A 144,179-nucleotide genomic window follows, 5' to 3' on the forward strand; every position below is an offset into this window, starting at 1 on the left:
CGCAGCAATAAGCCACTTTTTTACCGCAACAATAAGCATTTATTCTACTAGTGAATACTCATTAAAACCGAGTTGACTAACATCAATCTACCCTGATAGGATAGATGTCGACTACACCAACTTCTAATTCATGTAGTCATCTTCTCAACTAGAATCATGCAATCACTAATAGAAATCCTTTTAAAACAAATTGGAATCCCCCGGTATTTAAATGGTAGTTTACCAATCTTAAAACCTAAGGCATTGATGATACTAAGTACCTGATCATCTAACATTCCTGAGGTATACACTTCTGACTTGTTCTCATTCACCTCAAGCCTAGAAGCCTCAAAAAAGTGCTTGAACCCTTGGAGCATTGAATACACAGAAACAAAATCACCCTTACTACATAGTATAACATCCTCAGCAAAGCACAAGTGATTGAGTTTAACACCACAACATCGAGGATGAAACTTAAACTGAGTCTTCTCACCAACCACTTTCAAAGTTCTGCTCAAATACTCCATACAGATTACAAAAAGCAGAGGGGACAGTGGATCCCCCTGCCCTAGTCATCTTTTTCCATCAAAAAAAACTACAACACTTCTCATTTATCAATAAGGTAATCTAGGAGAGCAAACACACTCCATTATCAATTTTAGAAATCTATCAGGAAAGTTCAAACATCTAAGCATATCTTTAAGAAAACCCCAATAAATAGAATCATATGCTTTTTTCATATCCATTTTAATGATACACCTAGGACTAGCATTCTTCTTGCCATATTGTCTAACCAAATCCTGACAGATCATGATATTGTGGCCAATAAATCTGCCTTGAGTAAATGCACATTGGTTTTCAGATATGATATGAGGCAGAATAACTCTCAATCTCATGCGCATCACCTTGGTTATGCATTTATAAATACATTGCAGCATGCTATTGGATGAAACTCACAGACATTACTAGGACATCTAATTTTAGAAATTAGAGTAATCATAGTAGTATTAATCTCGTTAAGCAGTTTACCTGAGTTGAAGAAGTCCATAACAACATTGATGATATCAGTTCCAACAATAGACCATGCATCCTTGAAGAAAAAAAGTATCAAATCCATCAGGTATAGGTGATTTATCCCCAGATATGGAGAATAATGCCCTCTGAATCTCCTCCCTAGGTACAGGAAGTAGCAAGACATCCTGTTGTGCAGAGCTCAAAACAGGAGTAGTAGCTATGATTTCAGGACAGACTGGCCTTCTACTTTCTCTTTCAGACCCCATCAGGCTTTTATAATATTCAATAAAAGCATAGTCTACCTCTTCACCCTCTTTCCACAAACCACTCATAATATGAATACCATGTACTGTATTCTGACATCTTCTTTGTTTTATGGCCTTATGTAACACAATAGTGTTTTCATCACCATCACGACTCCAGCTCATCTTAACTTTCTGTTGCAAAAAGGATGTATAGAGACCATGAACTCTTTTGTATTCATTTGCAGCATTCAACTCATTTGCATCAGATCCATCAATTTGCATCTGAGCTTGGCAACTTAGAAGATGAGAATATGCTATAGCATCAGCAGCATGCAACTCTTGAAACCCCTCTCTATTCAAATTTTTCATAACAGCCTTCAACCTCTTTCATTTTTGCACCACCTTAAACATCAAGGATCCCTTAAACATCCCAACATTCTTGCACTTTCTTATGGAAGTCAGGAGCACTACTTAGCATTTTGTAGTACCTAAAAGGAGCATTAGCCCTTCTGTTATCAGGAAAAAATTTAACCACCATGGGAGAATGATCAAAAATACCCTCTGGGAGAAACCATGCCTCAGAATTAGGATAGTTTTCACCCCAAGCTTCATTACATAACACTCTATCAAGCTTGCAAAAAATACGACCATCTTCATACTGTTTATTATTCCATGTGAAAAAACCTCCAGTAGACCTCAAGTCCTCCAGTCCACATCCAATCAAACAACTTCTAAAAGATCTCATCTCACTTTCTCTAACCAGAAGACCAATTCTTTCATCCCTATTTAATACGCAATTAATATCACCCATCATAATCCATGGACAAGTGATGTTAGAAGAAATATCTCTCATATCCTTCGATAACCTTTCCCTCAAACTAGTTTGAGTTATGAGCATAGATAAAGGTACACCAAAACACATTCTTCCCACTTGAATCCTTAACAAAACAATGGATCAGCTGATCTGTAATGAATCTTATATCTACCTGAAACATCAGAGCATTCCAAGCCAACAAAATCCTTCCACCTGTATGGTATGAAGAGTTAGAGCAGAAACACCAAATTAGAAAATAAATTCTGGTATACTTGACCAAGTTTATTCACCTTCACTTTAGTCTCTATGAGACTAAGTATGCCAAGGGCTCTACTACTAAGCAACTTCTTCACATCTAATTGCTTACTAATACTAGAAATCCCTCCCACATTCCAACAACATATACTATCCATGCTCCCCTGGAGAGTCCCCTCTCCTTCCATTGCCATCATCTCCACTATCACACCTTATTTCACCAATCAAGATTTCATCATTGTTTAAGGTTTCAAGAGCTTCAAAAGCATTGCTCACTGTAGTAACCTGGCCATATACTGCTTGCCTTCTACTAGTTTTTTTTAACTTGGCTAAATTCTGGTTGACCATTTGTCACACTCTCGCCCTTCTTTTGATCATTCTGCACCTGTGGTAGTCTTACCTTAGTTGCATTTATAATCTTGGGAATCTGTTGTGCTACTGGTCTCCAGACTTTGTGCTGCTACCCCTTGTTCCTACATTCCTCCATTCAGTGTCCCATCTTCTTGCAAACTGAACAACACTACGGTTTCCATTCATAGTGCAGATTACACACAGTTTCAATACCTTTGTCATTGATCAAAACAAGCTGATCAGGAAATTCTTGATTCACTTTAACCTCCACTAACATCCCTGCATATTGAAGTTTCTCACGCTTAGCAGTTGCTTGATCAACTTTCAAGAATTTACCCACAGGTTCCACCAATTTCATAATTTCATCAAACACCTTTCCCCCAATACTTAAAATCAATCTCCAGTTGAATCTAAGTTGGAAGAGACACAAAATCCTCCTTATGAACATCCATATCCACATCCCATGCCTTCACAATCAGAGGTTTCTATCAAAGAAAATTAAATTCCCAAACAAAACTTAATCTATCATGTCCCTTGCTCTGAATCTAACTATGAATACTCCTTTTTTAAGCATCACAACCTTATCCATACCATTATTTTTCCAAATCCTTCTAATAAACCCATCAATAACATATCTTGGTGGATTAGCACCAACAACATAACATATTACAGATGAACTCCAATAATCAATTTCAGGTTGGATGTCCTCCATATCAGTTTTACCAAATTCCGATCACAATTTCCTATAGTATGACTTAATTCAGAATAAGCAGATACATAACTTACCTCAGCTTCTGAAAATTGTAGAATAGGTACATGATCAATTACACGAACACTTCGATCCGAAAGCTAACCCCGTTCATGTTGTTGAGATCCATTTCCAGAGTTATGCATTGCTGCTGATAACCATTTTGAGAATAGTCGATGTGTCTGCTGAGACCTCTGAATACCCCTGACATCATCTTCCTCCGATTGCATAACACGTTCTATCTCCATTGTTGAGATTCCTAAATCTCATCCATTGATCGCATTTTCTTAGCATTTGCATCTGAGCTAGAACCCTTAGCTTTTCCCGTCACTTTCTGACCCTTCGAATTTCTTGCCATGGCAACGATGACTTCACATCGAGAGAATTTCTAGAGAGAGAAAGATTCCATGAATGTTATGTTAACACTTTGCTATCCATAAAAAAAATCTTTTCCTTAAAATCAGATTTTTACTTAAATAAAACAATTTCCTAGAATATAGGCATAAATCACTCAAGCGACAAATATTAACCGGTGTACTGCTTCATCCTATGTCTAGTTCCTTCTAATAGTTAGTTCCTTAAACTTAATATGACAGTGCCAGTTCGTATGTTCCTTACAAAGTTCCTTACCATTTTTGCTCGTTCCTTAACATTGGAACTAGAAACATAAAGCCTCACTTTGGTCTTCTTTCTCCAATGCTTCTCCAGTACAAAATATTTGAGCATCTTCATTTAGTCTTCAAAATCCAACTTGATTTCTTCTTTGACATAGTATTATCTTTTCTCCTTTCTTTGATACCTTGTAAAATCCATTCACTTAACAACTCAATACTTAGTTTATATCTTTGTTCCTTTGTCATCATCAAAACTAGGGTTCAACACAAAACTAAAACGAAAAATGAAGTATTATTATTTGAATGACATTTAAATCACGAATATTGCATAAATAAAGGTAATAGAATAATATGAAAGAAAACTAATCACTTTCATTAGCCAAGTAATGCAATAAACTATGTTTGTAGGTGGTATAACACCTCTCTCGTTCATGTTGATTTCTTCAAATGGAATTCGACATAAAAAATGAGTTGGTGAGGCTTGCAATGAAGAAAGTGTAGTGTTATATATTATAGATCAATATAAGTTCTAGAATCCTTTATTGTAGAAAAAACATACTCCGACATATACCAATTGTCCGAATTCAAATCTTCATCCATTGCACCATCCTTGCAAACTTTGTAGAATTTAATATGACTTGAACAGAACATTGTTAATACCATACATTCGTGATCAAAAAAAATTAATGTTCCACTTTAGTTTGCCAAATTTTTAAAATTTCTAGGTGAAGATGGTGGGTCAAATGATTCATATTCATGCTCCATTTGAAATAAATTTAAGGTGGCTCGATGTATGGGAAGGTGTTTAGGGTTTATAAATTTTAATTTTGTAGTGTAATGCAAATATATTTAGGGTATTTATAGTGCAAGCTTTAATTCAGTTTTACTCCAATAAACTAATTGAAAATTTTGATTTTCCATAATAAAGATTGATTGAATCAATCCCTAAAATCACGTGTCAAGTAGGATTAAATTGATTTAAATTGTCAAAGTTGAGTGTCAAATGGCGAAAGCAATTTTATAGCTGACACATAGGATAAAATTATCAAGCTTTATTATTATATATAGAAATAGATGTTGCAACTATAAATGGAGTAAGTTGTATATATAAAAACTATTCCAGATATGTTATTAGTAAGTTTTTTTTACCATAAGATTCTAAATTCAAAAGACAAAAGAAAACCTAGAATAAAATATTAAAAATACATAGGCAATATTTAACAAAAGAGATTTCATTTAATGGTAAAGGTAATTTATTTATGAAACTTGTTTGAATACCCAGAGAACACATATGCATGCAATAATTAACAAAAGGGGTTCTATTTAAGGGCAAATTAAAGGTAATTTATTTATGAAACTTAAATATATAAGTATATAACTACATAATAGCACGTCATTACAACTTCATATCACATACAGTAATTACTAAACAAGGAACACGTCAACGTGCAACCATGTTAGTTGTTAGACTTGTTACACAGCTTATATTACAACACCCAAATCAAATTTAAATTAAAGTTCTATATTGTTACATAGAATAGATAGAAAATCTCTGAAAGTGCAACCATGAAAGTCAATTATAAGTGTGTTTAGGTGATGATCATATGCAATAAGTTATGATCATCAAACAGATTTAACTGGGATGTGGATAACTTCGTGTTCGGTTTGGGTAATTTTAGGCACAGTAATATAGAGGGTGCCATTCCTAAACACAGCTGTTATATCTTCCGTACAACACTTAAAAGCAGGAAGTTGAACCCTACAGTCATAGGGTTCAAAAATCTCACATCGTCCAATACATTTACTCTTATCAGCATTTCCATTGATGAAAAGCATATCATCTATAACTTTCACTTCAATCATTTCAGCTCCAATCCCTGGCATATCTACCAATATATTGATCTCCTTATCGTCCTCGCTCGTATTCCATGGAGTGCGCACTATAAACAACCAAATTGCAATTATTCATATACAATATGATCTCTTTGTTTGAAGTTTACTCATCACATCACTTGAAATAAATAAAAAAAGTTTACTTATCACATTATTTTCCTACCCCTTGGATTAAGAATCTATACTAATATATTAAAAGGCGTTCCTGAACAAGGAACGGTGCCATTTAATTCTGCGACTTCAAGAATATATAATAAAGTCTTAACCACTCAACCAACTAATATTTTGTGTTATCATCTTCAAGTATAATATTAATAAGTGAACATTTTCCTTTCCCGGGACATAGTCCGGGCGTAATAACTAGTTATTCATCCTGTAATTTGTATGATGACACATAAATAATTATTTTGAAACCCTGACGATCTTTAAAGAATGGAGGGAGTATGCTCTAGGTTTTTTTTACTCTTCCTATTTGTTTATTTACATTTGTCAATGCATGGTTTATATCATTATTCTTAATGTATTTAGTGAGACGAACCAAACAAGACTCATATGATTATATATATTTTTTCTTATATATTGAAAAGAATTTAAAAGAAAGATTCTCTAAATGTTTGAAAAATGTCTTCCAAATTACACAATAAAAAAACACAAAAGGAATATATATATATATATATATATATATATATATATATATATATATATATATATATATATATATATATATATATATAATCCCTTTTGTTTTCATTGAGAAGCAGAACTCCACTTTTTTATCTATCCAAATCTCTAAATATCTATGTTCATGATTATGAAATCATAATATTAAATATATATGGCGACATGTCAAACTTTGTAGCGCCCCCATGCAGAATCTTCTTTTATGTACTGGTTTTGAAGGTCACGTAATGCAAGGAATTAACTCTTATATTTTGTTTTTATAAGAAAAATGATATATGTAGCCCTTAGGTTATGTATAAGGTGCTTAAAATGGAAATAAAATATTAGATCAAGCATTTATTATCCCATTCGAGGTGAAAATGTGTCTTGAATTTTTAAACTGTTTTCATTTAAAGAAATGTATTTAATGCTTATATGTAGTCTTTAGGGCTACATATAACATTACTCTTTTTATAATATACTAGTAATTTACATATGTATGACAGGTTCGGCACAAGCTATTTAAGTAACTTTTAGTATCTTGATTAGATCAAAACACTAATTAAGAAAAATAATACTATTTGACAAGATAGTGGTGTAAGTAGTTTTTAGTATTACAAGTAGTGTTTTAGTAGTGTTTATGAAAAACTACAATTTGTATATTTTGGGGTAGCTTAGTGGTGCATAAATAATATATTAGAGTTTTATTTGAGTTTTTAATTAATTATTTATAAACAGCTACTTTGATGGCTTCTTTTACCGAACATCAATATCTTATACCGCTATTTGGACAACTAACAGCTACGCATCAACTACTAACAACTATCAACACAGCTAACAACTACTTTAACAAGCTAAAAGCTACTACTGTTGTTGAACATGCCCCTATAGTCACTCTAATTATTATCGTGCATATTATAGCTGACAACTTTTTCAAACATTTCAATATAGTATACATGAATATGATCAATAATTTCAAAGCGAGGGAACTCCATATTCATGGGGATACCTAATAGAAGTAATTTGTATTGAATTGAAGCTAGTTATTTCATTTCAAGAATACTCTTTTTTATCAAAACCGATTTTATTTTAGGTATATAGAAGTATATAAGAACAAAACTTATAGAGAAATCTTCCATCACTATGCAAGATAGAAAAGCAGTTAAAGAAGCTAATTAAATGTAGAATTTACCATAAGGAGAGGTGATTAGGACGGCAGCTTTGTTGTGGAAATGTTCACCTTGCTGTTGAGCTCTCAACACCAAATTGACAAACCTTGAAGAAGGTAAAATCGCTGATGATGCTGCATGGAACAACGTTATTGAGTGAGTCCAGCCCATGTTTCAATGGTTTGAAGGAGCAGACCCTACTAGTTGAAGCATAGCATCTTATAAGTGCCTTACTTTCCATCGAATTATAAAATTAACTAGACCTTATTGTAAACGTTTTGTATTGCGATGTTTGTTAACTCATTCTTTGGGATTAAGCTTATTTATACTCGTAGAAAAGGTGCTGCACACTATATTCCTGTCTTAATGTACTTGTTTTTGTCTCTGTAGTTCTTTATGTTAGGAGAAGCCTCTTTCATATATAGAAATATATTAATGTTCTTTAGTCGATAATCAAAGCAAAGTAACTGCGCTTCTACTAGTAAAAAGATAACATTACAAAGTGACGTAGCATGTACTTGCATATGGATGATGCATGGATCTACGTCACCCTTATGGATAGGGGTAAAACTTATTCACTCTGTAGATAATAAAACCAAAATCCAATCCAAACCAATCCAATCCAAAATCGAAGCAGAAATTTGTTTCGATTTTTTTGGATTGATACTTTTGTATAATTTTGTTTTTGGGGTTTAATTAGATTGGGAGATTTGGATCCGAAAAAAAAAAAGAACAAAATTGGGAATTTATATGAGTACGTGCTTAGGCTGGGCCAATCTTCAAAATAGACATTGAAATATATATATTTAAAAAAGATTTATGTATTTTTCATTTACTAATTAGTAATGTGTAAACCCAAATATGGGCCCAAATGCTTTATAAACATAGGCAAGCAACAAACCCAATTAGTCAGGCTCAAAAAGTTGGTTTATTTGTTTGGATCCAAACTAGAATTTAAAATATCAGTTTGGTTTAATTTGGAGAGAGTCCTAAATTAGTTTGGATTTGGTATGAAAACAATAACCCTTTTTTTTTTGCTTTGCGGCTTAATTCAACCGAAAACCAAACTTTCCCCCCTTCATATAGAAAGCAATTGCGTCTCTATTTTTGAAATTTAGACCAAGTTTTTAAGTCCAATCCAATTTTAATGATAGAATAACTCATTTTTTTGCACCCCCATTCTTAAAAGATTCGAGTCTTATATTACTAAAAGACAGGAGTCCAAAAAAAATGCTAGGATATTGCGCAAATTTACTTTGTTAACTACACAATTAGAACCTAAGTTTTCTGGAAAAAAAAAAGCCAACGACGACCTCACCTTTTTTCTTGTCACCAATAAGGACCTAAGGTTAGGAATCCGACCACTTAACCCAAGTTTAATTAACTCACCAGAGCTTATATAAGACATTCAATACAAACATAGGTCCTTTATATTTGGCAAAAAATAATTTAACAAAGTGCTAGTTTTGGGTGAATCTAGTCCACACTAATATTATTGTGGACTAAAACCACTCATATGACATAGTGATTCTTTTTTTTCATATAGGAACTTTTTAAAATCTTAAGTTACACTAATCTATTATTATCTACACATTGACAATTTTTTTATATATAGTTACCCCTTCTTACATTAGTTTTTATCATAATGAAATTTCAATTTATAACATATTAACATTTTTTCCGCTGCTAGTCTTTTAACAAGGCGCTGATTGATCTACGTTTGCCAGGCCAGGAGTTGCAGTTGCCGCTCTTTCTCTTGCCGCTGCTCTCGTCTCCGGTCTTGGCTCTTTCTGGCACTTTTGGGGCTGGGCCATTTTCTAAGAGAAAAAAAGCATTCGCATAGCTAACAAAAGACCAAAAGATTATTGTATCTAGACACTGCGGCACTTAAAAGGGGTTGACGACTTTGTGGCTCTCATTCAGCTAGGGCTGTCTTTGGTCAATTTGGATCAGACCTTGATGTTGTGACTCAAGCATTACTCAGTAGAGGTGCAAGGCTTACATGAGTATCGAAAGTCGAAACAACCACTAAGGCTAGGCAACTACTAATCCTTCTTCTCTTCCTTGTTCTCGTCTTTCTTCTAAAAAAGTCTTTTTTTTCTGACTTGTTCCAAGTCAATTAATTGGCATTACCTTACTAGACTGACTACCGGAGATATTCGTGTTACTTCGTCTGCACTGATTTGTACTCAAATTATACCAAGTACTCAGTAAATGACACAATAACACTTTTTTCATAAATTACATGTAATAGCATTAGGTCCACTATCCACACTAATTTAGTGTGCACGAGTTCTATATAATTTTTTACTTTAACCAAAATGCTTTTATTAATTGCAGCAAAAAATGATGTTTTTTCTCCTACAAAAAATAGTCGTTGGAGTATGTATTTTAAACAGTAAAAAGCTTCAATCTTCTTCTCCAATTGTTATGAGCATCTTCCACAACTCAAACCTTTTTCTATAAAAAGCAAAAAAAGTCCAATATCAGAAAAGATGAACATATCATTATGTCAATAAACGACGCATAGTGAAAAGGGTTTCAAGAACAACTAAAAATCCATCTGCTAGAAGCTAGGTTCAGTACATGCCCCAATTACGAGCAAATCAATGGTTGTTATTTGTGGGAGTAGGTGGATGATGAGCATCATATGGAGCTCAAATATAAAATGGTGAGCATGATTGAAGGAATCAGCGTTAAAAACGTATGAAATGGTAGCATGATAAGGAGTCGGTAAATCGCTTTCATTTAATATCTCAAACATATACACTCTGTTTTAAGAATTTAAAACCCTAACCTAATCAGCGTTTTTCACACAATTCATCTGTTTTCTTATTAAATTTGGAGTCTTTTTGGATGAATCTACCAAACCCAGAAAAAGGCGGGAAGTGGGGAAGTTTGTTTAGGAGTTTCACATCCCCCACAAAAAATTAACCTTAGTCTTTTTCAGTCCGTTTTTGGTAAAACATGCCATACACAAACAAACCATGCGACCACGACATCACCATCCTCCTTCCTCCTTTCTTACTCCTCCCCTCCATACATCCTGCTCATCTCCACTCTCTCTCTCACACACTTTCTCTCTCCTCCTCGAGAAAAAAATGGAGGTTGACAAGTTACCTCGAATGCAGCGCCATTTTCCTTCTCGGAGCTCCGGCAATACAACCGAGTGACAAAGCTCGTTCAAGAATCAACTCATTTGTTTGATCCGGTAGTGGTGGCGCAAGTTTCTAGGATAGATCTCCTTAGATCAAAGTCGTGCATTGAGACGATCATTAGCCCCGACGACAACGTCGCTGGAGATTCGTCCTTGTTTATCGACGGTAAGGGTAAAATTCTAGAGGAAATGAAAGCAGAGAGAAAATAGGGAAAAAATGGGGGAAATAAGAGGAGAGAAAATGAGGCAAAAAAATGGAGAAAATGAGAGGAGGGAGAAGATGGGGAAAATGAGGGAGAGAAAGGAAGAACTCTGTCATTTTCTCTCTCATTGTGTGGTTTTTCGTTTTTGTGTAAAAGTAACTCCTTATAATCACAAAAAGTAACCCCTTATAATCACAAAAAGTAACCCTAATTTCAGTAAAAGTAATTCATTAACATTATAAAAGTAATCATTGGTTTCAATAAAAGTAACCCCTTAGCATTCGAAATAGTAATTCTTAATTTCACTAAAAGTAACCCCTTAACATTAGAAAAGTAATCTCTAATTTCAGTAAAAGTAACCCCTTAACATTCGAAAAAGTAACCCCTAGTTTCATAAAACCTTAGCATTAGAAAAAAAAACCTAAATTCTACAAAAGTAACCGCTGTTATCAAAAGTAACCCCTCTAAAAACGATTCAATGTTTCCTTAGGGTCATGTCTTTAAATAATAGCGACCAAAACAATGACTATTGATTCATAGGAGGCAAGACATTGTACACAACACAATGGCTCTTGCATCTCAAAATGAATGAAATACCTGGACCATAGTGGCTCACCATGGGATAATAAATCGATAAGGTACGAGGGATGATATTATTGTATTTCTTGGAATGATTTATTCGGAGAGAACAATTAAGACAAACGATCAATAAACCCTCTAATGGGTTTTAAAATATATACCGCAAGTTCATGGTGTCTGTTTAGCGGTAACTGACAAATACGGGTCGCTCCACAGGGAGAAAAGTTCTATAGATTTATGCTCAATTATTTAACTACTTCAAGAGATGAATTTGATTGAATAATGAACAATGAAACTAGAATAATCTTGAACTAACACAAAAAGATGGAAGTTTATCAAATAATTAAAAATCTAGGGCAATCAATCGGTCCACCATGCTTATACCAATTTAATCACTACAATATAGTTCAACAATACTTAGATCGAGGTTCGAATGATTAGTGTATTTCGTTAATAATCCTACGGTAGGGCATTAACAACTCTTAGATCAACATATTCAGTACGGTCGCTCAACATAATCAGACCTACCTATTGTATGAAGCCTCTAATGAATATGATTTCGATTCTAACTCCTATTAGCTAAACATAACTCATGACATTGCGCAATTACAAGAATTAAACAAGCATAACAAATCAATATCATTTACTCTAATTCAATCCAAATATCGAAGAACTTTAAACCACAATTAAACAGATATAAACATGGCTTCCCTCGCTCTCTAAGCCCTAGAAAAAGATTACTCACTCATGATAATGATAAACATAAATGCACAATAAACATAATGCAAGTACAAGAATTCATCAAATTAAACAAAGTAAAGCAGAATACCGAATGATTGAAGAATAATGAAAAACGAAATAAACGATCTTTATAATTGTAAAGGGCAAGAGTTAATACAAAGCTGGAGAGAAAAAGACTAAGTGTTTAAACCTAAAAACGCATAATATAAGATGATTAATCGAAAATACTAAAAACCTATTAATAGTTTTTACAAAACTGGCTTAAAAAAGCGAAAAATATTCGTCCTGAAAAACTGTCCGATCGACTAGACCAAACGGTCCGGTCGGGCGACGGTAATTCAAAATCTATGACAAAGGGAAAATTTCGCCCGATCATGCACGTAAGCATTTTTAGCCCCTTTCTCGCGGGGTATGGTGCCTGCTGACTTTCGTGGCTCGCCCGTCCGGGTCAAACCGCCTGGTTAACCGGGCGAGAGTAATTTCTCGTTCTTTTCCTTCCAATATTGTTCGAATCACTTGTGCAATTTCTCAGATCTTCTCTAGGCCTTATGTGACCATCAGACTTCTGTTCCGCAACTTAAATAAAGGCACTAAATGCCTAATCTACACCAGAACATCTAACACAGGGAAACAACTCCAAACATATCAAATCACACAGTAAGCAAGCTCAAAAGAGCTCAAATCGACTATCAAAACCAAGGGAATTGGAGTAAATAATCTATATATAATAGACACATCAAAATCTCTCAAGCTAACCTTTGCTTGTCCTTAAGCAAAACCATGATATGAACATGAATATGATTGCTTCACCCCTTTATATATGCAAAAAGAGATTAAAAAAAAACTTTTATAAAGCTCAAAAATCATTCAACCAGGCAAAATTCAAGTTCAACTGTTCAGATCACTCTACCCACCAATCGCCCAAGCAAGTAATCAAATGTAGCTGCCTTATATGACATGCAAATCTCGAAAAGGTACTCACAGGGGTGTCACTCCTCTCAAAAATTTTGTGGTAGGTAATAAATGTGCCCGAACATTCACCAACCCGACCATAGTAACCCTTCCCACTCTCACTCTCATGTGTTTAGAAAGGTAATATGCCATTCATCCGAATCATGTCGACTCAAGTAGCGAACGTACTCATTAACTTTGGCAATTTGAACTCATATCAATTCAACAAACAAAGAACACATGCTCAAGAGGTTTTATTTAGGTTTTAATGGGGCTTGGGTTAAGTTAGGGAAAATAATCAAGACCAAGTGAGGTCCAAAACAACTCCCAAGATGTTAACACACATCCAAAATATCATCCCACTCTCGAAGATCACCAAACACACAACAAACTGTTATTTTCACCTCATTTTCTAATGATGTATATTTTTTCTTTTTTTTTAGAAAAATGTAAAAGAAAGGATAAGGAACAAATGCACTTTCATAACTTTTCACACTTTTATGTTTTCCTTTCATCTGACAATTACAATTTTTTTTTCTTCAAACCTCTAAACTTGCAATTAATATATTTCAAACGAACCACCTACATCAACTTATCATCATAGCACCATCCTAAGATAATGGTCCCCCAAGCTAGGCTTGGGATAATAATCAAACATAGGGCTCAAGGCTTGTAATGCGGTTTAGTAACCAGAAAAGTCATTAAGCTATGTGGGGCTAGAATGGAAAAAGAATCATGAAAATAAAATTCAAGGCTTAAGAAACATTTCAATTCAAAGGAACGCCTCTATCACTGAATATGAAAAATGATGCCAAAGATCAACAAGTACCTTGCCAAAGTCAAGATCGAAACACTAGATAGGAACTAACACACAAGAATAGACTGGATATAGAAATAAATTCACGGACAAGAATGAATTCTGACAGTCTAATCAGTTCAAGCATGCAGTCAAAATAAGCGCATTATCGTCAAAACTCACTGAAGGTCAAGGCAGTTAAAGATCACATTCTAGCATCACAATCTCAAGTGCCCAGCTATCCAGATAAAATACCCTAATTATACTTTCAAAGACCATTATGAGGCACAGAGAAGCAATCAATCTAATCCAGTCAAATCGTATTTTTGGTATTTTTCAGCAATATTTGATTTATTTATTTATTTAGGAAAGCAATGAAGCTAAACTGCGAAAAGCAAAGAAACTAAACTAATTACAGTAATGGCCAGTTTGGTAGTTGGTCATAAATGGTGATAATAAGAATGAATTTGGGTATAAATTTGTGAAAAATATCATTGTCCATTCCCATGGTAATGCTAATTTATCCTAAAGTGTCCACTTTTCTTCTTGAATTTACATTCTCATCCAATACCACCTTGTAGATGGTACTGAGTGGTAATGGAAATTGCTTCCCCTTGGAGACAAAAACACAAGTTTAAGAGTGAGATTGCTTACCCATGGAAGAAAAATGCCTCCCCATGGAGATCCTAAGGGTGCTTCCCTAATAAAATTACACTAAAAATCCATTCTCATTACCGCAATTTATTAACGACTACCAAACGGACTATAAAAAGCAGTAAAAAGAAGGGATGTACTTACAGAATTCCTCCCCTAAGCTGAACTCAACAATGGCCTCAATGCAGCAAGAGGGAAAGATAGGACTCACTCGTCATCATCAGACATATCAGTACTAAAATTCCCACCAGTAGTACCTGTATCACCAAAAGCAGCATGGCCAGAAGTACCATCTCCAAAATGGTTAGTGGGGTCAGGTACCTGTGGTGTGTACCATGAAGGATGGGTGGCATCATGGGCAATAAGCCCCTGGTGAAAGTAGTCATGTTAGATAGGGTATAGGGTATGACACATGAAGGACTCCACAATGGTTAATCGTGTGTCTAAGGAAGTTAGGTGAGTCTGGATGGTAGCCTGACCAAGCTCAAGGCAACCCATTTGTGAGGTAAAGGACTGTTGTCCCTGCTCAATACGGGTAATGGCTGCCATCATAGGATCTATAGGTGTGGAGGAAGAGGCTCCCCTAACCAACTGCCTGTGGTAGGTCCACGGATGTCGTCGAGCAATCGGCTCTTGACCAAGCATATGAAGGAGGTACGATCGCACGACAGGTTCGAGGCGGGTTTAAGCACGGTCAGGAAGGAGGATAGACTCTTTATTAACAATAAACCACCTAACTTTGTTGGTAGACTGGGCGGTTATCCATTTAGCATTGGTCATATAATTAATACCAATCTCAGCGGGACTAGTTATGGCATTGCTAATGTTAGGAGTGTAACCAAAATGAGCAGCAATAGCGGTAATGAGGCCACCTAAAAATAATAGGTTTTCCTCTAACACTACCATCATTAAACGAGGCAGACAAACTAGCGGCAGTCCATTTTAGTTGGGACACAAACAAGTAGGGAAGGCATAAAGAGTAGTCAAACTCGAGAAACAGATAATTACCCATTAGAAAAATCTCCTGTTTTTGACAGGGTGGGGCTCAGCATGCCCAAAAAGTGTAAATCCCAAAACTCGCTGCAAGTAGCAAATACTGGGAAAATGTATATAGTCTGCAGACATATGTTGGGTGTTAACTTCCTCCTCTCCGGTGAATGTTATCCACAAGGTATTACTGCGAATATGGGGAGGGGGATGATGGTCATCACTAATAGGGAGACCAAAAATAACAGCTATTGGCCTAAAGTGAGTTCTTGATCCTCATTCATAAGGCGAAAATGAAGAACTTGATTTTTCTTCCCTACTTCTAGTGAACTGAAAAATTCAAGTATAAGATGCCTATATGTCCAGAAAAACATGCTAAACATTGTTCTCAATCCCAATTTCTCAAACAAAGTCTTAGTGTCACCAAATACACCCAAAGCATGCATATCCTATATAAACAAAACGAGTTGGGATTATATTCCGAATTTTCAATTTTCGAAATTTTTGTTTTTGCTCAAAAGATTTAAAAATTACCTCTAGGTAAGTTGAATCCGATGAAATTTGGTTGCTTAATTCCCTTCTCGTGATTTGCCTCCTCTTGTTTGGCCTTGACATGGTGAAATTTTTTTGTGAGAGAGAGTGAATGAAGTGGGATGCAGAAAAGACGGAGAATATATGAATTTGGTGTGAGAAAGATGAAGAAAAGTGAGGGGGATGAAGAAAATTTGAAGAAGAAGATGGGATTTGTGAGTGAAGAAAGGTAGGAAAAGGATTAGGTATGGAGCTATTGAGGAGAGAGAGAGAGAGAAAGAGAGAGAGGAGGGGTTAGAGAGGATGAAGAATTGAAAAGAAAAAGTGAAGAGAAGAATGAAAGGGGTTGGCCGAAATACACTGATGTGGGTATTCGCCCGGTCGGGCTGGCCCGCCTGATTGACCGAGTGGAAATATTTTCCTTGTTTTTTCTCAGTGCAGGCAACACCTTGTGCGTCGAGTCCATCCACCTGGTCGGGGGATTCAACATCTGCATTACATCAATATTTTCGCCTGGTTGACCGAGCTTCAAAAGTCTCAAATTTACTTGTGCTTTCGGTCGGGCGGCCTGGCCTGGTTGACCGGGTGAAAATCACTTTGTATTTTTTTGAATATTTTCGTTCCTTTATGAAATCGACTGGGCGCCCGGTTGCGACAACCCACTCGGTTGACCGGGCGGTTGTGTTTTACGCTATTTTTTTGTCAAATTTTCCCCATGTTGTGATATTGACCCCCTGCACACACTAAACTCGTCCAAATATCAGTACACTCTCTCTTGCATCTCTAAAAAAAAGAAAGGTAATCTAAACTAGCAAAGAAGAAAAGAAAAGACGGGTTGCCTCCCGCAAAGCGCTGATTTAGATAGGTTCCACATGATCGTAGTTTAGATAGGTCCCGCACGGCCGTAGTACCTTAGATTTCAAAGTGGGGGAGTATCGAAGTAGATAACCTCCACTTGGCCTATGAAAGCGCCCTCATGGTACAGTTTCGGATGCTGACCATTCACTTTAAACTTCGTCCCCGCTGCATTAGCCACTTCAATGGCTCCATGTCATGTGTAATACCCCGAATTTTCAAATATTATTTTATTATTTATTAAGGTTTAATATTATTTTCACTTGAAATTATTTTATGATAATGCGTTTTCATTTAATAACTATGTTTATTAAAATAATGATTTCATTTAGTTTTGTTTTATTTAATAAGTTTCAATTAAAGCATTTTATTATTTCTAATTTATCAAACTCCTTAAATTGGTTTATGGATACCTTTGTCCATGTTGTCCATCCACATTAGTAATTCAAGCCCAAATATTAGTCCAAGTCCATGTGTATTTTTGCCAAAAAGAAAAAGGAAAATAAAAAAAGAAAAAAAAAAGAAAAGAAAGAAGGTGAACGTGCATCTTCTTCCCTCCTTTCTTCTTCCCTCGTCTGATTCAACAGCTCAAAAGGAGCAAATTTTGTCAACATTCAACCCTTGTCAGTAGGAAAATTAATTCAGTCCAAATATCAGATTTTAGGCCACATTTTCAAAGGCCATAACTCTCTCTCTCTCTTCACTTCCTCCATTAATGGAGAATTGACCAAGCCTCTCAAACCAGAAAATTTTGTCTATAAATAACAACCCAAACCCATTCAATTGCTCAAGCAAACAACTTCAAAGGTTTGCTTCAACTCAATTCCTTTCTCTTAATTTCTGAATTTTGTTATTTTGCAAATTTAAAATAAAAACTCAAACCACCATTAACACCACCTTCAACCCAACCTCCTCTGCTTCTTTTCGCCTGACCGCACCGCCGGTAAACCACCACACCAACTGCACGACCACCTTTGAACCACCACAGCAAATCCATCTGAACCACCGAGCGACTTCACCTTCACCCCTGCTGTCGCCCAGCCCCCTTCCCTTCGCAGCCTTCTGCTGCGTCCCCTGCAGCCTGCGCGAACCACCACCGCCACTCTCAACAGCCACTCTCCTTTCGCGGCGCCCGAGCCTCGCCGGTGAACCGAAAACCGCCAAAACACCAGCGCCACCTTTCTCCCTCATCATCTCCCCTGCTTTCGGCCTCCTCTGTCGTCCTCCCTTTCCTTCGTTCTTCTCTGTCTTGTTTCTCAGTTTGAGAAACTAATTTTTCCCTTTTTAAAACTCCTCTTCCTTTTCCTTTTCCTTTTGTTTAATTAGTTTATTTGTTTACTTTTATTTTAAAACTAAAACCCCTAATTTACTAAACTAGCTACATTAATTAAGTTAGTGTATTGTTAATCTTTTATAAACTTGATAATATTTTCTAATTTTTCTAAAATAAAATAAGATGTATAATAAAGTTAATTTTATATATTTAAATTAATTGTTTAAGTAATTTTTGTGAGTACTTAAAACGATTTCTAAAATAATTCGAAAACCGTAAACTTTGATTTATAAACTCTCTTAAACCAATTATGAATTTCCTTTAAGTTATTGGAATTATTAAATCGTTATTTTATATACGTATATAAATAGGGCTTATTTAGGAACTAACTTAGATCTCGTTAATATTTATTGTAGACTCCGATTTCGTAAACGAGGATTATCAAGAGCGCTAACCTATTCGTGAACTTAACTTTTGGGCACGCGTCACGATGTAATCTCCGATGTCCATCTAAACATAGATCCCGCTAGTGTAAAATGAATTGGTTACGTGATTATTATGTGCTTATAAAGGTTATAAGTATGGACTATAATTACGAGTTATCGATTTAATGTGGATTATGATTACGAATAACAAATGGACGACGACTCTAGATTTTGATTATGATTTATGAATAATGACGATGGACGGAGTACGATATGACAACGACGTTATTATAACCGGTTAATGTTATGATTATTACAATTATTATGATTATTATTATATGATTATTATTATTAATATGATTGTTATTATTATTACTTTACTCATGATCATTATTATCGTTATTAATATTGAGCTTCTATGAAAGTTGAATTGATAAGAAATTGTGATAACGAAATGATTATGAATCTGAAACGATAAATGAACTCAAGTGATTGTTAATATGAAATGAATTACTAAAATTTCTATGAATGAACTGAGATTATGATGGATTGAATATGTTCACACTGGTTTGAACAAGATGACTTAATTGAATAAGATGACGTAAAATGACGTAAATGTATATGTGAATTATGTGATGACGTGAATTAAAAGATGTTAATCACGTAAAGTGAAATATCGGAGGGAAATGATGAACAGGTTGCCCTGTATGAGTGGTTCAGCGGCCCCTACAGGTTCTCTGGTTACTATGCTGATTATTCTAATAATGTCTTCCTTCTATCTTGTTGTGATTCAAGTAGAAGGGGTGTGCACACTAGGGACTCTGTTATGGCCATTATGATTTTTCGTAGGTGGTTACAGAATTACTTAGTTTATCTGATTTTTGGGAGCTTGTCTCTCTTGTCTCTTTTCAATGTATTTGTGCAGGTGGGTGATTGATCGGGGGAACAAAAGGGATATCATTTAGAGTTGTCATCCACTTAGCATTTGATTAACTTCCGCTGGAACTCTGAAACATTTAGTTAATTAGTATTGTTTAATGAACAATTTACTTAGTAGTTTTATTAATGAATTTGAGTTGGTGTGTTGTAACTTAGCCTTGCATTTATTTCCAAGGAGATAATTGCGGCGGTAACACCACCCTGTCGGATCGAACCCTCGTGGATCCGTTTTCCCCCGAAAACCCGAGTTTTATCGAAATGGAAAAGGGTTCGGGTCGGCGGAGGTGTTACACCATGTGCCTTCACATCAGTGACAACAAAAGGTCCATACCATTTTAACTTAAGCTTTCCAGGAAAAAGCCTTAGTCTAGAATTGTATAGTTTAACTTTGTCACCAACATGAAACTCACGCTTCACAATCATCTTATCATGAAATCTCGTTGTCTGCTCCTTGTAAAGCTTGTGGTTCTCATATGCTTCAAGTTGAAGGTAATCTAACTCATTCAACTGAAGAAGTCTTGCTTCACCTGCAGCCTCTAAATCTAGGTTAATCTCTTTAACTGCCCAAGCTGAGGGATACTTCATTTCAACTGGTAAATGACAAGCTTTGCCATAAACCAATCGATATTGGGTGGTTCCTAGAGGTGTCTTAAAAGCAGTTCGCGAAGCCCACAAAGTATCATCCAACTTTTGGGACCAATCATTCCTTGGCCTGTTGACTACCTTCTCTAAGATGTGCTTCATCAGATGATTGGAGACTTCAACTTGGCCACTAGTTTGAGGATAATAAGCCAAACCAACCTTATGAGTGATTCCATATTTCTTCAGTAGAACTTTGAAGGTTCTTTGATGAAAATGAGACGCCCCCCATCGCTGACAAGACTCTCGGGACTCCAAATCGAGGAAAAATAATCTTCTTGAAGAGCTTCATGATTACCTTAGAATCATTAGTAGGTGAAGTCACAGCTTCAACCCACTTAGTCACATAATCCACAACTACCAATATATACATATTTCCACAAGAAGAAGGGAAGTGCCCCATGAAATCAATGCCCCACACATCAAAGGGCTCGATCTCCAAAATTCCCATTTGTGGCATCTCCCATCTCTTTGAAATATCTCCCGTTCGTTGACACTCATTGCAGAAAAGACAAAAAGCACAGGCATTTTTTAAAATAGTAGGCCAATAAGAACCACTCTGGAGAACTCTATAAGCTATGGCTTGTGAGCCAAGATACCTACTACAAGGCATACTATGACAATGATATAGAATCCTAACTATCTCCCAATCAACAACACATCTTTTGAACAAGCCATTTGAGCACTTCTTATATAGGAGTGGGTCTTCCCAATAGTAATGTTTGGCATCATGATAAAACTTCTTGCGCTGTTGATAAGTCAAATCAGGAGGATGAGAACCACCAACACGATAGTTAGCAAAATCAACATACCATGGGAATTGAGTAGACACAACAAAAAGATGATCATCCGAAAAAAGAAATCTACGGGACCATCAGCACTAGACTCAAATTTCCATCTAGAAAGATGATCTGCAACTACATTCTCAACATTCTTCTTGTCGCAGATCTCCAAATCAAACTCTTGTAATAAGAGTATCCATCGTATAAGTCGTGGCTTGGCTTCCTTCTTAGCCAATAGATATTTCAGTGCAGCATGGTCGATGTGGACAAATCTTTCGAACCTATGAGTAGGTACGAAACTTGTCAAGAGCATAAACAATGGCCAATAACTCTTTCTATGTAGTAGCATAGTTGACCTAGGCTTCATCTAATGTCTTGTTGGCATAGTAGATAGCATGGAGGACCTTATCATTCCTTTGACGAGAACACCAACTGCATAATGACTAGCATCACACATGATCTAGAAAGGAAGAATCCAATCTGGAGGTTGTATGATAGAGGCAGTGATCAATGCTTCCTTAATCCTGTCGAAAGACTCCACACAAGCATCAGTAAAATCAAAAGTGGCATCCTTGAGCAACAATTGAGTAAGGGATTTCGCAATTTTTGAAAAGTCTTTTATAAATATACGATAGAAACCCGCATGACCTAGAAAACTCCTCACACCCTTGACATTCACAAGAGGAGGAAGTTTCTCAATCACCTCAATTTTTGCTCTATCCACCTAGATGCCACGTTCAGATATAAGGTGTGCAAGTACCACTCTATCATTCACCATGAAGTGACAATTTTCCCAATTAAGAATCAAATTAACCTCATAGCAGCTTTTCAGAATTTCAAAGAGATTATGCAAGCACACATCAAAGTTAGAACCATAAACACTAAAATCATCAATAAATACCTCTATGATATTCTCGATGAAATAAAAAAAAAATGGCCATCATACATCTCTGAAATGTAGCAGGGGTATTGCACAAACTAAATGGCATTCTACGATATGCAAAAGTGCCGTAGAGGCAAGTGAACGTCGTCTTCTCTTGATTTGCTGGATGAATGAGAATCTGAAAGAAACCTGAATATCCTTCCAAATAACAGAAAAAACTATGTTTTGCTAATTTTTCTAACATCTGATCAATAAAAGGGAGGGAAAAGTGATCTTTCAAAGTGGTTGTGTTTAATCTGCAATAGGCAATACACATTCGCCAACCCGTAATAGTACGAGTAGGAATTAGTTCATCCCTATCATTCTTAACAATAGTAGTCCCCCCTTTTTTAGGAACAACTTGAACTAGGCTCACCCACTCAGAATCTGAGATGGGGTAGATGATTCCTGCGTCAAGTAGTTTCATAATTTCCTTCTTCACGACCTCTTGCATATTAGGATTCAAAAGTCTTTGGGGTTATATATAAAGGTGGTGATTTTCTTCCAAGTTTATTCTATGCATGCAAAAATCAGGACTAATACCCTTTAATACTATACCCAATAGCCTTTTTGTGCATGCGAACCACTGTAAGAAGTTGTGAAAGTTAGCTATCTACGAGTTTAGTACTGACAATAACAAGGCATTCCTCATTATCATCAAGAAATGCATATTCGAGGTGAGAAGGTAGAGGTTTAAGTTCCAACTTCCTTACCTGTGGTGCAGAAGTAAAGCAAATAGTCTCCATTACCTTACAGCCTGGTACCTTATCACTGTCAAGGTCATCATTCAGATCAAAAGTTGGCTCCAGTAGATCATCTGACAAAAATTGTTGAAAACTAACTCCAGAAATCTCATCGAGTACATCAATCCTGCAACATGTGTGCTCGAGCATAAGAGACTTAATAGCATTGGTTAGCTTAAAAGTAACAGTATCATCACTTAAAGTCAGAGAGACAAATTTTACATCAATAACAACACCTGCAATACATAGGAAAAGTTTACCCAAAATAATGATAATTTGACTATCTTCTTCCATATCATGTACTACAAAATCCAAAGAAATGTAGAATTTTCCAACTTTGACAGGTACACCCTCTAGAATATCCAAAGGATATTTCACAGAACGATTTGTCATCTGCAAAGTAATCTGTGTGCACTTTAAAACACCCAAGTTCAGTTTATTACAGATAGATAATGGCATAACAGATATGGTAGGACCTAAATCACATAAAGCCTTATCTATATAAACAAAGCACCCACATGACAAGGGATGAAAAAACTACCAGGATCTTTTAGTTTTGGTGAAATTTTTTTTGCAGAATAACACTGCACTCTTCAATTAGAGCAACCTATATCTATGCCACCAAAATCTTTCTTTTTAATAATCATATATATCAAAACCTTGTCATACACAGGTACTTGAGAAATGAAATCACTGAAAGGAATTGTTACCTCAAGATTTTTTATCATAGACATGAAATTACCAAGTTGTTGATCGACCTATTATTTTTGCATCCTATGGGGGAAAGGTAATGGTGGAGTAGCATAATCAGTAACCTTCTCCTTGTGCTTCTCCACATCATCTACGTTCTCGTGCTCAATTTTAGTTTTTGAGCTATCCCACCTTCATTTTCATCCACTATATCATTCTAAACTGGAGGTGGTGCATCGTCAGTAGGTATAGGTGGGGCATCATACTATGTACATCTTCGAAGAGTGACAACATTAGGAGTTTCTTTGGGAATTGGTTGCTCAAGCAGATGACCTAGTTGCCTCTGTGCATTATTTCCGGTCACAGGAGCAAGTTGAGTCTCCAAGTGTTTGGCAGTGTTCTTCAACTCCTTGATGCTCTCTTCATGACTCTTTTGCATAGAAACCATCATCTTCATCAGATCAGACATGGTAGGCTCTTGAAAGTTGGCATTCTGGGAAGCTTGCTGTTGATTGCCTTGGTATGAAGGTCTATTGAAATCAGGTGGGGGGTTCTGAGGAGCCCCTTGGTAATATTGTTGTCTACCAGTATGTTGTGGTGGGTTTTGATGAGGTGGTTGGTAGGATGTTTGTGGCATAGGTTGACGATTCTGAACATTATTGTTTTTGTAGGAAAGATTAGAATGATCTCTCCAACCTGGGTTGTATGTGTTAGAGTATAGGTTGTGTGGAGGTCTCTGCTGAAAAGCATTTGCATGCTCCATCTGATTTGGGTCAAGTTGATTATAGGAACAATCATGACCAACGTGGCCTTGAATACCACACACCTCACAGTAAGAAGAGGTAATATGAGTCATGGAAGACATCGCATTAATACTCACTACTACAAAAAAGGCCTAAGAAACCGGTTGAAAATGGCCTAGGAAACCGGACTATAACACATCTCCATCTCACAGGTATCCTAGGTTAAGAGACCGGTTATAATGCCTGGTTTCTTGAATTTGTTTATTTAGGAGACCAGTTGACAGGTAAAACCAGTCTCTTAGATAAGTGTATATATAATATGTAAAGAGGTTAGGAGACCATTTAACATTAAAAACCAGTCTCCTTACCTTATCCTTTGAAACCATTTATTGACCACAACTGGTTTCTTAGGTTTATTATACATTTTTTTTTAAAGTAAAATGTTACAATATACATACATTATCCTGTATTTGCGGTTCCTTGTATATACATTTTTTTTTAATAAAACAATTTATTTTTTTAATTTTTTTTGACAAGTTTGTATAACAATTTATAAATAGCCACAATGATATTATTAAACATAAATTCTTGCTTGCTTTATTCATCATATCAAAAAAATATTTGCTACATTTAATTTATATACAAAACCAATTTCATTTAAAGCATCAATTACTTCTAATAATATCTTAAAATAAAGTTTCTATAATCTAATACTAGCTACTAAAACTAAAATTCTAAAATAATCAAATAATATGTACAATTCAAACTTGACCGTCGTCTTCAATCTCCATCGTCTTGTGTTTGATTGTTTAACTAATTCACCCACATATCTCTTAGCTCTAAGAAATTTGCGTCGCGTGCTTAGGTGATGCGATCCACATCACTTAGCATGTGTTGTTACTATTGCACGTTGGTATTCGCATCGAACATTGTTGTTGTGCGACGCAGATAGTTATGTGCGTCAGACATTGAAGCTCCTCCAACTGCAATGCCTTCATGAAAAATTTGTGAGACAAGCTGAGAAGCTCGAGAATTAGGAGAGATCATGCATCAACTGCAATCCAAGCTCATCAGATGTAAATGTAAAACAATCATTTCTCTTGAGATGGGCGGTGTAACAATCTGGCGCCTGTAAACCAAGATAAGTTAGAATAACAAAGGTAGAAAAAAGTAGGTTATTTAAAACCTACAATGTTTCCAAATTGTCAACGTAGACTCCATGCCCTATCACTGAAGAACAAAAAATAGACAACGATCAAGATACTATCAACCCAAAAATCTGTCTACTACATCAAGAAAGGAGAAACTAAGAACACTAGCAAAATCACAAGCTCGTCTTAGTAAGAAACTAGCATCCAAAGGAAACGATGTCTTTAATCGTATCAGGCACTCTCGCCTGTGGGGTAGAGCACTAGTAGAATAATTCCTATTTGCTACTGTTTTACCCATACGCAGTAGCAATATATCACGTAAATAAAAAATTAAAAATATTAAATAAAGAAATTGCTGCGGTTTTTACCAAAAACCGCAGCAATATAATATCATCAGGAAAAAATTGAAAAAAAGTTGACCTTTTGACCAAAACTATTGCTGCGGTTTTCTTCAAAAATCGCAGCAATATATTAAAATATTATTAAAAAAATAATATTTTAATATATTGCTGCGGTTGTAATAAAAACTGCAGCAATATCTTAAAAAATATATATATATATAACGCAAGCCATCAGTTAGGGTTTGTTTGGTTTTCTCACATTATCTCACATTCACACGCCGTTTCTCATTCCTCTCTCCTCTCACCCTCATTCCTCTCTCCTCTCGCCTTCACCTGCAGCCCTCTCTCCTCTCACCTTCTTCCCTCTCCCCTCTCACCTTCTTCCCTCTCTCCTCTCACCATCATCCCTTTCACAATCACCCTAGCTCATTCCACCGATCTGTTTTGCATTTTTGTTCGTCGTTCGTTCGCCCATCAGTTTGGCTTTCGTCTCGAGTTTGGCCTATGTTGTTCGCCCATCAGTTTGGCTTTCGTCTCGAGTTCGGCCTATGTTGTTCACCCCACCGTTTTCGTACTTGGCATATCTCGAGTTCGTTCGCCCCCACATTGTTCGCCGCTCTCTTGCAATTTTTTTCGTCATTCGTTCAAGCCCATCAGTTAGGCTTTCGTCTCGAGTTCGTTCGCCCCACGTTGTTCTCCCTACATTGTTCGCCGTTCTCATCTTCGTCCGTCTCCACCACCGTCGAAGATCTTCGTCTCCACCACCGTCGTTCTCATCTTCGTCTCGACCACCGTCGTTCTCGTCTTCGTCTCCCACAACCGTCGAAGATCTTCATCTCCACCACCGGCGTTTGCCGTCTCCGCCAACGTTGTCCGCGCCAACGTCGCCTCCACCAACGTTCTGCACCAACAACTTCACACAGTTGTCTTCACCAACGTTCAGATCATTTTATTTTCCTTTAATTTTTAATTTTCTTTATTAATTCTATGTACTTCTGTATTTCTATTTTTTTTCATTTTCGTTTTTTTTAATTTTTTTGCTTATTAGCTCTGTTTTCAGTTTTCTATATATTTTTGTAATTAAGGTTTATAAAATATTATTTTTATTGAATATATGGTGGTTTGATTTGGTTATTTTTGTATTATTATTGTACTACAAGGATGAGATCGAGAATGATAGTGGATGGGTTAGTTGTCTGTTTTATTCTTTCAAATTAAATTGTAAAATGCAAAAAAAAAAAAAAAAAAAAAATATTTGTTTACCTATACCAGGACCTATTGCTGTAGTTTTGGGTCAAAATCGCAGCAATACTCTCTGTTAAATATATAATACATTAAAATATTGCTGCGGTTTGGCCTAAAAACCGCAGCAATATTGTTAGATATTGCCGCGGTTCAAAACCGCAGCAATATAATTAATACCTATTGCTGCCCCCTTAATTGTTGCGCGCCCAAAATCGCAGCAATAGGACACTTTTTAACTGCAGCAAATAGCATTTATTCTACTAGTGGAGGTTGTTAAAAGGCCACGACCTTACCCACACAACTAGAAAGGTTCGGATTAAGCCTTACCCCAACAGTAATAAAGAGGTTGTTCTGTTAGAAACTTAGAACCTTGTTCAAGAAGAGAAACTAATCACCATATATCAGATAACAATAAAAAGTTTACTAAGAATTATATTCAAGCTACTAAATCTCACAGTTGAGGAAAAAAGGAACTAAATATCCCTAGACACTTATAAATTTATCATTTTTACTAGTTCAAAAGTTAACTCCAACTATGTCATGCATATCAGACGCACATGTAGAACTGTTAGCCAAGAAAGGAATAGAAAACAGTAACTTGATTGGGGCATTTTAAGCAAATGATCAGGAGTGATCGACTTAACTGCAACAGATGATGTTCTTTATTCCTTTTCTCGGCTAACACTTCTACATGTGTAAAGTTCAAACCAGAAACAACCTAAAGATACATTAGTTTGGAGATGGGAACCCTAACCCTAACCCTAAACCCAACAAAGAATCTCAAAGAAATAAAACGAAGACAGAAGATGGGATTCTTCGTACTCATAGGAGGAGTATTAGACTGTGATGATTTAAGTGAATCCATATTCATGCTCAACTGGACTACTTGTGAAGACAATAGGGCATATGCATCAACATCTAACTTTTTCTTTGTAATAGTCCTGGAAGAACTATGCTCATTTGTTGCTAAGTTGGCCATAAAACTATACCCTTCATCTACCTCCTTATCTAGGAAAAAAACCCTGCAGATGAATCAATTGTACTCTTGATACGGGTTTGTAGACCATTGTAGAATGCTTAGGTCATGAACCACTTGTCAAGACTGCTGTGGTGTGGGCATTCTCTCTGCAGGTCCTTAAACCTATCCCATGTTTCTTTCGGTGTTTCATCGGGTTCTTGTTGAAAGGTAGCAAGTTTATGCCTTAATTCTGCAGTCTTGGTAGGAGGATAATACTCTTTCAGGAATGCTTCAGAAATAGCAGTCCATTCAGTTGCTGTAAAATCATTCAACCATTTTTTAGCTTTGTCTTTCAAAGAAAACTCAAATACCATGACCTTCAAGTGATCAGGAGTGACCTGTTGATGTTCAACGGTACGAAAAAGTTGTTGGAACCGTTGTAAATGATTCGCAGGGTCCTTAGATGGATACCCGCCAAACTGGTTCCGTTGGATTATATTAATAAGGGCAGGTTTGATTTCAATGGTGGCTGTATATATGTCAGGCATAGTAGGGCCTGTAGATTCATTGTCATGGAAAGGTACCCCATAATACTTTAATGACTTAGGAGGCATGATCGATTCGGATGGTTCCTTCGTGGATTTTCCCTGATTAGAAGACTGTTTCTTCTTCTTTTGTTGCTTCTTGATTTGCCAAAGGCTGTTCTCAAGATCTGGATCAGCTGGAACTGGAGTACATGTTCTTTTAGACCTGGGCATAAAAAGAAAAATGTGTAGTGAAATTGCCTCAATTGGAACTTGAAGTTCCAATGAGACTGTAGAAATAGTTCAACTAATCAATCAAAAAGCTATAGAAACTAGCCGTCTCCCCGGCAAAGGTGCCAAAAACTTGATGGGTTTTAAAATATATATCGTAAGTGATCGGTGTGAAAATTGGCAAATACGGGTCAATCCAAAGGGAGAGGAGCTCTATAGATTTATGCTCAATTATTTAACTACTTCAAGAGAGGAATTTGATTGAATAATTAACAACTAAACTAGAATAATCTTGAACACAAAAAAAATAGAAGTTTATCATATAATTAAAAACCTAGGGCAATCAATCGGTCCACTATGCTTATACCAATTTAATCACTGCAATATAGTTCAACAATACTTGGATTGAGATTCTAATAATTAGAGTATTTTGTTCGTTAATCCTACGGTCGGGCATTAACAACTCTTGGATCAACATATGCCAGTACGGTCGCTCAACATAATCAGACCTACATATTGTAACAAGCCTCTAATGAATATGACCTTTTGAATCTAACTCCTATTACTAAACATAACTCATGATATTGCGCAATTAGATGAATTAAACAAGCATAATAAATTAATAGGAATTACTATAATTCAATCCAAATATCGAAGAACTTTAAACCAGAATCAAATAGGTATAACATGACTTCCCTTTCTAAGCCTTATAAAAAGACTACTCACTCATGATAATAATAAACCCAATAAACATAATGCAAGTAGAAGAATTCTCAAATTAAATAAAGTAAAGAGGAATACCGAATGATTGAAGAACAATATCACTAGAGGAAAAAAACAGAAGGGCTGCGCAAGAAGGGTTGCGCTTCTGATAAAAGCGCAGCCCTATTTATGAAGGGCTGCGCTTTTATGGAAAAGCGCAGCCCTACAAAGGTGAAGGGCTGCGCCTTTTTAAAAAGCGCAGCCCTTCAAATGGAAGGGTTGCGCTTTTTAAAAAAGCGCAGCCCTTCCTAAGTTGAAGGGCTGCGCCTTTTTAAAAAGCGCAGCCCTTCACCTTAGGAAGGGCTGCGCTTTATAAAAAGCGCAGCCCTTCCTTAGGTAGGGCTGCGCTTTTTTCAAACTCGCGCAGCCCTACTAGCTGCCCTATTTTTTTCGATACTTCCAAAGCATGCGCGCCTATTCTCTTTCATTCCCACTTTCCCTCTTTCACTTCTTACCCCAAGTTGTGCGAAAATAGCGAGCACCACCACCACCACATACTTTCCCTCTTTCTCTTTGAGTGTTGCACCACCACCACACCACCACTACTTTGCCGTAATTCGAGCACCACCACCACCACTACTTTGCTCCACCACAATTCGCAACACCACATTTGCGCACCACCACAATTCGCACCACCACCTTGCGCAACACCCCCCACATTGTGCCCACCACCTTGCGCACCACCACCCTTCTTAGTTTCTTCTCTTTTCTTCTTCTTCTCCACCATTTGAGTGGTTAATTAGGTATGGATTAATTTTATTTTAAGTTACTTTTGTTTTTGTTAATTGAATTAAATGGTTAATGTGCAATGTGGGTTTTGTCAATTGTAGGAAGAAGAGGCTAAGGAAGGCAAGTAAAGTTCCAAGTATCTCTTTTTCTCTTCATTGCTCGTCGTTGGTGTTAAGAGGTAACTACTTTAACATGTAGACAAAGTTGATAATTTATTGATGTATATATGTATTTTTTATAATGTATATATATATTATTTGTTGATATGAGATTGTATGAAAACGCAATGTGATTTAGCTATATATATGTGAAAATAATAGTTGTTTGAATCATCATCATATATGCCTAGATACCCGTTCAAGACTTACTCATTAGGGTAAGTCTTGAATAGTCCCCGGTTTGGGACTGTTCTTGGACGTTTGATCTCACTTAGGTGGTGAATGTGTGTCTTCTTTTCAATTCTGAGGAAAATCTTGGCTTATCGTTTCGCTACATTGTTCTCTGGGTACATATGTAGATAAGCAATTATCTACATTGTGTACTTGGAGAACTGTAGGGAAATGCTGCCGGATTTTCCTTAGAATTGGAAAGTTGGCATATATTCACTAGTGAGATTAGACGTCCAAGGATGGGTTAGGTTGGAGTGATAAGGACCTTTGACTGCATGCATACAATTGAACATGTGACTATCTTAGCTTGTTGTATACGTGTGTGATTTGAATATGTGATGTATGTGTACTTTAATAATGATTGATGCATTATAATGAATGTTGTGTTTAATTATTAGAGGTGGTCTTCTTGAATGAGATGGATCGTACTTGGATGTATGGTAGTCGTGAATCGATTGAGTTTGTGAATGGGGTCTCGGAATTCTGTAGAAGTGCATTAGAATATCAAACATCCTCTGGAGCAGTCGACTTTTATTGTCCTTGTTTGGATTGTAGAAATGTGAGCAAGGTTAGTAGTATACATGTGGTTAGGGAGCATGTATTTCGCCGTGGGTTTAGGCCTCAATACCATGTATGGATTTGGCATGGTGAGCAGGGGAGGTATATGGGAAGCTCTGGATTAAAGAATGATGTATGTGAAGAAAAAAAGAAGGATGATGATGAGTTAGGGGATGAGAATTTGGATGATGAATTTGGAGATGATGATAGGGATCGGGTAGACGAGATGATACACGAGGTTGAAGATCAGTCGTGTAGACGACCTCGTATTTTTGAGTCTATGTCTAAGGCTGCTGAAAAGCCGTTGTATCCAGGTTGTACAAAGTACACCAAACTTTCTGCGGTGGTAACACTGTTCAACATTAAGTCGAACGCTGGTTGGACGGACTCTAGTTTCACATCGTTGTTGGAAGTTTTAGCTGAGATGCTCCCTGAAGGAAATGAACTGCCAAAGTCGTACTATTATGCGAAGAAGTTGATGTGTCCTTTGGGTTTAGAGTACGAGCGGATACATGCTTGTCCTAACGATTGTGTGCTTTATCGTAATGAGTATGAGCATTTACATGAGTGTCCACGTTGTGGATTGTCGAGGTACAAGCGTGAAGGAGCTGGAGGTAGTGAAGGACCACCAGCCAAGGTGTTGTGGTATCTACCCATAATACCTAGATTTAAGCGCATGTTCTCAATGAAAGGAGATGCGAAGAATTTGAGGTGGCATGCAGATCGTAGGAAGAAAGACGGTCTGCTCAAGCATCCGGCTGATTCGCCTGAGTGGAAAACTATCGACAGGGTGCATAAGTCATTTGGTAATGAGGATAGGAATCTGAGGCTTGGATTATGTACGGATGGCATGAACCCTTTTGGCAATCTCAGCTCGCAGCATAGCACATGGCCAGTAGTTTTAGTGGTTTATAACTTGCCTCCTTGGTTGTGCATGAAACGCAAGTACATGATGTTGTCGCTTCTTATATCGGGGCCCAAACAACCTGGAAATGACATAGATGTATACCTTCAGCCGCTTGTTGAAGATTTACAGAAGATGTGGAACGAAGGAGTGTTAGTATTTGATGCGTATGCTAATGAGATGTTCACTCTGCGTGCCATGCTTTTTTGTACTATGAACGATTATCCAGCTTATGGGAACTTATCTGGGTATAAGACTAAAGGAAAACAACCTTGCCCGATTTGTTTAGATGACATGAAATCTACACACCTTAAGGGCTGCAAACATGTGTATATGCGCACACGAAGGCTCCTCAGCCGCGACCATCCCTATCGGTTTAAGAAGAAGGCATTCGATGGGACGGTTGAAGAAGAAGTTGCTCATAGACCATTAACTGGTACTGAAGTTTATAATCAGGTGAAGGGCATTGAAACAGTCTTTGGTAAACCTGCTAGTGAGGTTGATAGACCTACAGGATTATGGAAAAAACAGTCCATTTTTTGGAAACTCCCATATTGGAAAGATCTAAAGGTCAGACATTGTTTGGATGTCATGCACATAGAGAAGAATGTTTGTGAAGCTATTATCGCGACACTTATGAATATTCCGGGTAAGACAAAAGATGTTAAGGCGTCACGACTTTACTTGGAACAAGAGGGGATTCGACCAGAGTTGTGGGCTCAGAAAAGGGACGGAAGAAAGAAGAAAAGAGGGGAGGAAAGGGTTGATGATGATGAAACACGAAAAGTAAAAAGGTGGAGGATTCGGAGAGGAATTATTTGCCACCAGCTTGCTACACGATGTCGCGTGCAGAGAAACGGATTTTTTGCGAGTCATTGTATGGCATTAAGGTCCCTACTGGCTACTCATCGAATATGAAGCGCTTTGTTACCTTAAATGGTGAGTTGAAGTTATCGAGTATGAAATCGCACGATTGTCATGTCATGATGCAAGTATTCTTACCGATTGCAATTCGTGGGATACTTCCAAAGCATGTGAGGCACACCATTACAGAACTGTGTTCATTTTTTCATTCAATCTGCAGCAAAGTCCTAGACCCGTCGACCCTCGATTCCTTGCAGACTAGAGTAGTTGAAACTCTATGCAAATTTGAGATGTATTTCCCCCCTGCATTCTTTGACATTATGGTCCATCTCATTGTCCATCTAGTTCGAGAAATTAAGCTGTGTGGTCCAGTGTTTTTGAGGTGGTGCTATCCTTTTGAGAGATATATGGGAACTTTGAAAGATAAAGTTCGTAATCCTGCACAACCACAAGGGATTGTGGGTGAAGAGATCAGTAATTTTGTGGCTGAGTATTTTGCTAGTGTTGATCCTGTTGGACTTCCGACATCCCGACACGAGGGCAGACTTGAGGGCAAGGGTACAATTGGTTCAAAATTGATCACACCTTCCGTAGAAAAGCGTAAACAAGCTCACTTATTTGTATTGCATCACGTACCAGATGTCCATCCTTATTTAAGTGAACATATGGAGGAATTACGTGTTAGCAATCCTGGAAAAGGAGTGAGGGCATTGACGCAAATGCATAACAAGACTTTCATTGATTGGTTTCATAAACGAGTACTCAATGATTTGGATGAAAGTGTTCCTGAAACAGTCAAGTGGTTAGCATTTGGTCCTCGTGAAGCTGTACGCTCTTATGAGGGTTATGATATTAATGGGTATACTTTTTGGACTGAACGTCAAGATCTCAAGTCAAGATCGCAACAAAAATGGTGTTTCACTTGTGGCGTCGTCTACACAATATGCAAGCTCGAAAGATAAGTCGCCTGTACATGCTGAAAGCAACTACTATGGGCGAATACAAGAAATCTGGGAGCTGGACTACTGTACTTTTAATATTTGCCTCTTGTGTTGCACGTGGGTTGACAATAATCGCCGTTGTGTAAGAAACGATGATCCTTGCGGTTTCACCCTTGTTGACCTTAGTCGTTTCGTGAAACTGAGGAGCCATTTGTAATTGCATCACAAGTGAAGCAAGTATTTTTTGTAACTGATCCTGCTGATCATAAGTGGTCAATTGTTGTACCTGGTAAAAGGAGTATCCTCGGTATTGGTGATGTTGATAATGAGGAAGAATATGATGCATTTGAGGACCTCCCCCTTTACCTATCCTGAAATTCGTGTGGAAGATGATGTAAATATGTCGGAGAATTATATGCGTGTAGATCACACGGAAGGGATACATGTACTTGAGGATCCTAAGAAAAGGCGGAAGCTCAATGAATCATGAGACATAAACTCAGGTGTGTGTAATTTCTCCAATTTTTAGGCTTCAATTTCTTGTTGGTTGCATTTTGGGAACGAAAAGGCCATTTCCGGCCTATTTTGGCTTATTTTGGCCTTTTCGCTCCCAAAATGTACTTATGAAGTGATTTAACCTCAAATTCTTTTTGAACATGATTATATGATGTATAATGTAACTAGTATGTAGATTTTTAGGCTTTAATTTCTTGTTGGTTGCATTTTGGGAACGAAAAGGCCATTTCCGGCCTATTTTGGCCTATTTTGGCCTTTTCGCTCCCAAAATGTACTTATGAAGTGATTTAACCTCAAATTCTTTTTGAACATGATTAAATGATGTATAATGTAACTAGTATGTAGATTTTTAGGCTTTAATTTCTTGTTGGTTGCATTTTGGGAACGAAAAGGCCATTTCCGGCCTATTTTGGCCTTTTTCGCTCCCAAAATGTACTTATGAAGTGATTTAACCTCAAATTCTTTTTGAACATGATTATATGATGTATAATGTAACTAGTATGTAGATTTTTAGGCTTTAATTTCTTGTTGGTTGCATTTCGGGAACGAAAAGGCCATTTCCGGCCTATTTTGGCCTATTTTGGCCTTTTCGCTCCCAAAATGTACTTATGAAGTGATTTAACCTCAAATTCTTTTTGAACATGATTATGATGTATAATGTAACTAGTATGTAGATTTTTAGGCTTTAATTTCTTGTTGGTTGCATTTTGGGAACGAAAAGGCCATTTCCGGCCTATTTTTGGCCTTTTCGCTCCCAAAATGTACTTATGAAGTGATTTAACCTCAAATTCTTTTTGAACATGATTATGATGTATAATGTAACTAGTATGTAGATTTTTGGCTTTAATTTCTTGTTGGTTGCATTTGGGAACGAAAAGGCCATTTCCGGCCTATTTTGGCCTATTTTGGCCTTTTCGCTCCCAAAATGTACTTATGAAGTGATTTAACCTCAAATTCTTTTTGAACATGATTATATGATGTATAATGTAACTAGTATGTAGATTCTTTGGCTTTGATTTCTTGTTGGTTGCATTTCGGGAACGAAAAGGCCATTCCGGCCTATTTTGGCCTATTTGGCCTTTTCGCTCCCAAAATGTACTTATGAAGTGATTTAACCTCAAATTCTTTTTGAACATGATTATATGATGTATAATGTAACTAGTATGTAGATTTTTAGGCTTTAATTTCTTGTTGGTTGCATTTCGGGAACGAAAAGGCCATTTCGGCCTTATTTGGCCTATTTTGTCCTTTTCGCTCCCAAATTGTACTTATGAAGTGATTTAACCTCAAATTCTTTTTGAACATGATTATATGATGTATACTGTAACTAGTATGTAGATTTTTAGGCTTTAATTTCTTGTTGGTTGCATTTCGGGAACGAAAAGGCCATTTCCGGCCTATTTTGGCCTATTTTGGCCTTTTCGCTCCCAAATTGTACTTATGAAGTGATTTAACCTCAAATTCTTTTTGAACATGATTATATGATGTATAATGTAACTAGTATGTAGATTTTTGGGCTTTAATTTCTTGTTGGTTGCATTTCGGGAACGAAAAGGCCATTTCCGGCCTATTTTGGCCTATTTTGGCCTTTTCGCTCCCAAATTGTACTTATGAAGTGATTTAACCTCAAATTCTTTTTAAACATGATTATATGATGTATAATGTAACTAGTATGTAGATTTTTAGGCTTTAATTTCTTGTTGGTTGCATTTCGGGAACGAAAAGGCCAATTCCGGCCTATTTTGACCTATTTTGGCCTTTTCGCTCCCAAAATGTACTTATGAAGTGATTTAACCTCAAATTCTTTTTGAACATGATTATATGATGTATAATGTAACTAGTATGTTGATTTTTAGGCTTTAATTTCTTGTTGGTTGCATTTCGGGAACGAAAAGGCCAATTCCGGCCTATTTTGGCCTATTTTTGCCTTTTCGCTCCCAAAATGTACTTATGAAGTGATTTAACCTCAAATTCTTTTTGAAGATGATTATATGATGTATAATGTAACTAGTATGTTGATTTTTAGGCTTTAATTTCTTGTTGGTTGCATTTCGGGAACGAAAAGGTCAATTCCGGCCTATTTTGGCCTTTTCGCTCACCGTGCACGATCAATTGGGGCAACCTTGTGGAAAATGGCGTCAAAAGTATGCCATGCAAATTGGGATTTGCATGCATAAGCTCTCCATTCTCCACTCATGGAAAGAGGTCCCCGAGTCTTTGAAAAAGATGATTTGGGAAGATACTATGGTAAGATTCGCGTATAATTATTTAGAATTTTAACACTTTGGTTAAATATACTATGTAATATTGATAATTTGTGAATGCGTTCTTTGTAGAATCAATTCCATATTCCAAACGATGAAGCGAAGAAGAATCTGTTTCTATCCGCAGTTGCCCAAAGGTTCCGAGACTTCAAGGCCAAGCTAGTGTCGGGGTGGATCACGAAGCGGAGAAAAGTCGGGGGAACAAAGAAGAAAAAAATCTACGACGGGGAAGCAACACCTTCTTCTGAGGCTTCACATGACACATCATTCGAGGATCCCTCCAAGCTTCCATATCAGATATGGAGGCATATCACAGCTGAGCAGTGGCATGCATTTGTTGCACAAAAACAACTACCCCAGAAGTTGTTGTAAGAATTTTTTACTAGCTAAGATTTATACTTCAGATCAATATTATATAACACCATATCTAACCTTTGTTTATATTTGTGTGTTTCAGGCAATTCGTGAGCAAAATAGCGCGAATGCAAAATCTAGGAAGCACTACACCATCTGGGTGCTCATTCGTATGGTCAGGCGAGAGAATCGTGGATGTATGACCATTACCCCACGATTGCGTCGACCACGACGCAATCGGGCACTAGCTCTACGACGACAGCTGCACAGCGGCAACCAGATAGAGTGCTCGATTGGTGGTGTTCCATGCATGGGGTTGATGCAAAGGGACAGAGAATCATACCTGATCCCGGAACAAAACAGATAGCTAATGCCATTGTAAGTACATATTATAAGTTATTGATAAGGTTTACATAATAATATAACTTCTGCGCTCACAGTATTTCTCTCTATCATTTATGCAGATTGGCTTGAAGGAAAAGGAGGCAGCTGGTGAGTTCACTCCTAGAGGACAAGTTGATGCCTTACACGAGACTCTAGGACGGGACCAGTATGACGTGTGAGGGGCGTAGGAGGTGTCCGCCTCGGGGTGAGAAAGGTGTATGGTGATCAATACACCTCTACGTCCAGATCCACTACCTCCAGTGTCAATTCATCACCTTCCATAGATGTGGAGGCTATGAAAGCCGAACTTCGGGAGGAGCTCAGAGCGGAGATGACTCAGAATTTCAACGCCATTTTGGCGCAGATGGGCTTACCGACTTTTGGTGCTTTCACGCAGGGCAATGTTCCTATGCAGCCTTTCCTACGCAGCCTGTTCCTACGCAGCCTCGTCCACAACCGGAGTTAACGGTAATTGTTTAATATCACAACTATTGTTCTTAAATATGTTGTTTCATAGACTAACCTTGAATAGAGTTTTTTTTTAAAGGAAGAGACACCATGTGAGCTATGTAATCAAGGAGATGGTCATGGTAGATTCATTATCGTGGCTTATGGATCTGTACAGCCCCCTAGGGACCGGCCACTATTGCACAACCAGCCAGTAGCTGATATTCACTATGTGGTCAGCGTTAAGACATTGTGACCGGTTTCGAAGCATTTCCTCTTCCGCTGCCGAATGCAGCAGTTGGTCTACAGTTATTGTCTGATTCCATTGGCAGTTATATTCTATGGCCGCGTGCATTGGTGCGGTTAGCATATCAGGTACAATCTCTAACATAAGTTATATACATAGTTTTTCTTTTATAGTTCCTATATATGATTGTCAGTAATATCTTTTAATTTAACTAATTACTAGGGTTCGGGGAAGGCCGACAGGAAGGGAAAGAAGTAGCTTCACCTCAGGGAGGCCGACGTGCCCAAGTGGGAACGAATTCTTCAGCAAAGTATCCACTCATTACGGATATGGAGGTGGTGCAACGCCTTACTAAACCGTGCTTCTGGCTACATGAGTGCATAGTGATGCAGCCGATGAGCAATGATTGAGATTAAGTTGTCGCACCACCAATTCCACTACATTGATGAGGAAACATCGACCTTCATTTTAAGGATGATATTAAAGAATTCTTACTTGGGGAAGAGTTGAATGTTTCCATGATACAAACATTCATGAGGTAATACTTTATTAATTAAGTAGTATTCAATCCAACTAATAATAACTTCCATAATAAGTAAGTTTTATTTTTATCAATATGAATTCTCAGGCTATTATACAATGATGTGAGGCGATCTAGTCAGCCAATCTTTGGTTGGTTATGTCCAAGCTTTGTACGAGATGACAGTTGCGTACAAAACGAAAAAGAGGTGAAAGTATATCTCAAGGATTCTTTGAACGCATGTTCTCGTCTTGGATATAAGATCGTTCTTCTTCCTTACATTGAATCGTATGCTTCGTAAACTGACTTTTTAATTAATTAAATTGACCTATTAGTTGTTCTACGATAACAATAACATTATTTTTATTGTTGTAGGAACCATTGGACACTCATTGCAATATGTGTGTCAAGTAACGAAGTCTACCACTTTATTCTTTGCGTAAAGGAACAATACGGTCCTTACTAGTCAAATCATTGTTAAATAGGTAGCCTAATTGAAACTATATATGCACACTTAGCTTATTAAATATTAAATGTACATCTAATCTTATAATAATGTGTATTGATGTAGTGTGATGAAGAAGATTACTTCATCTGGACTTCGACAAGGAAAAGCTCCTGTTTGGTATTTAGTCGAGGTAACATGTAATATTTTTTGCATCCTTTTATACAAACACATAATACACATATAACATGTCATTTATTGCATCTTTGGTGAATTTTAGTGTCCGGTACAAGAAGGTGGACTTGCGTGTGGGTATTACGTCATGAGGTTCATGCTCGATATCGTCAACTATTGCAAAGATGTTGTTGATCTTCGAAAGGTATGTAACTTTTAGGTTTCCAATTGTTGTTTGTTGTATTTCCGGCCTATTTTAGCCTTTTCGCTCCCAAAATGTAGTTATGATGTGATTTAACCTCAAATTCTCTTTGAACATGATTATATGAGGCATATTATAACTAGTATGTAGATTCTTAGGCTTTAATTTCTTGTTGGTTGCATTTCGGGAACGAAAAGGCCAATTCCGGCCTATTTTGGGCTATTTTGGCCTTTTCGCTCCCAAAATGTAGTTATGAAGTGATTTAACCTCAAATTCTCTTTGAACATGATTATATGAGGCATATTATAACTAGTATGTAGATTCTTAGGCTTTAATTTTTGTTGGTTGCATTTCGGAACGAAAAGGCCATTTCCGGCCTATTTTGGCCTATTTTGGCTTTTCGCTCCCAAAATGTATTATGAAGTGATTTAACCTCAAATTCTCTTTGAACATGATTATATGAGGCATATTATAACTAGTATTAGATTCTTAGGCTTTAATTTTGTTGGTTGCATTTCGGGAACGAAAAGGCCATTCCGGCCTATTTTGGCTATTTTGGCCTTTTCGCTCCCAAAATGTATTATGAAGTATTTAACCTCAAATTCTCTTTGAACATGATTATATGAGGCATATTATAACTAGTATGTAGATTCTTAGGCTTTAATTTATGTTGGTTGCATTTCGGGAACGAAAAGGCCATTTCCGGCCTATTTTGGCCTATTTTGGCATTTTCGCTCCCAAAATGTATTATGAAGTGATTTAACCTCAAATTCTCTTTGAACATGATTATATGAGATATTTATAACTAGTTTGTAGATTTTAGGCTTTAATTTCTTGTTGGTTGCATTTCGGGAACGAAAAGGCCATTTCCGGCCTATTTTGGCCTATTTTGGCTTTTCGCTCCCAAAATGTAGTTATGAAGTGATTTAACCTCAAATTCTCTTTGAACATGATTATATGAGCATATTATAACTAGTAGTAGATTCTTAGGCTTTAATTTCTTGTTGGTTGCATTTCGGGAACGAAAAGGCCATTCCGGCCTATTTTGGCTATTTTGGCCTTTTCGCTCCCAAAATGTATTATGAAGTGATTTAACCTCAAATTCTCTTTGAACATGATTATATGAGGCATATTATAACTAGTATGTAGATTCTTAGGCTTTAATTTTTGTTGGTTGCATTTCGGGAACGAAAAGGCCATTTCCGCCTATTTTGGCCTATTTTGGCCATTTTCGCTCCCAAAATGTATTTATGAAGTGATTTAACCCAAATTCTCTTTGAACATGATTATATGAGATATTATAACTAGTGTGTAGACTTTTAGGCTTTAATTTCTTGTTGGTTGCATTTCGGGAACGAAAAAGGCCATTTCCGGCCTATTCCGGCCTATTTTGGCCTTTTCGCTCCCAAATGTAGTTATGAAGTGATTTAACCTCAAATTCTCTTTAAACATGATTATATGAGATATATTATAACTAGTGTGTAGACTTTTAGGCTTGCATTTGATTTTGATTCCATTTCGAGAAGATATATGTCATTTTTAGAAGTACTAACTATGGTAAAATGATTGACTTTTTGTATATGTTTATTCTTGTTGTTTTGCAAGGTTTATGCTAGTTCCAAACCACGTTTGAGGAACTTCACCAAAGAAGAAATTGACGAAGTTCGGGATAAGTTGGCGTCCACATTACCGATGATTGCATAGGATGAGATTTTCGCTCCAACAATGTACTAGCTAGTTTCTATCACCTATGTACACTTTTTACATTATTTTAATATATTTGAAGTTAATTATTACCTTTCTCCACTTGTCATATATTATCGTATTGCAATTTGCATTTTTTTCTTGTCCAAGAAGGTTATGGGTGGGGGTTGGGGCTGGTGTGTGGGTGCAGGCTGTGCTGCTGGTATGTGCAGGCTGTGTGCAAGCAAAAAAAAAAAGTGAAGGGTTGCGCTAGTTAAACTAGCGCAGCCCTTCTTACTTGAAGGGTTGCGCTAGTTTAAACTAGCGCAGCCCTTCTTGCTAGAAGGGCTGCCCTTCTAAACTAAGAAGGGCTGCGCTTGTGAAGGAAGCGCAACCCTTCTAGTTAGAAGGGCTGCGCTTTTTTCAAAAGGCGCAGCCCTTCTAGCTTGGAAGGGCTGCGCTTTTTTGAAAAAGGCGCAGCCCTTCTAACTAGAAGGGCTGCGCTTTTCTAGTGCAGCCCTACTTGAATACTGAAGGGCTGGGATGGAAAGGGCTGCCCTCAAAAAGCGCAGCCCTACATGCCATTTTCAGCGCAGCCCTAATTAATGAAAATGAAATCAACGATCTTTATAATCATCAAAGGCAAGATTTAATACAAAGCTAGAGAGAGAAATTAAGTGTTTAAACCTAAAAATGCAAAATAATAGATGAATAATTGAAAATACTAAAAAGCTATTTGTAGTTTTTTACAAAACCGGCTAAAGGCAAAAATTAACCATCCGAAAAATCACCCGGTCTTTAGGGCCAAATCCGCCCAGTCGGGTGATGGTGATTCTCAAACTATGACAAAAAAGAAATTCCGCCCTATCGAGCGCGTAAGCAGTTTTGGCTCTTTTCTCGGCCGGTTGGCCGCGCGAATAAGACTTAGATTCTGATGAAAATTTCTTTTTGTCCGCTCAGGCTGAACCTCCCGATCAACCGGGCGAGAAAACTGCGATTGTGCATTAACTTGCGAAGGTTGTATCTCTCAAACTAGAAGTCTGATTGGGGCATGTGACCTATCATTGGAAAGCCCTTGAACTCTATTTTCCAACCTAACTAGAATTTCTTGATTATCAATTTCTATCAAAAGTTATGATCAAAATGGTGAACAAGTGTCAGTGTTGGCACTTCTTTTACTAACTCTTTGCTTCATTCTAACTCAAAATTGTTCCAAATGGATGCATTGTGATCATTATGCAATCTAGCTATCTTCATATTCAATGATTAATAGGTTTGATCTTAGATGATCGTAATCAATTTGCATCAAAATAACCTGAAAATCATCGAAACACGTAAGCGGGGAGCAATAGAGCAAAACTTTCGTAATTCATGCCATTATGCACCTAAATGCTCTAAAAGGAGTTCTAAATGCAACTAAAATGCATCTAAAAACTACATATAAATGTGACATATCACGAATAATCAAGCCCATAATGGAAAAAGAAGGCATATTCGCTTAAGGCATGTCATAGTTAGATATATAATTAGAAATAATGTGTTGTCACTCAAGTGTGTAAAGTCAAAGAGGAATATTGTTGATCCTCTCACCAAAGGCCTTTGTAGAAAAATGGTGCTGATGTCAGCACAAGGAATGGGTTCAAAGCTATTGTGGAATGAATTGTGATGATATCCTTCTTCCATATTCCTAAGTTCAAAGGGTCAAACAAAATCACAAAAGAACTCAAGTTATTGTATACTACTACCATTCCTATTAATAAAAGTGATGTAGTATTTTGTTTTAACCTACTGGTATATGTGTAAGGTTGAGCATAGAGCTCTTAGTAAGTTCATAGCCTTACTTAAGGTGGTTTATGATAGTACAAACTTGATGAACTTAATTACCTATGTGAATGTGGGGGTTACGGTCAATCCCCTATGAGAGTCAGAAGGCTTAGGCTCTCTAGAGCATTCATGAGAATCCAGGCTAATTGTGGGGCACCGATTTTACAATTGCAAGAACGTTTCTTGATTTGAAAAAGGTTGAGTGCGCAACTATGCTTGGCTAAATTCGTGAAAGGTTCAAAGAGAAATCTACCTATTACGACAGTAAGATCAGACATAATTGTATGCATTGAGTGTCAATTCAAGTCCATAAGACCTTGATACTTCAAAACCTAGTATCTATTGCCAGATCATCTTTTTCCAGCCCCATTTCTTTCTATTTTCTTCTTTTCAATCATGTGGTGGATTGTTGGAGTTTATAGTAGAAACTCAAAAGTTTGCTTCAAAAGAATATGAAGAGTCTATTCTATCTTTTGTCGCACATTGAAAGAATAGAAGGGAAGTGTAAGGTTTATAACCATTACTCTTCCTTTACACTTTGAGTTGAGTAGCAATGAGGCTTTTAGTGGGTATGTGGTGATGTGTGGTTACCACACGGGGGCACCACCCGTGCGGTCCGGGCCAAAGCCTTGGGCCTTGGGAAATAAATTTAACATAACTATCTTTTTGGGCTAATTATTTGTGAGCATTTAATGATCGTTTTTATCAGTCTTTAGTTACCCTTTTTCCCCTAATCTCTCTCTTAATGTTTTTCGATTTTTCTATTTTTCTCCCCTAAACTACTGCCATTGTTCTTCCCATTTATTGACCTTTTTTTCCCACGATTTCAGCCATGTTCTGATCTCGATCGTTTGGTTTTTCTCTCCCTATAAATACTAGTGTTTTGGTATTCATTGGGAACACAAAAACACACAATCTCTTCTCTCTTCATTTTCTTTCTCCTCTATTATTCTGGGCAATATTCAATATCTTTCTCAATCTGCTTTTTTGTCAACACCGGAGACGTAAAAACTGTGTATCCCTGGAGGTTGATTGTTGTGAGTATGTGTATTGTTACGGGGCAATTTCAATTTTAAGGCAGTGATTTTCTCACGCTACGGTTGTCAGATAAGTTTTTTTTTCTTTGTTAACAGTTTACGTAACCTTTAATATTCTAGCTACTTATAATCATAAAACATTTAGCAGATGGGAAAGAAGCTAGGTTTAAGATCTATTCCTCTTCAGTTTAGATGAAACTGAATATGCTTCAACCAAACCCTTCCAAAAAAATCTTCATCATTCTATCAAATCATTGGAGCAGCCATAAAGAGGGTAAATAAGAAAGATAAGGTGGAAGTGAAGAAGATAGAAACTCTGAAAATCCATTTCCAAATTCATGTAGAGATGGATGCACCAAGAAGCAAAGTTCTAAAGTATCAAACTTGAGTAAATTGCTTGAGTAACGACTCATAATTCACACTTTCCCAATTCATATAGGAAATGTATGATGATGTAATCATAGTAGTTGGAGCGACTATGGTCCCATTTTTTTAAACTAAATTGTGTTGAATTGAACTAAACTGAATTCAACGGAATGAAACTGAACTAATAATAATAATTATAATAATTAATAATAATATTAATACAAATAATTATAATAACTAATAATAATATTAATAATTATTATCCATATTAATAATTATAATAAGTAATAATTATTATTATAGTAATTAATATGATATTAATAATTCATAATAATAATACATGATAAATAATAATAATAATTAATAAGTATTATTATTATTATTATTGTTATCATCATAATAATAAAAATAATCAATATATATATATAAAAGAGGAACTTTTCGGGAGCATAGAGCGTGCCACCTAGGATTGCCACGTCATATTATTAATTTAGAGATAATAAAATTTAGAGTTTTTGAGAGATAATAAAATTTAGAGTTTGAGAGATAAGAGTTTATTCACTCTACTGCTATGACAAAACCAAAAAAATTTATCTTTTAGGGATCTATTATCTATTATAAGTACTACTATATTGTATATTCACTTTACTGCTATGATTCACATATAAAATCACAAAATAAAATAAAAAAAAACCTGATTATTGAGATTTGCTTAAACCATACGATAACATCTAATGAACTGTTGCAAATCTACTTATCTACTTTATTTTATTTTTAAACTTTTATTATAGTGATATACTGATATGTTAGTTGACAATATCGGTAAATATGCGTTCACTTATTAGAGATTGAAACAACCAGTGCAATACTAACTTTATATCAACTTTTTATGAATTTTATTAATAGATAATTAAAGATATTAAAGATAATCTAAAAATAAGGGTATAATGACAAATATTTTATCAATTCTTTTTCTACTACAATAATGGGTTTGGCATGAAATTAAGAAAATGAAAAAAAAATGTGTAGTTTAGCATAGAGGTACTCCTTTAATTAACAAGTGTAGGGGATAAGTAAATCCTTAGTAAAGTAAGCGCAATTTTATGAGGCAATTTGATGAATAATTAATGATGATTTTATTAACATAAAGTAAAGGTAATACAAAATCAATAATGTTAACAAAAAATTACAAAAAAAAAAATATAAAAAAAACAACGCGTGCAACGCACGGGCTTCAAAACTAGTAATAATAATAATAATAATAACATTGAACTTGTAACATCTTAAAAACTTTAAACATATTTAATTAAGTAATTAAGAAGTTTAAATTGCGGTTTAATGATAAAGAGGCAAGGACCCAAACCCAATTCACCGAGTTAAGTACACAGGAGGGTACTGAACTTTGAGAAAAGTTTCAGTTAAGGTACTGAACTTTCAAAAGTTCCAGTTAAGGTACTCAAATTGGATGTCTGTTAACTTAAGGTACTAAACTTTGGTTTGTACCGTTATCAGCCCCAAAAATAAAAGAAAAATATGACATGGCATTAATTAAACAAAAAAAGGTGACATGACATTAATTATAAAAATTCCAAACTCTTTTCTCTCTCCTCTAATTCCTCCCCCTCTTTTCTCTCTCCTCCTCTATTATTCCTCAAAGTTCAATTGTTATGTAGTGAATGGTGATGCAAACATAGGAAATAGGAATAAGATGATGGTTGTGATTGTTTGATTGTTTTGATGGGATTAGAAATCAACAGTGATGACTATAGTATGGTTTCTAGGTGAAGATCCAGCATATACCGCGACACAAATGATCCATGTCACATTTTTCTTTTATCAAACAAACCCACAAAATTATCAAAGTTAATCCTCTAATCATCCATTGCTTTACTTCTAGATCGATTTGCCATTGATAATCTTAATCTATCAACTTTTTGTGCATCACCCAGTAGATTTTCCAACTTATATCTATCTTCCATTCTTTTTCACGTCCACCATTAACACCTTTTCTTTCTCTAATTACTTCACCATCTTCAACTTTACACATTATGCAAAATTCTTGGGTTTTTTGCTTTTTTTTCAGCAATACCCATGATTTATTTTCTGCCAAAGATAAGGTAAAGTTTCAAGCTTTCAATTTCCCGCTCAACCCTTATGATAATTTGAAGCAAATTTTCTGAAACATAAAGAGTATAAATTGTTTTAGAATAATAAAAAATATATCAGCAAGCAATTATGAGGAAATACCCAGGAAATTGAAGCAAATAGAACAATGGGAGATAAATGAATGAATGAATCTAAAATTTTAAGAAGAGTAAGTTAATCTGTGATGGTTTCAGAACAAATAATTAATGAAGTTTGCCTTGAAATTCTAAAAACAAAATACTAGTATAAATCTGCCTTGATAATGGTAAATCTGAGTAGAAAAAAGTTCTCAAATAGTCAAAGAAAATATTTATAATTCCACAACAACTCAAACTTTTTTTCTAAAAGAATGGAAGAATAATAGCAAAAAAAAAATTCAAGCAAACCTTAGGAATAATGCGTGCTGAAATTTAGAGCAACACTTTTCTAATAATCATCTGAGAAACTTAAGAAAAGAAAAAGTAGCAAAAAGTAAAAAGAGGGTGAGGAATCAGAGGAGAGAGAAAAGAGAGTGAGGAATCAGAGAAGAGAGAAAAGAGTGTGAAATTTTATAATTAATGTCATGTCACATTTTTCTTTTAATTAATGCCATGTCATATTTTTCTTTTATTTTTGGGGCTGATAACGGTACAAATCAAAGTTTAGTATCTTAAGTTAACGGACATCTAATTTAAGTACCTTAACTGAAACTTTTGAAAGTTCAGTACCTTAACTGAAATTTTTTTTCAAAGTTTAGTACCCTCCTGTGTACTTAACTCCCAATTCACCCCTCATCTGTCATCTCCTCTTCTTTTATGACTTTGTCGGTTTGTCCCCTTGAATTTGTCCATAAATAGCCATGGAAAATTCAGTCCCAAATTCGCAACAAAAATCAGAAAAAAAAATCAACAATTTAATCCTCCTCTCATTTCTCTCGGAAACCACCTCACCACTACCTACAAACCACCTTTCCAAACACCACAATCTTTCAGTCACAACTCGCCGGAAAACGCAGCCCAAAAGGGCCTAGTTTCACTTTCTATCTCCTCTGTTTCGGGTCTCCTCCCACAACATAATCAGTCACACCACCACACGCCTAATCCCCGGCACAACTCGCCCCACCTGCCGCGTCAAACTCCGACCACCCACACACCGCCGCGTCTCAGTAGTTTTTCCCCCTGCTCCCCTTGACGCTCGCACACCACCAGCACCCACCTTGTCTCATTCCTTCGTTCAACCCCTCGTGCTCCTCCTCCGTTCGTTGCTGCGCCGCGCCGAGAACTTGCACCATCGTCATGTTGTCGTCGCGCCACCGACGCTGCTGTCCACTGCCCGTCCACCGGAGCCGGAACCCGAGCCTCGCTGCACTGTCGTCCCTGTTAAGAAGCAGAGGTATAATACCACGTTCATAGTTTAAAAATTCTGATTTTAGTACTCAGGGCCGTTCCTGAACATTATTGGGCCCGGGGCAATATATGAAAAAATGACCCCTAATGCATAATAAATTTAACAAAATATGCATGTTTATAGGATAAAAACTGTTTGAGAATCGACTAATTCATGTTTATCAACAACTATTTCTTCAAAAAAAAAAAAGAATTTTTTCATTTTTATATGATTAATATATGTCTAATATTCACTCCTTTATAGAAATCTGTAAATTTATTAGGTCACGTAATGTAAGAAATAAGTTCTAGTGTTGTTATCAAATGTTAATTTTATTTTTTAAAAAAAGATGTATGTGATAGGAGTTGGTGGGTATCTTTTGGTAAAAATGAGAGAAATCACATTATAATAGTTGGACCATGTCAAAAATAAAAGTGTATGAAACTGAAATGGAAGAAACAAAAAACAAAGTGTTCAGACTATTGTGGGACGGATGAAGTAGCCTTTAATAAACTATATAAACTAATGACTTGACAAATAAAATCGAAAATAAAAAATATATTTTATCACCCAACACCTATAAAAAATATTAAGAATCTAAGTATTGGCTTTAGGTTGTAAATATTTTTTTTATAATAATTTACAATTTTAAGGTATATAAGATATAAAATCGTACTAACTAAACAAATAAAATAAAATAAATAATATGGTAGTAGAAAGGAAATGAAGAAGTTGGAAATAGTGTAAAAAAAAAAATATAAAAGAAAAGGAAAGTAACAACTAATAAAGCCATAACATCTTTGCCAATTGCAAAAAAAAAAAAAAAAAAAAAGGAAAAGAAAAAAAAAGATGGACAATTGCAATAAGAAGATTCGAACCATTGAGGTCCTACGCTCTCAACTTTTCCACATAAGCAAACAAATACCATCTTTCCACTACAAGACATATGCATTACTTATGCTGGATTAGTTACTTAACCAACTTCAGATTTATGGGTCCTGGGCGGGCGCCCCGCCAGCCCCGCTCCAGGATCGGGCCTGTTAGTACTTTGTAATGCTAGCCCAATTACCTTTGTTATTTAATACTCCAACTGTTTTATTTTAATTATTGTACTTTGATATTTTATACTATTTATAAATTTTACTTTGACCATCATTTGTGATTTATATGCGGATGAAAAAATAGTCAGATCTGGTTAGATTAAACTAAAGATATACTACCTCTGTTTTTTTAGTTGCAACATTTGCTTTTTCACATTTGCCGAGACGATTCTTTGAACATTAATATCTCTTATTGGATGTAAGTAAAAATTATAAAAATTTGATATTTGAAGTTGTCGCATTGAGACGAATCTAACAAGATCCCACTTGACTATGTTTTTTCTTATATAATAATGCGAGATAGTTTATCAAAGTAGGTTGATGAATAATGCCACAAACCAAATGTTGCAACTAAAAAAATATGGAGGTAGTATGTCTTTAAAGTTTGCATTGACATGTATGAAAAGTGTAAGGGTGTAGATTGAAATGAAACAGGCAGAAGGTAAGTTTTGGCCTAGGAGCTCTATCACCTAGTGGACCACTAAGCTGATGCATTCATTTGTTGCGCTAATAGACTAATTTTAGTTGTATTAAACCACTTAACTTATTTCCTATAATTATTATTGGGCTATATTTCATAATTATTAAATTAGTTGAGTTGATTAAAACTAGTTAAAATTCAATAAGCTTGTTAATTGTTAATGCTGAACTAAATTGGAATAAAACCAATTATATATATATATATATATATATATATATTATATATATATATATAATATATATATATATAATTGTTATATGCTTGTTGTAACTTAGAAATGACTTGTCTTATTTATTAATTTTACTTTGACCATCATTTGTGATTTATATGCGGATGAAAAAATAGTCAGATCTGGTTAGATTAAACTAAAGATATACTACCTCTGTTTTTTTAGTTGCAACATTTGCTTTTTCACATTTGCCGAGACGATTCTTTGAACATTAATATCTCTTATTGGATGTAAGTAAAAATTATAAAAATTTGATATTTGGAGTTGTCGCATTGAGACGAATCTAACAAGACCCCACTTGACTATGTTTTTTCTTATATAATAATGCGAGATAGTTTATCAAAGTAGGTTGATGAATAATGCCACAAACCAAATGTTGCAACTAAAAAAATATGGAGGTAGTATGTCTTTAAAGTTTGCATTGACATGTATGAAAAGTGTAAGGGTGTAGATTGAAATGAAACAGGCAGAAGGTAAGTTTTGGCCTAGGAGCTCTATCACCTAGTGGACCACTAAGCTGATGCATTCATTTGTTGCGCTAATAGACTAATTTTAGTTGTATTAAACCACTTAACTTATTTCCTATAATTATTATTGGGCTATATTTCATAATTATTAAATTAGTTGAGTTGATTAAAACTAGTTAAAATTCAATAAGCTTGTTAATTGTTAATGCTGAACTAAATTGGAATAAAACCAATTATATATATATATATATATATATATATATATATATATATATATATATATATATATATATATATATATTATATATATATATATATATATATATATATAATTGTTATATGCTTGTTGTAATTTAGAAATGACTTGTCTTATTTATTAAGCACATAACTTATAATATTTAACCTCACTTAGTTGAATTATTAATTTAATTATGGACTCATAGTAGGTTGCTAATAATCCACTTATAACCTGTTACTATGAACTAAACTATTGTGTTGATAATATTATGTGTTATTTCAATATGAAAGATTTTTTAACAAGAATAATGTCCGTTCTCTCGCAATAATACAGACTTTTGATTATTTTTTAATAATACAAACTTTTGATCAAAATTACTCCAGTAGGACAATGTCGGTTGTTAACTTGATGTATGCCAGGTAACAAGCTGAGGTGGTTCAGGTGGGTGGGGGGGTTGGGGGAGGAAGAAGAAAGATCATTTTATAATTTTTTGGACATGTTTTACCGGTTACAAGTCAACTTGACCTACTGGAAGAATTTTAATGTAAAGTTTGTATTATTGTGAGAGAATGGGCAAAAATGTGTATTATTGTAGTTAAAAAATCCTAATATAAATTGTTAGGTTAGTTATATATGCTCTCTAATAATCTTACAAACTAAGTATGATTTATGGAATAGTAAATAAAAGGATTATAATAACCTTAATTTATTGTAATATGAGTATAAGCTATAACTACTTCACTAATACTTATGTTCATATATAATAACTAATTAGTTGGATTTATTAGTTTTATGTGACTAAATAATATTATAATAATGTTAATGGTTTTATTATGTCAATGAATTCAGTTAATTAATAGTATTGATGCCAAGTGTAACAACCCCACATTTTATAAAACATCATAACAGCTTTTACGTGTGACATGGACACGTACTTAAACCAAGTGGAGTTATCACATGTTGTAGATGATACTATACTTACAACAACCATACTTAAGATTTAATACTTTATAATTATTGTTATTACAAACAACCATTTTATATTCTTAAAGGAAAACCATTCAAAATACTTATACAATTATATATATATATATATATATATATATATATATATATATATATATATATATATATATATTTATATCAAATTACTTTCGAGAGATGAGATCAACTAAGGAGCAAATACAACAAAAGACTCCACAGAATGATGTCGACCCACACGACCATGGCAAATTAAAGTAGTCACCCTACCTCCTTTGCTATTCTTGTAACAAATACGACCCTACCTCCACCAGGACATGTTTAAAAACAAATATCAACGATAGTTGAGTACAAAAGTCCACCCCTAAATTCATTTTTGGTGGCTTGCACATTATGTAAATCATGTTAAAAAAAAATCAATACATTTCACAAATAGATCATTTACCTTAATTTTGGAGCTACTATTCTTGTGCAAAAGTTTTAGAGTAAAAATGTGCATCATGAAGATCACTACTTTTATTCAACTCCCTTAAGTCAATAGCATTAATATACTTGGGTAAAGCAAATACGAATAGAGAGAGACTCCTTACACAAGAAGCTGGTTATCTCTAAACTATCGGAGGTCATCACCCCACCGTTTTAAATCTTATGCTTGCAAGTCTTAACTAGGACATGTCCCATTTTATTATTTGTCGGACTTCACCCACCCAGCGAGGGTTCGAAAGAGATTACCCATCCTCCAAGGGTTTGTTGTTCATATATACCATACCTTACTAGGTACCGACCTTTACCTATTTATAGTTTATTTACATTCATAGTTTAAGTATATAATTCACCACTACCACACGTATTAAAAATAAAACGTATTCATCCATAAGAGGTGGAGGAGGTCAATCACACCCATCATAGTATTATCATCGTTTTAAGTCCTAATCTTTGCTTGAAATTTCTTGTTTAAAATTTACAATTGCGCATGTTGGTGAGAGATAAAATTTTAGAAAAATAATCAAACCTTGCTGTTTGTGAAAGATATATATAGATTTAAATACTTAGCATGCTCCTTTAAACGTCTTTTACAAAGTTGAATTAGTTTGAACATATAAGACATTCATCAGAAACTTCCAGCATAAAAGAGTGAGTTTAAAATGAGTCTAATTTTCTGCTTAGTAGTCCAAATCTAGAAATTCCAGAACCTATTCTCAAGAGTTTTTCGTTACGAACATTTTCTCAAGAAACAGTAAAAGGCTAAAAACAACGTTTCGGGGCTAAAACTTCATTTTACAGTAACAGGTCATATTAAATTCGAAACAACATTCATCAATTTACAACGTTTTTTTCATGTTTTAATAAACAAGTTCTCCTTAAAGAAAAATCTTTAAAGATTGTAATAAATTGATGAATGTTGTTTCGGATTTAATATGACCTGTTATTGTAAAATGACGTTTTAGCCCCGAAAAGTTGTTTTTAGCCTTTTACTGTTTCACGAGAAAATATTCGTAACGAAAAACTCTTAAGGATAGGTTCTGGAATTTCTAGATTTGGACTACTGAGCAGAAAGTTAGACCCATTTTAAACTCATTCTTTTATGCTGGAATTTTCTGATGAATGTCTTATATGTTCAAACTAATTCAACTTTGTAAAAGACGTTTAAAGGAGCATGCTAAGTATTTAAATCTATATATATCTTTCACAAACAGCAAGGTTTGATTATTTTTCTAAAATTTTATCTCTCACCAACATGCGCAATTGTAAATTTTAAACAAGAAATTTCAAGCAAAGATTAGGACTTAAAACGATGATAATACTATGATGGGTGTGATTGACCTCCTCCACCTCTTATGGATGAATACGTTTTATTTTTAATACGTGTGGTAGTGGTGAATTATATACTTAAACTATAAATGTAAATAAACTATAAATAGGTAAAGGTCGATACCTAGTAAGGTATGGTATATATGAACAACAAACCCTTGGAGGATGGGTGATCTCCTTCCGAACCCTCGTTGGGTAGGTAAAGTCCGACAAATAATAAAATGGGACATGTCCTAGTTAAGGCTTGCAAGCATAAGATTTAAAACGGTGGGGTGATGACCTCCGATAATTTAGAGATAGCCGGCTTCTTGTGTAAGGAGTCCCTCTCTATTCGTATTCGCTTTACCCAAGTATATTAATGCTATTGATTTAAGGGAGTTGAACAACTCGAGTGGTGATCTTCATGATGTACATTTTAACTCTAATGTTTTTGCACAAGAATAGTAGCTCCAGTATTAAGGTAAATGCTTTATTTGTGGAATGTATTGATTTTTTTTTAACATGATTGAATTACATAATGTACGTACAAGCCACCAAAAATGAATTTAAGGGTGGACTTTTGTACTCAACTATTGTTGATATTTGTTCTTAAACCTATCCTGGTGGGGGTAGGGTCGTAATTGTTGCAGGAAGATCAAAGGAGGTGTGGTGACTACTTCTTTAAATTGCCATGGTCGTGTGGGTCGACATCATTCTGTGGAGTTTTTTGTTGTATTTGCTCCTTAGTTGATCTCCATCTCTCTCTGGAAAGTAATTTGATATATATATATATATATATATATATATATATATATATATATATATATATATATATATATATATATAATTATAGTATCCATGTCACACGTAAAGGCTGTTATGATTATGGTTGTTATAATTATAGTATCACCTGCAACATGTGATAGCTCCACTTGGTTTAAGTACGTGTCCATGTCACACGTAAAGGCTGTTATGATGTTTTATAAAATGTAGGGTTGTTACACTTGACGGTTAATTGATAGTTATCAATGGACTCGTTTAATAAATAGTAATAATATAATTTTATCAAATCGAATGGTTATATAATATGTATTGATATAATTGTAAATACAATGGTTCAATAATTCTAACGTATAACTAAAGGAGTCGTTTCTGTTATCGTTGATTAAAGAGCCACCTTAAGAGGTTATTAACGCCTAAGATAATAATAACCTTTATTGAGACCTTTATGACAATATAACGAATGTTATGACTATAATAAGCTCCAAGTAATACTTAGGCTAAAAAACTAAATAATGAAACATTCATTAATAAAATTATTCTTGAATATATTAAAGAAGATAAAGGATAACGTCTATTGCTAACACCCGCATTCCCCTTCGAAGTATGTTTTATGATCATGATTAATATTGTGTTTTTTATATGGATTGCGGGAAATGAAATGTTTTATGATGGTTATGATGCTATAAAATGATGACGATGATGATGTTATGGATGAAATGAAAGAATATAATTATTTATGATGATTGTGATATGTTTAAAAGAAATAAAACATGATAAATTCAAGTGAAAGATGGTTCTTAGCAGTATTCTGTTATTCTGGGTCGTGCACGTACCTCCCGGCCCAGTTAACCACCTCCCTTTTAATGAGGGCTAATGTCCTCGGGTGGCACCGCACTCTTCTATATTATGAGCATTAACGCCACCTCCTGTCAATGAGGGTTATTGTCCTTGGGTGGCTGCCTTTCGTTTTACGATGTTACTATGTTATGGGGAGACGTCTCTGCTATTGTACTAGTCATGTTTCCAAATAATATGAATTATGTTGATGAACATGATAAAGAAGATAATGTAATATGATATGATATGTTTCTGAAATAGTTTTACTCATTATCTCCCCCTTATTTATAAATAAAATAAGTTGAAATGAATTTACATTGTTAGAGTAGTATGTTACTGAGTCTCGATTCACGATGTTTTGTTTTTTGTTTTAGGTACTGATGATGGATGACGTAGCAGTGAGGAGTAATATAGTATCTAGACTTATATACTCTTATTGTTTTAATTTCAGTTTACGTCAGACTAAGTTGGATCAAGACTAATGTTGGATCCACATTATATTTCATATTATAATATGTTTAAGATACGTTGCCTTCTATTTTCCTAATAGAAGGTACGATGGTAACGCGTCAACTATCTAGGTTCCGATGCTAATAATTGATTATTAACTTAATAACATTGATTAGAAGTCTGGGCGTTACAGATTTAAACAGAACTGAAATAAATCGAAAAGAACATGGTCTATTTCGTTTATCGAGAGAAAGGACACTGTAACAACGAAAGATTTCGAATATGGACGATTTCAATCTGGAAAACGAAAATGAAAGCAGGAGAATCAATTAGAAAATTAAACTAATGAGATTTGAAAGCATAGTGAAGCGGAAATCCAATGAATTCTCAAGATGAGGGAGATATTGAATTGAAATCAATTTTACAGATAGATTCAAAGTAATTTGAGAAGATGAAGGGTTTTTTTTTTTGTTTGTAAAAACAGAACTATATTAAAATTTAAAGTTGGTTACATGCCACTACAAAATAGTTCATACAATAACTAAGAGGCTGGGAAAAAGTCCTAGTTTCATTACAATCCACTCCCGACATTTTACAGGCTTTAGCTATGGAATCTGCTATCCGATTCTCCTCGCATATACAGTGTTAAATCACCATATGGGGAATGATACTCTTCCACCTTCTGTACACTTCAATGAGGTTAAAGTATATATCAGATGCATTCCCTCCTTGAAGGAGGGTCACCGCAATCCTACAATCTGAGTACGTAGATGATAGCTTCCTGGATATTCTCACAATGAGGGAGTGTTTTATCATACCGCACAAGCCAAAAGAAAAACTTGATTTTGGATTCCATGCACGCTTTCCATAGGCAGTCGATCTCATCGGAATTTAATGTTGGAAGCTATGCTTGATATGCAAGAGAAAGGGCTAAAACCCTTGTGTTTAACAAAGCTAGGTATGTAAAGGTCCTTCTTAGAGGGCGGAATGGAGGAGGAGTGCTCGAAATGCGATCAATAATAATTTGGGGAGGGGTAAAGGATAACTTAAACAAATCCTAGGAATCGAGAAAAACTAAGTCTACAACAACAAGGTTTTCCTCCCTCTTGAAAGGGGACCTCAATTACCTGACGAATTGGCCCACTCAACAGCCAATTATTAGACCATACATACACTGTTTTTCCATTCCCTGCTTTCCATTTGCAATGTTGCTGAAGAAAGTCCCACCCCCTCCCGATATTTCTCCAAATTACAGACCCATTTTTTTTAGGAAAAAGCTAAATGCAATCTTAAGGGCTGCATATAAGAAGCTAAAAATGGAAAAACAAGCATTAATTGATCATTTATTACATAGATTAATGCAAACTTTTGTCATAAATTTACAACTAAATTCCATTTTAAGCAATGTATTTATGTCTTATATGCAACCCTAAGGGCTGCATATAGCATAACCCTTTTTTTAATGTGCATAATAATGACATAGAATGAAACAGCTAAAGAATAGCGCATAGACTTGCTTAAGAATGCTTTTTATTTTTAATATATTGACTAGTATTTTAGACCGGACGATGCCTCAAGTCAGTTACAATTTTACAATTAATTAAATACAATATTATACATAATTTTCATAATTGATTTTATTTATTTACTTTTCGTAATATTTTATCTAGTGCGAAATTGAAAAATGAACATTATGGCATGATGAGTTGTTAAAAAAACTTCTAAGGAGTTGGGGATCAAAATAACAATTTCAATTGAATTAGGGTAAAAGAATGTTATTATTTGATAAAAGTGTTAGAGATTAAAAAGTTTATCTATGTCTTTATAATTACATATAATTATAAGACTTTATTATATTTTACTTGGAAACGTTAAGCATTAGAATTGTAGTGGATTAGTGTTTAAACACTCACAGTTCCTATCAAAGGTCTTGCGTTTGAATCCTAGTAATTACACATTATTAATATTTTTTAATGAGATTATAAACATGTGTATTAGAAGCTTGAAAAGAGTGTCACGTGGCACTGTTCCTTTTATGAAAACGTCTTTTAATATATTTGTATAGATTTAGATATAAATATAGAGAGGAGAGAATAACCTAATAATTTTCAGGAGGGAGAAAAAAATTAAGTAACAAGAGAAAAAGGATTTTATTTTAAAAATAATTTTATTATTTTAATTAAAAAATATGAGGACTAATTAAATCGTCTAGATCTAATAATCGAAATGAAGGGCTCGGGTTACTTAAGACTAGAATTTTTTGCACGCAATGCGTGCAAATTTTTTTTTTCGAAACAGACTACTGATTTTCCTCGGCATAAGAGTCAAAATTTGAACATTAGACATACGAAGTATAATTGTTTTTAGTTGTAAAATTTGATTGGTTTAGTTTATGTCACTTAAGTCTCTCACCATTCTTTTTTTTTATTACTTTTGAAAGTTAAATTCTATGAACAAAATAGAAATTTTATTGAATATATTTATGATTTCTAATATTATACTCCCTCCGTTTCCTAAAGATCTTCCCACTTACTGTTCCTACAGATACCAAGGAAAATCAAGTTGTGTGGGGCATGGTGTGAGTAAAGTAGGAGAGAGAAAGGGGTTAAGATAAATAAAGAAATAAAAAGGGGTTAAAGTAGGAGAGAGAAAGGGAGTAAAATTGAATTAATAATGTAATGGTGGACCTATGATAGTGACATGAGAGGGTAAATAGGAAAATTTGTTTTGTCAAATAAGGAATAAAGCAAAAGAGAGAAGATCTTTTGGAAACACCCTTAAATGGAAAGAGGGAAGATCTTTAGGAAACGGAGGGAGTAATTTTTTAGTTGATTTTTGAATTAAGTACAGTACTTTATAAATTGTAAAGAAAGTGGACACTTTGATTTCAAGTCAATTTTTTCATAGGTTGTAGTTTGTGAGTGATTGTTATAATTATATTTTTGGTATTTTTGTTTGATGCCCCCTTTGATTTGTATGTAAATTTGTAATTTAGAATGAGAAGGGGGTAACATAGTCTCTTCATTCGGGGCACCTTAGCTCCCCCCTTCCATTATATAATAGAGATATGTTGTACTTTAATTCTTGAATGATATTTTACATAAACCTTTTTACCTTGAGAATTAATCGCTATTATATAATAGTAAAAGATAGGTCCAAATATATATAAAATTTTTATCATATATAGGAAACACTATAAAAAAATTATTATTTTTTCCTTGTCTAACTTCTAAATTATGATTTCACTACAAATAAACCTCTATTTTTTTTATCATGGCGCGGCCCACCATTAATTGTGAATGGTTCTTGAGAATAGTGATTTGTAAGTAAATTTTTGTAAATGTTTTTGTATGTATTGACGTTCTAGGTTAGTAGTTTTAGATTGTATGTTAATTTAAGTTTTAATAAAGTAACCTGATTATTTGAGTGATTTGCGTGATTTTTATAACGTGATTTTCTCGATTGTATGAGTGATTTTTAAAGTTTCTTCTTTTAAGTGATTTGTGAGTGAATGTTGTAAATTAATTTTCAGTAATTTTCTTTGAGTGCCGATTTTGATTTTGACATTCCTTTTGTAATTTAGAAAGGGAAGAAGGGCAAAATAGACATTTCAAAAGAGGACATCATTGCTCCCCCCTTCCCTTATATAATAGAGATATAATGTCTACAATATTATTGTAGCTATTGTAAAATTGTCTTGTAAATAAATAGATGATGATTATCAAGAAAAAAAAAAGATGATAATTATAAAAAAATATAAAAAAAAGATGATACAAATGAAATGAACAAATTCTTTTGATATAAGCTCTTTGAAATTTAAGCTAACTCTCACAGTTGTCAATTTATCATAGTGTGGTTTAGCCAATTCTTTTACTGTTCATGGATTAATGCTGGATCGAATTAAGTGCCACAAGGTTTAATGAACATTAAAATAATAAATAAAAGAAGCCGTCTTAGCTCAGTGGTAGAGCGCGTGGCTTTTAACCACGTGGTCGTGGGTTCGATCCCCACAGACGGCGTTTCGATGGTTTTTTTTATTCCCCCACGGCTCAACCTGATACTGTAAGTTTGTAACTATTCAATCGGTCACTTCATCTCATATTTATTTATTTTTTCCTCCATTTCCAAACGTTCAGTTGTAGAATCCACCTTCTCCGATTGAATAACCCTTATCCACCTAGCATTATTTCACCTCTAAAATGAAAACACTACCATGAAGGCATGAACCATCGAAGAAACCGTACGACATACTTGAGAAAAATGCACCAAAACCAAAGATAATTTTTTTTTTTTTTTGACATTAAGGAAATTTGCATTAATGAAAATCGAGAGTACAACCTAATGTTAATACAAACTAAACAGAAACAAGCAACAACAGACAGTATTAAAAACTATCCTAACGCGTAACAACAATTTAACATAACCACTAACTAGAAAAAGTCCAGGCCGAATAACATTTGTCTTGTGCGATGGAGAGTGAAGATGGATGTGAGTGAAAATCTGTTGAAAGACACAACTCGGACGATCTTCATAGAGAGATTGCCATACAACTGCTAGTAGATCCTGTCCACTAGGCACGAAATCCCAAGGTCCTTGATGAGCCTCCTGGGATTCTCCTGATTTGCTGAACAAAGAAGTCACTTTCGAGAGTGACTTCGGACCCTGCTGCGAGGGTCTTCGAAAATCAGTCATATTAGACTGAAACCCGAAAAAAGAGGTGGAGGTCTTGGCGTGCCCCAAAACAAGTTGGGGGGCCTCCCACAAGATGCGTTTTTTAGGTGTGATGACACATGATGTCATCACGAGAAATTGGGGAGAGTTCGTTTGATGAACTACGCCCCACTGACGGATCCTAAGATCCAAAGTGACAATCTCGAAACCAGAAGACCGACAAACAACAGATCGGAAACATACCAACATGAGAATAATGAAAGCATAAACTGCCACCCGACACATAGAGCTCCGGCAAACCGAAGACTTCCTTGCCATACTAAAGACACTAATTCCAACTAACACTAGCGGGGGACGGGGAAGGGACACTCGACTACACCTAAACCTAACCAGGGGGACGGGGAAGGGGAACTTAGACTAAACCTTCGTAAAACAGGGGGGATCGGGGAGGGGAAACCTAGACCAAGGAAGCTGGGTTGAAGAACCACCTAGCCGAACCAAAAACTGTGGGTGGGAAGAGGAAACCGACCACAAAGGGGGAACCGGGGGAGGGGAACTCACCAAACAGGGGAGGGGGATGAACCGCACAGACTCGGGGCCGGGACGACCAACGAACAAAAAAGCCGACAAAGAGGATGGTGCGAAGACAGGGGAAGGGGACGCACCGACGAGCAACAAAAGGCGACGAAGAGAACGACGGCGGGAGGGAGACCTAAGCAAACCAAACGACGGGGGAGGGGAAAAACAACGACGGTGGGGGAGGGGAACCAGCGACGGGAAGTACAACTACAGAAAACGAAAAGGAAAGAGAGGCGGGGCTCGACTGCCGGCGTGAGGAGCCCGCGGTGGCTCACGCGACAGTCGAGCCCGCTAGGGTTCGAGTTTTGCGGCGAAGTGGTGTTAGGGTTGCTGGAGAGGAAAGTTTAGAGAGAAAACTAAAGATAATTGAAGACTGAAAAACTAAATAAAATGGAATTATTTGCATAATTAAAATAAAATTATCTTTAGAAACCCAAAAAAATAATATAAATTAATGATTATGGAAACGTGTAGCGGTGTAGTTACTTTAGCAGAATTCATGACCTTTGACCAAGCACCATGTCATCGACCCAAATAATTAAAAAAAGATAGGTTATTGTGTCAAACGACTTTAGTTCTGATTACTCCTCACACTAGACCAATATAGGAGGTTATTCTTTGCACTGGACCAATATATTCTTTGCACTGGATCGATATATTCTTAGCACGAGACGGGTAGGTGAGGTTATTTGCACTAATTTATACTCTCTCCGTCCCATATTATAGTGCCTCTTTCCTTATAGGGTGTCCCAAAATATAATGCTTGTTTCTACTTAAATACAATATTTATTCCCAAAACAACCTCATTGGCAAATTTTTTTCCCCATTATATCCTCATTGATTCCTTGGCATATCAACCATACATTAATGATTTGGAATCTATTGACTCTCTTACCCAGGCAATAGAGATGGCCAACAGTGCGGGCCCATCCAGCCTAGCCCACCTCGTGGGCCGTGTGGGCCAGGCCAGCAAAAAGCCCGGTCCAGCCCCGCTCAAACCGTGAAATTGGTGGGTGGGACGTGGGCCAGATTTCTTGAGCCCAGCTCACTAAAGCCCATTACTAAAACCGCCCAGTCCGGACCATGAAACCGGTCCAACCTGGCCCATGAAACCGGTCCAACCTGGCCCATGAATTAGACCAGCCCAATCCAAGTAAATATTGAACCAAATTGTGTAAATTTTAATCGAATTGTATATATTCTAATCAAATTGCATATATTATTATTCAATAAAATTTAAAAATAATGAAATTATTCATTAATATTAATATTTGTATATATTTTTAATTCATTTTAAAGATTTTATATAACAATAATGAATAATTTCAATGATTAAATAATTTTGCAAAAAAAATTATGATGCCGGCCCGTCTGCCCGGTCTAGCCCACCAAACCCATGAACCGTGAAAATCGGTAACAGACCGGTGTGGGCCAAGATTTTTCAGTCCACGGACCAGCCCGCCCAGCCCATGAATTTCACAGACCGGTCCCGGGCTGTGAAATCTCAGCCCAGCCCACTACGACCCATGGTCCGGCCCGTCCAGCCCGCACCAGTAGCCATCACTACCAGGCAATATTACCCGTCTAAACCCATGTTCACACACCCATACCCCACTGCATTTACCCCATTTTACCGTTACTTCCTCTCTCCTCTCTTCATTTTCTCTGTTCACATACTAAGAACATCACCAAATTCTCTCTGTTCATATGGAAACCCTAATTTTTTGTGTTTTCTCTCTATAAAAATCCACGCATGTCTTAAATTTGGCTCTAGTTTTCGGTGCAAAATTTTTTTATTTCTTGTTCAGATCTGTTTCAATCAATTAAATTAGGGTAAGGTATGAAGAATTCTCAATTTTTCGATGCTAAGAAGTTCTGCGCACCATTTCAGATACAGAGGTATGTTTGTTTTTTACCAAAAAAAAAAATGTTCAACCTTGTTTCGTATTCCAAACATATATAAAGCCTACAAGATCTCTTTTTTTCCCAGATCTGATTTTAGGGTTCAACTTTTTCAATTGAAATTTCTTAGATCTGATAACAATATTTCGGTTTTCTTCAAAAAAAAAAAAAAACGCTTTTTGTTGCTCACTTTCGAAATGTGTTACGGATTTTCACATACTTTGAAAGATGATGTCCCAAGTGGTACTTATTTCATGTTCTGATTATCCAAATTGCGATTTGGGGCCGGATTGTCAAGGGATTCATAGCTACAGTGCTAGGTATCTTGAAAATGATACAAGTACTGAGGTTGTTGGTGAACAAAAAGATGATGTTGCATGCGAGAATCAGGTTACAGATGTGATTGTAATCAGTGATGATGATGATGATGATGATGATGATGATGATGATGATGATTTGCTTGTTTCAAAGAATGATGGCAAGGAAACAAATGCTAAATCAAGTTCCCCTGTTGTTGATCATACTGTTGATGCGTTCACTGGTGATCTAAGTGACGCAAAATCATGCTGTTGAGGTATCTGCTTGTTTCTAATGGGTTGTTAGGTAAAGAAATAGGTTGTATTTCAATATTAATAATGTTGTTTGATTTCAACATGAATTTATGTGGATGATTATTTGTTCTAATGGGGTACAAGGTGATTTTATGTTAATGTTTTGTGGGACTTTATATACTGTTATGTTGGATGATCTTATTGTTGGTGGCTTGAGTATAAATCCTGTCCCCTGGCCTTATGGATATTTGTATTGGTAAGTTTGGAAAAAAAAATGTAATCAATGATGATGATTCATTATTCATAACATATCAATTCTTATAACTAATTTTTGATCTTAACACTCTTAAGCCACCAGTTTGGAAAAACTGAAGAGGCATTTGAGTAGTTGTGGATTGAATTGAACATGAGAATTGCATAATTGATAAATGGGGACTCCTGAGATTACAATAACAATATGATCATCCAAATAATTTCAATACATTTTCATACTTCTTGTTTTTTTAAATTCTCTCTGTTTTTGTTACTTCTTGATTCACAAATTATCTTTTGTGTTTGTTACTTACTTAAGAGTATTATTTTTGTTACCTACTTAAGAGTATTCACAACTTATCTTCTGTTTTTTGTTACTCATTGATTCACAAATCATCTTCTGAAAACTGTAAGTAAACTGAAATGAAATGTACTAAAATTACAAACTCATTTGCATTCTACTGGACTGAAATTACAAACTCATCACTTGCATTCTACTGGACTGGAAAAAAAAACTCACTTACATGCTACTGGACAGAAGAAAACCCTAATCTTCAACTGAACTTCCTAATTGATGTTTGAACTTGATTCCCCATTCATTACCTTCTCCCATGCTTCATTAACTGCCCACATAGGTGCAGTCACTTGGTCTTCAAGCTTGCCCTCACTTTGTATTCTTTTCTTGTTCACATGTGATATATCATAGTCATTCCCACCCACACACTTTAAAATTTCATTCATCACAAATTGTAGAGAGTACCATACATTGCTAAGCTTTTTGTGATCAAGTTCATGGTATGCTTCATGGACAGCTTCCAACATCTTGTCCACATCTTGTGGCATTTTTTTGTGCATTAGGGACTGAATAGACCTGAAAAAACCCAAATCTAAGATATTTAGATCTGGACTATTTGGTGGTTGTTGAAGTAGGATGAAAGTGAACCCATCTTGTTGATAAACTTGCTGCCATTCAGGGTCCTCCTGCGTAATGTGCGCTTTTGCATTGTCTTGTTGGATGAAAATGGTCTTTGGTCTACCATCATCTTGTGGCCATTTGGCTTTGATTGCTGGAATAATTTGTTCAATTAACATTTGCTTTGTGACTCTCTGATTCACAGATTCAATAGTTTTAGTAACCATAGTCCCCTTTGGCCTATTTTTTGAAGACCTCTTAGCAGCTTCTTGATAGGTAAAAGGGAAAATCCCAATCTTACCATCAAAGGTACACTCACCATCTTCATTGTACCTTGGCCTACCAACCACAGCAGTGAACATTACCTTTGGTATGAATTTACTGGAACATGCAGCCCTATATTAGCCTCTTTCATTTTGTGCCAAGTACACCCTTAGTGATTTGTTTGATAAGTAGAACCACTTTTCATCCAAATGCACAAAGTCATACATTGGGTAATATTTTCTCATTGTCAATGGGTTGTCTCCCATTAACAAATTAAGTATCCACTGAAGTCTTGTCTTCTTGTTAGGCTCCCTTAAACTTGGGTGCAGGGGATTTGTGTGAGGCCTGATAAGTCCCCTCTTTATCATCCTATGGACTGTGCTTTTGGAAACTTACAGCATTGCTGCTAAGTCCCTAATACAGGATATTTGGCCCATTGCCAAACTTGTGATGCTATCAACTGATACTTGAATTCTTTTTCTGCCACACCTGTGCATATTGGTTAACACACTATCTTTCAGCACTGTTTCTGTGTGTTTCTTTGCTGAGTTCCAAATACCACTAACACATCTCACAGAAATGTTGAATTATGTGGAAGCTGCTTTGATTGAGACATATTGCAAGTTCCCCTCCCTGGCTCTGTTCATGAGAAACAACAGCACTTTAAGCCTGCTGTCACTGCTGAGCCTGTTCCGCTTATGATGACTAACATTATTGAGTCCTTCTTCTGGTGCTGGTTGCTCTTGTGCTGCTACATTCATGGTTGAATCAAATGGTTCAACATTGAGATCCAATGGGAAACCAACCGGATCTTCAAAGTCCCCATTATCATTACCAAGCACCATATCTTCGTACATGTATGGACACCAAGCATCGTTCAATTCCAGTCTGAAGCCATGAAAAGAACAAGCAATGAAGCAGTGGATGGTTAAAGGTGTTTAATTTTTTTCTCTCTCTGTTTTTTTCCTTTGCAAATTGATGGATGAAATGGGTAGAGAGTGTTGGTTCTGTATTTATAGTGGTTAGAACACAACAGTCTTTAGTTTGGAGGGAAAAACGAATTTTTTTTTGCCTTGTTTTTGGATTAAGGGAGTAATCCATGTACTCTCAATTCTTGTTCTTCTATTGGTTGAAGAAAAAAAATAAAGCAATCCCATTGGTCAGTTTATGTTTATTTCGATTAAAGGATTGATCCATGTACTCTCATTACTTGTAATCCTATTGGTTGAAAAAAACTTGAAGCAATATCATTGTTTAGTTATGTTTATTTGGATTGGTTGAGCTGTATTAATGTAGACCAGCTGACAAAAAGAAGAAAAACTCTTCAACTTCTCGGCTGAAAATTGTAAATCAGCAATATCCAATCTTTTTCCTTTTTTTTTAAACAAATGCATTAATACAGTTGCAATTAGCTATAGTACTCATTACTTAGATTCTATTCATCTTAAGAACAACGTAAAAACGGAATCAGGCACTATAATATGGGACGGAGGGAGTATTATCCTTTAAATATATTATCTTAACTCTTGATTTTCGTTAAAAATCTATGATATTATCATTAATCAAAATAAAATAAAGAAGTGATAAGAGTAGAGTGGAGTGTTTAACCTTTATTAATTACTTTTACTTCTTATCTTAAAAATAGTGATATACAAAGTCTATATTCTCGTTTTCTACCATGGATAGTATACACAATTAAACATGTTGCTTGGTTAAATATTATACTAGTATTTGGGACTCGAGTGTTAGCTCTTAGTGGTAATTTTTTCGAATTTGATATTTTTTTTCATTCGCATTAATATATAATAAATAACACACAACATTTAAAAGGTACAAATATAGAAATATGGGCATTTTAAGCATGATTAAAAGTTGGTTGAGATAGTAATTTTGCTATGTATAATAGCAAGATGTCATGGGTTCAAATCTTGTTTCAAGCCAATCAAGGATTCAAGACATGTTATTAATAGAAGTTTAAAACTATTCCTAGGACTCTAATTATCAAAATCCGCACAACAGCCGCTTCGCCTTGGCTCACGCCATAGGTTTTGCAGCGACCGCCGCTCCCTCATACTCATTAGGGTATGACACTTGCCCCAACGGCTGGGTATAGGTCGCGCGCTTCAGCGCCATCCATTTTCGGGGATAGTTGATTCGGCAGGTTAGTTATTACAAACTCCTCAGCGAATTTCGACTTCCATGACCACCGCCTTGTTGTCTTAATCGACCAACATCCTTCGTGGGATCTAGGTTAGAGCGCAGTTGGGTACCATTACCCGACTTCTGGTTCATCCAGCATCACTACCAGTTCTAATTACCAAAACTGGCCCACTTGAAGCTCTCGGTTCCGTGGCTTGGGTCAACGAAGCAGTTGCACCCTCCTATCTATTTAATGTTTGAGAATAGGTCGAGGGAATTGCGCCCCTGATGCCTCTAATCATTGGCTTAACCTGATAGAACTCGCGAATGAGCTATGATATCATGAGGCAAACTTTGGAGGGAACCAACTACTAGATGTTTCGATTAGTCTTCCCCCCTATACCCAAGTTAGACGAATGATTTGCTCGTCAGTATCGCTTCATCAAGCCTCCACCAAAGTTTCCTCTGGCTTTGCCCCGCTCAGGCATAACCATCTTTCGCAACCCCACAGGCATGCTCACACTCGAACCATTTTGAAAATATCAAGGTCGATCGACGGTGCACCCGCTACGAAATCCCACCAATTAACTTCCCTGCGCCGTATGGGTTTACTTGTCTGTTGACTCACACACATGTCAGACTCCTTGGTCCAAATTGAGTAGAAGGGAGAAGAGAAATCCTTGGTTCATATTGAGTAGAAGGGAGAAGAGAAAACATAAACAACTAACTGAAGACGCGGAAATGAGAATTTGAAGGAGTTGTTTGGTATAGGATTTGAGTAGGAGATTGAAATCCTATAAGTTTGGACAGTAGAATATTAATGAGATAGGTAGCCATTTTCAGGCATGATGCCAAAAAGAATGTGGCAAGGAAAGCATAGGCAAGCAAAGTGCGTATAATATTATTATTTATAGATTTGAATTTTACGCTCGGATTTGCCATTTTGAGGAGAATGTATGGGGGAGTGCCAAATAATAGGAGAAAGAGCAGTAAAAGCCATAAGAGTGGAGGACGACATGGCTCGAATAACAGTTGTGAATAGATAGAGATCACCCGAACTCTCACACCTCATTAGATGACTCCCCGTCCTCAAATCCTTCATAGAAAAACCCAAAGGGTTCAAATTCAACAGAAACCATATCAATGTTAAGTCGGTAATAAAAGGTTTTTGATGATATGTGGTGCATGTAAAACATTGTTTTAGGGTGAGTAAGGGGTTTGTTTTGGCAAGTGAGGTATGTCCATAACCACGAACCCGAATCATGCTACCATTACCAATAACAATACCATTATTTTTGCTCAATTGAAAATAAGACGAGAGAGTACATGGAGAGGAAGTCATGTGTGACATAGCTCCGGTGTCCATATACCAGTTGTCATCAGGTGGTTGTAATGTCAATGTATGCATAGCCTGGTCAACATTAGTGGAAAATAACCAACTGAGGGAGGTGTAGCCATGTAGAAGCAGTGAGCAGGTGGTGCATCAAGGATATGCTAGTCTGCTGAGGTGGAAGTGGATGAATTGCAGTAGGAGTTTCACTATTAGTGATTTCCTCCAGTTCAAGCATAGAACGGACCGTGTCAAAGGAAGGTGTGAAATGTGATGTTGTACGTGGGTTTTGAAACCACAATAATCTATGTGAGGTCTTGAAGAAGACGATGAACTAAACGTTCATCAAAGACTTTTGTAGCAAGATTACCCAAGTGTCATCAAGAACTTTGAGGTGAGTACAATACGCCTTGACATTGGGGAAATCATGTAAATCAGTATTGGTAAATTGAGAATCAAGTTGAAGGGCTCAAGCCGATTTGTTGTCTTGGAAAAGGTTAACTAATCGATTCTAAGCTAGCGTTAACGTCTTTGTCAGCAGGATTAGTTATAGTGTTGAGAAGATCATTGTATATGGTACCATATATCCATTGGAGAACTATGTCGTCGAGTCGATTCCATAAGGATTGAGCAGCAAGTTTTTTGGCTTCTGTTTGAGTAGAAGGGGGTGTCATAACAGGAGACTCAGGAGGAAGAATATGGTCAATGACAAGATTGGCACGACAATGGGATTTGAAAAGGGTCTCCCAATTGTTGTATTGACTACCTTCATGATCAAGGGTAAAATGTGTACATGTTTTGCTATTAGAGATAGTGGTGGCGAGGGAAGGTTAATTGATGTTGCTGGAAGATAAAGACGATAGCTAGGATAAAAGTTAGGGCTTAGGATCGATGTCAATCTGATACCATGAAGGAAGGTAATGCCTTGGTTTCAAGTTAGATACAAACCAGTATATATACAAGCAATTATTCTGGGGTAGTTGTAGGCTAAATAAGTATAGTATATAAGAATACCAAAAATAAAAATATTACATATATTCTAACAATGATAGAGAATAAAACTATTTTCGAGACTCCAACCATCAACTTTAGCTTTTGGTTGAGTTAGTCCTTTGACATGGTATCAAAGCTAGCGTGACATAAAGGACGCGTGTTTAAATCTCATCCACCCTCTTTGCTAAGTGGAATATTTAGTGCTAGGTATGAGGGAGGCATGTGCCGCATCCGCGCTTCAAGCCCAATGGGCTCTTGCGTGAGGGGGCATGATAGAGGTCAAAACTACTCGTGGGACTCCAACCATCAGCTTAACCTTTTAGTTGAGTTATTCCTTTCACATGAGCTAGTGTGACATAAATGTCACCGGTTCAAATCTCATCACCCCTCCTTTCTAAGTGGAATATTTAATGCATGTGTAACGGATACATGTGTTGCATCCACACTTCAAGCCCAATGAGCTCTCGTGTGATGGGGCATGATAAAGTATAAAACTAATCCTGTCACTCCAACCATTAGCTTTTGGCTGAGTTGGTTCTTTGACACTATGTCTAGATTGGATTTGGATTGACTTTTTTTGAAAATTTGGAGTTCTGGATTAGTTTATAAACGTGATTGGATCCAAAAATCTAAAATAAGGATTGGGCTTGAGTGTTTTTCGATAAATTTTATGGGTTTGAATTGAATTATTAGTTTTTATTGCTGGATTTTTATAGGATTGGATGACTTACTTCTATTATCGAATTCATTATTTTGATGCTCGTGCCTATAATATTTCATCAAAAGAATAAATTTTAAAATTTTGGATATTTCAGGTTGGATTCAAGCTAGTGTCTAAAAATATGGACCGTATTGGTTCAAATTCTGATTAGTTTGGATTTGGATTGGAAAATTGAAATTTACTTTTGGTTCATTCCTAGTTCAAATAAGACTAAGATTCTCATGCTCTACTAGTTATACACTTATAAGAATCCCTTAAGGTTAGGAAATGCTATGTTTATATTGCTCATAATATTTTTTAGATTTTACTTAAGCAACATAATTTAATTATAATGAATAAACAAAATAATTCAATTACAATGAAGACATACAAATATGTATGGTTGTCATTTAATTAGTATTCTTGGGTTAAAAATAGCATTATAATGTTACAAAATTGCAGAAGATAGTTTATCCAGTTCTAATATAAAAATCATATTATGTTATTGATTATATTGGGATTACATTTGTGTTTTTGTTAGTAACAAATATTTTGTTGTGGTAATATAATTTGCACATTATTCGGATTGTATTATACTGAGTTCATAATTTGACTAGTATCAAAATAATTCATTAAGTAATTTAGGTTTCACAATAAACCATCTTTTGCTTGATTTATAAATTAAAAGAGAAAATATAATATGTATTGCGCTAAGTTTTCAATTTAACTACCGGCACCAAAATATTTATCGCGAGTAACAAAGGTATGTTTCTAAATTTTCATTTGAGGGTGTGATCTACCTATACTTAATATGTGTCTCATATATTTTGTTTTTCCTTTTTACATTGACAAGTCTTAATTTTTTTAAGTTTCCTTGATTATATTTTCAATGTATGATATAAGCTAAAAAAACTGCAAACATAAATATAGCCAAATAAATACTTCATAACTTTATATACTATTATATATCCTCAATTATATAGTCACAACTACAATCACGTATAAAACAAAACACGTCAAATACTCAAGTTTTAGGTCCCAAAATAAAAGAATTATCTTCAGATAGGATTTTTGCAATGATCCACAATCATTAACTTAAACTGGTATTCAATCATCAACTTAAGCTGTCTTTCTTAACATTATTGTGAACACCACCATAGCCAAGAGTTCTTCCTTTAAAAATATGGTCTTTATTTATTCAACCTTCAATTATGGAAGCAAATGTTGACTATATAATTTCTTATATGCGAGTTACATATAAAGACAATTAAGTTAGAATTAATGTATTAATAAAAGACAAAGAATTTGACATATATGTAAAGATTGTGATACTAAAATAATTCCATTGTTGATATAGATAACTATAACACTATTTTTTTTTAAACGTAACTCATTCGTTGTAGATTGTTCAACAGTATTTGCGATTCCGTTTATTTTTAACTTATGTTATTGTTCATTAATCTTGATACTAATATAAATAGTAACGTGGTCAATCAACACGATTGGTCATAAGTCAAGACCTAGATATATCTGCCGTCATTTTTTTCCACCTTCTTATCTTCTATATACAACTACTACTAAAATATCGAAATAGTTTAACGGTATGATTAACCCAAAACTATTATAGAAATTATTTAAAACATGGCTTAATGGACAAATAAAGGTTAGATAATTCATGATTTTTGCTCAATTTAATATAAAATATTTTCAAATTAACATATAACATACAAAGTTATATATGCTTACCAATTTTCGAGATTTTATGGATGTAATAATTTCGTCTGCTCCACAAGTTAAGTTTGAGACCACTTTTAATCTCGCCCGAAAAGAAGAATATGGTTGATTTTATCAACCCCTTAAAATCAATTTAAGTAGCTCGCTGGAACTAAATTTGTTGGCCGAAAAATTACTCGAAATTGATGACTATCTTCTTTGTTGGAGTTAATGGATTTCTTATTTATTCTTTGCTTGGTGTTAATGGTAGATAAAGTTACTCTTAAGTTCCGTTTTTTTAATTATTCGTGACAGTAAAAAAGTCTTCCATCAAAATATTTTAGTTTCTCAATGAAAGTTGCCCGACAATCTTACCACTCAAAATGAAGAAATGTTGGAGTTTATAAGAGATTTTTTAGAAACTCAAAAGTTTGCTTCAAAAGAATGTGAAGAGTCTCTTGTTCCACATTGAAAGAATAAAAGGGAATTGTAAAGGTTTATAACCATTATTCTTCCTCTACCCTTTGAGTTGTGTAGCAATGAGGCTTTTAGTAGGTATGTGGTGATTAGAGTCACCACACGCGCGCCGCCCGGTCCGGGCCATGGGACTTGGGACTTGGGATTTGGGGAATAAAATTAACTTAACTAAATTTTTGGGTCATCCAGTCACCACTTTTTTTTTTGTTTTAATGAGGTGACCTATTTCTAGTGGTGTATCTAGATTAGGGATGGCAATTCAGTCCGAATCCGACCCTACTCCGCTCCGATCCGAAGGAAAAAATCCGAGTTGACTCCAACAAAAAAGTAATCCGACTCCGTTTAAAAAATCCGACTCCGAGTCGGAGGAGGGTCGGAGTCGGATCTCATAAAATAATCCGACATCCGAATCCGACTCCGACTTTGAGTCAATCAATCCTTTTTTCTTATTTATGTAATGTATTATTTATGTATAATCTGAGTTCGACTTTCAGCCAATTGTATTATATAGGATTTTCTCATAGAAAAAATGATTGTTAAAAATAATAGTAATAATTAGATTATTTATACTATATAAGATTTCAATATGATGATTAAAATAAATTGTAATGATTAAATTATTGTATTATAGAAGACTATTCTATTATAAAAAATTGGAACAAAAATAAGTCGGATCAGGTTCGGGGTCGGATGTTCGGATTTTAAGTCGGATGTCCGAATTTTAAGTCGGGTCGGATCTCGGAGTCGGATGTTCGGATTTTAAGTCGGGTCGGAGTCGGATTTTCAAAGTCGGATGTCGGAGTCGGAGTCGGACTCAGATTTAAAATCCGACTTTCTGTAGGGTCGGAGTCGGATTATGCATAATCCGGTCCAAGTCCGACCCGTTGCCATTCCTAATCTAGATTGTGGTAATGGTAATGTTTTGTAGTGCAAGTTTGTGAAGATATTTCAATGTTAACATTTATGGTAATGAAACTTGATATCAAAACATGTGTTTTCCTTCACAAATTTCCATTTTCACTCAATACCACCTTCGCGAATGGTAATGGATAGTAATGAAACTTTAGAAAGAAAATAAGCGTTTGGGAATAAAGTAGGCAAGTAGCAATACTATAGAGGCTGACATTGAAATGCCTTCACAAATTTACGCTAGAAACCATTACCACCATTTAATACTGCTAATCAAACCGATCGTGAGTGTATGTGTACCCTATCTCATGATAGGGATAAAACTTTTTTTTGTTTTTGATCCCATGAATTAATTTCAGGCGTTACTATTTTTGTCCCAACTCAACCCAAGAATAGGCCTGTATTTTCCATCCCAAACCCATGCCTGACCCGAAAACCAAACGATTGTGTAAGAAACGAGCGTTTAAACATAATTGGCAGGCATGGTGAATGGTGATGAAGAGAAGGAATATCCTTTAGCCAATTATCCACCCAAGGGCTAAGAGTATCCTGGTTACACTGATAGTAATCATCAGATGATGTTACCAACTTCAACTTGAGCTGTATATTCTTTAGCCACCCAATAAATCGGCAAAAATCCAAAAGAGTAGGTGTTGAAAATTGACTAAAATATAGGAGGAATTCAGATATAGATATAAATAATGTGGAATAATTGTATGGAAATTATTACAAATTCATCACACGTTCAAGGAGCTAACTTAAATAATTTTGTAATTTAAGCCGACATATTAATACCCATTACCAATACCATTGATTAATTGAACACACCCACCGCCAATTTCACACCTTTTAAAATCACCCAAATTATGGGCATTGACACTATTTCTTATTTGGTTTAAAATTATACTATATACTTGCAATTCATGATCAGATAATTATTGCTAGAAAATCCATGTTCCTCCAATTTGGGAGTAAGAATTTCCAGGTTAGTTTATCAGTTTTGCTAAACATTTATGCTAAAAAGTTGTCAAATTTTTTGAATATAAGAATGTTTGAACTTTGAATGATTGACAGTGGGTACTTTGGATGGTTGTAGTTTTGAGGTTGTTAACTAGTTGACTAAAAGCCATTTTTATTTTGTTTGTAAGAAGTAAGATATTTGTCTGATTGGCAGATTGAATTACTTTAAGATAATATCTTTTTTATTTTTTGGGATATGGTTATTGTGTATATTTGAATCTGTTTGTTCTTGGGATTTTCAATCAATTGTTGTTGGTGGTGGGATTGGTGATTTGGTGGGGTATCGCGTATCCACTGGGTAGATGTATCAATCTCCGTAATTCAAATACAATGGAGGGTACCAGAGATTTGTATGATCAAAGTGCAACTGATGATGTTATAGTATCTATAGTTGCTACTGGAATAGTGGCTGATATGAACAAGGGAGGTGGAAGTTCAAGTAGTGTAAGCACATCCCAAGAGGGTTTTGATTTTGGGATTAAATCAGTGAACAAAGAGGTGAAGGACACTACTCAACAGGGTAAATTTTCTATAAATACCAAAATACCTCCTGAAATTAGTATGATAAGCCCCTTGTCAACTCCCCAACGACCTCCGAAAATCCCAAGTGAGCTCACAAGGAGGCGAAACTCCCTAGCTAGATCAGCTTTATCAAGAACGAAATCACGATTTGTTGAGCCATCATATCATCCTGGTGATGAAGATTTCATTGATGAAAGCACTCGTGTATTAGTAGGTTCGAAGACACCTCTGAGAACGCCTAGGGTGTCTCCTAGAGTTAGTGTAGGCACTCCAGTTATCCTTAAATCACCATTTTCAGTCCAAGGAAATGATGATGAGGAGGATGAGGATGTTTACAAATCCATTGATCTTCAATTAGATCAACAATCTCGTAAGAAATTGAAAGTTCTCGTAATACTAGAGTGGATGATATTCCTTAGCTTGATGGGTTTATTAATCGCTAGCTTAACTATCCAACGTTTGAAAGATACCTCGGTATGGAGTTTGGGACTTTGGAAATGGTGTGTCTTCGTCATAGTCATCTTTTGTGGTCGTTTGGTTACAGGGTGGTTTATCACCATTCTTGTTTACTTGGTGGAACGAAAACTCTTGCTTAAGAGGAAAGTTCTGTATTTTGTATATGGACTAAAGAAAAGTGTACGTGTTTTCCTTTGGTTGAGTTTTGTTCTTGTAGCATGGATTTTGTTGTTTATCCATGGGAACAGCAAGTCAAGGAAGACAAAACAAGCATTACATTATATTACAATGGCTATTGCTGGGTGTCTAGTTGGAGCTGGAATATGGCTAGTAAAGACTATACTGATTAAAATTTTAGCCCTATCTTTCCATGTCAAGAGGTTCTTCGATAGAATTCAAGAGTCGTTATTTGATCAATATGTTCTTCAAACGCTTTCTGGCCCTCCATTTATGGAGATGGCGGAAAGTTTGAACAGATCAAGAAACAGTGGTCGATTGAGTTTAGAGAAAATGACAAAAGGTGAAAGATTAAAAGAAGAAGTTATAAATGTGGAGAAGCTAAATAAGATAAACCAAGAAAAAGTTTCTGCATGGACCATGAAGGGGTTGATCAATGTCATAAGGAGAACAAAGCTGTCTACTATATCCAATACCCTTGAATATGGTGAAGATGATGAGATGGGTGAGCAAAACAACGAGATCACGAGTGAATGGGAAGCAAAAGTTGCTGCTGTTACAATCTTCAACAATGTTGCTAAACCTGATTGCAAGTAAGACAATGCACCTTCCAGCATTTCTCTTCTGTATCTCTTGAGTAAAAATTTATAATTACGAATCATTCTAAATGTATTATTCTACTTCTTTATCATTTTTGGAACTAGGTGTATCGATGAGGAAGATCTCTTACGTTTCATGAAAATGAATGAAGTGAACCAAGTATTCCCTTTATTTGAGGGTGCTGTTGAAACAGGAAAGATCAAGAAGTCAGCTTTAAAGAAGTGGGTGGTAAGACACTGCATCTGAACTATGCTTTATTTTCTTTAACTTAATAAGTCTTCTGCACACAACTGTAATTAAATAATGAGTTTGCGGACTAATCAGGTCCAATCAGGTTTAATAAGTTCAGTTCAAATTAGTTCATGTGAAGCGAATGCACCCTAAGTAGTATAGAGATGATTCTTACATGTTAATCTCTGGTTGCAGTTTAATGTGCTTAGTTAAAATCAGTATAAAGATATGATTCTTACAAATTTATTGCTGGTGGCAGGTAAATTCTTACTTAGAGCGTAAATCACTTGCTCATTCGTTAAATGACACGAAGACTGCTGTGGAGGAGCTGAATAGAGTAACTTCAGGCGTGGTCTTGATTATTATAATTATAGTGTGGAACCTTATGATGGGATTTTTGACCACCAAAATACTTGTTTTCATTACATCTCAGCTGCTGCTGGTGGTATTTATGTTTGGCAATTCTGTCAAGACTGTTTTTGAGGCAATAATATTTGTGTTCATAATGCATCCATTTGATGTAGGTGACCGCTGTGTGATTGATGGTGTTCAGGTAACCTAAGAATGCCTAAACATGCATAGACCTTCATTGCGTTCTGGAAAGTGATCACATTCATTTGTATTCACCAATTGAGCTCTTTTATTTGCAGATGATTGTTGAAGAGATGAACATCTTAACCACAATTTTCTTAAGATATGATAACGAAAAGATAATCTATCCAAATTCAACTCTGTCAACCAAACCCATCAGCAACTTCTATCGGAGCCCAGAAATGGGTGACTCAGTGGAGTTTGCAGTTGACTTCTCGACTACAGTAGATGTCATCGCTGCTCTAAAGACTAGAATTAAATCGTAAGTATCTGCATTCTGCACATCAGAGTGAATTTGTTGTCATCTAAATTGTACATTGTCAGTACTCTGTCTCTTTTGTATCATGATTCTGGTTTGGTGGGTGGTGCTAATTACAGCATACTTTTATGGGTTCAGGTATCTAGAAAGCAAACCTGAACACTGGAGACCAGGTCATAGTGTTCAATTGAAAGAGATAGTGGACATGAACAAGATTAAGATGACTCTTTATGCCACCCATACTATCAACTTCCAGAACATTGGAGAGAAAGGCAGCAGAAGATCTGATCTTATCCTCGAGCTGAAGAAAATTTTTCAGGAGTTGGGAATTATATATCACCTTCTTCCACAAGAAGTGCATGTCAAACATGTTGAATCTGCTTCTTTTTCCCAGTGATGATTTAAGTATTCGGCTGCAAGGTACCTTCTATGACTTGTTATGATTGGTACTTGTCTTGAACGCGTTCTGCACCTCTCAAGAATGTTTACTTCTTATTATACTGGTTGGCCTCAAGTGATCACTACAAAGAGACAAGTTACTTTATAATCCAAAAATTCCAATAAAATATGGTATGATTATAAGATTTAAGAAGGAAAACGCAATTAACATTGTACTAAAAGCTACATTACTCGGACTCAATACTTGTGTGTGAGCAATGTCATGCTCGGTATTTGAAATTAAAAAAATTCGTGTTTTTGGTCCAAAGTGAAGCATCAATATCAATGTTGGGTTTCAAGAATTAGAAACAAGTACCTAAATTAAGATGAAGAGTTCATGCATATTGCTGATAGTCAAAAGACTTCTCTGCTTTTAACATAAACTGCAAGTCTAGCTAATCAAGTACATATTTTGTTAATGCATGAGCATGCTGCTTTACTTGACTGATGGACTTTTCTTTTTTACATTTCTCCTGGCAGGTGTAGTGGTGCACATACATGTGAGTGTAAATTTGTATAGGAAAGGTTTCATACTTGTGAGTGTAAATTCTTTTCATATCGGTTGATACAATGGCTACGAAAATAAGTAGTAGTGAATCCAACATCCTCAAGTGTATAATGTATGATGAAATGTGGCATATGTGATAGTGAAACTTCAAATTTGCACTTGTTTTTGTACTCTAATTAAAGACACTTGTTAATACCAATTTCGTTCGTCGCGAGCTTTTAGCTTTCTTTGACCATATACTCTGCTGCTTGGTTTCTACATTGTTGTTATTATGTGAAAGAGTAGACTGGTGGATCCTGCTTCAAGTTAGTTACCAGAAAGTCCTCGCGAACTAATATTTTAAACTTTTTGGCAATCTAAAATCTAGATATCTGGTCATTCTTTTTTGGGAATGCCAATTCTTGATACCAATACTTGGTAACTGGATAAACTGGTATATTGTTGTTTTTATCTATCACAGAAAAAGAAAAGAATTAAAAAATTCTCTGTGGTAAAACAAAATATCTCCCATTTCCCCCTAGAATAGATTCTGGCAAACCATGATGCTATAGCTTCCATTCGATTAATTCTTACCAAATGAGTATTTGTGAAGGCGACGAGGAGCATGAGGTATTTGGGCCTCTTTCAAACAGAAGATTATGTAAGAGGATGATTCCACCAATATCAGAAGATAAAAGGGGAACAAAAGAAAAGAACAATCAAAAACCAAAAAAATTCTAATAATAGTAGTGTGCAAATAATCACAATGAAATTTCTACCCAAAATAAGAGTTAGTTTCCAAAATTACAAATAAATCAATTTGTGATGTGCAACTAGTTGCTATCACAATTAAGAATTAGGAAAGCCTCAAACTAAAGGATTCTTTTGACAATATTTGTGGTGAGACTGATCTTATAAAAATGTCTGTGTTACTCAAAGGGTAAGAATAAAACTTAAAAAGTTTCTAATGATTCTTTTGTTATCTATAAATGTCGTGGAACTGAATAATTATGTAATATAAGCCGTCATATCTACCTGCTACTACATGAACATATCAACCGCCATTTCCACTCCATTTAAAATTGCATTTCATAGACTATTGACTTCTCTTATCAAGTAGTTGCTGCTTGAGTTTTTCTTTAATCAATTTGCAATTTCCAACTTGCAATAGGAGCTTAGAAAATGCTTGCTGAAGAAACCATGTCCCTCAAAACTGCTAACTCAGAATAACAAACAACTTTAAGGTGAGTCAAAGGGTCACTTTTAATCATTACCTGTTAAGCTTAGCTAAAAGCTAATCTTTGTCTTTTATGCTTTACATTTCCTGGAAATTTTAAGTATAAGATAATCATGCATTTATTAGATGATGTGCAAAACTGACTGGAATGAACTGGGTATGTATATTAGCTATTTCCCAAGTTATTTGCTTGTTTTCATATAATCTGTTGGTTTGTGTTGCTTGTTTTTGAAGCTTCTCTATGTTTATTGTAGGGATAGGGTGGTGTGCAGATAATCGTGCTTCTTCTGGGATCTTCGCCGAGTTGATATCTGTTGGTCATAGTGGTGGTGGTGGTGGCAATTCGGGATTTTTTAATCATACATAGTGAATGTATGTTTGTGTGTTTAGCTAGCAGCTCAGAAGTGAGGCTGTTACAGTTGGTATCATTGTAACTGAATTCCAATGAAGGCTAGAAGAGAGTTCTCTAAGCCAAGAGAAGCCCAAGATGTTGTATTATCTATTCTTACTAGTGGAGTAGCAGCTGACAGAAATAAGGGAAGTGGTTCTGGCATTGAGTTGCCAAGGCAGGAAAATTTTCCTGTAAACACTGAAATGCTTCCTGAAGTTTCAAAGATTATGCCCATGTCAACTCCCCGAGAACCTCCTAGATTTCCGAATGAGCTTACCAGAAGACGCATTTCTCTAGCTAGGCCGGCCTTCTCAAAGCCCAAATCACGGTTTTTTGAGCCACCATATCCCAGTGATGAAGCTTTGAATCGTCAAACCTCTCGAAAAGCTACTTCAGTTATTTCAAAATCACCATTAACAGCTCAAGGAAAAGAAAAGGAGGAAGATGAGGGTGTTTACATATTCACTAATGTCAAAGTAAATAAGCAGCCTCGTAAGAATATCAAAGTTTTTCTTTTGCTAGAGCTGATTGTGTTTGTTATCTTGGCAAGTTTGTTGGTTGCTAGTTTGATTAACTACGATTTGCAAAATATGTCAATATGGAGTTTGGGGATCTGGAAGTGGTGCGTTTTGTTCATAGTAATAGCTTGTGGTCGATTGATATTAGAGTGGTCCATCAATGTTCTTGTTTACTTGGTGGAGCTAATTCTACCTTTTAAGAAGAAAGCTCTCTATCTTGTCAATGGGATGAAGAAAAGCGTACAGGTTTTCCTTTGGTTGAGTGTTGTTCTTCTTGCATGGATTTTCTTGGTTATTCGCGGTAATAACAGATCAAAGAAATCCACTGAAGTATTGCATTATATTACAATAGCCATTGTTGGATGTGTAGTTGGGGGTGGAATATGGCTTGTAAAGACTTTACTAATTAAGACTTTAGCTTTGTCTTTCCATGTCAAGAGGTTCTTTGATCGAATTCAAGAATCATTATTTCATCAGTATGTACTTCAAGCTCTTTCCAGGTCTCCAGTAATGGAGACGGTAAAAAGTGTAGCCAAATCGCGAAAGAGTCAGTTGAGTTTGAAGCGAAGGACAAAAGATGAAGGGATAAAAGAAGAGGTAGTTAACATGGAGAAACTTCAGCAAACAAAGCAGGAGGAAGTCTGTGCATGGACCATGAAAAGATTGGTTAATGTCATAAGGAGAACAAAGCTGTCTACTATTTTCGACAATCTTGACTTTGGTGAAGATGCTGAAATGGGTGAGCAAAACAACGAGATCAAGGATATATGGGAAGCGAAAGGTGCTGCTGTTAAGATCTTCAACAATGTTGCAAAACCTGGTTCTGAGTAAGATTATCCAACTTCCACCTATTCTCTGTCTCTTTGAGTATATCTTATGGGACTCTCTATACTTAAAACAAATTCGTTTATCTGACATAAAGTCTATTAGTTGGACAAAAGATAAAAATAAAATTTAGAAAACGTTAAGACTTAGTCTCAAGGTGATCTATGAAAAGGTTCTACTACACAGAGTATAAGCTAAAACAGAATGTGCAAAATGTTATTTGGTTTGACAACATATATCTGGTCAGACGGTTAGACAGAAGGCCTGTTGCTAAAATTATTGCTATAACTCTGTTTCATGTTGTGGACCTAGGTATATCGAAGAGGAAGATCTCTTGCGTTTTATGGAAATTAATGAAGTGAATGAGCTATTTCAATCCTTTGATGGAAATATAGTAAGTGCACCAATCAAGAAGTCGGCCTTAGAGAAGTGGGTGGTAAGAAACGTGCCTCGAGTTCATTTGGTTTTGTTCATCTTAAGTGTAAACTTGAATCTTACATATCAATATCTGCTTCCAGGTTAATGCTTACTTAAAGCGTAAATCACTTGCTCATTCGTTAAATGATACTTATACAGCTGTGGATGATCTAGATAAGTTGGCTTCAGGCGTGGTGTTGATTGTTGTAATAATAGTATGGAATCTCATGATGGGATTTTTGACCACCAAAATGCTCGTCTTTTTTTCAACTCAGCTTCTTCTTGTTGCATTCATTTTTGGCAATACCGTCAAGACTGTGTTTGAGGCAATCATATTTGTATTTGCGACACATCCATTTGATGTGGGAGACCGTTGTGTGATTGATGGTGTTCAGGTATAGTAAAACTGTCTAAAGCATGATCATGATTTTTATCCTTGAGCTAAATGTCATGCATTTGCATTAATCAATTAAGGTTTTATGGCAGATGGTTGTTGAAGAGATGAACATCTTGACTACAATCTTCTTGAGATATGATAATGAAATGATTACCTATCCGAATTCTGTTTTGGCAACCAAACCTATCAGCAATTTCTATCGGAGCCCAGAAATGATCGACTCAGTGGAGTTTACTATCGATTTCTGCACTACAGCAGAGGCCATCGCTGCTCTAAAAGATCAAATTAAGGCGTAAGTCTCTTTTTTCACTCAAAAGGGAGAAACAATCCCATCTTTATCATGTACTCTTTACCTGGTTTTGCTGAACTGAACTGTGTTACCTTATTTATCACTATGGTATGCAAATAGTTGCATATCATAGTGGTGTTTCGCGTAAAATTGGAGAAAGTGATAGCCATTTTGGGGATTCAAGGGGAATATAGGTAATATTTGGTGCAATGAAAAACTACTTACCCAACATAACCCAAAATGCCACTTTGTAATATGCACTATGTATAACCCAAAATGCCACTTTGTGATATGCACTATTCATATTGCTTTTGAGTCGAATGTTCATTTCAGTATACTTTATCTGAACTCAGGTACATAGAAAGTAAACCAAGGCACTGGAAACCATCTCACAGTGTGCAATTGAAAGACATTGTAAACATGAACATGATTAACATGGTTCTTTACATCACCCACACTATCAACTTCCAGAACATTATAGAAAAAGGCGACAGAAGATCTGATCTTGTCTTGCAACTCAAAAGCATCTTTGAAGAGTTGGGAATTAGATATCATCTTCTGCCGCAAGAGTTGCATGTTACATATGCTGGGTCGTTTGCAACTACTTCTGCTGCACAGAGCTGATATATATATTCTACCATATCTTGGTATGATTGGTTTTTCTTGCAACTTAAAAGTCGTGCATTGTGAGACAATGTAGACTTGCTTTCTTCATGCATGCGCGCTTTTTGCCTGCCTTCCTTGACATGGCTGACAGTTGCATTTTCTTGTGTAGTCTCCTGGAAGGTTTAACGGTGTACATGCAAGGTTGATATTGTATGAAGATGGTTACATATGATTCTGTGAACTTGTGTAGTTCTCTTTTCTTCTTTCCTTGTGATTTACTTTGGGATGCTCTTTTTTTCGAGAAGGTGGTCGTGGTGTATCTAAATCCTCAAAAGTGTAAAGCTGGTGCTCAAGTAAATGTTGTATATGGGAATAAAGATATCTGTTAGACTATTACTTGTTTCTGGAATCACTAAGGACTACATATACCAATTACTTTAAGCTTGTTATGTTGTTGTCATTCGGAGCTGGTTCAGCTCGATCAAAGCTCAGCTCAGCTAGGTCTGGATGACCCGAGTATGAGCTGAGCCTGGGGGTGCTTGGTTTGCTTGCAGTCAAGCTTGAGCTTGTTCTGTCTTAGCTCCTTGTTTCTATTTCTTTTCTGGCAAGATTTGTTATAAGTCGACTTTGGATGCAATATTCACATGTTGGTAAAATAGTTCTGTTTCAAAAGGGGTATGTTATGTTGCAAGAGGGATGTGTTAGTTGCAAAAGGGATACATATTGGCATTTAATTTTAAACAGATATTCTTGATTCTTTTAAGAGTATATAAGTGCGAAAAAAAGTGTTTCCAAAGTCAAATTTCGAGCTGACCATTCAGCATATGGTACATTGGTCCTCAAGCAAGCTAAGTTGGCTAAGAACTAAGCTTGAGCTCGCCGCATATGAGGCTACGGCACAAATGACTTGATTCCATCGCACACCCGTGGCTGTCGTATTGTCATAGGAAAAGAAGGGTTCTCCCCTGTACAGACCAGAAATACAAACAAAGAAATTTGGTCCCAAGGGGAGAAAACACTGCCAAAAATCAATCTTTCCAATGCTCATAGTTAATAGGAAAAGTTGGTAGCAGGAATTCTGTCAACAGTTCATGGTACTCCTTTTGCTTGGATAATTCAGTAAAGAGAAAATCAAAGAAGAAAAGGAGTACCAAATCAAAAATCAGACGCATGAATATAATTGTCAGCAGTAAGTGTTCCGACTTTATCCACAAATTCGAACAGATCTTCTGCTACACTTGAGCACCTTTCTTAATACTAGGTGCTGGTAAATTTAAACCCTGCTTACATAACATCAACTCTAAAATTACTTTAAAAATTAAGAGAATCAAATCGCTTGCTATCTTTCACTAGCCTTGGCATTCATCGTTTGCGATTCTTCGAGATAGAATCAAGCAAATGGCGGCTCTCAGCTGCATAGTCTATTCTATCCGCCCTCACTACTGTTGTCTTTACTCGCTGCTCTTCACCATATGTTTCTTCTTTAATCTTAAGCTTGAAGAGGTATGGAACAAAAATCTTACTACGAATTAACTCGGCAAATCTGTCATCATCTTGCTCCTCAGACTTTAAAGTGTACAACTCTTTAGCAGAGCAACCCAGAATCTCTTCTCCAGATTCTTGAAAAGCAGTTACCCAGATCACTCCAGAATGATCCTGAATTTGTGCTTGAAGCAAATAGCGGTAATCACACTCCTCAAATTCTTGATTGCACCGATCACATACCCATCTTGTGTTTCCCGACTTTGTGACTTTCTTATTGCACTGCCTATCTCCAATCATCAATGGGCATGCTGTGTAACAAAAGGTATCTGTTTTGATGAAAGATATGGTTGCCTTAACTGTAACCCAGTCTGGTTTTTCTGACCTTCCAAGACCCTCATCCTTGATCTGGGACAAAGTTTTGCGTATCTCGTTCTTTCCTCCAAGAGGCATAACATCTCTAGAGATAGACTGGGAAGCAAAATCCTTTCCCCCTCGATGAAACCACTCAGCCAAATTGCGAGCTTCAGGAATATCAGGGTTGATAAAGAGCTGGGTTGAAGAAATTGTGCCCACAGATTTTCCACTGAAATCATTCACCTTTGCAGCCTTTACAGCTATGACAGGAAAGTACCCAGAATCAAATGATTCTTGCAGCTCCTGACCTTCTCGGTTGCAGAAATCTCCCCATAGGGTTAGCTCAATGCTTCTGCCTGACATATCTTTCAAATTAATAATTCTTCTCTGTGTTTCCATCCCATTCTTCCTCAATATGGGGACAGAAGGGTTAACTGATATTACAACACCAATGATGTCTAATATGGAATTGTTTTCAGCACTCTCAATTTCACTGATAGGTCGGAAGTTAAACTGTTGTTGGGGTATTGAAACATCTTCATCTGGGCAAAGATCGACAGTAGAAGTTGATTCGAGAAAAATCTCCCACTCATTTTTCAAATGGTTAAAATTCCTCTGAGCAGGCTTTAGAGTACCCTTTGATATCATATAAACCTTCCCAACCTCAATAACATCATAAAAGCGGTCAACAACAGCATTAAAGCATGTAACACGAATCTCCCCACCATCTGAATCGAGGAGATCAAAGGAAAACACCTTCCCATCACCTCTAGCATTGTTATAACGACGAAGGTCACCTTTAGCCGTTACTCTTGCTTTAATAGCCCAACGCCCCTGATAAGGATTCAATGCAGCAATTGGAAGTATGCGGGCCGGTGCCTCATTCTTCACAACGGGACCGTGATTCTTGTAATTAGGGGGTGGCTGGTACGCAGGCTGAACAGTAGGTCTGAAATTGGGTGCATTGTTACTCTTACTTGGTCCAATCACTTTTGCGTTGCTTCCTCTGACAGGATAAACAGCACTGTTATTATTATTACTGTCATTAGCCAATGCATTTCCAGCAGCAGAATCAGCTCCAGTGGGAATCACTGGATTCCCTATGATCTCACAATCAGGTATAATAGTTTGCATGTTGAGGATGACAATGATCCTGCAGCATTTAAGGCCCGAATTAGTTTTCTCGCAAATACCATATTTCACTTTAAATCAAAATGTCAAGATGCTAGTGAGTGTGCAATCAGACATGTCCCGTACAATAGCTACATAAGCTGATAAGCCACTAGCATGAGTGAATTACTCAGGTTACTTTGATCCAACTATATATACAAACTCGCTTCATTGATCTCCATAACTAATAAAAAACACCAGCTTATGCATATCCTTAGATTTCATTCTCAAACCCTTATTTGACACTTTTATGCAACTAGGGAGGAAAATTACACGAAAAATTATCTCCTACAAGTCATCAATGTATCACAAACTCCATATTAAAATATCTGTACATTGCATCTCATCATCAACCAGTATATACAAACCGTTTCTCCACTCTTCTCGGCCAATCCGCTTCAAACAGTAATCACAAATTAAGATATTTCTGCTTTCAAACTTCAAAAGTTGACATCATAGAACACATAATCATGCCTATATTCTCTTTGTGTGCTAACAAATACTGCAATTCTAACCTAAATTGTAATTCTACCACCACATTATATTCTATCATGTCAATACAACAACAAAATTTGATCATGATCAAGTTGAGCTGAAACTTAAACAATCACCACAACTTCAATCAAGCAAAATTTCTCCTTCTCTCTCCAAAAATCAACACAAACACTACTAACAACGAATCACTCATACTGACATTTATTTTCTAACAAAAATTCCGAAACAAAACTTAAAAATTACTTTATAACACTATAATTCGGAAACTTACTTGCGATTTTGAACAGCGCTACAAATATATTCAATCAATTGAATGACGGAACCTTTACGAACTTCGCCTGATTTAACGAGGTCGTTTAGCTGAGTTGCAATCATCGCCTGCTGAGTCGAAACGGTGTCGGATAGAAGAAAACGGTACCGTTCTTGGTTAGAACAGTTTGAGCTTGATATCCAGAACTTGAACCAAAGGTTTGGAGTTCACATCGCCGTCGAGTATCGCCGCAATCGAATTTCTTGTTAGATTCACCGGCATCTTTGTATGATTATGATTTGATTATTATCACTGCTATACTTTTAAAAAAAAAGTTGAAGAGAGAGAAAATTATGATATAGGAATTTCGCTGAGAATTGTGGAGTTAATTTGTGAATGATTTGGAATTTTGGCGGTGTTAAATTGGATTAATGGAGGATTTATGGAGAAAATGAAATGGAGGATTTGGGAGAATTGAGGATTTGAAAGAAGACGTTGATTAGGGTTTTGAAATGGCGGGTTTTGATAAAAATAGAAATAGAGAGAGAGAACCGACTTCACTTCAACGAACCACTCGCCAAAAAGCGCGGATCCTTTGTATTGGACAAGAAAGTGTGCGCGACACAGTACTCTTTGAATTACTTACCAATAATGTCTTGTCCTATTGGTTAAAATTGAGCTGTTGTGAATAGAGATGGCAATCTGGTCCGGATCCGACATTAGTCCACTCAGATACGAAGGAAATAATCCGAGCCGACCCCGACAAAAAATAATCTGAATCTAACTCCGTTTAAAACGTCCAACTCCGAGTCGTAGAAGGGTCAGAGTCGGATCTCATAGAATAATTCGACTCCCACTTTAAGTCAATTAATCCTTTTTCCTTATTTATGTTAATGTATTATTTACGTATAACATGACTTCGATTTTCAACCAATTGTATTTTATAAGATTTTCCCATGAAAGAATTAATTGTTAAAAATAATAGTAATATTTAGATTATTTGGTATGTGAGATTCCATATGATTATTAGATTAGTTGTACCGATTAGATTATTGTATCATAGAAGACTTTTCTATTATAAAAAACGGGCGGCAAAATGAGTCAGATCGGGATCGGAGTTGGATGTTCGGATTTTAAGTCAGATCGGAGTCGGACTTGGATTTAAATCCGACTTCTTGTAGGGTCGGAGTCGGATTATGCATAATCCGGTCCAATTCTTACCGTTGTCGTCTCTAGCTGTGAACGATATATCACAGGTTCGAATCTCCCTCCCTTTCTTTTTTTTGGAGGGGGCTATTCAGATTACTTAAATATTTCTGTTCGGAGGTACTCCCTCCTATTCTAATTGCTACATTTTTAATAAAATGGTTTTTTTACGGCAAAAAATGATTATTTCTCAATACCACATTATTTAAACTTTTTTATTTGAGGTAATTAGCCCATCAAAAAGTAATATTATTATATTTATTTTTCTCTTTTTCTACCAAAAAGTACTATTTTTTTCAATTTCCTCCATTATTTTACATTAAATATGTCAAAAAATACCATCCAAAAAGTTTAAAAGTGACATTACCTAAACTCTTGTGCATAACAACAATGTAACAATTTTCCTTAAAAAAATACAATGTAACAGTTAAAAAGAAACAAAGGGAGTATATTTTAAGCTCCATCTGATTCATAATACGAGAGTTTTCTTTTAGGAAAATAACACAAGAATTTTTGGAAATGGGGGCATTTTGGATGGTGAAACTCGAAATTGTATAGAGGACTATATCTTACAATCTTAGTTTTTTTTTAGCGTAAATTGGAGATATTATATTAAGCTCATTAAGGGAAAGTGAGTGAACCATGCAAAAGTTATCACCCCATAGTGATTAGCAAAAACTACATCGAAACTAAACATAGTTTGAGTATATAAGAGAAAATCGAGATCCTCCCCTTATTTTCCTTTGAGATTTTTTTTTTTTTTTTTTTTTGGTACATGAGTAGAGTTAGGACACCCTTCTTTCAAGGGAGAACCCTAATGAATCAAGGATTACATATTTTTGAAGAGTAGGATCAGTGGACGGATCAATGTCAGCTGTGTTAGCTGAACTAATGTGACCTTTTTTTGATAGAAGATCCGCTACTCGATTGGCTTCCCGGAAAATATGTTTAATGGTATAGATATTGAATTGAGTAAGAAGTTGTCGTATGTCTTCAGTGAGAGTCTGTATGCCCCAGGGACAATCATATTGCCCTTGCAAAATTCTTATAACTGCTTGATTATCTCCTCCAATGTATAAATCTTGAATTTGATGGTGGATGGCAAGTAGAATGCCATTTCTTAATCCCCATGCTTCCGCAACAAGAGATGAGGTTTGACCAAAACGATATGTTTGAGCAGCCACAAATTGCCTAGTAGAAAATCTCGAATGATCGCACCAGCAGCGGCCGAGGAGCCATTAACTGACCCATCAAAATTTAACTTGTAATAACCAATTGGAGGTGGAACCATGGAAGCCATCTGACTGTAACTGATTTATGAGACCTGTAAGGAGGAAGAGAAGAGATAGTAAAAGGAAAATCTATCATAGTTCTTGTTTTCCATTCCAAATATAGGTGCCAAGCTCTGTAATAAATTCGATTAGGATTAAGAGTACTATTTTCAAATACTAGTAAATTTCGTTCCTTCCAAATACTCCAGAGATTTAACAAAATAATTATAATGCTTTTGGGTATGGCCGTAGGTTTATAAGGCATTGAGAAAGATCTTGTGGCACTTTATTTCGAATTTTTTGTCGTATAAGTTGTGAATTCCAATATTGAGATATGGTAAGGCAATGGAAAAATAAATGGTCAATAGTTTCAGAGTTGGCTCGACAAATAGGCTCAAAAGTTATTAGTCGTGATTTGTCGGTGTCTCAGGTTAGTTTTTCCTTTGAGATGTTACTCGCAGTCAGGGGCGGATCCAGGATTTCAAATTTGGTGGGGCACCAAATTACAAAAGAAAAATCATAATATCATATTTTAAAACAATGCAATACTTTAATTTTCACAACCTTAATAAATAATATTAAGTATTCAATACTATCTCCATTTTTAGTATATTTAACATATTGACTTTCACATTCATCAACAGATGCAACTTTTATTTCAATTTCCTACTAAACTTTATAAGAAGCTGATATAAATTTATTTAATGTAAATAGAAATCAAAACAAAATTTTAAATAGTAAAATTTATTTTTAAGTATTTGTAAATAAATCTTGGTCATAATTAATATATTTGAATAATGTCGAAAGTCAAATTGTTGCATTTATTTGTAAATAAAAGAAAAAGTAACCGTTATATTACAAATAAAAAAATGGTTAAAAATAGAGTTAGAATTCAGGGAGATGGATACTATTTAAAATATGAAATGAAGATCAAAAATGGAGAAGGAAAAAATGCTAAAATAGAGAAGAGAAAGAGTAAGAAGTAAAAAAGATTAAAAAAAAAAAAAAAAAAAAACAAAAGCAAATAAGAAAGAAAAAAAAAAAAAAAAAAGCAGACAATGCAGTATGGGAAGTCGAACCTGGGTGGGGCGGCAACAACATTTACTATATTAGATTGTTAGTAAGAGAACCACTGGACCAAGTTGCATTAGGTAGTGTTTGGAAACTTGTATTTCATTTCAAATAATGGAATTGAAATCTGGAATTTGAAGTTTATATTTCAATTCCTAATCATTGTTTTGTAAAGGGGTTTGATAGAGGAGAGAGAAATAGAGGTTTATTTTAGGAGAGAGAAAAAGTTTGGGTTTACTAAAGGAGAGAGAGAAATAAATATTAGAAAGAATGAGTGAAGTTGGGATATAGATACTCATAGAGTTAGGATATGTATGAGGAGAGAATTTCAAATGACAAGGTAATAGCTTGAATTTTAAATTCTACTAATACAAGCCTTATGATAGGAATTTGGACAAATTCCATGATTTCAAATTCCATGTCATCCAAACAATAGATTTCATCCAAATCCAGAATTTGAAATGAAATCTTACTATCCAAACATAGCATTATATGTTATTTTTTGCGCGCGTTTTAGTTTTAACTTATTGTAAAAATCTGCTTAACCTTTAAAAGTAAGAGAACGTATTGTGTCGGACTCGTCCGACCATAATCTTGGTCGGACGACTTTCAGGTGGTTCCAATTTTTTTTCAGGTAGTCTTCATTTTTTTTCAGGTGGTTCCAATTTTTTTTCAGGTAGTCTTCATTTTGTCTTCAGTTAGTCTTCTTTGTTTTTCAGTGGGTTTTTTGCTTCAGTTAGACTTACTTGGGTTTCAGTTGGTCTTTATTCTTTTTCAGGTAGTCTTCATTTTGTTTCAGTTAGTCCATTATTTCTTTCAGTTGGCCCATTATTTCTTTCAGTTGGTCCAACTGAAAGAAAAGAACGTCCAACTGAAAGAAAAGAAAGTCTAACTGAAAGAAGAGAAAGTCTAACTGAAAGAAAAGAAAGTCTAACTGAAAGAAAAGAAAGTTCAACTGAAAGAAAGAAAGTCTAACTGAAAGAAAAGAAAGTCCAACTGAAAGAAAAGAAAGTCCAACTGAAAAGAAAACTAACCTGAAAACAACCATCCTTCGAATTGATAAAAACAACCATGGCATTGTTATAAGCAAGGAATCACCACTCACCACATTCTCACCATCTTCCTAGTGGTGGTGGTCGTGGTGGTACTGATGGTGGCGGCCAACAACCTAACACGATGAACACAACTAATTTCTGGGCAAACATAAACTCTCTTCTTAACCTCTTTACTCGATCTCTGCCTCAACTTCCATGACAAATTATGCCCTCTTCTATGTAACTGAAGATTCTGATCTCTCTGAAAACCCTTGTTACATATTTCACATACAAATCTGTTGGTCGCCATTAATGTTTTCGGTGACAAAGCTATTACCTCTGCATCTGGATCAGGCATTTCAGGTTGATTACCTTCCCTGCCTTAAACCTCATTCTGTTTTTTTATTTTTTTATTTAAGGTGTTTTGGTGGAGCATTATCGACGGTGTGGATGGAGCACTGTGACGATGAAGAGCTTTCGGGTAGGATTGGCAACATCAGTGACAGGAACTTGTTTTGGGCTCAGCCCGTCTGACAGTAAGTATTGGTCAGACGGTCTGACCCAATACTTTCACTAAAAGTAAAAAGAATCTGATTTTTTTTTAGTGGGGCACGTGCCACCCAGGACCCTTAATAGGTCCGCCCCTGCTCGCAGTATGAGGTTGGAGTTGTAGCAGGTGAAGCATTGTTTTGGATAGTTAGATGTCTTACCAAGTCCGGAATTTCATACGAATGCCCTGAATCTATAATGATGTTTGATTTGACGACGGAAGCTTTTTATGACATGCCTCATCCCGGAGGTAGTTGCACACATAGTTTTTATCGTTGAATTTATCAATTGCACGAACAAATGCGGCTTTTACAAGTGGATGACAAATTGACTTCCGTTAATTTATGTGAGAAGACAATTGAATTATGGATTTTGGAGGACGTTGCTGGATATGTGTAAAAGGTTTGTAGTAGATATTGGTCGGCGTTTTTGACAATTTTGCAAAGTACAATACACATCATGTCGTTGCCATGCAAAGCAACAAGCTTGTGTTAATGCTTGAACTAAGAAGGGGTTCTTCTGTTGTGATTTATGCTTGAACTATTTTCACAAATTAAAAGGATCTATTAGAGCGGTGAAACTGTGTGATCTTTGTATTACAAAATTTAAGAGCAGCTGTCTCCAATGTATTTTCCAACTCCTTTAAAGGTTTCCAACATACATTTTGATGGTTGATTTCCAATATGGTGTTGATTCTACATATTCTCACTTGCTTTTCTTTTGTTGTACTATTAGGGATTTGATTTTCCATTTACTTCCATTTTTAAGGAATTACAAGCTTAGAATCTCTCATATTTATAGTAATTTTGTGAGTGATGGGACATACTGTCTATGGAAGAATAAAAGATACTCACATCGTCCTAAAATATAGTGTTCTCGTTTTGGAATAGATTGAGTATTATCTAATCAAGAAAATAAAAGATGATATGCTTTTATCAAAAGTTTATTGACAATGTCTATACAATTAAATTAATTTTAACTTATATTTGAAAATATAAGTTATGATAATTAGCAATAAGCTTAAATAAATTTCTATAATTTATAAATTTAAGTCTAGATATGTCAAATTCAATTGAAACATGTAATGATCTCCATAATTGTTCGGATTTTTTTTAATAGGACCAAAAAAAAAACATAAAAAATAAGGGACCTCAAGTGAATACCTCTATTGGGTATTTTCTAATTTCATAAGCTAATTTATGTAATTGATTTATCTTTTTTAATTTACATAATCCTTGATTGTGAATTTGTGATTATACATTATATTAGCATCAATACTTTGTATTACCTTCGTGGTTCATATGGGAAATATATATATATATATATATAAAGAATAATAATATAGCCAATGGCTTACTCATGTTTAATAATAATAATCCAGTCTTAATAACTTTTATTTGGGTTTTAAAAAATCTCTCTCCTCAAAAGTTAGAACAATAAGGCGGAAACCCTAGGAACTAGTCCAGCCGACATCATCTCTGTTTCGTCGGAAGCTCGTCGGTGGCTAGGGACTCCGCTCTGCTATCTTCGGCCGCCGGCGAGCTTCCACTCTCTCTCCATCAAAGTCTCGTTTGTGTTTTCACCCTTTTTTCCTAACGCATCGAGGATTCGCTCTCCCTCGTTTCTACCACGGTTGTTTCTCTATTGAGGTCCTCCCATCCGCAGCTTCTGCCTCGTCGCTAGTGAAGCCTTGCACTGGGAGTCTGACAGTCCGTAGCTAGAGCGGTGAAGCACAACTTTTAATGTTCACCTTTCCGGCGTTGGTATTCTTCTGTTTACTGTGCGTTGTCTCTGTTTTATTTAGTTTGCTTTGTCTTTCTGATAGTAGTTCTTTTTTCCTGCTTTAAGTTAGTTCTACTTTTGATGGTTCGCTTTGAGGACATGGAGGAGGATCCTAGTTTAGGTTTCTTCCTGTTCCACCACCTGAATTTTTTGGATGAAAAGGAGGATTACGTGATTGAGGAGTTATTTGAGAAAACTTGTGGACCTAATGACGCCATTCAATATGTGACCTCAACGAAAGAGAATGGAAATTCTCTTTTCAAAGTAACTGAATTTTGCAGAGCTTATGCAATATATCGAAATGCTATGAAGTGTCTTTGTGTTACCATTTCTCTCATTTATGAAGAGTGCTCTGCTCATAATATTGATCCTGAAATTAGAGAGCTAGTTATTTCTCTGCCATTAAACATTGCAGCGTGTGAAATCAAACTTAGTTTGTTTAAGGAAGCCATTAGTTCATGTTCCTTGGTGTTAGAGGTTGATAAGAGTAATGTGAATGTTCTTTTTAGGCGAGGCGTGTCTCTTACAAAAATTGGAAGTTTTGAAGATGGTTACTATGATTTTAGGATGGCCAGAGGAATTGAGCCAAACAATAAGGCGGTTGCTCAAGAGCTTGCAAGTCTTGAGGTCGTCCTCTTCCAATTTCCTAGAGTTGATGATGATGTATGTCAAGACCCGATGTTTAGTGGCATAGCCCCACATGATGCTACCGGTTTCACATTGTTGAACCCTGGACCCAATGCAATGAATTTGGATGTCCAGGAAGAAGTCAAAAATAATTTCTCTTTGGTGAACAGCAAAGAAGATGAGTTCATGGCGAATCAGGACATAAAGTGGGAAGAGAAGGCTCCCTCTGATTGCTCGCAGAGTACAGAGCTTCCTTGTGCACAAAATATTAGAAAGGTCCCCTTCATCAACAAAAGAAAGCCATCCTCGCGCCTCATGATTTCACAATCAGATTTAGAAAAATTTAAGCAAAGGGAAAGTAATCCAATTCTGTCAACCCCACTCTCTGTCAATTTTGAAGGTTCGCACCTTCACTTCAAAAACTGTAAATTTGAAGGAGGCCCACCGCGATTCTAAATTGTGGGCCGCACAGGTCTCTAATCCTCGACTCTTCAAGACATGCAGCAACACCGTGAGGTAAGTAAAGGTAAATTCACTAACACAATTTTGAGTGCAAGTATCCACGTACAAGACAAACTCTGCTATCTGGATCATTCACTCAAGCAAGACATCACAAAAGTACAACTTTGGCAAGAAGCTCAGTTGAAAGGCTACGAAGATCAATTGGACATGTTGTTCTCCCGACCAAACCTATTTTTGGAAGAAAGTTTCGAAAAAAGATTGGTGCCATCTCTCATGTTGGATCCAAACGAAAAAGCGATGCTCCAATCTCATCGGACCTTCCTTATCATATTAGGAAAAAAACTTGTTCTTTTTGTATGTTCTTTTGTAATGTTTGTACTTGTTAGTGTCTTGGGCAAGTCGCGGGATCTCAAGCTCTAGCCAGTGTTGCTAGCAAAGCTATAATGATCCCTTGATTGTCCTTAGGTAGTATTTCGAATTTTTAAGTAATGCACATTTTTTCGATGTCAAAAAAAACTTTTATTTGGCAACTTTTCACTTTTTACAAGGTGTTCCATTAGAGTTTGGTTATAATCAATTCTCAACATACTTGTTTGATCAATAGTTACAAATAAAGTAATGATAGTGCATTTGACAAGGAGAAATACCTTGGCAAACAAAACCCATATATATTTTTTAAATTAGATAATTTATTGGTCCAAGCAAAATCATCCCTCATAAACTAGGAGGTAAGAAAGGAATCTAACACATAAGGAAACTTTTAAAGACTGAAAATCGAAAATTTATACCCACAAACAAATATCCAAACAAACACCCCATATATGGAAGTGATAAAAGTCAAACTCCAACCATGAGGTTGAGAGGTGGAAGCTTCAACAATTAGACTCCCACATGATTCTCAAACAAAATCCATATGAACATAGTATATAAGACACTTCGAAAGTAAATGGGAAATGATTCCTCTTTCATAGGTGTTTATATAATAAGGGGACATTTAGTTAAAAAAAGGGATAAACAGAAGGAATCAGAGAAACAAAAGTCAGAAAAACAATGAAAACATAAATTTTATCTTGAAACCGTACATCCAAATATTGTCTATACATCTTCCAGAGTGTCTATAATAAGTTTAATCCCCCGGCACATTTACCAGTTTCCACGATACCAAGTAATGTCATTAGGAGGTAAAATATCTGGCTGGATGGTTGACCAGCTTTTTGAAAGTACAAAAAGTTTAGTGTACAAACGCGATTGAACATCCTATCCTCCAACCTCCGGTGTATAAGCAAAAAGTGTCCTCAGAACAAAATCCCTAGGAGCTTGCTTAAGCAAAAACCTCTTCAGCATCGCCACAATAAAGTGCAAATTTACAAGGGATGTTTTCTCTCCCCGGTGTAATTGCTACTAGTCGACTACTAATCGATTCCCCCAATATACGTCAAGGACTCCTTTGCATCAAAGAATTGTTTCATGAACTCGCAAAAAAATTGTAATAACCAAAGCTTATCACTACACCTCGATTTCTTCTATACAGGATATACAACACTTAAATCAAACACACACATCAATTTGCATGTGAAACTGTCTTGTAACTCTATAAAAGCTGGTGACCCTTAACAACCAGCGAAATATTACCCTGCTAATTAACACGTTTCATTCCGACAAAGCCAATTCAAACAGTTTAATCAACTTATCGCAAAGTTCAGGATAACTGGAATTATAAAATGTAAAACCAAAATACTTACGTCAAGCTCATGGGAACTACAAAACTTTTGATAAACAATTAACAAAAGAAAGACAACGCACAAAACCCACTGGAGGGTTAAACAGGGTCATTGTATGAAGTCTAGCGTAAACAATCCATCCCAGAGAAAGAAAAAAGGGTCTGTAAACTAGCCTAATAAATCTCCTTAAGCGACAGGAATTGGAATAGGCTCTACAAGCTCAACTTCTTGAACAGGAGCTGGAGCTCTGTAGACTTCGTCATCCTTTGGTGGGTGGATGGTAACAACATCAGGGATTGGCTTTTGGGGTCCCATCTTTCCTTTAGGATCCCAGTCGAGCATGATCTTAACCTTGATACCAAGCACTCCCTGCATACATCAAGGAACATCAGGATGAATCATGAAATATAGACAGATGAGATACTGCGTGACGTTAAATTGAAGGGATACACACATACCTGTCTCAGAAGGACGTGACGAATAGCTGAGTCAATGTACTCAACAACAGGTTGACCAGAAGAAATCATATAACCATCCTTGAACTTCATGGATTTTGCACGCTGTGCCCTCAGTTTCCCGCTAACAATCACCTGTTCAAATCACAAATTATTATACATCTCAAGAAACAGTACCACTTGAAAAAGTAAAAGGCAAGAAAGATTAAAAGTGGTGAAAGTTCTGAAAAATGACCTCACAACCCTTTGCTCCACTTTCCATGACAAACCTGAGAACACCATAGCAAGCCCTGAAAGAAAAAGAACCAACCAGAATAAAATTAGACAATGAATCAATAACGCATTTCTGCTGACTAATGGGGAGGGAAAAAATACTTGTATGAACAGTGGATTAATAAATAAAAATAATAATAACAAGATTAACCAATGCCAATATCACTCACAACATTGATAACAGACAATTTAACTCAAGATCATAATTATCAAACTCAAGAAAATGAAGGATATGATGAACAAAAAAAGCTACAACACAAGGAAATATGAAGCCTGCCATGTGCCCTCGGTAAGGTTACTGCATGAAATGTATACATCACATGAAGATAATGTTACAGAGGAACTCCAATTTGGTCATCTTCTGACACAGGTTGGTACAGAAACGCCAATCAGCTTTATAGATGACATCACAAAGCCAAAGTCAAAAACCAAATGCAAGAAAGTATCCACCAAGCAAGGAAGATTAACAATATGAAGTGTTGTTACATTCTGTTCTAACAGAAGAATAGATTTTAGCGATTTTTAGAAGTCAAACTATAACACATTAATAAACAAGACATGTCCGTAACACAGTTACACTATTAACATTACACCAAAAACCTCTAAGACAAGTAAGATTAACAATATGAAGTGTTGTCACATTCATCTTCTTTTACTATTTGTTTTACCTTCCTCCAAGGAAATGGATTGAACACTAATTTTAGCCCAACCTCCTCAAGACAAGCCATACAGATATTCGACTCCACTCCTTGTATACACTCAAAATCAATTCATACTATTTTAAATAATAAATAAGTGATGGGAGACTTGAGAGATATTCCCTTTTGCAGACTACTACGTGAAAATCAATTCATCTCACGAGATTGATGGCATGAAGGCTTAAATAAATTTAGTCATCTTCCGACACAGTACAGGTAAAAGAGCACCAATCTGCTTTATAGATGACAGTAGTTGTATGGCAAAGTTGATTAGTGTACACATAAGGTTAAGATGATTAGTCTACAGACTACAGAAGAAATGCATAAACAACAAAACCAGTGCAGATGGCAAATAACATACAGTAATATTTTTGCATAAATTACAAGTAATCAGTACTCAAGAGATATGCAATCGTGCAAACCACTACGTGAAAATCAGTTCATCTCACGAGGATATTAGCTACATGATTTGATAAATATAGTCATCTTCCGACACAGAACAGGTACAAATGCACCAAACTGCTTTATAGATGACAGTAGATTGGTAGTGAAAATAACTAGTACAAGCATAACAGCGGAAGTAAATTTAACAGCGTAACAGCAGACATAGTAGCGGCATAAACAACAACACCAGTACCAAAAGCAATTAAGGTTTAGTGATTGTAATCGAACAAATCAATTAGTAAAATCAAAGCTGCAAACCATGTCGTTTTAACAAATCAACCTCAACAGAAAGGTTAATCAACAATGTTAAAAATTACATAGATAGTACAATATTCACAGGATCTAAATAAGGTTTTATGTTTCCACAATCAGATGACAGTAATCAATTATATAATATTGATATCTAAACAAAATCTGTATTTTGAAATCTAAAAGATCAACAAAAACATTGAATTTTAAAATAAAAAAGAGAGATCGATAAAAATATATACCTACGAACAGCGAGACCACCAAGAAGCTTGTAACGGAGAGATTCACACTGAGCAATAGCGCAAAGACCTCTGTTGTTAACCTTCTCAGCATACAATTCAACAGTGTCTTCTGGAAACTTGAACCTTTTCTGCACAATCGAAGTCAGCTCCCTAATTCTCCTTCCTTTCTCACCTACTCAGTTCAAATCACGCCAAAAATTACACAAATTAAAACCAAAAAATACAAACTTAAACCAAAAAAATCACGAAAACGCATAAAATCGATCAAATCAAATTATAGGAGATAGAAAATAAAGAATCACCGAGAACATTCTGAGTGCGAGTAGCGCGTATGATGATCTCAGTACGGCTAGGAGTAACCCTAACTTCAACACCAGAGTAACCATCTTCAGCAAGTTCTCTTGTGAAAACTTCATTCAATTCAGCGTAAAAAACTCCATCAGCGACAAACTTTCGCTTCTTGCTCATCTGAGTCGCCATGATTGCAGAGATCTGAGGAGAGAGAAAGTGAGAGAGGGAGAGAAAACAAGCGAGAAGATGAAACCCTAGAAAACTAAAACCCTAATTTTTGTGGAAGAGCTGCGATGGGGGTATATATTTAAGAGGATGAATGAGATGTTGATCGTGCGGTCTGGACTTTGTGGTCGATATATACTAGGGTTTTCAGGGTTAGAGTGTTGGGTTTTTGTGTGGATTGGGCTTTGTATTATTAGTAGTGTTTTTGAGTTTTCATGGGTCCTTACTCCTTAGTCATGTTGATTCTTTTGGGTTCACGTTTTGATACTATGTGATTTCATGATTTGGGTCCATATTAGATTTGCTTCTCTCTCATACTTTCTCCCTATTTTACTTGGGAAAACATAGGTCGTATTTGACAATTACGGGGCGTTTGGTATGAGGGATTGGGAGTTTGGGGATTAGAAGATGGGATTGGGAATGGGAGTTAGAAGGTGGAAATTCATTAAATATATCCCAATCCCTTGTTTGGTATGTTAGTGGGATTAAGTAGGGAATATATTGCTAAATTACAAATTTACCCATTTTAATGAAGGATAGCAAAAAAAGAGCAAGCAATATTGGTGAAGTATATTTTAATGAAGGGTAAATTTGTCTTTTAACATAACAAAAATAATCCCCCTCCCTAATACCTGCCCCCCCCATGTCTTATTTTGGTGGGATTAGAGGGGGTTTAATCTCATTCCCCTTCTCATGGGAATTTAGATATCCCCTCAAACAAACATGGGATATCTACCCATAGGGATATAATATCCCATTCCCACCCCCTAATCCCCCTAAACAAACACCCCGTTACTCCGTAGATAGTTGTTAGTTGTTAGTTTATTGTATTAGTTGAGAGCTAATAGCTAATTATATAAGTTGATTTGACTAGTTGATAATTAATAGCTGATTGTATAAGTTGATTTGACTAGCTGATTGTATTAGTTGTTTGTATAAAGGTGTTTGGTAAGTAACTGATATCTGATTAATACATAATTGTGTAAAATGACTTTATTAATTCTTACTAGCTTAAGCCCAACAGAAAAGTGACATGTATCAAAATTAACCATATAACTTAAAAGAAAACCTGAAAGTTATTATCATTATGAGATTATCAAAACATGGAACCTTTTATCTATTTAAAAAAAACTTGGAACCTTAAAAAAAAGATCAATCATAGTTGGAACTGGTGGTGTCAATTTTACCTTAAACTTTTGACAATCATGTATAGTTGATCAAGATTGGCACAACCCAAAATTTAGTAGGTTTTGGGCATGGTATGGCCTGCAATTTGGCCCTGGCCAAATCCGATTTTTGGGCAAAAATTACAGATCATAGACAATAAAATTCAAAAATATTGGATAAATTCTTAATGGACCACAAAATGACCTCAAATAGCTGATTTTAGTGTCAAAAATTGGGCCAAGGCTTTGGCCCAAAATCAACCATTTTTTTTCTTGACAAAGCCCCCTAGCATATGATTTTCGCTAATATAGTGGGACTTACTATCAAACACCCATATATAAACTTGTATATAATATTGTAACCATTTAATTTGCATAGTAACTTTTGCTAACAATTGAAAAGTTGGTCCCCTAACAATTTAATAAGGAGAGAGAAAGTGAGACCATAGAAATAAGGGGGGAATGGGGTGTAAATTTTGAGAAAATCAGTTGGGACAACGAAAATTTGGTGGGAATTGTAATTGGCTCTAAATTGATTCGCTCTAAAATTTCAGAATTTTGGAGCCAAAATATTCAAACATTAAAAACCAAGTTGTCGAGTTTACAAAAGCAGCAACTATTCAACCCTTTAGACCCCATTATTAAATGTTTTCATCTCCTCTTCTTTTCCTACCTTCTGGTTGTTCTATTGTTCAAAAAAAAAATCTTCAATTAGAAATGACACTTGCACACATAGCACCATATTAAGTTAGTTTTTACACATTTCTCTAAACAACAAAAAGACCAAAAAACAAGACCAGCAAATCTTTCGTTTCAGTCAGCATGGATAATGGTGAAGTTGTTGATCCTAGATTCTGGTCCATTGAGTAGCTCTTCTGGGAAGACTTCTAGCTACAAGAAGACATAGAAAATGAGGAAGAAGCAACGACTCAGGAAGAAATAACTTGAAGCAAGTATTAGAAGGCAGAAACTTAATCTCAAACTTGCACAAAAAAGACTAATTATGGACAATATACTTCTAAATCAGAATGATGGAAAAATTCCATTGGGGTTTTCAAAGCAAACTTACCAATGAAGTTGTTGTACACAAGAGCACTATCAATAAAATCTACAAAGATGCAATGAAACAAAGATTATAGGGTAATGCAATAGATGTCATGAGTAAGAGACATGGTAGATGTGGGAGGAAACCAAAGCACTATTCAGATGATTTTTTGCAATCAGTGCCCCTGCATCTTAGAACCACAACTAGGGCCTTTGCAGGAGCACTGAAATCCCCCATATTATTGTTTACAAGCTGTTGAAAAGGGTAAATTAAGGTCACACACATCTAGTAACCACCCAAGAGTGATAGAGGCACACAAGTTGTCCAAGATGAAGTGGGTGTTTGTAACATCCCAACAATACCTTTTTTCCAAATGCCTTTTCAATATAAAACTTAGAGAATTATCAAACCATTATCGCTCGTGTAATAACGTATCAGCTTGTTCACAATTTTACTTCAGAAATAATAATAAAAAATAACTTTGAATAAAACTTAGTCAACTCCAAAAGTCAAACCAACATAAAGTCAAAAGTCAACTATAAAATAGTAAAGTCAACACAAGCTCTTCATGATTTTCCGACCCCATGATGCATCATCTTTAAACTTGTAATGGACGATACTCTATTGATCCCGAGAGATTGCTCACCAAATGAGTCATCACAGGTATCAGTGGCATAGCCATGATCAACACATAGAGACAAAGTACATAATCAACAAAACTAAGTACTACATAGGAAATAAATATAAACCCTAACATGATACTAATAAACAATAAACAAGGATAATTAAGAATATGATAACATAACAGACTACTTTTACTAAACTAAACTCCACAACAAGTAAGTTAATTGATTTAGATGGAATAGGCAATGAAAAGAGTTGTCCAAATCAAATCAGTCTTCAATTTAGAAGACAAAGTACGGGCACGACTCCGTACTCCCTTGACCTACGATATCGAAGAATATTTTAAATAAAAATAGAACACAATGATCAATCCTTTCCCAAGAAAAGCCATGAGATACGATCATGTACTCCAACTCATACTAGTCCGACACTTCAGACGTGCACAAGTTTAAAGCTATTGCTATTCACTTTTCACTTTAAGTAATTACTAAATTATTTACTTGTTATGATTCAAAAAGTAAGACAAACAATATAATCATCAAGGATACATAAACTTCCATTTTTTATCCTTGCATGGATTAGAGAAGGTGATCATCAACTTAACAACCCAAGAATAATTTCAATATTAAATTTCAAGACCATTATTTATTTGTTGATCCAAGTCAACAACCAACCAACCTTTCATAGGTGAATAACCAACTTACCGAATAAGGCCCTCGATCATTAAAGTAATTAAATGATCCAGAGGGAAGAACATGATCCAATTCATGATCCAATACCAACATAATTATTAATCCTTCATGTGAATTAATAAAATAAAGTTCCCAAATCTCATATGCTTGTATCAATCATCCATACAAACATAATATAATCATCATAATCAACATGCTTCACACAAGAACATAAACATGCAAATTCAATTGAATATAAATCACATAGGAACTAGAAATAGTTTCCTATACATGATACTACATAAAATCCCACCCTTAGGACATGATACTAATCCAACCCACATGTATGTACCTTGTGTAGACAAAATGCGAGGCCACCTTAACAAGCTTAATTGTCGCCTAAAGAGAATTCTCCGCCTACCAATAATCAAAATAACCGCAAATCAATACTATATAAATTTCCAACAACATTAAAATATTTTAAATCCTCTTTAAAAATATTTAAAAACCTTTTTCATAATTAAAACTTCAATTATTAATACTTCCTAGTATAGTAGTACTATACTAGTCATTAAAATCCTCAAAAAACTCATACTTTGATCATTAAAACTCCATCATAAACATACTTATAAAAATTCCAAGAACTTATAATGTATTTAAAACCCTTTAAAACATACTTAAACATAATCATAATCATAAGAGTACTCAATTTCATAAACTATAATATACTGCTATGATTTTCCAACTCATAAAACCCTAAAAATCCATGCTTTGATACTTAAAAGCTTAATTTAAACTTAATAACTGAATCTAAAATTTAATTTACTTCACTACATAAATTACATATCTGAAATTTATATTTAAATCATCAAACCATAAACTTTAATCATGTAAACATTAAATCAATCCTTAAAAATATAAAGTTAGCATTAAATAAAAATAGAGGAGGAAGAAATAAACCAAAAGAGATGAAGGAAAACCGTCGGCACGAGCGGGAAAGGTCGCGACTGCTGTCGGTGGTCCGCGGTGGCTACTGGCGGCAGGTGCACGAGAGAAGAGGAAGAAAACGAAAGAGAGAGAGAGAAAAGAGGGGGAAGGCCGAAAAAAGAAAGGAGAAGGAAGAGAAAGAATATAAGTGTGGGAAAAACTTGGGGCTTTTGAGGAATATATAGTTACCCTTTTTTGGGATTGGGGAATTGTGTTTAGGCTTTAATAATATATAATGATTGGAGACTTGAGCATAGTTGGGTTCATCTAACCCATTTTAAAATCCTTTTTACTAAACTAAAAAATATTTAAACTATTTAAATAATTTTCAAAGTATGACTAAATAAAATATTTGATTACTTAACATTATTAAATAATTCTTTTGACTTTCAAGTATTCAACCTTTTAAGAAATAAAATATTTAAACATTAAAATATATATAATATACATCAAAATGCATTTATAAAATTCATAAAATTAAGGGGTATTACAGTGTTGACTATCTTCATCTTGGTACACCAACAACAAATCCAATATTCATGGACACGCAAAATTTCAGCATATTAATTGATGAGAAATGGATCTATTTGATCCCTGGAATGAGGAGATTTTATTTCCTACCTTTTGAGGATGACCCATATAGGTGTTAAAGTGATATTCATGGGTGTTATTGGGAGTCCAAAATATGACACCAATGAAATTGAAATCCATGATGGCAAGTATGGAATCAACCCTTTTGTTCACTATGTCAGAGCAAAGAAAAGAAGCAAGAATATGGCAACATGCACTCTTGAGACAAAGGCAGTTGAGTCAATCACAAAAAAAAGTCATCAGAAACATGCTTATTGACAATGCGATACCACGAATTATGAAAAAATGGCCTGCCCATTTACCAAGAAATATTCAATTGCAGCAAAGACAACGCTGGACCACACATATCATATGCTGATATGGGATTCAAAGAAGTTGCAACACAGAATGGGTTCAACATACAACTGACAAATCAACTACCCCAATCCCCTAATCTTAACTTGGTGGATATGTGTTTGTTTAGGGTTGTTCAATCAGTTCAACATCAAGTCTTTCCACATAATGTAGATGAGCTAATCACAAGAGTTCAAGATGTTTATGACTTCTATGACACCCAAAAGATTAAGTTTGCATGGTTGCAGTTATAATATGTGATGACTGAGATTTTGAAAGTGAAATGGGGTAACGATTACAAGAATCTTCGTCATGGGAAAGCACATTTACAAAGAATAGGGGTGTTACCAGAAAATGTTAAGGTGGACAATCACTAGTTGATGAGGCAATTGAGTATCTTAATGAAACGGAGGTTCTAGATTTTTCTAATGTCCAATACTTCAATGATGAAGGGGAGAAAGTGGATGCAGATTAGGTAAGGGGGTAATTCATGTTTTGGCATAAGTAACTTACCAATGCACTTTTTTATTTGTATTGATGCTATTGATGCATGATGACTGCTACACCTAACCACAGGCTATGTTTTAGATGGAACATGATGCATATTTTGTGTATAGGTAATTTAGGGTCGTGCATGATGATAGTGAACGGTCTTAGGTAAAACATGATGGCCACTTTATTTATAGGAAGTGTTAGTACATGCATCAAGTTCTTGTTATGTGTCTTTTGTGTACATATGTAATTGATAAGGTAGTCATGTAATGTAATACATCATTTTTAGTTAATGGTAATTAAGCTTTTTTTGTTCTATTAATTTTAATGTCACTTAGATATGAGATCAGGGTATTGGGCACAATCTAAACCAGTCTTATATGGCAGACAAATTAATAATCATTTGACTTCTTTAATGCATAACAGATTAACAATATTATCAACACATGACCCATGCTTGATTCTTAAGTGCATTCAAATTTGGAGCCTACAACATGGGTTATGTGATATGTTGAGTCCCATCATCATTTGGATATTTGTGACTATGATCTCTCACATTTGGTCATTGATATCTTAAGGGACTCATTTCAACATGCCTCATATTATTCAAACCAGGGACCAACAACAAAATAAACCAACTAATTTCCAATTATTTCCCAGCAGCCATTAGGCAAATCTAGTCCATTTCACGCAATTAACACAAGTACTCATTAGGCAAATGAAGGAAATGCAACACTTTTGTGTAAATCACACAAGAACTCATAATCCACAAACTTCTCATCATAATCCTCATCACAAAGGGGACTTACCAACAAAGATTAGGGAACAAATCATTACAATAACATAATGATAACAGAGTAGGCAATAAATCATCACAACAACTTAATGTTCATGGAGTAGGCAATAAATCATCATAGACCACCAACAAATCATCATCATAGAGTGAATTAAAAGACAAGATGAAAGATCACAAAACCTTAGGAACTCTATTGAGTTCCTTTGCGTAGTAAAAGGAAAGAATGCTTAGTTGGATCTAATTCATCCCCTTCAACATGGGGACTCATAGGGATCTCAGGACCATCATCATCAAAGTTATGTCCTCCTCATAATCCTCGTACACTTTAAAAAGACGAAGGTTGTCATCATCATCTTCATAGAACATACCATATTAATTCCCCCCCCCCCTCCTCAGTTTCTACCACAGATAGCCCCTCCCAAGGCAACCCATCTTTTTCCTCCAATAAATTCTCAATATCCATCTTGGAATGAACAACCCTCTTTTGGCCTAAACAACCTTCATTAACACCCACTTCAAATGCGCAAACAATGGGTGGTATAGACGTGTTTTAGCCCTAATTTTGTCTCTCTCCTCCTCACTGGCCGAATCTATAATTTTTACACCCTTTTCCCTTAGATCTAAACATTAACCCTAGATCTAATTTTAGGTTTCGGGGACTTACCAGAGGGAGTGTTGAAAGCAACTTCTTACTCACCATTTTTTTTATTCCAATTTCTCAGCCGTTCTCATCGCCTTCTCCAATGCTTTTATGGATTTGTTGCTCAAACAACTTGCTGCTTCGCCAATTTAATACATTTTCCACGCATAAGGACTTCTATAGGAAATTGAATTCGCCAAATCTCGGCAAATTATCATCTCCTCCTCCATTTTCGTAGTGGAGGTTGCGTTTGTTAATTGCTGAGTGTTTATCATGGTTGAATTTTGGTGCGAGAGAAGAAGATGAGGAGAGAGAAGAATACGAAGAGAGAAGAAGATGATGAGAATCGACTGAGGAATGAGATGGATTTTGAGGGGTTAGGGTTCTGGGGTGGGAAGGGGTTTTATGATGAACGTTAAATGATCAATTCAATTTGATCTGATGTGGGTTGTTGGTAGTTGGGATGTTGAGGAGTGACATCAGAGTTTTGGTGTGAATCATTAAGTAAAGAAAGTCCCATTATGATTTTAATCTGTTTTTGGAGTCCAAATTAGTGTAACTAAATAAAGCTTAATTAGTTTTAGTAGGCGTATATTCGTAGTTTCACACTCAAAATCTTTACCAAAAATAGAATGAAGTAAAATGTTTCATTTAATTTGAAGTTATCGTTCATAAAAACTATTGCATTTAATTTGGAACAGATAAACTAATACAATAAACAATAAAGACAGTAACCAATGATCATCACGTGAAGGGAGAAGTCTTCAAATACATTATGTTTCTCTAATAAAAATTAGGTCCTAAAAGTGATGCTTGGGTTGGGTTTAATGAGGCATAAAATAGGTAATTAGACGAGAAATTTTCTAGTTCCTTATGAGCAATTTCAGTGGTTGTAGACTTGGCAATAATTTTAGTATACACCTGCACATTTTATATATAATCATAGATGTTAATTAGGTTAATATCACCAAGTCCCTCTATTCTTCTTTTGTTTCTTCTAACTTTTTTTTTTCTCGAGGTCTATGAGAATAAACTTTGACTACACTTGTCTCTTATTATATCATTTTGTTACTAAACAATTTAAAAATTGCATCTACGAAGTTTTGTTTATTGTTTAATTGTCAAAGGGAAAATATTTTAAAACTATCTTATAAACTGCCTTTTAAGAACTTTCTTTCAAAAAATTAGCTTATATAACAAATTTGTTTCAATACACTACCATTTTATCATGAATGGAGTTTAATCACTAATAATTGAATCACCGTAAATTATTTTTCTTTCTTCCCCTCTCGTTTCTCTCTTCTATTCTCGCTATCCCATCGGTAGCAACACCTATAGGGACTGTCATTTATTGATTAGTATTAAATATAAATGTAAAATGGTACTATATTGAAAGGAATCTCTCTATATATAAAACAAGGTTCAATTGGCTTATGTGTCATTCACTAAAAGAATCTGCCCACATGTCATTTGCCAAAGGCCCCCTCATTACCTTCTGCCACGTGTATAAGCTGTAGTCCCATTTGCTGAAAGTTCACGAAAATAATTCTGACTAATGGAATGCATCAATTACAATCTTTATAACTTTAGTAAGTTTGTATATTTATGTCGATTAATTTCTAACTGTTTTCCTATTAAATATATATTAGCGATTTTTTTGGCATTTTTCTCTCCACTCTCCACCTCAAACAAAAAAAAGTCATTACATCATACATGGAAGTAGATACATACTGTCAACCACCTTCTTTTTGATTCTCGGTAAAAAAAAAAAAATACTTTTTTAAAAAGTCGTTAAAAATTAAAGCTTAAATCATCAACTCATAAATTCAATGGACACCTACTTATTAGGATTAGAGGGGTTAAAGCAAAGAGGATTGGTACAACTTTTAATTAAATAAAAATATTAAGTGCATATTCACCAATTTGAAGTATAAACAAAAAACGATGAAGTGTCGTATAAAAAAAACCGCCACATTAGAAAGTTGACAATTTATGATTCCACTCTCACAATCTCACTTAGATTTACACTGAATTAAGAGGAAACAAGTGACATTGATAGAGTTATTTCAAAATAAGAGTTTGGTTTATATAATTGAAATTAAATGGAATAACAAAAACAACCATATTATTATACAGTCGGGCTATGAATGACTAAGATTGAAAAATTCGTGTAAAATGAATTACCTTATGTAATTATTATACAACAACCATATTATTATAGATAACTGTAGCTCAAGAAGATTTGATATACCATTATCAATTACCATCACAAACAAAATAGTGTTATCGAAGTGTAGGAGTCTTTTAATTGATATATCATTATATCTAATAGTAAGATAATCAAAGAATAACAAAGAATCTAGAAAAGGGGAAAATAATTTTATTCTGAAAATAATCTTCAAAAATATAATTAAGAAAAAAAATTAAATGGGTGATTTCACAAGTTAAAAGAGGTATCTTTTAAGCAAAGTGTAACTTTAATTATGCAAAGTAGATTAATAAATTGATGTATTTCAGGCAAAAAGTCACCCCCGTCCCACGTTGATTTATTGTATATCTGTGTTATTAAAGAATTTGTATAAAATAGTCATCAATATTTTTTAGTATCTCTAATCAACAAAAAATCTCCTGTGTATTTTATCATGATATTAGCTACATCATCATTGAACGCACGGGTCATAAGCCGGTATTAAAATATTTTTTCATTACACGATATGATTATAAAAACTTTAAATCACGAGCTAACATTCATACCATGATTTTAGGAGAAACATCCTAAAATCCTAAATTTACAAAACAAAATATTCCCGGGCACTTTAATGTGTATTTTGTTTCATCTATGTATTTATATATGTATATATTACGATTACAAGATTTTTAAAGTTTATAATGTTGTAACAAAGGATTTTTATATATCATGAAATATAATTTTACATTTTACATTATTTTCATCTTAAAGGCATAAATTCTAATAATTATGGATTCAATAAATTTGAAACAAAAACAACTACTTAATTAACAAAAGAATTCCCATGCATTATGCATGGGTCCAAATCATATCTATATAAAATCTCCCGTGCATTTTTGCACGGGTTAAAAACTAGTTTGTTATATAAGATAGTTTTTTGAAAGAAAATTTTTAAAAGGTAGTTTTTTGAAAAAAGTTGATTATAAAAGGTAGTTTTTTGAAATTTTCCCATCGTCAAATAACAAAATATTTGCACTATAAATATTTTACTTTTTAAAAGTATTAGAGGCCTATGTTTTCAATTGTATGTTATACTTTCTCTGTTTTTCTTTTCAGTTGCAACAATTTTTATATAGGTGTTTTTATTTAGTTGCAACGTTTTCTTTCTTGGTAAAAGTTTTGAGGGTAATTTGACCATTTTATTTCCACTTTACCTACCCTACATGCAAAAAGTATTGGTAATTGGATCAAATCTTACTTTCTCTGCTCTTTCCTTAATATTTGTGCAAAAAGACATTTGTTGCAACAAATTAAAAAAAAAAAAACAGAGGTAGTATCTATATAATATACAACTATACACCCCAAAATATAGAGTACAGAAAAACAGAAGAAAAATTTAAATGTATTCAGCATACATCTAAGTAAACCGTATATCCAAGGCTATATTTTATTCGTTTGCTCATTTGAAACTTTTACCATTTTGCAATTGTTGCTCATGGCACACTTAACTACTTAAGTATATGATAAAAGTTGTACACCACCTTTTCTATTCTTATTCACTAAATCACTACTCCATGTCTTTATGCTATCTCAATTTGTTTGCTCATAAGACCAAAGGCTTCTGATCTTCATCATTTTCATTCACTATCAATCATGATCAATTGATTTGATGTCTCTGATTAAGATCATTTTGATTAATTGAAATCTTGGTTTGAATGTTTAGCCTTTGATCAACGCTAATTGCTTGAAAATCTGCTCTTTCATTAGCTTGATTAAATCAGGGCCGTTGAACTTTTTTCATCCACTTAAGTCTTAACCATGTCGAAGTCAGTCAGTCAGTAAGGACTCAGGTGTTGTGGAATTTCGTGGGCTGCTCTGTGTTGGGCTGGGTGGTTCTCTTCTTTCCTGCATTGGGTGGATAAAACTTTTATTGCCCAGCACGGCCTGTTAGGTGAAGTCCCGAGCACCTTGATATTGGGTTTATATTGACTCAATCATTGGCCTCGATAGTTTTATAATGCAACACAACTTCGAGCCTATTTGGCGAAACTAGCGGTTCTAGCTGTTGTAGTAAATGTAGCTATTGGGATAGCTGCTAACTGCCTGTTAGTAGTTATCGACGATTAGCGTTTAACATAATTGTTTAAAATAGAAGTGTTTGGCAAAAGTAATGGTTGAAATTGTAAATGACAAAAAAAGAACATTTATTCAATATAATATAATTAAACTAGAGCAATTTTATTAGTTGGGTCCAATAGTTAAATATTAATTTTTCAAATAACTTACACATAAATAGAAGTATACGACTTTTTAACTACTCAAGAAAATGTATAAATTTAAGATAATATTCAACCCTCAAAATATTAACATGATCTATTTTGACTAAAACTTTTGTGAAACCTGAAGCATGAAATATTGTGAAATAATATTAGTTATATATTCTCTTTAAAATAAAAAATTTAAACACATTCTCACTATTGTAATGGAAAAACAATGAATTGCCGCCATAAATTGCCATAAATAGAGCCGTTAATAAATAGAAAAAGGAAACAGATTTTAAAAATATTAGTCAACTATTCTACCTTATGTTATTGGACGTGTTCGACAACGACAACTGTGGTGGTAGCTTTTAGCTGTGAGAGTAGTTGTTAGCTGTACTGGTAGTTGTTAGTGGTTGACGTGTAGCTTTTAGCTATGAGCTGTCAAAATAGCGGTATTGTATGTTGACGTTCGGTAATAAAAGAAGCTGTCAAAGTAGCTGTTTACAAATAACTAGTTAAAACTCAAACGAAACTTTAATATGAAGTTTATACCCCACTAAACACTACTCCAAAAGTTACAAATCATAGTTTTTGACAAACACTATTACACTACCAAAACACTACTTCTACTACTTAACCGAACACTAGTATTTTTCTTAATTAGTTTTTTGACTGAGTCAAAACACTAAAAAGCAAATTCAAAAAGCTTGCGCGAACACGCCCATTATGTAGTGCTTAGTCGCTACTCGGCTACTCGCTAGTCTGCTACCTATAAATCTCAAACATTACTTGTAGTGATGCTCTACAATTGCTATCCGTAATCTACTCAAACCACTACTCACTACTATAATCACTACCTTATCAAATACTCAAAACTTTATTAACTGATATTTTGATCTTGTCTAACCATTACTATTTACTGGAAAATGCTAGTGCTAAACACGGCCCGTCTTTGTTTGATTCCTGTATTGTGCTATCATGCCTCAAATATAGAAAACTCGCGCATACATATTTTCTTTGCTTTAAAGAAGATAAGAAGAAGTGATCGGTTAAATCGAAACTTTTTGCACATCAATCCGACCTAAATTAGCAGACAAGATCCTTGGAGTTGGAACAGGCAGCGAGCGCCAATCAATCTGTTAGCTATGTACATTGGCTTGACAAGCATCCAAGGTGATCAATGACTAATTAATATCATCAATTACTGCACAAATGTTCGTTGATGAACTATAATAAATCTGTTAGTTATTGCATTACGAATTATGATGAATATTATAGATCAATGGAATAGGTGAAGAATCCTTCCTTTATTAATGAGGATTTGCAGCAATTGTGGTTTTGCAAATGATATCCACCCAACAGTTCTAATATATATTTTCTAATGAATTTTCTCCCTTTCCTTAGTCTAAATTAGTTACTAACCAAGTAGTATATATAGACCTACAAAATATATTGTTAAGCTAAGCAATAGTAGTATAATGACGATTATGATGGTTACTGGTTTCTTATTTTCTTGTGAGCATATATAGAGAAGTTCATAAAATAATGACGGAAATGACGTCGTCGTGCAATCAGTGTAAGAAGCCAATATGTTTAACCCCAAGTGTTTATCTTCCATGCATACCAAAGCGGGTCAAATATGGACAAAAATAATGGGGTCTTGTACAATTTCCTTAATTCTCCTTTATTTGTAGTTCAAAAAAGATAGAAATATAAGATCCGTATTTACAGCTAGGTAATGACGACTATCTTCAAAATTTTAAACAAAACTTTGATGAATTTCATGTTCTCGTTGTAATATTCAGACAATTAAAAAATAGGACTCCTTTTATTTTGGAGGTCCTATTCCATCGCCGTAATTGCATGGGCCAAGAACCATCCCTGCATGCATAAGGGTCAAAGGATCCAATAAGATAGCTAGAGTCAAGTTTGGCTGACCTTCATTCTGTTAACTGAATAAAATATTTTCATGATCACTAAATCAAAGTTATTCTCCATAACACAAAAGCAATAATAAAAGGTGATCGAGCACATGTTCAACCTAATTTAAAGGGGTTGTTATTTAAGTTGTGTGATTAATTAATTTTGCCTACACCTCTTCCTTTTTATAACTATCAATACTCCAAAAATTATTAAGTCTACGTGCAACGTCTCTCAGCTACATCAATTAAATTGCATGAGAGGATTCACATAAATCTATAAGGACAAATTGAAAGAAAAGGTTATAAACGTATATTTTCTCCGTTTTTAAATAGTTGCACTATTTGGCATTTGGTTACTATTTATGAACAAATTTTGATGAGCTTTCACTCACCATTATATAAGTAAAAACATAGTCAAGTGGGATTTTATCAAATTCGTCTCAATACGAGGATTTTAAATATCAACTTTTTATAATTTTTACTTATACGCAATTAGAGATATTAACGTTCAAAAAAGCGTTTTGACAAACGTATGAAAAAGTATTTTGAAACGGAGGAAGTATATCATAAAGGACTAATAAATTGTAGGAATCTGGTTCAAACTTTTCCAAACCCGTCTCATCAATGGACTTTCCACAATCAACAAGACTGCTCTCATCAAATGATGTATTTGGAATGAGCCATCCCCAACTAGCAGAGAGGAGGGGGATTAAGGAGATTGAAATTCAAGGGTACGGTGCACTTTGCACACCTCCGTTATTCTCTGGGAGGCATCCACCCTAGATACTACCCACCTTGGGATTAATTTCTTAGGGTCCGTTCAACATTATTGTAAGTTTAATTTCAAGTTTTTGGTTTTATGAATGTAAAAGTTTTATGATATAAAGGGTATAATAAACTTAAAATTAGTCATACTTATACCAATAAGGTCAATCTTGAAAATTGACAAAAGAAAATTGTAAACTACTTTTTCTGGTTTCGATATGTTTGCTTTTGGTTTTCATAAAAAACTGAAAACCAGAAAAAAAAAACGATAACAAACAACCCTTGGTTTTTTGACCTTGTTTGTTACACCTTGTTGGCACTCCTTCACCAAATGAACATTCAGTCACTTTTGACCGTTATACAATTCCAATTAATCCCGTTTTCATGGCCGGTTATGGATTCCTCTTCTTGAGTTATTCATGATTCGGTGCCCTTTCTTCATGAACCCATGTATTGTTAATTTGTTATTGATGTGGAAGAGCATGGTCCTTTTTTACTATAAGTTGCAAAGATGAATATCACTAGGTCTACAACCCTAAGTTTCCAAAAAATCAAAAGTCTCGATGCGTTGCAACCATTGTTGTTAAAATTCCGATCCCGATGCAAATCTTAAGATTATACGATTCTACGATCCGTAAGGACCTCACTGATCTCAATCCTACATAGAATCTTAATTTTGTAGTATCTTTCGATCCTACCCACCCACAAAAAATCACATAGTAGGATCCTAATACGATTCTACGATCCTACGACTCTACGATCTAATCTTATTGTTAAAAAATCATAATGTGATTTCACATATTATATTTCTCCTAATAGATTTTGGTTGCATGTTACTTCAATATTATAATATTCAAAATTTATCACCATTTGTTAATGAAATAATTCATTATTAATTTGTGTAAGTTTTGAACATGAGTTTCTCACCATATTCTAGCATAATTATATCTATTTTATGAAAATTGTAGGATCTTGCTATCATATGATCCGATCCCACCGATTTGATCCTACCAACTCCTACGGTCTAAAGTAGGATCCCGATTCTGATAACATTGGTTGCAACCTTGACGTACTCGAAGGTTGGCCCCAGGTTCACAATTTATTATTTCTAATTTGTAAAATCATAATTTCAATTAGATTAAAATCTCATAGAAAATTATGTATATAGGACTAATACAATTGGAGAAAAAAGTGATGCATAAGAGTTAGAGATCCCAAACAGTAGAAAAACGTTGAAGCCTTATAAAGAAGCATGGCTAACTCACCCTAGATAAGTAAAAGTTCGTAGGGAAGAAGAATGTCAAGTATATATAGATATACTATTTAACGAGTCCACTATACATTCCGTATATGTTAGAGTTATTAGAATCACAAAGTTCAAACTTCAAGTTGTGTTTGCTTCAAAAGAACAAAAGAACTAACGTTCCACATCGACAAAATGCAAGAGTTATTACCCACATTATATTTGTCAAACCTCTTGCAAGCTTTGCTAGAAAATTAGAGGGATGATGGCTCTATATGCTTGAATTTGAGGCTATTGCTTTTTACTAATTTGTACATTATTTGTTTTACCACAACTTGGTTTACATAAGTTTGTTTGAATTGATACATATTCTAATATTCCTACAATCCAAATACCTTGTGTTTTAAAATGGTTGTAATAATGCTTGTTATTTTAACATGACACCTATTCATTACATTGATTACTCTTTTAAAAAATATTAATATTAACTTTTTTATAAATATGAATTGAGATAAATCTCATAAATGTCTCATATAATATTGCTTAAGAAAGAAGCTCAAATAAGTTAGTTTTTACAAATTTATTAATAAATAATCTATGGACAAAATTTGTGAGATGTGATTTTTCAAGTATAAGCTATTTTTAAGACCTAAGAAGTGTGCATATTAGAATAATATGAACTGTGCTTGCCGATGCAAAGCAATACAAAGAGACAATCTATGAACTGTATAATGATTTGCTTGGAATAAACGAATAAATCACCAATGGCTGGAAGATCAGATTAGATGGGACCCACTTGTAAACTAGCCAAAGACAAACTAATCATGTTTGAAACTTGAAACATAACATGTGGAGTGGGAATCTTGCTTTTTCCTCTTCATCTCGGCCTTCTGTTCCTTGTATTTCCAGCATTGGTGTTGCAAAGGGGTGTTAGTTTTGTACCTTTTAACCATTTTTATATCAAGATATCGTTGCTTTCATCATTACATGCTTCCTAGTTTCAATTTTAATGATAGATTTATTTACTTTTTGTAGCCAAAATTAACTAATTATGAATTATGGATTAACAAGGATCTCCGTGAATGATTGTCGGTTCAATGGACTATTGCTAAGGGTATTCAAAAATATCCGATTCGAAAATCCGTCCATTCGATTCGAAATTTGGGATATCCGATCATATTTTAAGATTTCGGATATTTCAATCGGATATCCGGAAAAAACGAGTTTTTCGGATCGGATAAGGATCGGAATTTTTCAAAAATGTCAACGGTTCGATCAGAAAATCCGGTGATCAGATCCGAAAACATGATATCCAATCCGAAAACCCGGTGATCCAATCCGAAAAATTTTGGATCACAATTCCTCTGATCCGAAATCTTCAGATCCGATCCGATATCCGACATTGAACAACCCTAACTATTGCGATCTTAGTTTATTCATAAAGTTGTAGGGATGGAATTTTTATTTAATTTTATCTATATTGTTATTTTTATAGGTTTCGATAGAATATTTTTTCTTTTCAATTTTTTTTTATAAAATACTTAAAATGAAGCAAAAAAAACATCCGTCTATTCTTAACTAAACTTCCTATCAAACTTGTTCGCATAATTTAATAATTTTTAATAGGGGTTATAGCCTGTTCTTTAATGTAATAAGTTACACGTATTAAGAATGAAAATATTGGATTGAGAGAGAAAGGTGATTAATATGGGTCTCACATTGAGCAATGATGTTCCCATACCGGGTATGTGCCAATACCATGGCATTTATGTAATTTTGATGACAAAAGTAATATTAAAAAATTATAATTTTTTTGTTTTTTGGGGGGGGGGGGCTTGTTAGTTGAAATCTTATATCATATCCTAACAATATCTTATTATATCAGTTAGCTATTAAATCATATCTGAACCACATCTAATCATATCAAGTATCTGGTATGGGAAAAGTTTTCCCATATCGAATATGGGAGTATACTTTCTCGTCTCACATTACATGCGCAAATTTGTAGGTGGTCTAGAGACCACGTAGAGCATCATGCTCTCTGTGCAAAACGCACACAACAATTTTTAAAACACCTAATTTTTTTAAACCTAAAATATATGTTCTTTACTATTATACTATGTTTTTTTTCAAGTATTTTTTTTTACCTAGAAAATATGTTCTTTAAAAAAATTATGATTACCTATTTTTTTTGTGAATGAAAATTATACAAGTCTTAATATTGAAATTCATGTTCTTTTTTAGTACTCATGTTCTTTTATAGTTGGAGATTAACACCATACAAATTACAAAAGAACATGTGTATATAATACTCGAGAAACAAAATACTATTATAAATTCATAAATATAAAAATAAGCATGAAAAGAACATTAAGGTATAAAAAAAAGAACACCATATTATTGTAAAAGAACATAAGCATATAAGACTTTGTAGCTTTCAATTATTTTGTTTTATTTTTCCACTTCTCTACCTGTCATTTTCATTACTTGTTTTTTTAGTCCTTTGTTGAAGAATGCATATCGAGCATTTTTTTTGTTTCTGAATTACATATTTACATATGCATATGTTCCGTAATTCTTTTTATGGTGTTTTTTGTTTGATATTTTCATGTTCTTTTTATGTTTATTTTCATTTTGTTGTGATTTTTTATAATATTTTGTATCTCAAGTCTTATATGCTTACGTTCTTTTATAATTAGTATGATGTTCTTTGTTTGGTACCTTCATGTTCTTTTGTATGTTTTTATTCATTTTTGTGATTTGTTAAAAAAATTTATAATTTTTTTTTCTTAAGTCTTATATGCTTATGTTCTTTTACAAAAGGAATTTTTGGGGAGTTATACATTTTTTTTAAAAAAAATTATTTCTTTTTCTTCAAATTGCGTTTGATGTTGAAGGTTATACGTTTTGGAGTAGGACCACGTAGAGGAAGGTGGTCTCTAGTCCACCATCCACTCTTTGCATTACATGAGATATGTAAAGAGAATTCACGTGAAAGGAGTTGGTTTGGGGGGGGGGGGGGGGGGGGGGTCTACAAGGACCAAACTGCATGAGTTGGATGGAGTTTAATTTTCATTTAAAGCAACATGAACTTATTTAGTGAATTGTGTACAATAGCTTACATGATTTTTAATCTAAAGAAGAATAGTGAAGACAAGGCAAGAGATATACATAGAAAGAAACTTGAATATGAAGAGAATCGACATAGTTTAAATAAATAAAGTCAAACTAGCACAAACAAACCATCTAGGCTTAGAAGGACTTCAAATCCATGATATTTGCCTTTTTCACCAGAGAAAGATATGAAATTTAATTACAAAGTAGATTTTAGAATATTATTTGGCAAAGAAATAAATTAGAGAAATCAATTTACTAGCTGACAAATGTTTATAGTTAAAGTATTTCTTTTAAAAATACTATGTATTTTACTAAGTCAAATTATAATAAAGTTTAGAAAACGTATTGTGTCGGACTCGTCCGACACAACACTCTCATCGGACGAGCAACGCGCGCGAGTTATTAAAGACCGAAAAAATGAAAAAAAAAAAACAAAAAAAACACTTTCATCCCCTTCATCCGCTTCATCCGCCATTGTTCAAAAACAAAAACAACCGAAACATATCCAACAGATCCACTTTCTCCCGCAAATCTAGTTCCACTATGAAATCTAGTTCAACCAAGAATGTCAACCGAAGATTCGAATTCACAAATCGAAGTTCATTACAAATTGATCTAAGCAATGAGAATACTGACAGAGATCTCACATTACAAATTGAACTAAACAATGAAAACCGTAACACAGATATCACATCAGAAAAAAAAAGAAAGAAATTACATGAAGAATCAGCTGGAAAAGAAGACAAAGAAACAGGTGTATGTCTAAAATTAATTTTCAATTGCATTTACTCATTTTCAGTTAGAATTTCGATTGTATCAGTTAGTATGTATAAAATTAGCATTTACATTGCAACAAAAGTCTATTTTTCACTCATTAACTTCTTTTTCAGTTAGACTTATTTAATACTCAGTTAGACTTGTTTATTATTCAGTTAAACTTATTTGTTTTCAGTTAATATAGTTTTCAGTTAGACTTATTTAGTTTTCAGTTAGACTTATTTAGTTTTCAGTTAGACTTATTAAGTGTTCAGTTAGAGTAATTTAGTTTTCAGTTAGACTTATTAACTCTTCAGTTAGACTTATTTACGCTTCAGTTAGACTTATTTACTCTTCAGTTAGACTTATTTACTCTTCAGTTAGACTGATTTAGTTAGACTATTTAGTTTCAGTTAGACTTATTTAGTTTCAGTTAGAATTTATTCAGATACATTACTCTTCAGTTAGACTTATTTACTCTTCAGTTAGATTATTTACTCTTCAGTTAGACTATTACTCTCAGTTAGACTGATTCAATTAGACAATTAGTTTTCAGTTAGACTTATTTAGTTTTCAGTTAGACTATTTACTCTTCAGTTAGACTTATTTACTCATCAGTTAGATTATTTACTCTTCAGTTAGATGATTCAGTTTCAGTTAGACTTATTTAGTTTTCAGTTAGACTTATTTTCTTTTCAGTTGGTCCTTAATTTATTTCATTTAGTATAATTATTCTTTCATTTGATACTATTACAATCATTTTCAGCTACACTTGTTTAGTTTTCAGTTAGTGCTTTTGTTCTTTCAGTTAGTGTCCTTATTTTTTGTCAATGAACTCAACAGCTGAACATGAATATCTCAAGTACATCAATGACGAAAATATTAGTAGCAGTTTAATAGGGAGACATGTTACAGATCACAAAGATGGTTACAACTTGTATCAAGCAAACTCAAGAGCATTAGGATTAAGTATTAGGAAACAAACTCTAAGGAGGAGGAGAATTGATAATTCAATATACGAATTCTACTTGGTTTGCTCAAAGGAAGGAGCCTCAAAATCAACAAACAAAATAACAGAACCAAAAAAAAAGACACACAACAAGAAAAACTGTTCAGATACCAGATGTTGACAGCCAACCAAAAGAAAAGGAAAGAAGTAGTCAATGAAACAAGAACAGCATGCAAAGCCATGGTCAGATTTAAGCAAGAAAAACCTGGTCAAGACTTTGTTGTAGTAGCTCTATGAGTTCAGCACAACCATGAGTTGGTAATACAACAAGAAATACATCATCTGAAATCAGAAAGGAAGATAACTGAACAAAAAGGACAACTAATACAAACAATGGTTGAATCTGGCATAAAGCCAATGCATGCATACAACTTTTTGTGTCATGAGGCTGGATCAGAAGAAGTAGTGGGCCACACAAAAAGGGACCATCTAAACTATATCACACAGTACAGAACAAGATTGGTTGAAGGAAAGGATATGCAGAGCGTGTTGGACTTACTTCAGCAAAGAGCAGATGATGATCCTGCATTCTTCTATAGGCTGAAATTTGGGGAACATAACAACATTGTCAGCTACTTTTGGCGAGATTCAATGATGTTGGAGGACTTCAAAGCATATGGAGATGTTATGATATTTGACACAACATATAGGACAAACAAATATGGACTGATATGTGCACCATTTGTTGGCATAATTGCCATTGGAAAACAACAATTTTGCATGTGCTTTCATAACTAATGAAAAGGAAGAGAGCTTTGAATGGCTACTAGAAACATTCAAGAGAGCAATGTGCCAACAAGAGCCAAAGACAATTTTCACTGATCAAGATAAGGCAATGGGCAATGCAATTGAAAAGGTATTTTTCAGTTAGAATTATTTAGTTTTCAGTTAGAATTATTATTTCAGTTAACTATTTAGTTCATTTGAGTTATTATTATTAGTTAGACTATTTATAATTCAGTTAGACCTATTTAGTTTTCATTTAGACTCATTAATTTTCAGTTAGCCTTATTTACTTTTAGTTAGACTAATTTACTTCTCATTAGACAATTACTTTCAGTTAGACTCATTGAGTTTTCAGTTAAGCTTATTTAGTTTCAGTTAGACTCATTTAGTTTCATTGAGTTATAATTTTCATTAGCTTTATATTTCAGTTAGACTCTTTTTTTCATATAGACTTATATTATTCAGTTAGTTATTCAGTTAGACTTATTTATTGTCTAACTTATTATTTTCAGTAGACTATTTACTTTTCAGTTAGACTATTTTAGTTTTCAGTTAGACTCATTTAGTTTTCTTGGCTCAATTACTTCTTTGTCTAATGAAATTTCAGTTAGCATACACTTTTCAGTTAGACTTCTTAATTTTCAGTTGGTCTTCATATTATTTCTTTATTTTCAATTAGATTCACAAGCATTCAAATGAAAGTGATTTCTAGCATAATATGTACTATCTTAAAACAGGTTTTCCCAAATCAAGACATAGGCTTTGCCTTTGGCATATAGAGAAGAACTTTGTAAGCCACTTCGGATCCCTCAAGACCAATGAAGACTTCAAGAACATGTTCAAGAACTGTTTGATGGGGTGTCAAAATGAATCAGGCTTTGAAGAATTGTGGGCGAAAATGATGGAATTGTATGGACACGAGAAAAAGGAATGGTTCGAGCAAGTATATGATCAGAGACACAAGTGGTGCACCGCATTAAATAGGGATATGTTTTCAGCTGGAATCTTATCATCACAAAGAAGTGAAGTCACAAATAAGGCAATATCATTCAATGCAAAAGCAACAACAAACCTGTTTGAATTCTATCATATATTTGAGCAAACAGTGAAAAGATGGAGAAGCAATGAAACTAGTGACAACTTCCGGAACAGAACTGAACGTCCCAAAGCCGTCAAATCCAAATCAAAGCTTCTGAAACATGCAGCTGATGTATACACACTAGCACTGTATAATGACTTTGAAACAGAGTATGAGTGGGCAATGGCATCATTTTTACGAGCATTTGCAACAGAAAACTCACAGCTGAAGTTGTTTGAAGTCTCACCAGAAGAAGATTTCACCAATTCACATACAGTAGCATACGATGAGGCTACAACAGAATTAGTGTGCTCATGTCAATGCTTCACAGAGACGGGATGCTTTGCTTTCACATAATAAGGGTCATGCACATGTTCAGCATATTTCAAATACCACAACAATATATCCTTAAGAGATGGACAAGACTTGCAAAGTCAGCAGTATGGGAGAATGTTCAAGGTTAGTGAAATAAATCAATATGACTAACTGACAAATGAAAGCAACTAACTGAAAAACTGAAGACTCCAACTGAAACAATTAACTGATCACCTGAAAGATTTAATTAGTGAACTGAAAAAAAAAGGCTCCAGCTGAAACATTAGTATAACTAACTGATCCATTAATGTTACTACCAGAACATTAATTGGGGGTTTTGTTTGTGTGTGGAGGGGGATATTAGTGGTGGGGGTTTTGGGGGTGTGGGGTTTAACACTTAACTAACTGAAACAATTAACACACCACCTGAAAGAATTTATAAGCTATCTGAAAATTTAGTTAGTCAAATGAAATAATTGACTAAGAAACATTTATTAAAGCAGACAAGGACCAAAGCCAAAATGCACTGTTGTGGACACCATGGAGACATGCAATAACCAAGAATTTCTACAACCTAGTGTCAATATGTCAATCAAATGAGGATGCAAGAACATTATGTGACAAGTCGTTGAAGGAATTATACAAATCAGTGAAAGAAGTTTTCAAGACCGATCAACAAAAACAACAAGAAATCGAAGACGAAGAACTACGAAGACAAACAGTTGAAAATCCTGAGGTGATAAAGACAAAAGGAAGACCCCCAAAGGGAAACAAGAGAGTAAAAGGACATTTTGAGAAGCGTAAAATGAAGACAAGGCATCCGAACGAATATGGAACAAAAACCCCAAATGTACCTCAAGTTGAATAGTGTTCAAATAATATTAGTTTTCAATTGTATTCCAGTCAGTAATTGTATTAAATTTACACTTGTTTATTTCTAAGCTACTCGAAATTCAGTAATATTAGTATTTATTGTCCTTCAGTTAGACTTGTTTATTTTTCAGCTAGTGTTTCTAGTGCTTCAGTTAGACGTGTTTACTTTTCAGCTTATATTAATTGAGTTTCAGTTAGACTTGTGTATTTTTCAGCTAGTGTTAATTCTGCTTCAGTTAGACTTATTTATTTTCAGCTAATCTTTATACTGCTTCAGTTAGACTTGTGTATTTTTCAGCTAGTCTTAATTATGCTTCAGTTAGACTTATTTATTTTTCAGCTTGTATTAATTGTGCTTCAGTTAGACTTGTGTATTTTTCTGCTTCAGTTAGACTTATTTGATTTTCAGCTTCTATTAATTGCGCTTCAGTTAGACTTGTGTATTTTTCAGCTAGTGTTAATTTTCCTTCAGTCAGACTTATTTATTTTTCAGCTAGTATTAATTGTGCTTCAGTTAGATTCTTTATTTTTCAGCTAGTGTTTATAGAGCTTCAGTTAGACTTGTTTATTTTTCAGTTAGACTTATTAACTCTTCAGTTAGACTTGTTTGTTTTTCAGCTACTATTTACAGTGTTCAGTTAGACTTAAAATTTATATTTACAAATATATGTCATACACTTATTATTATGAGTTAGATTTTTCATTTTTCAGTTGGTGATTGTATTTTTCCAATTAATTTTCAAACAACTTCATTTACACAAATGTATTCCATTCAAAGTAAGTGTAAATGTACAATTCATTAAAGAACACAGATATAAAATGTAAAATGAGTTTGTGCTATTTCTACTGTACATTGCAAAATTTAATGGTGTGCTATTTCTACTGTACATTATAATAATAATAAAAAAAGTTTGGCACCTAAGAATAATGAAATTTCAACAGTTGCTCTATTTTCACTTTGTCTCCAAAATTATTATTCAACACTCTTCTACTTTCGCCTCATGATCCCTCCTTCGCCGTAAAAGTGTGCTTCTTTTCTATTTGTCTTCTTTGATCGATTAAATGCTAATTTATCTAAACAGCCTCTTTATCCTTCCTTATCTTCTGTCTTGCCATCAGTTCAGGTTTCTTTGCAGACCAAACATAACAGTCATGCTTCACTTTCTCTCTCATTTGTTTAAAGGATGGTCCACAAGACGAAGAGCAAGCCTACACCGCTCAAGGTTTTTGGTGGCTGCCTAAAAAATAAAAAATCAAAACTATTAAAAAGTTTCAAAAAATGTAACAATTAAAAAAAAACTAACTGAAAAAACAACAACATCAACTAGTCTTTATAGTGCTTCATTGTTTTTCAGGTAGTCCTTATAATGCTTTCAGCTAGTAATGATTGTGTTTCAGTTAGACTTGATTGTTTTTCAGCTAGTATTTATTGTGTTTCAGTTAGACTTGTTTATTTCTAAGCTAGTCTTTACAGTGCTTCAGTTAGACTTCATTATTTCTCAGCTAGTCTTTATAGTGCTTCAGTTAGACATCTTTGTTTTTCAGCTAGTCTTTCAAGTCCTTCACTAACTGGCTATCATACCTTTTTCTATTAAAAAACTTTCAAAAACAGAAATGTAACAAGCAAAATACTCCCTAAAAACAATAAAGTAATCATACCCTTTTCAGGTCAACAAGTGCAACATGGTTAGTATTTTGACCGTCATACAGCTCCATGGTTTTGATTGCATAGACACCACAATCAAAATTGTTGTCCTTGCTTCTCCAAGGGAAGTAAAGAGTTGATGTTTGCCAATGGTGGAGACGATCAAAATCACGACATCTCATAGTTCTTGCATAAAAGAATCAAAAGCACGACACTGCATTTGAAGATCAAAAAGTAAACAACAATTAAAAAACAAGTAATAAAATGGAACAAAAAAAAATACAAATGCTCATAAAAAGGTACGTACAAAGTATGTAAGACCGTTAAATTCCTCATGCTTATATCTATCAATGTCCTTCATGTCTGTACGATTGTCAATATTTTCAATCCTTTTTGCTTTCTTGTTCAGCACCAAGACAGTATAATGATCATCCTTGTGAACAGGAACAAAAATCTGGAAGATAAACATAAGATGCAAAAGCAATAAGTCTACCTGACAGAGAACAAAAACAAAATGAAATACTAAAAACACTAGCTGAACTAAAAACATACACTAACTGAAAACATAAACTAGGACTAACTGACAAGTAACATACACTAACTGAAAGAGAAAGATACACTAACTGACAACAAACATACACTAAATAAAACATAAAATAATACTAAGTGAAATCAAAACAAATAAAAAAATGGTTAACAATAATACAACTAACCAGTTCAGCTTCTCGAATATCATTCCCTGGAAATGATTTCACCCATGAAGAAATAGCTTCCTTACATTTCTTGTTGAATAAATCATCATCTTTTGTAATAATTTTTCTTTTCTTCCCATTCCTTCAACTTCTGATCATACTGACTAGTGCCCTCCAGCTTCTTCAAAATAATCTCATTTTCAGCAATCTCACTCTCAAACTGAACCTTTTTTACCTTCTCAGCACACAACCAATTGATATAGTTCTACAACAAAAGAAAATAGATATTATGACAAACTGAAAGACAGAAGATAACCAACTGAAAAAATAAATTTAGTTTTCAGTTAGACTTTTTAAAATGTCAGTTAGATATTATTTATTTTCAGTTAGATTATTTAGTTTTCAGTTAGACTTATTTAGTTTCAGTTAGACTATTAAGTTTTCAGTTAGACTTATTTAGTTTTCAGTTAGACTCATTAAGTTTTCAGTTAGACTCATTAAGTTTTAAGTTAGACTTATTTACTTTTCAGTTAGACTAATTTACTTTTCAGTTAGACTCATTTAGTTTTCAGTTAGACTTATTTAGTTTTCAGTTAGACTCATTTATATGTCATTTTAAGTTGGTGAAATTTTAAGTTACCATTTCACTATTTCAGTTAGACTTCTTTATTTTTCATTAGACTTATTTATTATTCAGCTAGACTTATTAGTTTTCAGTTAGACTTATTTAGTTGTCAGTTACACTTATTTACTTTTTATTAGACTGAAAAAATAATATGACCAACTGAAAAACATAACATGACAAACTGAAAAACAGAAGATGACCAACTGACAAAATACTATGACCAAATGAAAACAAACATATAAAACTAAGCAATAACAACACTTACAAAAGGCATAATATTAAACCAGAATCTCCTTGTTGCAGAAGGTGATTCCTCTTCTTGCCTATTGAACATGAAGGCGCATCCGTCAATAACTCCACTTGTGAGCCAACCTTGACGAGGCATGCTAATTAAGTCGAATTTGTACAACTGAACCGCATAGTTGCTATGAGGATTATCAAAATCCACAATGAGATCACTTGTTAGTTCACTTTGCATAATTCATTTTTCATCTTCACTTCTTCAGAATCTGTATCCAATGACATAATGCAACATCTTCATACTCATTGTAAAATAGATAATCAACCAGCAACCTCTGGTCAGGAGACAGATCACTCAAATATCTATTATAATGTGCAAACTTCGACAAATATTATGCCATGGTTGTTGACAGGAACAGCATGCAATCCAGGGGTAGAAGATGAAACAACACCAGCTTCCTTCTCATCCTCTTCTTTTTTAGCCTTGTCAGAAGATGAACAACTCCTGATCAGCAATCCTATCAATCAGGTCCTCCAAACCTTCATCGTCATAATCATCACCTGGTTCCTTAACTCTCACAACTTTCCCAACTTTCTCTGAAGTAGGGTCATAGTCCACCCCTTCAATAATTCAGGTGTTGAAGGGATTTCTGACTTTGATTGTTTCTGAGGTTTGTAGGATTTGTATGATGATTGATCAGAATAAGAGCCATCACCCTGCATTCAATTAAAATATAAAAAAAATGACAGATATACTAACTGAAAGATAAACATACACTAACTGAAAATAGAAACAGATACTAACTGACAAGAAACACAAACCAAATGAAAAATAAACTATTACTAACTGAAAGAAAGATACACTAACTGAAACATAAAATAATACTAACTGACAAGAAACAAACACTAACTGACATGAAACTTACACTAACTCAAACATAAACTAATACTAACTGACAAGAACAAACACTAATGACAACAAACATACACTAACTGAAATAAAAGATATACTAAATGACAAGAAACATACACTAACTGAAACAGAAAAATAAACAAATTAAAACAGAAACTAAAACTATACTTACTCGAGGATATTTTACATTTACTGGAGTGATGATTGGAATTGAACTTCCAACACCCTCACCACTCTCTGCACTGTCTGCAACATCCTCAACAACAGGACTAGGAGTTAATAGTTGGAATGAAGGGCCATCGAAATCAGCAATGTTTTTCCTTTTAGCAGAAGAATCAACTCTCCAAGACTTTCTGCTATATACATTCTCAACAGCTTCAACAACAGGAGGAGGAGGAGGAGGAGTTGGAGTACAAAGATCAACAAGATCAATACCAGCAGCGGTGTGAGTAGGGACGTATGTAGAAATCTTACACTTATCCTTATCCTTAGCCCCTTTAACTTGATCATCATCAGCATTCCTCCTCTTTGTATCATCTTCCTTTGGTTGTTCTTTCTCAACATCTTAATTCAAAAACAAAAAACAATAAAAAATAAATATAAAAAGTTCCATTTGATATTTATATGATATTCAGTTGGTATTAATACTATTTCAGTTAGAGTATCAAAGTTTTCAGTTGGTCTGAATATTCTTTCATTTGATTGTTTATTGTTCAGTAGTCTTTATAGTGCTTCAGTTAGACTTGTTTATTTTTCAGCTAGTCTTTATAATACTTCAGTTAGCCCTATTTATTTTTCAGTTCGTTTTCAATTGTTACAAACTAAAACAGTATTTCAGTTGCTATTATATAAGATATTATTTCCTTTAGAGCATCACATTTTTCAGTTGGTCTTTGAATTCTTTCAATTAGGTATAAAATAAAGAAACTTACTTCCTCCTTTCTCTCCATCTGCATGAACCCCAGCATCCAACTCTTTATTTCCTCCTTTCTTTTTATCTCCTTGAAGACCACCATCATCATCAGCATTGCCAGTCTTCTTATCATCTTCCTTTGGTTCTTTCTCATTATCTTCATTAAAAAACAAAAACAATAAAAAAAAAATAATAAATACACAATAACTGAAAAATACAAAATCAGAAATGAATAAATTCATTGACAAACTGAAACAATTTTTCCACCAGATTAAATAAAAACAAATACCAAAAGTTTCATTTGGTATTTATATGATATTCAGCTAGTATTAATATTATTTCAGTTAGAATATCAGACTTTTCAGTTGGTCTTTTTATTCTTTCAGTTAGCTATTTAACTTTTTCATTTAAGCAAACTGAAACAATACAATAAGAAGAACTTACTTCCACCTTCCTCTCCATCTCCATGAACACCAGCATCCTTATCTCCTCCTTTGTCTTCATCTCCTTGAAGACCAGCATCACCATTATCATCAGCATCATCATCCTTTGTCTCATTATAATTCTGGTGATCCTTATCATCACCATCATCATCATCATCATCATCATCATCATCATCTTTATGCTGATCATCATCAGCATTCCTCTTCTTCTCATCCTCCTCTCCTTCTTTTTCATCATCTTCATTCAAAACATAAAAAAACAACTAAATACACATAAACTGAAACAATGTTTCCACCAGATGAAAAAAAAAAATCAACTGAAAACATCCAGCAATCAAATGAAAACTTAAGTGAAGTGAAAAAATTCATTTAGTATTCATCTCATTTTCAGCTGGTGTTCATATTATTTTAGTTAGACTGTCAAAGTTTTCAGTTGGTCTTTTTATTCTTTCAGTTAGAGTCTCAAAGTTAGCTATTTAACTTCTTCAGTTAAACATTTTTTTGAGTTAGAGTCTAAAATTTTTATTCCAACCAGATTACAAAACTACAACAACAAAATGAAAATAATATAATGAAAGGAACTTACTTCCTTTTTCTCTTCAACTCCATGAACACCAGAATCCAAATCAGGAACATTTTCATTTCTTCCAAACTCCAATTCAACAGGCCGCTTCACCAATAGTGAAATTGTAGGATCAACTTTGTTTGCACTGTCTTTCGCTTCCAAATGACGCTTGCATATGTCGTCAATTTGACTCAGAAAATCTGGGTTAAATACTTCACTATCATCCAGAGAAATACTGTCTTGAGACAGCTTCTCGCCTTCCTCCCGAATATTCTGGGCAATCTCCAAATTCACTTGACAGAATGCAAGCGCATTCCTCTTCAACTTGTGCATGTTCTTCACATATTCCTTCAATTAAAAGAGCAAAATAAAATAAACAAACAAATCAATATGATGATGACACAGAAACAACATAAACAAAAATATAAGGACCAACTGAAAGAATCCAACTATCAAATGAAAACTTAAATGAAATAAAAATAAACTTATTTAGTTTTCAGTTACACTAGTTTAGTTTCCAGATAGACTTATTTAGTTTTCAGTTAGACTTATTTAGTTTTCAGTTAGACTTATGTACTCTTCAGTTAGACTTATGTACTCTTCAGTTAGACTTTATTAGTTTTCAGTTAGACTTATGTACTCTTCAGTTAGACTTCTTTAATTTTCAGTTAGACTTATTTAGTTTTCAGCTAGACTTATTTACTTCTAAGTTAGACTTATTTACTTTTCAGTTAGACTAATATAATTTTCAGTTAGACTTATTTACTCTTCAGTTACATAGTTTCAGTTAGACTTCTTTATTTCTAAGTTACACTTCTTTACTTTTCAGTTAGACTTATTTGCTCTTCAGCTAGAACTGACATTATTTCAGTTAGAGGTTAACAGTCTTCACTTAGAGTTCAAGAGTAAAAAAAATAAAAACATAAGATAAATGAAACTCACAGGAACATCAAGAGCATCTATTTCCTCATCAGTCATCAAACTATGAGGAAGATCCATAATAAGCTGCCTAGTTGAAGGTGATGGACCCTCAACCACCTTAATTATAGGAGAACCAGACTTCCTACTAGCAGCACTAGCACTAGGAGTTTTAAACTCAACCTTCTGTTTTTCACGCTTCACCGGCAGAATAAAATCCATGTTGATCTCAAACTGCTTCACAACATCACTCAAATCCTTCTCTTCCTGCCAATAAGTGATAAATGGCTTACTGACATTTGAATAATCCAGATTACGACACTTGAAGTTGTGAATAACAGCAAGAGTCAAAGCGCTAACGCATCCCCGAAGCTTGAATGATACTTTCTTCTGTCCAAGCTCATTCTTCTTCATCATAATAGACTGATGACAGTCCAAAACAGCAGTACAAAGACTTCTCAATATATATCCACACCAGTCATAACTTGAAATTGTAGATGCATCTTCTAAACTCTTGGCACATTTCAGCACAGGCCCTAAATCAGCTATAGGACATAGAAGCTTGGACAACGAAAAGATAACAAATAACTTTTCAAATCATCCCCGGATTGATATTTCTTAAACAAATCATCCAATTTTTTCTACCAATGTATGGCTTCTTGGGTCAGAAATACCAAGAAACCTATGCCAATCCTTCCTGGCACTTCCAGCCTCTATCTGACTACTTTCCTCCTAAAGGCGTCATCATCTATAACCTCTACTGGTCTATCTGACACAGGTAACCCCAAAACATCACTAATGGTAAACTTATTAAAAATCAGTTTACCATTCTTTGTTGAAAACATCATTCCAGATGCATTGTAATTCAACAACACCTCCAAATTCAGATTAGGACAAAACTTCTTTATCCTAATATGTAAGAGACTCCCAAACCCAATATCCCTAATGTTTTTTTTTTTTGCTCATCACTCAAATTACTAACCACTTCATTTAAATGGGAATAGTCTGACAATACTTGTAGACTAATTGACTTCATTTCTTGCTCAGTGAAATTCCTAACAAAAGTGAACAAAAATAACTTTAAAACATAAAAAAAAACACAATCATATAATATAAAGGAGAATAATGAAAAAAACATACGATCTATCAAATGTGTCTTTCTGTTGATCGGGATTAGATCTTGAAAATGAAAACTTGATTGGTGATAAATCACATTTGCTTTTCTTCTTAGACAATGATTTATCACATCTGAAAGAAAGAAAGTTTAATCAAACAATAAAACTAACTGAAAACAAAAACCGCATCAACTGAAAAAATACAAAAATCAACTAAAAGAATACAAAGTTCAACTGAAAGAATACCAACATCAACTGAAAGAAGACCACCATCAACTGAAAGAATAGTTATATTACTATTTATATTGCTTCAGTTACACTTGCTTGTGTCTCAGCTAGTCATTATTGTGCTTCAGTTAGCCTTGTTAATTTTTCAGGTAGTCTATATAGCGCTTCAGTTAGCCTTGTATTTTTCAGGTAGTCTATATAGTGCTTCAGTTAGACTTGTTTGTATTTCAGGTAGTCTATATAGTGCTTCAGTTAGACTTGTTTGCATTTCAGCTTATATTAATTGTGCTTCAGTTAGACTAGTTTATTTTTCAGATAGTCTTTACAGTCCTTCAAAGTAACTTCTTTGTTTTTCAGCTAGTATTTGTTGTGCTTCAGTTAGCCTTGTTTATTTTTCAGCTAGTCTACATAGTGCTTCAGTTAGACTTGTTTATTTTTCAGCTAGTCTATATAGTGCTTCAGTTAGACTTGTTTGTTTTTCAGGTAGTCTATATAGTGCTTCAGTTAGACTTGTTTCTTTCTCAGCTAGTCTCTACAGTCCTTCAAAGTAACTTCTTTATTGTGCTTCACTTAGACTTGTTTGTTTATCAGCTAGTCCTTATTATTTCATTTAGTATAATTATTCTTTCATTTCATTCTATTCCAATTACACTTGAAATTTTCATTGAAAATTTACATTGCTTCAGTTAGACTTGTTTGTTTTATCAGCTAGTCTATATAGTGCTTCAGTTAAACATGTTTGTTTTTCAGCTAGTCAATATAGTGCTTCAGATAGACTTGTTCGTTTTTCAGCTAGTATATAAAGTGCTTCAGATAGACTTGTTCGTTTTTCAGCTAGTCTATATAGTGCTTCAGATAGACTTGTTTGTTTTTCAGATAGACTTCTCCGTTTTTCAGCTAGTCTATATAGTGCTTCAGATAGACTTATTTAGTTTTCAGTTAGACTTATTTAGTTGTCAGCTAGACTTCTTTATTTTTCAGTTGGTCTTCTTACTATTTCATTTAGTATAATGACTCTTTATTTCATTGTTTTCCAATGAGACTAAAAATATTCAGTTACAATTTACATTGTTTCAGTTACACTACTTCATTTTTCAGTTATACTTTTCATTTTTCAGTTACACATCTTTATTTTTTTAAAAAAAGTAAAGAAAAACAAATGAAAAACACCAAAAGAAAGGTAGAAATGTCTAAATGAAACAAAACAACATCAACTGAAAGAATATAAGAAGCAACTGAAACAATACTAGAATCAACTGAAACAATACAAGAATCAACTGAAGGAATATAAATATCAACTGAAAACAACATCAACTGAAAGAATACAAGTAGCAACTGAAAGAATACTATAATCAACTGAAAGAATATAAATATCAACTGAAAAACAACAACAACTGAAAACATGTGTATAAAACAACAAAAACTGAAACACAAACCCTAACAACATGAAATAAATAGCCTGATAAACTGAAAACATCCAAAAATAGAAAAAAAATATCTAAACTACTCTAAGAACTTGAAATCTACCTTGGATCATAATCACCATCTTTCTCTTTCTTCTTCCCAGCAGTAGACAGTGCCAAATTTTTTCCTGAAGATGCGACACTCTTCACCTTCTTCGACTTCGGGCTACATTACAATTACAACAACAAAAACGCTAAAATTTTGAAAACAAAAAAAAAAATTGCAGCAAAAATCAAACGAAATTATACCTAGAATCATCATCTCTGATCCTCTTCACCATATTTGCGATGCAACAGTAATGAATTACGAACAAAAAACACGCTAAGTTTCAACAGCCGAGTAGCAGAAAAATTCTAGAAATAATCAGTAAATAATATATCGGTTTCTTTGAAAAGAAGAAGAATCAGTTTTAAAACTAGCGAGAATCAAGCAGATATCCAAAAAACAGTTTCAAACTCGAAAAAAGATAATGACCTAATAACCGTTATATGTTTTTTCTAAAAATAAACAAAACTGCTGATCAACAAAACAAATATGAAAAAAAAGCCCGCGTGTTTTTGATGGGCTAAGCCCGTCCGACGGAAGGAAATACTTTCACTAAAGTTTAACAGTTACTTTGATATTTCTCGCCCTGTATTTTCTTAATATTGTCGGTCGCCTTGTATATCATACTTTTGTACACCCCCTTCCCTATCTCTTTTCCATTTCCTTACCCCATTCCTCTCTACGCCCACGCACACACTCTCCCTCACTTGCATCCTCCATCGCCACTGGAGCTGCAACCACCACCACCACCACCAAAAACACCGCTCCACGGGTTCCAGCACTGCATCCACCACCTAAAATAAATTTAATAATTATTTCCGAAAATCAAAATGTGAACAAAAACAACTCAAACGCGCACTCAACACTCCTCAAAATTTGTGCAGACGCCTTTTACAAACGGTCCACCATAGGTGCACACATTTATCATGGACGCCTGAGCTTATGTTTAGATGTCTGAGGCAAGCGTCTGGATATATGGTGGGACATATTTCATAAATGTCTACGGCTCTACGCCTTTGACGCAAATGTCCATTTCAGTTTTTAGCAATTTTCGGCATGGTCTCAAGCGTCTGTTATAGGTTTGGTAAACCAACATGGTCCCAAGCGTCTATTATAGGTTTGATCGATTTTCGGCATGATATCAAGTTCTGATTGTCTGGCAAATTCTAGTCCAAATCCGTTACAAAAATTAACCTTGTTCTTCCGACAAGATGTGGAATTCCTCTGTCACCTTGTTTTTCTAGTGGGAGTGGTCGAGATTTCGTGAATGGGGGAGGAATCTCAGTGCTTGATGTTCTCTAATGGGGGTAAGATCATAAGGCAAGGGAAGATGAAAGGTTTATAAGGAAGGAGAGAGAGATTGAGTAGTTATGGAAGAAGAAAGAAAGTAAGGGTATATGAATGAAAAAGGAAACGAGAAGGATTGGGCTAAATGTATAAAACTATGTATTAGGGTGATACTAAAAAATACAGAGCGAGATTTAGTCATTCACCTGTCATTTTTTTTTGGAGTGTATTTTTGTAACCTTCCATAAGTATGTTTTATATACATTTGTTTTAGTGAATATACAAATGTCCTCTCCATGTGATCTATTAGGTTACTAATTAGGGGCCATCTGTTAGGAATATGTATCGTAATCGCTAATAAATCAAATAATCAAAGTATAATATATGGAGGATCTAAGAAATCAAGTAATAAAGAAAACAAGAAGATTTTAACGTGGAAACCTTTGAATAGGGAGAAAACTGCAAAAACTACACTAGAACTTTGAATATGAGATGATGATACAAGGAGAATTCTCTAATCTCTCAATACTCTCTAACCTTTCTCAAGGTTCTCTAGATTGAAGAATAGACTCTATCTTATGCTTAGCATGGCATCAATAAAAAAATAAACGGCTAAAACATATTTATACTAGGGTAACAATTAGGAATCATAATCAACAAAGGAAAACTAATAACCAACAAAACGTATACAAGAGCTGCGATAAAACCCACGCTTGGGCGCACAATCTGGCGGGTGCGAGATTCCCACCTCCGGGCTAGCCATAATCTCAACTTGTCAGCATCACTCTCCATACATCACATAATGCATAACCAATTCCTGTTCACATAGGAAGCAACATCGAGGTCTCACTTGACCTCGAATCTTCATCATCATAACACGAAGCATAAGGACTCTTCATAGTTCTACGAGTACCCCGGTAATGCTCTCACCCGAACAAAACATACTTCTCTAGGCTCGACTTCTCACAAACCACACTCATGTGTGCCCTTTTCACCTTCTTCGTTCCATGATCCATTTTAGCCAAAGAGACACCGACTTTACCACCACGGTTCTTCTTCAGAGGCCTATTTTATACAGACTTTTGACTAAAGGACACTCTTTGTGAAGTTTCTTCATCCCTTCGTTAGCTACCTTTGTCGTATTTTCTATGGTGTACATTATTCCGCTTCTTGTGCCTCGAGCTAATAACATAACAACCTTAACAACTTTTTAGGAACCACCCTCGAATACTACCTTGTAGTCGGACTTGTCAAGTTGACTATTGGTATCAAGTTTATCTTCAAATAAGGGATGAAATTGACATCCTTCAACTCAAACATGTCCCACTTGGAAGCTTCACACTCACATCTCCCTTACCTTCAACCTCGAATGGTTTATTATCTGCAAGGTACACTTTTTCGAGTTTCTCAAATTTCAGATTTTGAAACAACTACTTACAGGGGAAGAATGAAATGAAGAAACCCAATCCAAGATCCATGAACCAGTTGAGCTCTCTGTAGTACTTACCACCAAAGCATCAGAAACATACTCCATTATAGCGTTCGTCGAAGCATCTCTGTCTTCATCACTGCCTTGATCCTCCTTCTTATTTTTTTTTCCCCTTATTAGTGTCTTTAGAATCTTGACCTTGTCTCCTATAGTGACCTTTCTTGCCACATCCCCAACACTCCGCCTCCATTGCTTTTCCCCTTGGACTTTCCCCGCTTAGATCTCCCATGTTCACTAGCGGAAAAAACATCATAGGATCCAGCCAAAATTGTGCTTACTTATCCAGTTTTGGGCCGGATTTAAAACCGGAATAGTAAATTTGGTTAACAGATCTGGCTTTATGGCTTCACCGAAGCAGATGAACTCCATTTGTAGTAAAAAACATTCACCAGATTCAGAGGACAAAGAGGGAAAAAAGAGCAATAAACCAATAATTGAAATCAACAAGCGAAAGCGAGTGGTTTATTCAACAATTAACCAGTAAAAAAATATGTTCACGAAATATAACATAAACTGAGCAGAGTAACTCCAAATTACAAAAATTTTACATTAACTTCAAATTAATAAAAAAAATCCTACATCTAAAGTAACTCGAAAAATTACATCGAAAAAAATTACAAAGTTAAACCTAAATTACAAATGAAATTACATTGAAAATAATAATATATCTAGCTCATAAATAAATAAAATACGAGATTGCACATAAAGAAACCCTAAAAATTGAAAAATTAAATTGAAAAAAAAGTACAACGAACCCTAATAGCTCTAGAACGACGACGAGGAGTAAAATGGTTGGTTGCGAGACTTGCGACAACTGGGAACAACGACGAGTTACAATGGTTTGTTGGCGACTGGGCTCTAGAACGACAGTGAATGGTTGACAAACCCTAGACGAATGGTTGACGAAGACTGAGCTATGGATTTGTCAGCTACTGGGCTGCGGATTCGTCGCATGTTTGCGGATTTGTCGGCGACTCGCTACAGTGTTGGGCTGTGGAGGACTAGAGGAGGAGAAAGAAAACAAAGAGGAGGAGTAAGGGAAGAGAGGGGATGAGGGATCGAATAAATTTGTGTTTAGGATTTGTTGGTAAGAGGGAAGAGAGGGGATGAGCGGATCGAATAGAGAGGGAAGGGGGATGAGAGGAGTAAAGAGGGGAATAGGTTGACAGAGTAAAGGGGAAACTTAAGGAGGGAAATGGGCCATTGGTATCGTTGACATGGGCCCCATATAATATATGTCCTAAACAGATCCGGTTGAGTTAGAAATCGGATCAGTTCATAAAATCTGATCCAATTTCAATTCTAACCCAACCAGATCAGTTATGCGTTTAACAATTTACTCAAAAAAAAAAATAATGAACTTAACAGATCTGGTGTTGGGAGAATCGAATATGTTTTCTTGTGTCATTTAAGGTTCTTTCCACTAGTGGTTGCCTCCTCCCTCTACCCTCACCATTGTATGCTCCACCGGATGACTCCCTGATATCCTTACGCCGAGTACTCTCATTGAACACCAAATCCGTAACATCATCCATCTTTAATGCTTCCTTCCATGTTGAATTAGTAACAGTAGGAGTTAAGGGTACTTGAGGGTACTGAACTTTCACAAAAGTTTCAGTTAGGGTACTGAACTTTCAAAAGTTCCAGTTAGGATATTCAAAATAGATGTCTGTTAACTTAATGTACTGAACTTTGGTTTGTACCGTTATCAACCCCAAAAATAAAAGAAAAATGTGACGTGATATTAATTAAAAAGAAAAAGGTGACATGACATTAATTATAAAAATTCCAAACTCTTTTCTCTCCTCTGATTCTTCACCTCTCTCTCCTTCTCTATTATTCATAAGGTAACTTTACTAAAAGATTTAGACTCTAGAGACTTTCGAATCTCCTCCTTTTTTTTTATACTTTCGAAAAATAAACTCTTGGTTTTCTTAGAGGATCAAAAACTCAAACAATAGCAGAAGACAATATTTTATGGAAAATTGGAATGAGAAGAAAAGGACACAAATCTAGTTGTAGAAGCCACTATATACGCCGCATAATCTGTTTGATCATACATAATGGAATTCTAAATCTTAATAATCGCAACACAGCAATAACCATTTATGGACCCATAAACAAGGCCGGGAGTGTTCTGGTCTGAGAGTATACAAACTTACCAGAATATTGTTCAAATGAAACTGGAAATGGGAGATTCTATAAGAGGTGATAAAAAAAAAGTACATATCCTTCAATATAATGTATTTCACTTTCGTTCTCTTATACAGTTATTGTAGTAATGCTTGCAATTCCAGTTACTAATTCCATGACACACACCAATAACCTTTATCTACTAATTCGTAATACATGATCCTATATTTCATGCAGTAGAGTTACCAAAACAAAATCAAATACGATAGGCATCCTTCCTGCCTTGTCAAATCCATATTCCGGTTACATGATCTAGCAATCAAGGAAATAAGTCATGTTCCATAACCTTACAATCACGATCTCTCAGCACCACATCTCTTAGAACCTTTAATAACCTTAGTCGGAACACATAAGGTAACTTTACTAAAAGATTTAGACTCCAGAGACTTCAGAGAATTAGGGTAAAATATGAATAATAGAGGAGGAGAGAGAACAGAGGGTGAGGAATCAGAGGAGAGAGAAAAGAGTTTGGAATTTTTATAATTAATGTCACGTCACCTTTTTTTTTAATTAATTCCACATCACATTTTTCTTTTATTTTTGAGGCTGATAACGGTACAAACCAAAGTTTATTACCTTAAGTTAACAAAAATCCATTTTGATTACCCTAACTGGAAGTTTTGAAAGTTCAATACCCTAACTGAAACTTTTGTGATAGTTTAGTACCCTCAAGTGCCCTTAACTCGTAATAGTAGCAACAACAGTCTCTCACTCTTTTGGTAAAGATGATAACAAAATCAAAACTTTTACCTCATTATCAAAGGTATAGTGGTCAATTGACTAATAATTTTATAAATTTATTAATAAATTTAGCGGCAGATTCACCATCAATCATCTCAAGTACAAACAAACGATACACCAAATATACCTTATTCACTGTAGAAAGCTTCTCGTACATGTCTGAAAGAGTTTTGATTAACCCCACTGTTCTTTTCACGTCCTTGATATTAAAAGCAACACTCTTTGCCAATTTTAATTGAGCTACACCTAGTGCTTTTCGATCCAACGTTACCTAATCTTCATCTTTTATCGCAGCAGGCTTCTTTTCTGACAAAGGTTAGTACAAGTCTTTCTGGTACAGATAATCCTTAATATGCATCTTCCAGAAACCAAAATCTTTACCATCGAATTTATCGATCCTCACCTTATTGTCACCCATTATACCTATGCAATACGACCTAGCCGCACATGACACAACGATTCAATCTAGCTATGATGCCACTTGTTAGGAATATCTATCGTAGGCGCTAACAAATCAAGCAATCGAAGTATAAAGAGCAATAAATATATAAAGCAATAAAGAAGACAAAAAGATTTTAACGTGGAAACCCTTGAATAGGGAGAAAACTACAAACATCGCACTAGGACTTTGAATAGGAGATGATGATACAAGGAGAATTCTCTAATGTCTCTAGACTCTCTAACCTTTTTCTAGGTTTCCTAGCCTTTCTAGATTGAGGAATAAACTCTATCTTATGCTTGGCATGGCATTAGTAAAAAAATAAATAAAAGGCTACAACATACTTATACACCTCATGCCACCATCTTCTCAATGCAATGCTTTAATTTTTCTCCACATATCACTACCCAATACCATCAAGCATCAGCATCACACTAAATTACTTTCTAGGAGTTATTATTTATGAGTTTTTATAACTTTTACGGCCCGTTTGGTAGTCGTTAATAAATTGTGGTAATGGGAATGAATTTTAAGTAGAATTTTATTAGGGAAGCACCCTTAAAATCTCCATGGGGAGGCATTTTTTCTCCATGGGCAAGCAATCTCACCCTAAACTTGTGTTTTGTCTCAAGGGGAAGCAATTTTCATTACCATCATTACACTACAAGGTGGTATTGGATGGGGATGAAAATTCAAGAAAAATGGACACTTTAGGATAAATTAGCATTACCATGGCAATGGACATGATATTTTTCACAAATTTACACACAAATTCATTCCCATTACCACCATTTATTACCAACTACCAAACGGGCCGTTAAGAGTTTTGAATATGAGAAGTTGTAGCATTTCCTTCACAAAAAAATGAATTTTGGGAACCCAAGTCCCTAACTCATGTATGAAACATAACTCATAGTGGTTCAATTTAATTTTTACCTTTATATTCAATGATAGCGACACGCTACCATAAAATCATCTCCAATTCTCTTCACTACATTTATATAAATAAATAATCACATAGTAGATAAAGCATAACTAATATTTTTATGTTAGAGTACGATTAAGCGCGGAAATGTAGAGAAAATTCATTGATAAAGACTAACTATGATGGTGTTGAACAAATTTTGTCAACCAAAATCCCAAAGTAGCCAAGGTTGTCTCTAGCAAACAGTTGCTATGAGTACATCATTTTTACTAAATTAAGCTGGAATGTCTTATATACTCACAACAATATTTGGGTAGTAAATATTCAAGCAAATATATACACGTCACTTAAATAGTTACATTTGTTTAAAGTACAACCCGAAATCCAAAGACTCTTACTTCAAAAGAATCATTTTTTTCTTGCTTCAAAACACGAGGGGAGGTGGGAGGAGAAGAGAGAAAATGAATGATAAGGTTTTTATAATAATTATTTGAGTCATTCATGGTTAGGGGTGACTTTTGGTATGTAAGGAGATATTTAGCGGTGGTTTAAAGCGAATATTTTTAACTTGGGTGGATTTGAGAAATTGACTTCAAGGAATTTCAAGATTGGCTTTTCGATTTTATGATAATTGGTGCTTTCAGACAAGTCTTATTGAATACTTCATCCACACATCAATTAAGTTATTATAAATAGAACCTTAGACACATTTTTTTGAAGAAACCGAATATGGGGTTTAATTCCTTGCCCTTTCATTCATTCAATCAAGAATATATAATACAAAGATAGAGATCACATAACAGATTGTGATTAATCAAAGCCTAAAAACAAGGGATAATAAGCAAGGAATATTCTCTAGAATAAGGAAACATAATAGTATCCTAAAATATCGTAACACCCCCCCCCCCAAGTTGGAGCATCCGTAGAAATAATGCCCAACTTGGATAGTAAATGATCAAAGTGCGCCTTTCCAAGAGCTTTTGTGAAGATGTCTGCCAATTGAGTATGAGTAGGGACATAAGAAGGATCAATAAGGCCTGAAGTAACCGCATCACAAACAAAATGACAATCAACTTCAATGTGTTTTGTTCTTTCATGAAACACTGGAATCCTGGCGATATGTAGAGTTGATTGACTGTCACAAAACAATCTTATAGCTTTAGGATGATGGACGCCCAAACTCAAAAGTAGACCTTTCAACCATTTTAATTCATAAGTAATGGCAGCCATAGAACGATATTCAGCTTCAGCGGAACTACGGGAAACAGTGTTCTGCTTCTTGGTTTTCCATGAAATAGGAGATTGACCCAGAAAAACTAACCATCCTGTCAAAGATCGGCGTGTAATAGGACACGCTGCCCAATCAGAGTCACACCAGCGCTGCAAAGTAAGGTCACTGTCGGAGCGTAATAGAATACCTTGCCCGGGAGTGCCTTTTAAATATCGAACAACTCGTAAGGCTGCTTCCCAATGCTCAATCCGGGGTTCATGCATAAATTGAGACAAAATATGAACTGAGTAGGCCAAATCAGGCCGAGTGACTGCCAAATAAATCAATCTGCCAACTAGCCTGCGATAGGGCTCAGGATCGGATAGGATTTCGCCAGTTGCGAGACCCAGTTTGTGATTTTGTTCAACCGGCAAACCAGCTGGCTTGGAGCCTAGTAACCCTGCTTCAGACACAATATCAAGAGTGTACTTCCTTTGACACAAAAATACACCAGTAGGAGAACGAGCAACTTCAATGCCCAAAAAATATTTCAAAACACCAAGGTCCTTCATATGAAAGCAGTCAGAAAGATAGGCTTTAAAAGCCTGTAAGGCAGCAGAATCATTCCCATATAATATCAAATCATCCACATAAACAAGAACATTAATTTGAATCGAGCCACGAGTGTATGTGAATAAGGAATAATCAGAATAGGATTGAAGAAATCCGTAGTCTTTCAAGGCAGAGACAAGCTTGGCAAACCAGCATCGAGGAGCTTGTTTGAGACCATACAAAGATTTGCAAAGGCGACATACCTTACTAGGATGGGGTGACTCAAACCCGGGGGGAAGTTTCATATAAACTTCTTCATCAAGATCACCATGCAGAAAAGCATTATGAACATCCATCTGGTGTAGCTCCCAATTTTTAGAAGCTGCAATGGCAAGAAAGGTCCGAACAGTAACCATTTTAGCGACGTGAGCAAATGTTTCATTGTAGTCAATGCCCTCCTTTTGATGATTACCAAAGACAACAAGCCTAGATTTGATACGTTCAATACTGCCATCGGACTTGTATTTAATCCAATATACCCATTGACTGCCAAGAGCTTTCTTTCCAGGGGGTAGATCCTCCATAGTCCATGTACCATTATTCTCAAGAGCCCGTATTTCAGCTTGCATCGATTTTCGCCAACCCTCATCTTTCATTGCCTCCTTAAACGATCGTGGTTCTTTGCCCGAAACAATAGCTGCAATAAAATTTCGATAACGCAAAGAATAACTGTTACAATTTACATAATGTGCTATGGGATAAGGAGGAGACGAGTTGTACGGATGAGATGGACATTTTGTGAAAATAGTATGAAGAACATAATCCTTAGGTCTCACATTAGGAATTTTTGTTCTAAAACCACGACCCAAATTCATGTCACCTTGAGCAGTAGAAGGCACATTAGTGGTGGAATTAGTGTCATCTGGCGGTAAAACGAGCGTGTGATCCGGACTGGGCCGAGGACTCAGATCGGGCTGGAAATAAGAATCAGGTAAAGTAGGCGGAGTTGGGGCAATGGGCGAAATTGGTGAAGTGGGTTTGGTGTTGGGCGAAATTGCAGGAGGGATTAAAAAGTTGGGCGAGAGTGTGGGTGAGGATTGATTTTGTGAGCTGGGTTGGATGGGTGGGCTTGAGTTTAATGGGCTGGAGCGTGGGTTTGGATAGGTAAGCGGAAATGTGGGATTAGCATTGTTGTGGTTTTCAGGAGAAGGAACAATGGTGGTTGTGGGACTAACCTCATGAAAATCAGTAAGACATTCGAAATCACAATCAATAGCATCATGTAGAGGCACAATATTTTCTGGAGTAATGTTGGAAGCCATGGGATCAAGAAAGGGAAACACATCTTCAAGAAACTTCACATCACGAGAGACAAAAAATTGTTTGGAATCTAAATCAAAAAGCTTCCATCCCTTTTGACTGTAAGGATATCCCACAAAAATGCATTTTCGACTTTTGCTTGCAAATTTATCTCCCTTAGTCTTTTGATTATGAGCATAACAGAGGCAACCAAAAGTACGGACAGTGTCATATGAAGGTGAAGTATGGAAAAGAATTTCATAGGGTGATTTATTGTGGAGTAAAGGAGTGGGAGTACGGTTAATTAAGTGAGCTGCGGCTAGAACACTTTCCCCCAAAAAATAAATTGGCAAATTTGCTTGAAACCGTAATGCCCTGGCAACATTCAGAATATGTTTATGCTTTCTTTCTACCCGCCCATTTTGTTGGGGAGTCCCAACACAAGAGGTTTGAAATAAAATGCCATTGTCATTGAAGTAATCACGCAAACAGTGAAATTCCGTTCCATTATCACTCTGAACTATGTTAATAGTTTGAGAGAATTGCCTATTAATCATAGCCCCAAAAGACATAAACATTCGAAACACCTTTGTTTTATCAATCATCAAATAAAGCCAAACTGCTCGGGAAAAATCATCAACAATAGTCAAGAAATATCGTGCATCACAAGACGAGGGATGTCTATATGGTCCCCATAAATCACAATGGACTTTTTCAAAAATCCTAGAAGCTTTATTTTCACTTAAATTAAAAATAGCCCTAGACACGAAAATAGACTTCACATGCTTTGTCTAAGCTAACCCTACAATTAGAGATAGGAGGAAGGAGCTTCACTATTCTTTCGGATGGATGTCCCATTCTTTTGTGCCATAGATCCAATGTTGAAGAAACCGCATTGACTGAGATGTGTGGAACAGAAATATCGCCATCAAAGTAAAAAAGTCCATCCCTCCTAACACTCGTTCCAATCAGCGCCCTCGACGGGTCCTGTATAACACAATTGGTAGAGGTAAATTGTACAGTATAATGTAAATCATCAATTATTTGCGAAACCGAAATTAAATTACAACATAATGCTGGAACAAAGAGCACGTGTTTAAGAATTAAATTATGAGACAAAGAAACTGAGCCCTCCTTCATGGCAATAATGGATTTTCCATTTGGAAGACCCACTGGGCAATTAGCATCATGTACATCAAAGAGCCACGAAGCATTGCAAGTAACATGCCGTGAAGCACCGCTATCAATGATCCACGAATTAAAATCAAACTCACCAGTCAACCTTTCATCAGAGACTTTAATGTTACCAATAAATCCGGCAAGAATTTTCCACTGCTCCGGGGTGAAGACGGGCGCGGTAGGCTACAAGGTGGAGGCGACGGGGCTGCTGCTGGTGGCGTTGGCTTTGGTAGGACCTCCGCGTCCCTTGCCGGTGGTTAACTGTGGTTTCCCGCGACCTGCGCCGCCTCCCTATGCTCGGGATTGAGTGGGCCACCAATCCGAGTACCCAATTAATTCGAAACACCCTGAGACAAGGTAGCCGGATTTCTTGCAGTGAGTACAATGTAAATGAGATTTGTCCTGTGTGTCACGCCGGTCGCCGGAAGAGTCAGATTTGCCGCATCCCACAGAAGAGCGAACAGCAAAACCGACGGCATCTGGAGGTTTGTCTTCAAGCATGGGCTTGGCGTGGCGAACACGTTCGTCTTGAACGAGCAGTTGATATGCCCGATCAAGAGAAGGCAAGGGATCAGTAGAGAAAATGGTGGCGCGGGTTTGAGAATAGTAGTCGGGATAAAGGCCCATGAGAAACTGATGGAGCCGGGTGTTCTCACGGCGTTTTTCATGTTCTTGGCCTACTGTGCAAGAAGAGAAACAAGAACACGTGATTAAGGGTTCATAATTATTAAACTCCTCCCACAAAGCAGTAAGTTTGCCAAAGTATGTGGCGATGGACATTGTTTTTGACTGTGCACAATGAGCTATGGCAGATTTTAATTGTTGTATCCTTGGTCCATTAACAATGGAGAAGCGAGATTTGAGAGTATCCCAGAGACGCTTGGCGTCCCGATATTTCGAGAGGGTTGCCTTTATTTCAGGATCGATAGTATTCATAAGCCATGAAATTAACATGGCATGAAGAGTATTCCAAT

The 144,179-nt window shown here is 35.1% G+C and overlaps 6 protein-coding genes, 2 long non-coding RNA genes and 1 other non-coding gene across 15 annotated transcripts; 5 read left to right on the forward strand and 4 right to left on the reverse strand.

Annotated features, from left to right (window-relative positions):
• Positions 1-5,354: 5,354 nt before the first annotated feature.
• LOC104884665 (small heat shock protein, chloroplastic-like) lies at positions 5,355-8,024 on the reverse strand. Its single transcript, XM_010669351.4, has 2 exons — positions 7,766-8,024; positions 5,355-5,960 (listed from the first exon to the last, which is right to left on the reverse strand). The coding sequence occupies exons 1-2, from the start codon at positions 7,911-7,913 to the stop codon at positions 5,644-5,646; spliced, it is 465 nt and encodes a 154-aa protein (XP_010667653.1). The 5' UTR covers positions 7,914-8,024; the 3' UTR covers positions 5,355-5,643.
• A 30,616-nt stretch (positions 8,025-38,640) lies between these two features.
• Positions 38,641-39,656, forward strand: LOC130589630 (uncharacterized). Its single transcript, XR_008967189.1, has 5 exons — positions 38,641-38,699; positions 38,790-38,969; positions 39,057-39,166; positions 39,253-39,319; positions 39,407-39,656. It is a non-coding gene; the product is annotated as an uncharacterized LOC130589630 (long non-coding RNA).
• Positions 39,657-46,630: 6,974 nt separating this feature from the next.
• LOC109133811 (uncharacterized) lies at positions 46,631-55,365 on the forward strand. The gene is made up of 2 exons (XR_002039021.3): positions 46,631-47,928; positions 55,204-55,365. It is a non-coding gene; the product is annotated as an uncharacterized LOC109133811 (long non-coding RNA).
• A 3,861-nt stretch (positions 55,366-59,226) lies between these two features.
• On the forward strand, positions 59,227-59,298 carry TRNAK-UUU (transfer RNA lysine (anticodon UUU)). Its single transcript has one exon. It is a non-coding gene; the product is annotated as a tRNA-Lys (tRNA).
• A 4,503-nt stretch (positions 59,299-63,801) lies between these two features.
• On the reverse strand, positions 63,802-64,509 carry LOC104884671 (uncharacterized). The gene has a single exon (XM_010669357.1). It carries the CDS (start codon positions 64,507-64,509, stop codon positions 63,802-63,804), a length of 708 nt encoding a protein of 235 aa, XP_010667659.1.
• Positions 64,510-73,080: 8,571 nt separating this feature from the next.
• On the forward strand, positions 73,081-82,580 carry LOC104884667 (mechanosensitive ion channel protein 10). 6 transcript variants are annotated; one of them, XM_048635266.2, is made up of 7 exons: positions 73,090-75,440; positions 75,552-75,675; positions 75,938-76,015; positions 76,112-76,231; positions 76,329-76,531; positions 76,667-76,948; positions 77,447-77,709. In XM_048635266.2, exons 1-6 carry the CDS (start codon positions 74,023-74,025, stop codon positions 76,923-76,925), a joined length of 2,202 nt encoding a protein of 733 aa, XP_048491223.1. In that variant the 5' UTR covers positions 73,090-74,022; the 3' UTR covers positions 76,926-76,948; positions 77,447-77,709. The 6 variants fall into 6 exon arrangements, with proteins under 6 accessions (XP_048491224.1, XP_048491223.1, XP_048491222.1 ...); XM_048635265.2 differs by adding an exon at positions 78,945-79,118 and having other exon boundaries at positions 73,091-75,440; positions 75,938-76,231; positions 77,447-77,466; XM_019247650.3 differs by lacking the exons at positions 73,090-75,440; positions 75,552-75,675; positions 75,938-76,015; ... (2 more) ...; positions 76,667-76,948; positions 77,447-77,709 and adding exons at positions 78,626-78,697; positions 78,945-80,426; positions 80,737-80,860; ... (2 more) ...; positions 81,881-82,174; positions 82,303-82,580.
• Positions 82,581-83,281: 701 nt separating this feature from the next.
• LOC104884669 (replication protein A 70 kDa DNA-binding subunit A) lies at positions 83,282-86,460 on the reverse strand. Its single transcript, XM_010669354.4, is given in 3 exon segments — positions 83,282-85,125; positions 85,909-86,075; positions 86,077-86,460. Coding segments are annotated over 3 exon segments (1,890 nt in total). The 5' UTR covers positions 86,170-86,460; the 3' UTR covers positions 83,282-83,495.
• A 9,116-nt stretch (positions 86,461-95,576) lies between these two features.
• On the reverse strand, positions 95,577-98,583 carry LOC104884670 (40S ribosomal protein S3-1). Its single transcript, XM_010669356.4, has 5 exons — positions 98,274-98,583; positions 97,972-98,143; positions 96,301-96,355; positions 96,069-96,200; positions 95,577-95,979 (listed from the first exon to the last, which is right to left on the reverse strand). Exons 1-5 carry the CDS (start codon positions 98,449-98,451, stop codon positions 95,797-95,799), a joined length of 720 nt encoding a protein of 239 aa, XP_010667658.1. The 5' UTR covers positions 98,452-98,583; the 3' UTR covers positions 95,577-95,796.
• A 22,655-nt stretch (positions 98,584-121,238) lies between these two features.
• LOC130589717 (uncharacterized) lies at positions 121,239-122,236 on the forward strand. Of its 2 annotated transcripts, none has more exons than XM_057391222.1 (2): positions 121,239-121,356; positions 121,713-122,236. In XM_057391222.1, the coding sequence occupies exons 1-2, from the start codon at positions 121,263-121,265 to the stop codon at positions 122,078-122,080; spliced, it is 462 nt and encodes a 153-aa protein (XP_057247205.1). In that variant the 5' UTR covers positions 121,239-121,262; the 3' UTR covers positions 122,081-122,236. The 2 variants fall into 2 exon arrangements, with proteins under 2 accessions (XP_057247205.1, XP_057247206.1); XM_057391223.1 differs by having other exon boundaries at positions 121,716-122,236.
• The last annotated feature ends 21,943 nt before the right edge of the window (positions 122,237-144,179 follow it).

Source organism: Beta vulgaris, chromosome 8 (genome assembly GCF_026745355.1).
Source record: "Beta vulgaris subsp. vulgaris cultivar EL10 chromosome 8, EL10.2, whole genome shotgun sequence".
Taxonomy (NCBI): domain Eukaryota; kingdom Viridiplantae; phylum Streptophyta; class Magnoliopsida; order Caryophyllales; family Amaranthaceae; genus Beta; species Beta vulgaris.

Coding starts and splice junctions, on each gene's coding strand:
- LOC104884665 (XM_010669351.4), bottom strand. CDS start 7,913: ATGGGCTGGACTCACTCAATAACGTTGTTCCATGCAGCATCATCAGCG. Junction 5,961..7,765: donor CCTAATCACCTCTCCTTATG/GTAAATTCTACA, acceptor GGTTGTTTATAG/TGCGCACTCCATGGAATACG.
- LOC104884671 (XM_010669357.1), bottom strand. CDS start 64,509: ATGTTCACTGCTGTGGTTGGTAGGCCAAGGTACAATGAAGATGGTGAG.
- LOC104884667 (XM_048635265.2), top strand. CDS start 74,023: ATGGAGGGTACCAGAGATTTGTATGATCAAAGTGCAACTGATGATGTT. Junction 75,441..75,551: donor GTTGCTAAACCTGATTGCAA/GTAAGACAATGC, acceptor TTTTGGAACTAG/GTGTATCGATGAGGAAGATC. Junction 76,532..76,666: donor CTAAAGACTAGAATTAAATC/GTAAGTATCTGC, acceptor TTATGGGTTCAG/GTATCTAGAAAGCAAACCTG.
- LOC104884670 (XM_010669356.4), bottom strand. CDS start 98,451: ATGGCGACTCAGATGAGCAAGAAGCGAAAGTTTGTCGCTGATGGAGTT. Junction 98,144..98,273: donor TCGCACTCAGAATGTTCTCG/GTGATTCTTTAT, acceptor TGAACTGAGTAG/GTGAGAAAGGAAGGAGAATT. Junction 96,356..97,971: donor GGTGGTCTCGCTGTTCGTAG/GTATATATTTTT, acceptor TTTTTCTTTCAG/GGCTTGCTATGGTGTTCTCA.
- LOC130589717 (XM_057391222.1), top strand. CDS start 121,263: ATGCACATGTTCAGCATATTTCAAATACCACAACAATATATCCTTAAG. Junction 121,357..121,712: donor AGTATGGGAGAATGTTCAAG/GTTAGTGAAATA, acceptor CATTTATTAAAG/CAGACAAGGACCAAAGCCAA.